The sequence below is a fragment of the Mesoplodon densirostris genome, chromosome 13, assembly GCF_025265405.1.
Source record: "Mesoplodon densirostris isolate mMesDen1 chromosome 13, mMesDen1 primary haplotype, whole genome shotgun sequence".
In the NCBI taxonomy this organism is placed as follows: domain Eukaryota; kingdom Metazoa; phylum Chordata; class Mammalia; order Artiodactyla; family Ziphiidae; genus Mesoplodon; species Mesoplodon densirostris.
The window spans coordinates 52,417,326-52,532,300 of record NC_082673.1 but is presented as its reverse complement, the minus strand read 5'-3'; the positions used below and the strand labels follow the sequence as shown (position 1 = coordinate 52,532,300).

The 114,975-nt window shown below is 37.5% G+C and overlaps 2 protein-coding genes across 3 annotated transcripts; both read left to right on the top strand.

Annotated features, from left to right (window-relative positions):
• The first annotated feature begins 7,764 nt into the window (after positions 1-7,764).
• RAD54B (RAD54 homolog B) lies at positions 7,765-104,720 on the top strand. 2 transcript variants are annotated; one of them, XM_060115701.1, is made up of 15 exons: positions 7,765-7,878; positions 14,251-14,401; positions 28,839-29,007; positions 68,475-68,669; positions 71,810-72,091; positions 75,093-75,255; positions 78,447-78,672; positions 78,942-79,149; positions 84,914-85,053; positions 88,613-88,903; positions 92,126-92,301; positions 98,847-99,108; positions 100,627-100,693; positions 100,882-101,079; positions 104,473-104,720. In XM_060115701.1, exons 2-15 carry the CDS (start codon positions 14,267-14,269, stop codon positions 104,688-104,690), a joined length of 2,730 nt encoding a protein of 909 aa, XP_059971684.1. In that variant the 5' UTR covers positions 7,765-7,878; positions 14,251-14,266; the 3' UTR covers positions 104,691-104,720. The 2 variants fall into 2 exon arrangements, with proteins under 2 accessions (XP_059971684.1, XP_059971685.1); XM_060115702.1 differs by lacking the exon at positions 14,251-14,401 and having other exon boundaries at positions 7,801-7,878.
• FSBP (fibrinogen silencer binding protein) lies at positions 47,349-52,790 on the top strand. Its single transcript, XM_060115703.1, has 2 exons — positions 47,349-47,737; positions 51,953-52,790. Exons 1-2 carry the CDS (start codon positions 47,364-47,366, stop codon positions 52,476-52,478), a joined length of 900 nt encoding a protein of 299 aa, XP_059971686.1. The 5' UTR covers positions 47,349-47,363; the 3' UTR covers positions 52,479-52,790.
• Positions 104,721-114,975: the final 10,255 nt, after the last annotated feature.

Sequence of the window (114,975 nt, the reverse complement as noted above, 5' to 3'; positions counted from 1 at the left end):
CACCAGGGAGGCCCCTAAACAAGGTTTTTTTTAAAGTAAATAGGTGAGTGTATGAATACGGAACAACTTGGAGTTCTTGACTAATCCAACTAGTACATTTCAAACTGATTTTATTGTGGAGTTTTTAAAGTAAGTGTATATTTAAAATAACCAAAGGAAAAAAAGAAAAGACTTGACATTACAATTATATTGTTAGACCATAAATAACATCTTTGAAATGGTTTTTGTATAAAGGCTCGTTAGGATGGAAAAAAATATGCATGTGATTTGTATTTTTAAATTCAAAGGACAGGTTGGGAAGTAATGAGCAAGATCTTATAAACATTCTGTAAATTCATGAGCCAGAGAAAAGGATGCAAACTCAAGTACTAGCAATGGCCTTGAAAGTAACAAATGAGAGAAGAGAACCAGGTGAAGAATAGGCAGTGAAAACCGGAAGAGTTGGCCGTTGACACTTTGGCCTTGGTATGAGGGAGAAAACTTGGAGAGTTGGAGCTGGTGGCCCTGGAGAGGGCTTACAGCGTTAAACTACTCTTCTGCTTCAGCTGATTGATACGTTGGAAAACTGACAGATACAATGCTGATGAGTCTTCTAAAGAAATTTGTTTTTAATGTTTTAAGTTTTAAAATTAAAAAAAATTTATTTGTGGTTAAAACAAAATTTACCATCTTAACCATTTTTTAGTCTACAGTTCAGTTGTGTTAAGTATATTTACATTGTTGCGCAGCCAACCTCCAGAACTTTTTCATCTTGCACATCTGAAACTATACCCATTAAGCAACAACTTCCCCATCCCCTCTTCCTCCCAGTCACTGACACCCACCATTCTACTTTCTGTCTCTGAATTTGACTACATAACTTATTTAAGTGGCATTTGCCTTTTTGTCACTGGCTTATTTCATTTAGCATGATGTCCTCAAGATTCATCTATTCTGTAACATATGTCAAAATTTCCTTATAAGGCTGAATAATATTCCATTGTATGTGTATACCACATTTTGTTCATTCATCTGTCAATAGACATTTGAGTTGCTTCTACTTTTTGGCTATTATGAATAGTGCTGTTACGAGCATGGATATACAAATATCTGCTCAAGACCCTACTCTGAATTCTTTTGGGAGCATACACAGAAACAGGAATGCTGGATCATATGGTAGTTCCTTTTATAAGGTTTTTAGGAATCGCCATACTGTTTTCCATAGTGCCTGCACCATTTTGCATTTCTACCAATAAGAATTCTAATTTCTCCGCATCCTCCCCAACACTTATTTTCTTTTTGTTTATTTTAATAATATCCATCCTAATGGATGTGCTTTCGGCTCTTAAAAAGAAGCCAAAAATCTGGATTGTTGATGTGTAATCAGTTTTCAAGTATGGCAATTGAAATTAAATAATTTAAAACATTATATGAGCCAAGCAAATGTGCAGGGCAAAATGTGGCCAGAGGCTTCCAGCCCGAAGATAAGATCAGTTTTAGAAATTGGAACTTGATTACTATAAAAACTTATTTTCATTTGAGATGGTAAAATTTACTGAGTAAGTTTGTGATAGGACATGATACTGTAGAGAAGTACTTTGGAGCCAAATCTCTCTGCTGTGCCTACCTCACTGAATTTTGGAGATTAAAGTCTATATTTGATTTTTTAAAAAATATGTAGAACAATATTGGTTCAAATGTTTGCCTGGAAAAAAGTATACCATATATGACGTACTTGATAAATTATTTCTGAAGTCATTGGAATTAGTGCCTGCTTGAGAAATAACATGTAAGTTAGTAGAATTATACTAATTTATAGCTCTACCAGACAATTTAGATGTGTTTTTTTAGGGAGATTTTTAGTTTGGGGGCACTATTTTATAATGGTCTTGTAGACATAGATTGTAAGTGAAAATAGTCTACTTTCTAAGAATTTTCAGGGTACTTTGGGGCATGTGGTAGTATTTTTTAAATATAGTATTTATACTTTAAAATATAAAAGGTTGTAGACGGTATGAAAATGCAGAGAACAGTGAATAGTCTACTTTGGCTAGTGTAGAATGCAGGGGTGGGAGTAGAGGAAATGGAGGGAAGGTGTACTTGGAGATTAGGCCTAAATTATGAAAATTATTAAAGGTCTTATTATTTGCTATATAAGCCATAGGGAGCAACCAAAGTTTGGTTGTTAATTTGAATGACGTTTTTAAATTTGGTACATTTTTATGAGGATCTACTATTAGCCAGTCACTATAAAAGGCGTTTTCCATAAATTAACTCGTAATCATCTGCTTTAGAAAGACTCTTCCTCTGGTGCAGCAGGGAGGATGGATTAGAGAGGGAAGAGTCTGAGTCAGGAAGAGCAGTTAAGCAATTACAGCAAAGATCTGTTGATAGATCAGTGATCCTCAAAGAATGGTTCTCAGCCCAGCAGCCCGCTGGGAATATATTAGATGTTCATATTCTTAAGCACCACCCCAGACGTAAGAAACTGGAGGTGGGGCCTAGCAATGTGTGCTTTGACAAGTCCTGCAAGCGACTGTACTAAAGTTTGATGCCCCCCAAAGTTTGTATATCAATGGATTTCAAATTTAGGAATCATCTGGGGAGGTCATTAAAAATTCAGGTTCCAGACAGAGGAATGGATAAAGAAGATGTGGTACATATATACAGTGGAATATTACTCAGCCATTAAAAAGAATGAAATAACGCCATTTTCAGCAACATGGATGGACCCTAGAGATTGTGATATTGAGTGAAGTAAGAGAAAGCAGTATCATGATATTGCTTATATGCAAAAAAGAAATGATACAAATGAACTTATTTACAAAACAAAGAGACTTAGAGAATGAACTTATGCTTATGGGGGTTGGGATGGGGGAGAAATAGTTAGGGAGTTTGGGATTGATATGTACACACTGCTATATTTAAAATGGATAACCAACAAGGCTTACTGTATAACACAGGGAACTCTGCTCGATAATACATAACAACCTAAATGGGAAAAGATTTTGAAAATAGATACATGTATATGTATAACTGAATCACTTTGCTGTACACATGAAACTAACACAACATTGTTAATCAACTATACTCCAATATAGCATAAAAAGTTAAAAAACCGAAGTTCCAGGGGCTACAAATCTATTTTTAAAAACTTCTCAGGAGATGGATCAGCCAGGTTTGGATCCAGTGATCTAGATGAAAAGTAATGTCCTCAGCTAAGATAGTGGTCATGGAAATGGAAGGATCAAATAGAAAAGATATTTCTAAGACATTTATATCTCTAGAATTATATTAGGCCATGATGGCATAAAATTATACGCAGCAGTTACTGGTTTGAAAGTACTTTCTAGTGGGAAAAGAGACGGGCAGGTGCTTGAGCAGGATGAGGAATAAGCATGTCAGTAAAGCAGAACTGAAACAGCTGACGAGACCTGAGGTTTAGGGGTGGTAAGTAGTGCCACGTGCTCCAAATGATCACAAAAGGTGAAGATGAAAAGATGGCCTAGATTTGGCAATTTGAAAGATTTTATAACTTTTGTCATGGCAATTATATTGGAGTGTGAATTTGTGGGAAGGTACACAGAATTCATAATGCTACTTGTAGCATGATTGAGAAGTAAGAAAGTACATGTTCAATTTGTGGGGAACAAAGAAGAGATTGCTAAAAGCTATGTGCGCCAAAGCCCTCCTCTTGCCAATAGTTTACATATAAAGATTGCCTTTGGGTTTATTGTCCTAGATTGTGACTGCCGAATCTAGTTGTGCTTTTTGTGATTACCGACTGCTTTGGAAATTGCGTTTCTGATTGTTGTGTCCTAGGTTCTTATATCTGCTGCTTTCATATCTAAGATGTTCTTAAATATGCTGCATTGTTTCATGCTGCCTAAGTATCCTCGAAGTGTAGTTTTTTTTTGTTTTTTGTTTTAAAATTAATTAATTATTTAATTAATTTTTGGTTGTGTTGGGTCTTCGTTTCTGTGCGAGGGCTGTCTCTAGTCGCGGCGAGTGGGGGCCACTCTTCATCGCAGTGCGCAGGCCTCTCACTGTCGCGGCCTCTCTTGTTGGGGAGCACAGGCTCCAGACACGCAGGCTCAGTAGTTGTGGCGCACGGGCTTAGTTGCTCCGCGGCATGTGGGATCTTCCCAGACCAGGGCTCAAACCTGTGTCCCCTGCGTTGGCAGGCAGATCCTCAACCACTGTGCCACCAGGGAAGCCCCGAAGTGTAGTTTTTTAATGACCCTATTCTGGTTAGTATGTTTATCATATTATGTATTCTTGGGTTTTTGTTGTATTTAGTTTTGTTTTGTTTTTGGCCAAGCCACACGCGGGATCTTAGTTCCCTGACAAGAGAGATTGAACCCCACGCCTCGGCAGTGAAAGCGCCAAGTCCTAAACACTGGACCACCAGGGAATTCCCTAAGGGTTTTTGTTTGTTTGTTTTTTGTTTGTTTGTTTTTTGCGGTACGCAGGCCTCTCACTGTTGTGGCCTCTCCCGTTGAGGAGCACAGGCTCCGGACACGCAGGCTCAGCAGTCATGGCTCAAGGGCCCAGCCGCTCCGCAGCATGTGGGATCTTCCCGGACCAGGGCACGAACCCGTGTACCCCGCATCGGCAGGCGGACTCTCAACCACTGCACCACCAGGGAAGCCCTCCCTAAGGGTTTTAAATTGAATAATGTTTTGAGGTATTAATTTGGAAAAATATAATGCTGAATTGCAGGTTTTCATTTTAAAGCAAAGGAGAAGACTAAAAAAGCCAAAGAAAATTCTTAAAATTTTTTCAAGTTAGTAAATCTTTTTTTTTAAAAAAAAAATTATTTATTTATTCTTTTCAGCTGTGCTGGGTCTTAGTTGTGGCACACAGGATCTTCACTTGTGGCATGCGAATTCTTAGTTGTGGCATGTGGCATGTGGGATCTATTTCCCTGACCAGGGATTGAACCCAGGCCACCTGCATTGGGAGCGTGGACCACCAGGGAAGTCCTTCACGTTAATAAATCTTAAAAAATGATTTGTGTTGACAAATCGTATATTCTTCCTCAGTGAAGTTCTCTTTGTTTGCTAAAGAGAGGCTTTGGGAGTATTTTGGTAAAGGTTTGAACTAAAGCAGGCCTAATGGACCCCCTTAAGTCTGCAGCTGCTTTAAGTCGTTTAGGGATAAAGCTTTTCAATGTTCTGGTAAACCTGGAACAGTACAATTGCTACTTACTCTGACTAAACATTTCACCTGGTTCTGCTAGAACAATTTAGAGTCCTCTGGAATCATTGTTTCCTTTAAGTTAACTAAGGAATCAGAATTCACTTGTAAGCCAAAGTCATGTAAAACAAATATCTAAAGCTGTTCCATAAGCATGTGAAATTTTAAAAAGCTGTTCAATAACTGTATCTCCAAAACTCATTTTGATGAAAAAGCATAAAAATTAGGAATGAAAAAGGCTAGGTACTAGTCCTGACTTTCCTATTCATTAACTTGCTATGTGATATGAACAAATTAAATTATCAGTGGGCCTCTGTTTTCTCATATACTCTTAAGTATAAAATAGGATTCAGGTGATAAACCATAATGGAAAAAAATATGAAAAAGAATGTATATATGTAATATAACTGGGTCACTTTGCTGTAGAGCAGTAATTAACACAGTTGTAATTCAACTATACTTCAGTAAAAAAATAAATTAAAAAAATAGGATTCAGAATGTACTGTAGAGTATGAATCATAAGAGGTGTTATTACAGATACTTATTGAACAGTTGAAGTAAAAAGTAGCAGTCCAAAATTGATGAAATGTAGTGGCTGAGACAAGTGGAATAAACACAACTGAAAAAAGAAGGGTAATCTCACGAAAAGGAGGAATTCAAATTCTTTTTCTCCTCTCCATTCCCCCTAGGAGAAACATTCAGCTCTGATGTTGGTGTTGGTTAATCAATTAGCCAACATTATCAAAACCCAATTAACAAATGTCAATTCAAAATTTAAAGTTACAGAAACTTTTACTTTCAGTAGTTCTAAAGTTAACTGAACCTGAGGACACAGTATAATGTCCTTATAAAAAGTATTTAATTGTGACAACACTTTAGTATTTAATTAATGATTAAAGAAGGAAAGGAACTAAAGTTTACCAAAATGTTTTTTTTCCAAAGATATCTGTATCCATAGAATTGCCTGGATGAAGATTTTTTATTTTTTATTTATTTTTATTTATTTTTGGCTGCGCCTCACGGCTTGAGGTATCTTAGCTCCTCGAACAGGGTTTGAAACCAGGACACTGCAGTGAACGCCCTGAGTCCTAGCCACTGGACCGCTAGGGAATTCCCCCGGATGAAGTTTTTTTTTTTTTTTTTTTTTTTTTTAAACTGTACTCGCTATCTTGTCCTCATTCAGAGTCATGGCTTTATTTTATTTGTCTGTTTTTAAAATTTTTTGTTCTTGGGGTCATGGCTTTAAATAGCACCTCTACATGTTGACTCCTCTAAATTTCCAACCTAGACCTCTCCTGTGATGCCCCAGATTTGTATCTTGACATCTCCACCATTGCCTAGTAAGCACCCAGCAGGAACCACCTCACACTAAACGGCCCACATCACAAAGGGAATGGGAACCCAGCAGGAACCACCTCACACCAAAGGGTCTACATCACAAAGGGGATGAGGAACACATTCCTTCCATGGTAACTACTCCTCTGATATTGTCTTTTTCTCAATAAATGGCAACTCCATGTTTCTAGTTTCTCAGGCGAAAAACCTTAGTCATTCTTATCTACTCTTTTTCTCTCACACTCTACCTCTGCTGGCTTCTACCTTCAAAACATATCTTGACTCCAAATGTTACCGCCTCTGCTGCAGCCACCCGGGCTAAGCCACCATTGTTTGTCTCAATTATGTAAATAGTCTCCTAACTCAGCTCAAAACCCTCCCATTTCAGAATAAAAGCCAGAGTTCTTATAATGGTCCACAAGTTTCTACATGATTTTCCCCCTCCTTGTTATCTCTCTGACCTCATCTACTACTCTCTGAACTCACTCTGCTTCAGCTACCACTTCCTGATTTTACCAAAATAAAGTCCAAAAAATTGTAACAATTTATTATATAAAAAAGATAGCTACTCTACTACAATTTGGTAAGATTTAATACTGTAATTCTTCACCTATTTTTAGAGTTAATGGCTTTTGAAAATCATGCTAAATAATGAAAATTATTGTATTCACACGTTTTAAAGTGTTTTGTTCAAACCGGAATATTTTTCTAAATATTAACAGACGGTGACCTGGTTTGGGGATACTTTTACATTAAAGGGCCCACGACCTATGTATTTCTAACTAACTAGTAACCATATTAAAAGGTGTTGGACCAATTTTAAAACGTCAGTTCACTTATTTCGGCTGGGTACCTAAAAGGAACATATTAACAAAGTCGTTGAAATTCCCTCATTCCTAAAATGCCGCATAATTTAGGAGCTATATGGTAAAAATTCATTATATTTGTATATTTTTACAATGCAGACAGACCCATCAAACTGCACGAACATATCCATGTAGATGTTCTCAGATTTAAGAAATATGCCTCATCTGTCCTAGGATGTGGTCTGTAGCCTCAGCATGAACATCATGTCTGACCGTAGGCAGCAAATAAATACTTTTCGAATTGAACCATAATCCCGAAGCAAACTTGGCAGAGGTCAAGGAGAAACGCAAAAGCACTTGCGTAGTGATGCGATAAGGTCGTCCAATCAGAGTCGAGCTGGACGGGGATCTGCGGAAGGAAGGTAGTGCGCACGCGCGATGGGCTCGTCCGCAATTGGCAGCGCCGAGGCGGGAACCTTGAGCTTCTCTGTTGTTGAGGGAGCGCTGTCTCCTCCGGTTCCTCCTGGCTGGTGGCACAGCTTCCTTCGGATCCTCTCTGGTGCGTCCCTGGAGGGGGAGGCTTGTGAGGCTGCGACAGCCTGTAGGCTTGTGTGGGACAAAGAGGGGAGAGGCGCCGGAGCAGGCCTCCGACGGAGGAGGGAAAGAAGGCGGCGGAGCGCCTGTGGCCGCCTCCTGCGGGTCTGGGAGCGCGGAGGGGTCTCAAGTGTGAGGGGCGCCTTCGCTGCTGGCTGTGGGGTGGCTGGTGGCGGAGGGCGCGCCGTGGGGGTGAGTTTGTGGTGGGGAGGCCGACTCGAGAGGCGACTCCGGGCGGTGGTGCTTCCGCGCCCGCACTGCGGTCAGCCCGCTCGGCTTCTGTGGCTCTTGGGTTTCTTTCCCCAGAACTAATCTCCACTCTCCTGCACGGTATTAATTAATAGTAAGTAACGGAAGATTTTTGTAGGCCGGTTTAGCGGGGCCACAAAATCAAAGGAGCGACTTAAGCCACGAAGTGAAATAATTACTACCTAATATAGTTGGAAGGCGAAAAGCAGAAACAGCAGGGGAGGTGCGTTGCTGGTTCTTGACTGTTTTATTTGCATTCTTGCATCCTAGAGTTTTTTTTTTTTTCCTTCATCCTAGAGGTTTGATGGTTGCACCACATCCCCCCTTCAAAGCCAAACCGAATCCACAGATTCTGGTCATAATCCCCTTTGTCGAACTTCATCCTTTGCTATCCCCCCTCGCGGAAACTTCGTTATCTCTGCTCTTATAGGACCTTATGTATTAAACATCTAATAATGATTATCATAGATAGTAATATTACAGGTAACATTGAGTGCTTACTGTGTGTCAAACTTTGTTCTAAGTACTTTAAGTATTTCATTTAATCCTCCCAACAATCTTACGAGTAATTATTGTTGTACCGCCTGTCATAGATGAGGAAAGAGAGACAAAGAGGTTATGTAAACTGTGCAAGATCACATGCTTGGAAGTGTCAGTCCAGTTTTATATTCAGGCATTTGCCTCCAAAACTGTATTCTTAATTATTACACAGTACAGTGTATTAAATTGCCAAGTACTGTAGGCCTTGTGATGTGTCATCAGCCTGGATTTGCCATTTTACTTGGGAGAACAGAAGCAGTAGGTGTTAAGAATGTAACAGATGTTGGAGCATCACAGTAGGGCTGCCAAGTGGGTGTTATTTTTAGGGCCTGGGAAGAGGGCTCAAATAGCACTAATTTAAGAAGTAATAAGGATCCAGAAGCATTTAGGAGGAAATATACTGATGTCTGAAGTTTACTTTGAAATGCATCAACAAGTTAAATGGCCTGATGGATGCCCAAGGTCATATATAAATGGCAGAGCTAGAAATCAAGCCAAGGCAGGCTGGCTCCAGAGTGTTTTCTTAACCACTGCCCTGTGCTGCTTCTCACATGCCTGCATACTCAAATTCATTATTACTTTCTTTAGTTTACAGGTTAAATAGAAGGGTTGAAAAATTAGACATTGTGTATTAGGTGTAGAAAAGTGATTCTTAGAATTTAGTGTTGAAAGAAGTTTTAGCAGCTAGTCTGTTCTCTTTATTTTATAAATGAGGAAGTTGATATACAGAGCATTTAAATAGCTTGCCCAAAGTTTCTAGTTACTGTATTTTTCTAGTGTTCCTTTTAAAAAGGTGTCAGTCTGCAGGCGGGTCTGACTAAATGTAGAGAATGGAACCTATTAAATTTCATGATGTGAACATCATTTAAAAATTTTTTTAATTAAGTAATATATTTTTATTTTTGGTTGTGTTGGGTCTTTGTTGCACGTGTTGCTAGGCACGCGGGCTTCAGTAGTTGTGGCACGCAGACTCGGTAGTTGTGGCTCGCGGGCTCTAGAGCACAGGCTCAGTAGTTGTGGTGCACGGGCTTAGTTGCTCTGCAGCGTGTGGGATCTTCCTGGACCAGGGCTTGAACCTGTGTACCCTGCATTGGCAGGCAGATTCTTAACCACTGCGCCACCAGGGAAGCCCTCTGGTCTGTATTTTAATTGAGGATTCTGTTTATTAATTCTTACACCACTACTAATCCCTCAAACTATATAAAGCCTGGTTATTTATCGAATACTCATGTATGTCATCATTTTTAAGTTGCTGTAATTGGGAAATGTCTAACCATCAGTGATGGTGTGTCACAGCTTAAATGGCTGCAGTTCTTTTTTTTTTTTTTGTAGAAAATTGGAAATATGTAGGAAAGAACTCAGAAAAAAATAAAAAATTACTGGTAATTCTAACATCTAGACATAGTCAGTGTTAATGTTGTGGCATGTGTTTTTCTAGTCTTTTAAAAATCTTTATAGATCTATAATTTACAGTTTATAATTCAATGTGTATACTTAGATGAGTTTTGACAAACTTGTAATCACACTACAATCTGATGCAGGTTATCTCAGTCACCCCAAAAAGTTCCTCATGCCCCTTTGCTTTCTAGTCTTTTAAAAAGTACAAACACACATACTATTTTTTTGTCTTTTTTTTTGTTTTATAAAATTGGAATGATGCTGAACATGTTTGGTAGCCATTTGTGAAATTAAAACTTATTATTTTTAGAGCAGTTTTAGGTTTACAGCAAAGTTGAGGGGAAGGTGGAGATTTCCCATATACCCCTGCCTTCCCTCATTATCAGCATCCCTCACCAGAATGGTACATTTTTTACAGTTGACACACATAAGCACCCAAAGTCCATAGTTTACAATAGTATTCATTCTTGGCATTCTACGTTCTGTGGATTTGGACAAATATATAATGACATGTATCCATCATTAGGGCATTATACAGAATATTTTCATTGCCTTAAAACATTCTGTGCTCTGCCTTTGCACCCCTGCCCCTCCCCTAACCCTTGGCAACCACTGATCTTTTTACTGTCTCCATAGTTTTGCCTCCATAGTTTTTCAGGATGTCACATTGTTGGAATCATACAGTATGTAGCCTTTTCAGATTGGCTTCTTTCATTTAGTAATATGCATTTTTGGTTCCTCCATGTCTTTTCATGGCTTGACAGCTTTTTTTTTTTTTTTTTAAAGTGTGGAATAACATTCCATGGTCTGGATACACCACAGTTTATTTATCCATTCACCTACTGACTGCTTGGTTGCTTTCAAGTTTGGCAATTATGAATAAAGTTGCTATAAATATTTATATGCAAGTTTTTGTGTGGACATAAATTTTCAACTCTTTGTTGAAAGGAGTTATCCTATGTTAAAAGTATGTTCAGTTTTGCAAGAAAGTGCTAAAATGTTTTCCAGAGTGGCTGCACCATTTTGCATTCCCACCAGCAATGAACAAAAATTCCTACTGCTCCACATCCTCACCAGCATTTGGTGTTGTCAGTGTTCTGGGTTTTCTTCATTCTTGATGACGTATGATGTGGAGCATCTTTCCATGTGCTTATTTGCTATCTCTATATCTTTTGTGATCTGTCTTTTAAGGTCTTTGGCCCACTATTTAACTGGGTTGTTTTCTTATTGTTGAGTTTTAAGATTTCTTTGTACGTTTTGGATAATAGTCCTTTATCAGATGCACCTTTTGCAAATATTTTTTCCCAGTCTGTGGCTTGTCTTTTCATTCCCTTGACATTGCCTTTTTTCAGAGCAGAAGTTTTTAATTTTAATGAAGTCCAGCTTATCAATTATCGTCTTTCATGGATTGTGCCTTTGGTGTTGTAGTTAAAAAATCATCACCATACCCAAGATCATCTGGATTTTCTTCTATATTATCTTCTAGGAGTTTTATAGCTTTGCGTTTTACATGTAAGCCTCTGATTCATTTTGAGTTAATTTTTGTGAAGGGTGAAAAGTCTGTTTCTAGATTCATTTTCTTTGATGTGAATGTCCAGTTGTCTCAGCACCATTTGTGGAAGACACTGTCTTTGCTCCATTGTATTGCCTTTGCTCCTTTGTCAAAGACTGTCTTTATGTGGGTCTGTTTCTGGCTCTCTATTCTATTCTATTGATTCATTTGTCTATTTCACCAATACCACACTGTCTTGATTACTGTAGCTATATGTTAAGTCTTAAAGTCAGGTAGTGTCAGTTCTCTTTGTTCTCTTCTTTCCATATTGTGTTGGCTATTCTGGGTCATTTGCCTCTCCATATAAACTTTAGAATCAGTGTTTTGATATCCACAAAATAACTTGCTGGGATTTTAGTTGGGATGGTATTGAATCTATAAAGTTGAGAAGAACTGGCATCTTTTTTTTTTTTTTTTTTGTGGTACGCAGGCCTCTCACTGCTGTGGCCTCTCCTGCCTGCAGAGCACAGGCTCCAGAAGCGCAGGCTCAGCAGCCATGGCTCACGGGCCCAGCCGCTCCACGGCATGTGGGATCTTCCCGGAGCGGGGCACGAACCCGTGTCCCCTGCATCGGCAGGTGGACTCTCAACCACTGCACCACCAGGGAAGCCCAGAACTGACATCTTAACAATATTTAGTCCTTCTATCCATGAACATGGAATATCTCTCCATTTATTTAGTTCTTTGATTTCGCTCAGCAGAGTTTTATAGTTTTTCCCCATATAGATCTTATACATGTTTTGTTAGATTACACTTAAGTGTTTCATTTTTATGGGGTGCTGATGTAAATGGTATTGTGTTTTTAATTTCAAATTCCACTTATTCATTGCTGGTATGTTGGAAGACAATTGACTTTTGGGTATTAACCTGGTATCTTGCAACCTTGCTAAAATTGCTTTTTGTAGCCAGTTTTTATTTGATATATAAAAAACATTTCTCATATCATTAAACATTCTTTTATTTTTTTAATTTAAGGACTTATTTTTTATTATTAACTTGGAAGTATTTTTGATACCAGTTTTTATTATTTTTAAAATATTTATTTATTTATTTGGTTGCACTGGGCCTTAGTTGCGGCAGGTGGGCTCCTTAGTTGTGGCATGCAAACTCTTAGTTGCAGCATGATGTGGGATCTAGTTCCCTGACCATTGATCAAACCTAGGCCCCCTGCATTGGGACCGCAGAGTCTTATCCACTGTGCCGCCAGGGAAGTCCCTAAACATTCTTTTAAAATGTGATTTTTTTCCCCATTAATGGCTGTAGAATTATTTATATAACAAATACTGAATGCCTTCTTGTGTTGGTACTGGCAATATAGTGATGAATGGAATGTAAGACTTCATGCCTGATCCAGGAGTTTACAGCTTGGGGGAATTAATAGGTAGTTTCATTACAGTGTGAAAAGTGCTTGGGTAGTGCACACATAGGAAGGGTCTCTAATCCAGTCTTTGAGCAGAGATGAAGGGGGCTCATAGTTAAGAGTCCTAAAGGATAAATTGGAATCAATCAGGCAAAGGAAAATGCATAAAGGCATTCCCAACACTGTATAGGGGAAAGTTTGTTCAATGGCCTAGAGGAAAAGAGAACATGGCTTGCTTGGGAAACTGCAGTACTACTCACCATTTCAGTGGCATATGAAGAGAGTGTGTTCCATTTTGTGGATGTGACATAACTTATTTATCTAGTAACTTGTTATGGATATTCAAATTTCCTTTTTTTTTCTCTTACTATAAGTAATATTAGCATGATTACCCTTATACATAATTCTTTGAGTATATCTTTGGTAATTCCTTAGGGTAAATTCCCAGAAGTGGAATTTCTGGATTAAACAAATAATTTTGGTAGCCATGTACATCCTTGTTGATGCCATATCTTGTGTAGTGTTTTGTGAGATTACTTTGAATAAGAGTGCTTACTGCCGTCCATTGCAGAAGCATGATATGTGCATGTAATGTTCTTGCCTTTATCTGTCTCACCTGTTCTGTCCTGGTGGCAATAATATTGAGCAAAAGTTTGGAAACCTGGTTCTAGTCTCTTGATTTATATATTTAAAATATCCCACAGTTTTAAAAGGAAATTGAACTGTAAATGTGTTCTTTTAATTGCCAGGATTTTATTTATTCATTCAAAAATATTCTTTAGTGATTATAATGTATCTGGCTTTGTGGTCAAAGCTGCTTACAGAGTGGTGAAGAAAACAAGAATGATTGCTACCCTCATGCAGTTTATGGATTAATGGAATAGAAAAAAAGTAACATGCTGGATGTATGTCTGTGAATAATTATGTTTCTTTTGATTTTGAAACTACTATCTAAATTGAGTTTAAGGCTATATAATCATTATCTAATCTATAGTTTTATCAAAATTGATACAATATATGCTCAGGTTTACACCATGTAATTTAAATCTTAAATATTTTTCAGAAGACTTTTGTGATGGAAAATAAAATATTACCAGCTGTTGAATTTGTTTCCTAAGGCTTTTTACAGGTTTATTCTCTTATATTTTTAAAGATGTCATGATTATAGTGATGATATACTTGGAGGTGATTCTAATCTGACTTATGATTAGATCATTTTTGTTTTGGGTATTTTTCAGGTTAATACTGCTGAATATGAGACGATCGGCAGCACCAAGTCAGTTGCAAGGGAATCCCTTCAAAAAGCCAAAATTTATACCGCCAGCAAGAAGTAATCCAAGTCCTAATGAAGAGGTTACAAAGCTGAATTCAGATATAAAATTATTTGAGGTAAAAAAACAAAACAAAACGGTAAAGGAAGTATAATCTAGAGAAGCATGCATTTTTTAAAAAGTGCCATGTAAACAGGTAGTAATACTTAATGCCTATAGGAATTTTCAGTATCTCTGATAAATTCTTCTAAAAACCTTAGAAATAATGACTAAATATATATATTTTAAAGGAACGACATAAAATAAACTTGGGTTAGGTCTGTAAAATAAACTTTTGGTAACAGTGAAAAATACCTCTGCAAGGGAAGGGGTGGAGATTCTTGTTAAAAAAAAAAAGTTGTTCTGATCAGTGTTCTTTTTAAAGGTAACACATAAGTGAAAACTTTAAATAAAGCAATTTAAAGAGAAAACATAAATAATGCTTTATATCACTGTTCTGGACACTTCCTTTCATTTATGCTTGTAAAAAGTAAGTGCTCGAAACAGTCTTTTTTTTAAACAAATCTACATTATTTATTTATTTGTTTGTTTATTTATTTGGTTGTGTCAGGTCCTAGTTGCGGCACGTGGGATCTTCTTTGTGGCCTGTGGGGTCCTTTGCTGCGGCCAGCAGGTGTCTCTCTAGTTGCGGCGTGAGGGCTCCAGGGTGCGCAGGCCCAGTAGTTGCGGCATGTGGGATCCCAGTTCCCCAACCAGGGATCGAACCCATGCCCTGCATTGGAAGGCGGACTCCCAGCCACTGGACCACCAGGGAAGTCCCGAAGCAGTCTTTTTTTTTTCTTTTTTAATTTTATTAATTTTTATAAATTTATTTGTTTATTTTTGACTGCGTTGGGTCTTTGTTGCTGCGCACGGGCTTTCTCTAGTTGCGGCGAGCAGGGGCTACTCTTCATTGTGGTGTGCAGTCTTCTCATTGCGGTGGCTTCTCGTTGTGGAGCGTGGGCTCTAGGCACACAGGCTTCAGTAGTTGTGGTTCACGGGCTCTAGAGTGCAGGCTTAGTAGTTGTGGTGCATGGGCTTAGTTGCTCCACGGCATGTGGGATCTTCCCAGACCAGGGATCAAACCCGTGTCCTCTGCACTGGTAGGCCGATTCTTAACCACTGTGCCACCAGGGAAGCCCCTGAAGCAGTCTTAATATATATTCTTTACTACTAAAATGAAGGATTGTTTTAGTCTTAGGTATATAGAAGTTATATAAAGGTTATATAGAGCATATATAAAATGGGCAATCCACACTTCTGCTACTCTACAGTTCCCTGATTCATTTATGTTATGGAGATTAAAGTCTACTAATATTTCTTCTATTTTTTTTATTATGGTAAGATATGAATAACGTAAAATTTGCCATTTTACCATTTTTAAGCATGCAGGTAAGTGGCATTAATTTCGTTCACACTGTTGTGCAAAAATCACCACTGTCTGTGTTCAAAACTGTTTCATTACTCTAATCAGAAACTTTGTAACCATTAGGCAATAATTCCCTGTTCTCCCGTCCGGTCATCACTATTCTACTTGCTGTCTCCATGGATTTGATTACCCTAGGTACCTCATATAAATGGAATCATAAATATTTGCCCTGTTGTCTCTGGCTTATTTCATTTAGCCTGATGTTTTCAGGATCATTCATGTTGTAGCAGGTATCAGAACATCAGTGCTTTGTATGGTTAAGTAATATTCAGTTGTATATGTATATACCGTATTTTGTTTATTCACTCATTTATTGATAGATACTTGAGTTGTTTCCACTTTTTGGCTATTATGAATAATGCTGATGTGAACACTGGCATACAAGTTTCTGTTTGGGTACCTGTTTTCAGTTCTCTTGTTTATATACTTAGGAGTGGAATTGCTAGATCATATGGTGATTCTGTGTTTAGTTTTTGAGGAACTACCAAATTGTTTCCATAGCTACTGAACCATTTTACATTCCCACCAGCAATGTATGAGGGTTCCAGTTTCTCCACATCCTCAGCAACACTGGTTATTTTCTGTTTTCATTGCTGTTGTTGTTGTTTTTTTGATTATGGCCATTCTTGTTGCTGTGAAGTGGCATTTCATTGTGGTCTTGATTTGCATTTTCCTAATGACTAGTAACGCTGAGCATCTTTTAATGTGCTTATTGACCATTTGCTTATCTTCTTTGGAGAAATATCTGTTCAAGTCCTTGGCTTTTAACTGGTGTTTTGTCTTTTTGTTGTTGAAAACATCTATTGATTTTTGACTCTGTGTTTTTTGGCCTGCATCTGTTTATTTTATCCTACACTCCTTTAGAATTCTGGCCACAATGTAAGGAGAAAACTATGTAAGCATAGTTTTTAATTTTAAATAAGTTTTCTTTTTGTACAAGCAGCTTTATTTAAATACAATTCACATACCTGTAACCTACCTACTACAATTCAGTTGTCTTTAGTATGTTCAGAGTTGTGCAGTGCTCACTAAAACCAATTTTAGAACATTTTTATCATTCCAGAAAGAGACCTCATACACATCAGCCCATCCAAATCCCCCAGCCCTTAGCAACCACTAATCTACTTTCTGTTTCTATATATTTACCTATTATGAACATTTCATATAAATGGAATCACACATGTGGCCTTTTGTGACTCACTTTTTTCAGTTAGCATAGTGTTTTTCAAAAGGCTCATCCACATCGTAGCATGTATCAGTAATTCATTTCTTTTTATTGCTGAATGTATTAGTTTTCTATTGCTGCTGTAACAGATTACCAGAAATTTAGTGACTTAAAACAATGCAAATGTGGGACTTCCCTGGTGGTCCAGTGGTTAAGAATCTACCTTCCAATGCAAGAGACATGGGTTCGATCCCTGGTCAGGGAACTAAGATCCCACATGCTGCGGGGCAGCTAAGCTCACACACCACAACTACTGAGCCCGCGATCTCTTGAACCCACGCACCACAACTAGAGAGAAGCCCACGCACTGCAACGAAGAGCCTGTGCACCGCAACGAAAGATTCCGTGTGCCGCAACTAAGAACTGATGCAGCCAAATAAATATTTTTAAAAAAGGAAAACAATGCAAATGTATTATCTTACAGATCTGTAGGTCAGCCCAATGTGGGTCTCACTGGGCTAAGATCAAGGTGTTGGCAGGGTTGCATTTATTTCTGGAGGTTTTAAGAATGTTTCCTTTGCCTTTTCTAGGTTCTACAGACCACCTACATTCCTTTGCTCAAGGTCCCCTTCCCACGTTTTCAAAATTGGCAGTGGCGGTTTGAGTTCTTATATCGCCATCTTTTTGGTTCTCTGAAACTGGAACTCATTTGGTTAGATTGGGCCTGCCTGGATAATTCAAGACAATCTCTCTATTTCAAGGTCCTTAACCTTAATTGCATCTGCAAAGCGTCTTCTGCCACGTAAGGTAACATATCCACAGGTTCTGGGAATTAGGGTGTGGACACCTTTGGGAGGCATTATTCTGCTTGCCACACTGAATAATATTTCATTTTATTAATATACCGTATTTTATTATTCCATCTGTCGGTTGATAGGTGTTTAGTTTCCATTTTTAAAATTTTTTAGGTATTATGAATAATGCTGATGAATATTAGTGTATAAATTGTTGTGTAGACGTATGTTTTCATTTCTCTTGGGTGCATTCCTAGGAGTGGAATTGCTGGATCATATGATAATTCTGTGGTTAACCTTTTAATAAAATGCCAGACTCTTCCAAGGTGGCTGTACTGTTTCATTCCCACCATTAATGTATGATGGTTTCAGTCCTCCACATCCTTGTCAACACTTATTATTATCTATTTGATTATAAACCATACTGTGGATGAAGTAGTATCTCATTTGGGGTTATGGTTTACATTTTCTTTTTTAAAAAAATTTTTTTAAATTTATTTATTTATTTTTGCTGTGTTGGGTCTTGGTTTCTGTGCGAGGGCTTTCTCTAGTTGTGGCAAGTGGGGGCCACTCTTCATCGCGGCACGCGGGCCTCTCACTATCGCGGCTTCTCTTGTTGCGGAGCACAGGCTCCAGACGTGCAGGGTCAGTAGTTGTGGCTCACAGGCTTAGTTGCTCCATGGCGTGTGGGATCCTCCCAGACCAGGGCTCGAACCCGTGTCCCCTGCATTAGCAGGCAGACTCTCAACCACTGCGCCACCAGGGAAGCCCGGTTTACATTTTCTTGATGGCTGATGTCATTGAGCATCTTTATATGTGCTTATCAGCCATTTGAATGTCTTCTTTGGAGAACTGTCTATTCAGATCCTTTGTCCTTTTTTTAAGTTGGATTATTTGCTTTTTGTTATAGAGTTGTAAGAGTCCTTTGTATATTCTAAACATAGGTCCCTTATCAGATATATGATTTGCAAATATTTCCACCCATTCTGTTTTTGCCTTTCACTTTCTTGATGGTTTCACTTGTAGCACAAAAGTTTAAAATTTTGATGAAGTCCAGTTTATCTGGGGTTTTTTTTGGTGTTGGTAGTAGTGATTTGTTATATCTAAGAAGGTCATGAAGATTTACTATATTTTCTTCTAAGAGTTTTATAGTTTTAGTTCTTACATTTCAGCCTGTGACCCATTTTGAATTAGTTTTCATGTATGGTGTGAGGTAGGAATCCAATTTTATCTTTTTTCATGTGGATATCTCATTGTTCCAGGACCCTTTGTTGAAAAGACTGTTTTTCCTCCATTGAATCGTCTTGACACCCTTGACTTTATTTTCTGATGGAGTTTCTAATGACTAATTCCAAACCCAAAATGCTGATTTATTCTTTTCCTGTTATAATTAATATCAAGAAACTAAATAGTTGTCTTTAAAAACTAATGAAGTAGGCATTTTTTGAAATTATACAGCTGTTTTAAGCAAGGCAACATGCGAAGCGCGAAAGTATTAAGCTTAGCAGTCAACTTTAGTGTCCCGTTACTTTGTTTATTCCATTATTAAATTTTTGTTCTTGAGTTATTTCTCATCTTAGATTGGATTAATCCAGACTGAGAAAGTATTGTTTTGGTGACTTCAGGGGTTTTATACTTGAGTGGTCTTGATAAATACAAAATCTGGAACAAATTGAGCATCAAAATAAATATACTAATGGATAATAACCCACTGAATAATGTGGGTTATTGTAGGAGTCTGAATCCATGCTAATACAACTAAATAAATAAATGGGGAGGAGCGTAAGCTCTTTCTCAGAGTGGAATGCTAAATCATAAAAATAAACGTAATGTAATTGATGGTGTTGGAAAATATTAATGGATTCCAAAACAAATGGGTGAATGTTTGATCAGGAAATAGGATATTTGAATAGATTCAAGCATCTCCTTACAACATACTTTAAAAAATTACAAATAGAAAAATACTAGCTTTGCAGGAATACCTGGTAGACACCACTTTAATCAAGTGAATGCCTCCTGTAATGGGACAAATTGATATTATGTGCCCCTGTTATGATGAACTGTGATATTCCTGTCCAAAATGCATAACCTGAAGCTCATCATTAGGAAATATCAGACAATCCAGATAGAGGAGCATTCTACAAAATAACTGGCCTGTAGTCTTCAAAAGTGTCAAAAATCACAAAAGATAAAGTTTGAGGAACTGTTCTAGATTAAAGGAGACTAAAGAAACTTGTTGATTAAATGTATTGTGTGATCTGGGATTGAATCCTGGCTCAGGGAAGAAACTATCAAAAGACATTGTTGGGGCAAGCGACCCCATTTGAATATGAACTGTGGATTGGGTAATAGTATTATACTACCAATGCTAAATTCTTGGTTTTGATAATTTTACTGTGATTATGTAAGAGAGTGTCTTTGCTCTTTGTAAGCACCCTTTGTAGTATTTAGAGGTAGAGGAGCACAGTGTGTCCAGCTTACTTTCAGATGTGTACACACACACACACGCACACACACACACACACGGAGAGATAGAGGGAAAGTAAAAGGAGCAAAATGTAAACAAATGGTGAATTTAGGTAAAGGGTATATGAGACTTCCTTGTATTATTTCTGGATTGTTTCTATAAGTTTAAAATTATATCAAAATAAAATGTTGCAAAATATAAAATTTAGGTCTTCATTAGTTTATTGCCGTGACTTACTTTATATTTTATTTATATTTTGGGATCAGCAGTAATCTTTTTTTAATTTTTAAAAAAAATTTTAATAGATCTTTATTGGAGTATAATTGCTTCACAATACCGTGTTAGTTTCTGTTGCACAACAAAGTGAATCAGCCATATGCATACACATGTCCCCATATCCCCTCCCTCTTGAGCCTCCCTCCCATCCTCCCTATCCCACTGTAGGTCGTCGCAAAGCACCGAGGGGATCTCCTTGTGCTTTGCTGCTGCTTCCCACCAGCCAACTATTTTACATTCGGTAGTGTATGTATGTTGATACTACTCTCACTTTGCCCCAGCTTCGCCCTCCCACCCCATGTCATCAAGTCCATTCTCTATGTCTACCTCTTTATTCCTGCCCTGCAACTAGGTTCATCAGTACCATTTTTTTAAATTGCATATATATGCATTAGCATACGGTATTTGTTTTTCTCTTTCTGACTCACTTCACTCTGTATGACAGACTCTAGGTCCATCGACCTCACTACAAATAACTCAATTACTTTTCTTTTTATGGCTGAGTAACATTCCACTGTATATATGTATGACGTCTTCTTTATCCATTCATCTGTCGATGGACATCTAGGTTGGTTCCGTGTCCTGGCTATTGTAAACAGTGCTGCAATGAACATTGTGGTGCATGTCTCTTTTTGAATTATGGTTTTCTCAGGGTATATACCCAGCAGTGGGATTGCTGGGTCATATGGTATAGTTCTGTTTTTAGTTTTTGTTTTTGTTTTTTTTTGCGGTACGCGGGCCTCTCACTGTTGTGGCCTCTCCCGTTGCGGAGCATAGGCTCCAGACGCGCAGGCTCAGTGGCCATGGCTCACGGGCCCAGCTGCTCCGCGGCATGTGGGATCCTCCTGGACCGGGGCACGAACCCGTATCCCCTGCATCGGCAGGCGGACTCTCAACCACTGCACCACCAGGGAAGCCCTGTTTTTAGTTTTTTAAGGAATGTCTATACTGTTTCCATAGTGGTTGTATCAATTTACATTGGAGGGTTCCCTTTTCACCGCACCCTTTCCAGCATTTATTGTTTCTAACTTTTTCAATAATGGCCATTCTGATGAGCGTGAGGTGATACCTCATTGTAGTTTTGATTTGCATTTCTCTAATAATTAGTGATGTTGAGCATCTTTTCATGTGCCTCTTGGCCATCTGTATGTCTTCCATGGTGAAATGTCTATTTAGGTCTTCTGCCCATTTTTTAACTGGATTGTTTGTTTTCTTGATACTGAGCTCCATGAGCTGTTTGTATATTTGGAGATTAATCCTTTGTCTGTTGTTTCATTTGCAAATATCTTCTCCCATTCTGAGGGTTGTCTTTTTGTCTTGTTTATGGTTTCCTTTACTGTGCAAAAGCTTTTCAGTTTAACTAAGTCCCATTTGTTTATTTTTGTTTTTATTTCTGTTACTCTAGGAGGTGGGTCAAAAAAGATCTTGCTGTGATTTATGTCAGAGAGTGTTTTTCCTTGTTTTCGTCTAAAAGTTTTATAGTGCCTGGTCTTACATTTAAGTCTTTAATCCATTTTGAGTTTATTTTTGTGTATGGTGTTAGGTAGTGTTTTAATTTCATTCTTTTACATGTAGCCGTCCAGTTTTCCCAGCACCACTTATTGAAGAGGCTGTCTTTTCTCCATTGTATGTTCTTGCCTCCTTTGTCGTAAATTAGGTGCCCATATGTACCTGGGTTTATCTCTGGGCTTTCTAGCCTGTACCATTGATCTATATTTCTGTTTTTGTGCCAATACTGACTTGATTACTGTAGCTTTGTGGTATAGTTTGAAGTTGGGGAGCCTGATTCCTCCAACTCCGTTTTTCTTTCTCAAGATTGCTTTGGCTATTCGGGGTCTTTTGTGTTTCCATACAAATTGTAAGATTTTTTGTTCTAATTCTGTGAAGAATGCCATTGGTAGTTTGATAGGGATTGCACTGAATCTGTAGCTTGCTTTTTTTTTTTTTTTCTTTTTGCGGTATGTGGGCCTCTCACTGTTGTGGCCTCTCCCGTTGCGGAGCACAGGCTCCGGATGCGCAGGCCCAGCGGCCATGGCTCACGGGCCCAGCCGCTCCGCGACATATGGGATCCTCCCAGACCGGGGCACGAACCCGTATCCCCTGCATCGGCAGGCGGACTCTTAACCACTTGCGCCACCAGGGAGGCCCCTGTAGCTTGCTTTGAGTAGGATAGTCATTTTCACAATATTGATTCTTCCAATCCAAGAACATGGTATATTTCTCCACCTGTTTATGTAATCTTTGAGTTCTTTCATCAGTGTTTTATAGTTTTCTGAGTACAAGTCTTTCACCTCCTTAGACAGGTTTATTCCTAGGTATTTTATGCTTTTTGTTGCAATGGTAAATGGGATTGTTTCCTTAATTTCTTTTTCTGATTTTTCGTTGTTGGGGTATAGGAATGCCAGAGATTTCTGTGCATTAATTTTGTATCCTGCAACCTTACCAAATTCATTGATTAGTTCTAGTAGTTTTCTGGTCGCATCTTTAGGATTTTCTATAATAGTGTCATGTCATCTGCAAACAGTGACAGTTTTGCTTTTTCCTTTCCAATTTGGATTCCTTTTATTTCTTTTTCTTCTTAGATTGCCGTGGCTAGGACTTCCAAACTATGTTGAATAATAATGGTGAGAGTGAACATACTGGTCTTCTTCCTGATCTGAGAGGAAATGCTTTCAGTTTTTCACCATTGAGAATGATGTTAGCTGTGGGTTTGTTGTATATGGCCTTTATTATGTTGAGGTATGTTCCCTCTATGCCCACTTTCTGGAGAGTTTTTATCATACATGGGTGTTGAATTTTGTCAAAAGCTTTTTCTGCATCTATTGAGATGATCATATATATATATATATATATATATATATATATATTTTTTTTTTTTTTTTTGCGGTACGCGGGCCTCTCACTGCTGTGGCCTCTCCCGCCGCGGAGCATAGGCTCTGGATGCGCAGGCCCAGTGGCCATGACTCATGGACCCAGCCGCTCCACGGCATGTGGGATCCTCCCGGACTGGGGCACGAACCTGCGTCTCCTGCGTCAGCAGGTGGACTCCCAACCACTGCCCCACCAGGGAAGCCCGATCATACGGTTTTTATTCTTCAGTTTGTTAATGTGGTGTATCACATTGATTGATTTGCGTATGTTGAAGAATTGTTGCATCCCTGGGATAAATCCCACTTGATCATGGTGTATGATCCTTTTAATGTGCTGTTGGATTCTGTTTGCTAGTATTTCGTTGAGGATTTTTGCATCTATGTTCATCAGTGATACTGGCCTGTAGTTTTCTTTTTTTTGTGGCATCTTTGCCTGGTTTTGGTATCAGGGTGATGGTGGCTTCATAGAATGAATTTGGGAGTTTCTCCCTCTGCAATTTTTGGAAGAGTTTGAGGCGGATTGGTGTTAGCTCTTCTCTAAATGTTTGATAGAATTTGCTTGTGAAGCCATCTGGTCCTAGACTTTTGTTTGTTGGAAGATTTTTAATCACCGTTTCAATTTCATTGCTTGTGATGGGTCTGTTTATATTTTCTAATTTTTCTTGGTTCAGTCTTGGAAAATTGTACCTTTCCAGGAATTTGTCCATTTCTTCTTGGTTGTCCATTTTATTAGCATATAATTGTTTGTAGTAGTCTCTTATAATCTTTTGTATTTCTGCAGTGTCAGTTGTGATTTCTCCTTTTTCATTTCTAATTTTATTGATTTGCATCCTCTCCCTTTTTTTCTTGATGAGTCTGGCTAAAGGTTTATGAATTTTATCTTCTCAAAGAATCAACTTTTAGTTTTATTGATCTTTGCTATTGTTTTCTTCGTTTCTATTTCATTTATTTCTGTTCTGATCTTTATAATTTCTTTCCTTCTACTGTCTTTGGGTTTTCTTTGTTCTTCTCTAGTTGCTTTAGGTGTAAGGTTACATTGTTTATTTGAGATTTTTCTTGTTTCTTGAGGTGAGATTGAATTTCTATAATCTTCTCTCTTAGAACTGCTTTGGCTGCGTCCCATAGGTTTTGGGTCATCGTGTTTTTGTTGTCATTTGTTTCTATGTATTTTTTGATTTCCTCTTTGATTTCTTCAGTGATCTCTTGGTTATTTAGTAGTGCACTGTTCAGCACCCATGTATTTGTGTTTTTTACAATTTTTTTTCCTGTAATTGTTTTCTAATCTCATAGCATTGTGGTCAGAAAAGATGCTTGATACGATTTCAGTTTTCTTAAATTTTCTGAGGCTTGATTTGTGACCCAGGTTGTGATCTATCCTGGAGAATGTTCCATGTGCACTTGAGAAGAAAATGTATTCTGCCCCTTTTGGGTGGAATGTTCTATAATTATCAATTAGATCTATGTGGTCTGTTGTGTCATTTAAAGCTTGTGTTTCCTTATTTATTTTCTGTTTGGATGATTTGTCCATTGGTGTAAGTGGGGTGTTAATGTCCCCTACTATTATTGTGTTACTGTTGATTTCTCCTTTCATGGTTGTTAGCATTTGCCTTATCTATTAGAGTGTTCCTATGTTGGGTGCATAAACATTTATAATTGTTATATCTTCTTCTTAGATTGATCCTTTGATCATTATGTAGGGTCCCTTCTTATCTCCTGTAACAGTCTTTATTTTAAAGTGTATTTTATCTGTTATGAGTATTGCTACTCCAGCTTGCTTTTGATTTCTATTTGCATGGAATATCATTTTCCATCCCTTCAGTTTTAGTCTGTGTGTGTCCCTAGGTCTGAAGTGGGTCTCTTGTAGACAGCATATATATGGGTCTTGTTTTTGTATCCATTCAGCCAGTCTATGTCTTTTGGTTGGGGCATTTAATCCATTTACCTTCAAGGTTATTATTGATATATATGTTGCTATTACCATTTTCTTAATTGTTTTGGGTTTGTTTTTGTGGGTGTTTCTCTTCTCTTTTGTTTCCCAGAAGTTTCTTTAGTGTTTGTTTTAAAGCTGGTTTGGTGGTGCTGAATTCTCTTTGCTTTTGTTTGTCTGAAAAGCTTTTGACTTCTCCATCGAATCTGAATGAGATCTTCGCTGGGGAGAGTAATCTTGGTTGTAGATTTTTTCTCTTTCATCACTTTAAGTATATCCTGCCATTCCCTTCTGGCCTGCAGAGTTTCCACTGAAAAATTAGCTGGTAACCTTATGGGGATTCCTTTGTATGTTATTTTTGTTTTTTTCCTTGCTGCTTTTAATATTTGTTCTTTGAATTTAATTTTTGTTAGTTTGATTAATATGTCTCTTGGTATGTTTTTCGTAAGGTTTATCCTGTATGGGACTCTCTGTGCTTCCTGGACTCAGGTGACTATTTCCTTTCCCACATTAGGGAAGTTTTCGACTATAATCTCTTCAAATATTTTCTCAGACCCTTTCTTTTTCTCTTCTTCTTCTGAGACCAGTATAATTCAAATGTTGGTGCATTTAGAGTTGTCCGAGAGGTTTCTGAGATTGTCTTCAATTCTTTTCATTCTTTTTCTTTATTCTGCTCCTCGACAGTTATTTCCACCAGTTTGTCTTCCCACTCACTTATTCATTCTTCTGCCTCCATTATTCTGTTATTGCTTCCTTCTAGTGTATTTTTTATTTCAGTTATTGTGTTGCTCATCTCTCTTTGTTCTTTAGTTCTTCTAGATCTTTGTTAAACATTTCTTGTATTTTCTCAATCCATGCTTCCATTCTATTTCTGAGATTCTGGATCACCTTTACTATCATTACTGTGAATTCTTTTTCAGGTAGATTGCCTATTTCCTCTTCATTTATTTGGTCTTGTAGGTTTTTACCTTGCTCCTTCATCTGTGACATACTTTTTAGCCATCTCTCTTTCTTTTTTTTTTTGTGGTACGTGGGCCTCTCACTGTTGTGGCCTCTCCCGTTGCGGAGCACAGGCTCCGGACACGCAGGCCCAGCGGCCATGGCTCACGGGCCCAGCTGCTCTGCGGCATGTGGGATCCTCCCGGACCGGGGCACGAACCCACGCTCTCCGCATCGGCAGGCGTACTCTCAACCACTGCGCCACCAGGGAAGCCCTCTTTTTTTTTTTAATGAGTGGGATTGTGTTCCTGTTTTACTCATTGTTTGGCCTGAGGCTTCCAACACTGGAGTTTGTAGGCTATTGGGTAGAGCTGGGTCTTGGTGCTGAGATGAGGAACTCTGTGAGACCTCACGCCAATGAATATTCCCTTCAGTCAGGGGTTCTCTGTTAGTCCAGTGATTTGGACTCAGAGCTCCCACCACAGGAGCTTCTTCCCCCGAACCCAGGCTCACGAATCAAGATCCCGCAAGCCGTGTATGGTGGCAAAAAAATAAAAGAGAGAAAAACAACAAAGTAGAAAATAAAATTAGATTAGGAGACTAACAGATATGTTAGAAAGAATGTAAAAATAAAAATATAGATGAATCAACAACCAGAAGGTACATCAGTACCACAAGAGTAAAGAAGAGGAGGAGGGAAAGGAAAAAAAAGCGGTGGGGGAGGCCTTGGCTGTGGAGAGCAGGGCCTAAGCAAGGGTGAAGTTTGGGTGGTGGGCCTGGCCCATGATCAGGACCCACAGGGCTGGAAGAGGCCCTGGCGGTGCAGATTAGGCTCAAGGAACAGAAGGGGCCCAGTTTTGCCCCCGACCCCAGTCTCAGAGGGCAGGGAACCACACCTGGGAGCCTAGCAGGCTTCCTGGGATTGAGTGGGTGGGGCAAACGCCCTCCTCTCCTCTCCTGCTCCTCCGGTCTGGGGTCTGGGAGGGCCCTTCCTGCCTGCCTCTCCTGATCTCCCTAGTCTCCCTCCTATGCCCCAGGACCAATGCAGCCGGTGCGTGGGGGAGGACGGGAGAAGGGGGGGCCTTGGAGGGCAGGGGACTGGCCTGGGAGCTCAGCAGCCTCCCCTGCCCAAGAGGGCCAGACAATTGCCCTCTGCTCCTCACCCGCTCTTCCCGGAGAGTCTGTCCTACCTGCCTCTCCTGATCTCCCTGGCCTCAGAGGCGCTGATCTTGTCTGGCCTCCACTTCTCCCCCCTTGGTACCCCTCCGTCCGACTGGCTCACCTTGTGGTTCCTCCCATCTCCTTGGGGGTCTGAATCCCCCACCAATGGCCAGCAGGCACCCTAGTTGTGGGGAGATGCTAACTCTGCATCTTCCCACACCGCCATCTTGACTCCTCCCTCACCTGACTTGCTTTAAAATCTTATCGGATAGATTTTTGAATGTCTCTGAAATTTATTATAATGAATATTTATAGAGATATGACGACTCTGTTATTGTGAGTTGTTATTTAAAAAACATTTCAAACGTACTGTGGTAGGCAGAAAAATGGCCTTCCAAAAATGTCCATGTCCTAATCCCTGGAACCTGTGAATATGTTAACTCACGTGGCAAAAGGGACTTTGACTAAGTGATTAATGTTAAGGACCTTGAGATGGGATGGGGGGTGGTCATCCTAGATTATCCAGATGGGCCCAGTATAATCACAGAGGTCCTTAAAAGTAGAAGAGGGAGACAGATGAGAGGGTTAGAGAAAGAGATGTGATTAAGGAAGCAGGGGCAGAGAGATGCAGAGGAACTGGCTTTGAAGTAGAGGAATGGGGCCACAAGCCAAGGAATGTGGGTAGCTTTTAGAAGTTTGAAAAGTCAAGGGAATGTTTTCTCCTTTAGAACCTCCTGAAAGAAATGCTGCCCTGCTGATTACCTTGATTTTAGTCCATTAAGAGCCAAGTGAGAGTTCAAACTTACAAAATTATAAAATAAATTTGTGTTGTTTTAAGCCACTAAGTTTGTTGTAATTTGTTACAGCAGCAACAGAAAGCTAATACATATACAAAAATAGAGAAAAGAGTATATGAAGAATCTCTATGTACCCATCATCCAGCTTCAACAATTGTCAGTTTATGACAATGGTTCTTGCTTCATTGTTTCCTCTCCAGCTCCCTCCCCCCTTTTTCCCCTCTCATTATTTTGATGCAGATTCCAGGAATATCTTTTCATTTGTAAATATTTTAATATTTGCCTTTAAAACATAAGGTACTGTTAAAACAAGAACAATACAGTGCAGGTGTCATTATCACTTAAATTAACAATATTTAAGTGTTTCTTTTAATATTGAGAAATTTAGCAAGAAAAAAAGCGGTTGACTGAGAATGGCATATTGTGACTTGTTTAAAACCTCATTTGATATGTTGATTAAAATGCACTATAATTGTAAGCATAATTTTTATTCTGTGATATCTTTCAGCTTTTATTATGTAATAAAACTAGCTTAAAAAACAAACAATAAAACTTATACTTTTTATTTTTAAGTATTCCCCATTTAGGTATGAGAAACCAGTAGCTCACATTTTAAATTAGGAATCTATTATTTAAAAACATGGGAAGTTAAGTGTAATATCAGCATAAAATACATATTTTGTTCTTTTAGGTTGCTGGAAATAAGAATACTTTTCTGCAGTCACAAAATGATCCCAGAATATGCAGTTTTAATCTGCCTACTGAAGAAAGTTCTAGAGGAATTAATCATGAGGATAATTACAGGGAAAAATATTGTTTGGAAGCATCTGCAAAGACAACATCAGACCCACATCATACAGGTAAGACTGTTCAGGTTTATACTTGACCAGGCTTATTACAGTATTATTTAAATTGATTACTTACAAGAATGAATATGTTATATTTGAAAATAGTTGATGTAATACCACTAGGTCGCTGGCAGTTCAGATTTTTTTGTTGTCGTAATTTATCTTTAATGATGGATTAATAACCACATCATTCAAATCTTGCATTTTGTAGTAGGCATATGTCTAAGGTTATTCATTGTAAACTTATTGGTCAAATAATGGTCTTTACCTCAAGTACCAAAATAAATTGTGTTTAAAGATTTTTTTTTTTTTTTTTTTTTTGCTGTACGCGGGCCTCTCACTGCTGTGGCCTCTCCCGTTGCGGAGCACAGGCTCCGGACACACAGGCTCCGCGGCCATGGCTCGCGGGCCCAGCCGCTCCGCGGCATGTGGGATCTTCCGGGATCGGGGCACGAACCCGTGTCCCCTGCATCGGCAGGCGGACTCTCAACCACTGCGCCACCAGGGAAGCCCAAAGATTTTTTTTTTTAATTTACTTATTTTTACTTATTTATTTCTGGCGTCTTCGTTGCTGCATGTGGGCTTTCTCTAGTTGCGGTGAGTGGGGGCTACTGTTCGTTGCGGTGCACAGGCGTCTCATTGCGGTGGCTTCTTTTGTTGCAGAGCACAGGCTCTAGGCGTGTGGACTTCAGTAGTTGTGACACGTGGGCTCAGTAATTGTGGCTTGCGAGCTCTAGTGCATGGGCTCAGAAGTTGTGGTGCATGGGCTTAATTGCTCCGTGGCATGTGAGATCTTCCTGGACCAGGGCTTGAACCCATGTTCTATGTATTGGCAGGTGGATTCTTAACCACTGAGCCACCAGGGAAGTCCTAAAGATTTGATTTTTAAAAAAGTTTTAAAATGCATTAACAGCACTAAAAGAAGAGGTGAACTTTAAGTGAGTAAAACTGTTGATTCATTTTAGTCCATTGGAGTAACTTAAAATCAGTTAGATTTGAATTATGAAAGTATATAATTGCAGGAAAACCAAGCATTTAACAAGTTGAATTGACTTAAAATAATGACTATGGTTCTTTTTGCATCTGTAAGAGATTAGTATTTTTCAGGTAATTAAAAAAATTATCTAGGATGTTCATGGATGTTTATTTGGCCTGTGAAAGGCACCATTAAGACTACATTTTTCTAAATAACATTTTATTTTTTGGTTGAATAAGGAGTGTCAGGGAGAGAGCCTCATTTGCTGGTCTATAGAATATAACTACTATTTTAGGGTACCAGTGCAAATCAACAAAGTGCCTTAAGCGCTTAACCCTTTTGAAGGAAGTTTTTGAGCTTTGTGATAATGAATAAATTTTACATATAAATGGGTTCATTTCTTGTTGGGCAGAAGGGACTTCTGATTTTTCCCAACTGGCCAGGATCCTTAGTACCATTTACGTGCTCTCAAATTTGTAGCAAGTGTCAGGATGAAGTTGAGAAGGACTTTTGGTGGTATCCATTTAGGGAGATCCCTAGAGACAGCTCTGGGTATGGCAGTTTAGCTTCTGCCCTGTTTCACTGATTTGCTCTCTCTTTATTACTTTCCTCCTTACCTCCCTCCTTTTCTCTTTTCTTCCTTCCATCTTCGTTAGGTGAATATCCTATTTTCCCAGACTTTTTTCTCTACTGTTAAGCCTGTGATGGATAATGATCCATCTATGCCTGTTTCTTTTCTATCTTGGTAGCTAATCTCTTCACCAGAGAATGATATTTAGACTCTAGAATATAATACATTTCATGTTACTGATTTGGGGCTTTTTTTGCATTCTACTATAGTTTCCCATTCTGTTCCCTGTTAAATATGAGAAGGGAGTTAAGAGTTAAAATAAATTGAAGAGGGAGTTAATTTACTCAACCTTTAATCCCTTAATCCCTTCTCTTTTTTAGTACATTCACTGGACTGGGGAACCTGTGCCAGCCTCCTGATACCCTCCTGCCTCTCATTTAGAGAGAGAGGTTAACTGGGGAAAAGAGCATTGTGAGAAACATCTTGCTTTCTGTGGTGATTGCTGGAGAGGAATGTTATATATAGAAATGTATGGAGATGAAAGACCTGTTTAGTATATATTCACCTTTTGACATTCTTTTAATTCCAGTTCTAATCCACCTTGAAGTCCGGTCCAAGCCTGCATGTCCCAGTTAAAATGTGTCCTCATTTCCTGTTACCTTTTTATTTTGAAAAATTTCCTGCATGTAGAGAGGTTGAAAGAATACTCCAGTTATCATCATAAATTCAGTAGTTGTTAACATTCTGCCTCATTTATCCCTCCCCACCCAGCCCCGCCCCGTGTATGCAATTTTTTTTTTTCTGGATCATTTGAAAATAAGTTGCAGATATCATGCCACTTCACCTCTCAATACTTCAGCATGTATATCTTAAGATTAATGTTTTCTCCTATATAACCACATTATTACACGAAACAAGATTAACAGTAATTCATAATATTTAATATCTAGTTCATCAGGAAAACCATTTTTACTTAAGCTAGTTTAAGTTTGGTTTCTTAACAACCAAAAGAGCCCTAATAAGTACATTTTCACTCTATTGAATTTTACTGTGCACTTCAAGTCTCATCAAGTCTGTTGAGGTCATACTGGATTAGGATGGACCCTAAATCTGTTGCAGGAAGGGGGACCCCTTCCAAGGGCCCGAGAGTGGGCTCTTGTCTAACGATCGGAAATGAATTGTCCGAGGAGACACACGTGCTGACAAAGCAAGAGATTTTAGTGGGGAGGGGCCCCCGGGTGGAGAGCAGGAGGGAAAGGGAACCCAGGAGGACTGCTGTGCCACGTGGCTCACATCCCGGGTTTTATGGTGATGGGATTAGTTTCTGGGTTAGTCTCTGGCCAATCATTCTGACTTAGGGTCCTTCCTGGTGGTGCACGCATGGCTCAGCCAAGAAGGAGTCCAGCGAGGAGGATTCTGGGAGGTCGGTAGGACATACGGGCTGGCGTCTCCTTTTGACTTTTCCTGAATTCTTCCGGTTGGTGGTGGCTTGTTAGTTCCATGTTCCTTACCAGGACCTCCTTTTGTAAAACAGCTCATGCAGATGGTTACTGTGGTGCCTGGCCAGGGTGGGCAGTTTTCGGTCAGTGGTTCCCCTAACAAATCCAGTGGGTGGTTATGAGGAGAGAGACATAGAAATACAGAGGGAAAAAGGCCTTGTGACAGCGGAGACAGAGGTCAGAGTAATCCAGCTGCAAGCCTAGGAGCACCAAGGATTGCTGGCAACCACCAGAAGCTAGAAAGAGGCACGGAAGGATTCTCCCACAGATCCTTCAGAGAGAGCATGGCCCTGCGGACGTCTTGATTTTGAACTTCTGGTCTCCAGGTTGTGAGACAATAAATTCTGTTGTTTTAAGTGTTTGTGGCACTTTGTTATAGCAGTCCTTGGTAATTAATAAAGGGAGCCCTGGGCCTTCTGATACTCACGGCTATACTTACATTCTTTAGAAAAACAAAGAAGTTTTTTCATTCTTTCTGATTCCTTTTCATTGTGATGAAGTGTAAGATGAGACCATTAATTCTCCCTCAGGCTGTTCAGCTATACTCTTTATATTTTATCTATTTACCTGAGTCTCCTTCACTAAACTGGCTTACAAAGGCAGGGACTTTCTCTTGTTTGGGTTTTAAGTTAAACAGTATAAATTCAAAAACATTTTATGACTGATGGGAGGGATCTTGAAAAACTTGTACTTGAGTCCCTTGGCTAAGCCCTTTGGCTCTGAAGTACTTCAGATAAGTCACCAAGTCAAGAAGAAGCTGCTGGAACATTATAGTTTGCAAGTATTGGTAATACTTAAAAGAGAATAGTTTCAGAAAGTGTTTGGAACAAAAGCCATATTGTAATGGATATGTGATGAGACAGGCAGATGGAGGCAGTGAATGTAAATAAATAATGTATGTAAATCAATAAAGAAATTTGGTTTTGAAGGGAAGGAGTAGTAGCTTGACGGATAGCAGGGAACCATAGAGGTCTTTTGGTTGTTGTTTTTAAAGGTAGTATGTTGTGGGTTGAGAGGAAAGAGGTATTGAAGAGGGGAAGATAAAAGGTATAAAAAGGGAGTGATAAAATCTCTGTTGGAGAGATAAGTGTTTTTCTAATGATTTTTAGGTCCCTGGAGATGTTTGGACATATTTTCAGGGATTCATAAATTCTCAGAGAAGCTTAGAATTCTGTGTTTTCTTTTCAATAATATGAATAAAAGTATATAAGCCTATGTTGGGTCTTTCGGTTGGCCACCATATAATTGAGGGTTTTTTTTTTAAAGTGCTACTTGACTTTTTTTTTTTTTTAAATCAATTTATTTATTTATTTTTGGCTGTTTTGGGTCTTCGTTGCTGCGCGCAGGCTTTCTTTAGTTGCAGTAAGCGGGGGCTACTCCTCACTGTGATGTTCACGCTTCTCATTGTGGTTTCTCATGTTGCGGAGCACGGGCTCTAGGCGTGTGGGCTTCAGTAGTTCTGGCACATGGGCTCAGTAGTTGTGGCTCATGGGCTCGAGAGTGCAGGCTCAGTAGTTGTGGCACAAGGGCGTAGCTGCTCTGCGGCACATGGGATCTTTGTGGACAAGGGCTTGAACCCGTGTCCCCTGCATTGGCAGGTAGATTCTTAACCACTGTGCCACCAGGGAAGCCCTATAATTGAGTATTATTATTATTATTATTATTTTTTGGCGGTACGCGGGCCTCCCACTGTTGTGGCCTCTCCCGTTGCGGAGCACAGGCTCCGGACGCGCAGGCTCAGCGACCATGGCTCACGGGACCAGCCGCTCTGCGGCATGTGGGATCTTCCCAGACCGGGGCATGAACCCGTGTCCCCTGCATTGGCAGGCGGACTCTCAACCACTGCGCTACCAGGGAAGCCCTAATTGAGTATTATTACAAGATTTCGTGTCCGCAAATGAGAACAGAGGTAGACAGAATGGGGTATGCTCCTACCAAATGAAAATTTCGTATATTCAGATTAAGGATAGTCAAAGAATTGAGCCCTCATGTGCCGTATTGGAGAAGAAGCTTGTTGGACACAAAAGGACTTGTATGTGCCAAATATTTTGGTACCATACTTATATTGTGATTAGCAGTTTAATTTCAGTAAAATAACACTGTCATTAAATTAATGTGATTTTTGAATTTTATTGGTTTATAATTAATTTATAAGTGTTTGATTTATCTTTGAAATCTTTTTTCCGTACATTTAGAACTCCTGCATTCTTTTTTTCTTTTTCTTTCTTTTTTTTTTTTGGCCCTGCCGCATCGCTTTTGGGATCTCATAGTTCCGTGACCAGGGATTGAACCCAGGCTATGGCAGTGAAAGCCCGAAATCCTAACCACTAGGCCACCAGGGAACTCCCCTACCTCATTCTTTTTTTTTTTTTTTTTTTTTTTTTTTTGCGGTATGCGGGCCTCTCACCGTTGTGGCCTCTCCCGTTGCGGAGCACAGGCTCCGGACGCGCAGGCTCCGGACGCGCAGGCTCAGCGGCCATGGCTCAGCGGCCATGGCTCACGGGCCCAGCCGCTCCGCGGCATATGGGATCCTCCCAGACCGGGGCACGAACCCGTATCCCCTGCATCGGCAGGCGGACTCCCAACCACTTGCGCCACCAGGGAGGCCCCCTCATTCTTTTTAAAAGCTACAGAATATTCCATTGTGTGGATTTGCCAAATGTACTTAACCAGTGCCATATTAATGGATATTTAGGTTGCTTGGTATCTTTTCTTATTACAAACAAAGCTACAATGAATAGCTGTGTATTATAATCATATGTGAGAATGTATTCATAGGATACCTTTGAGTATCAAAGGTCTCAAGGTATGTGCATTTACCTAAGTGTCCATTGACAGATGAATGGGTAAAGAAGATGTGGCAATATATACAGTGGAATATTACTCAGCCATAAAAAGAAACGAAATTGAGTTATTTGTAGTGAGGTGGATGGACCTAGAGTCTGTCCTACAGAGTGAAGTAAGTCAGAAAGAGAAAAACAAATACTATATGCTAACACATACATATGGAATGTAAAAAAAAAAATGGTTCTGATGAACCTAGGGGTAGGACAGGAATAAAGACGCAGACGAGAGAATGGACTTGAGGACACGGGGAGAGGAAAGTGTAAGCTGGGATGAAGTGAGAGAGTAGCATTGACATATATACGCTACCAAATGTAAAATAGACAGCTAGTGGGAAGCAACTGCATAGCACAGGGAGATCAGCTCGGTGCTTTGTGACCACCTAGAGGGGTGGGGTAGGGAGGGGGGGAGGGAGACGCAAGAGGAAGGGGATATGGGCATATATGTATACATGTAGTGAATTCACTTTGTTATACAGCAGAAACTAACACAACATTGTAAACCAATTATGCTTCAATAAAGATGTTAAAAAAATAAAATAAAAACAAAGTGTGGAGAAGTGGTGATTTAAGCAAGATAAAATATGCAAACAGGATAAGCATAATGGAAAGAAAGGAAACAATTTTTTTTTTTTTTTTTTTTTAATGTAGTGCACGGGCCTCTCACTGTTGTGGCCTCTCCCGTTGCGGAGCACAGGCTCCGGACACACAGGCTCAGTGGCCATGGCTCACCGGCCCAGCCGCTCTGCGGCATATGGGATCCTCCCGGACCGGGGCATGAACCCATGTCCCCTGCATTAGTAGGCAGACTCTCAACCACTGCGCCACCAGGGAAGCCCCTGGGAAACAATTTTTTTAACATTAGTTAATATGCTTTTGGTTCAAGTATTGTTAAAAATACTGGATTATAAAATTGAATTTTATTAGCATGTATATCTGGAAATTGCAGGCTTTAGGATTGACTGATGTAGCAGTTTAAAGGATGTCATTATGATCCCAATTTCTATCTACTTCTGTCATCCACAAGATTGGCTTCATTCTTAGACTGGTTCCCCTCATGTTAAATGATAGATACCAGCAACCATTGGGACCACATACTTCCTTTTTCTCGTCAATCTGATGATATGTAGATGGTCCCTACTCATAATCGTTAAATAAGGTTTCTTGGGCTTCCCTGGTGGCGCAGTGGTTGAGAGTCTGCCTGTCAGTGCAGGGGACACAGGTTTGTGCCCCGGTCTGGGAGGATCCCACATGCCACGGAGTGGCTGGGTCCGTGAGCCATGGCCGCTGAGCCTGCGCGTCCGGAGCCTGTGCTCCGCAACGGGAGACGCCACAACAGTGAGAGGCCTGCATACTGCAAAAAAATAAATAAATAAATAAAATTAAAAAATAAGGTTTCTTAACTTTGTACTGATATTGAGTTACTTTCCTGTGTCCAGAGGGATTCCTAACTTTAGACCTATTGTACCTCAGTGAAGAAGAAGCCTAAGTGGCTTCTGAGAATCATCAGATACACACTCTCCATCCCTTCCTTGGACGTGGGAGCTATCTCACCAAAATTTCCTTGCTGCTACCTGCTGGGGGAACACCCATGTTAACTATACTGAGAAATGATTAAGTGAAAAATGTTAAGTTAAAATAAAGATGAGTAGCTTTAGCAACATTTTTAGTATACAAAATTTAACAAAAGGCTAATTTCCTTTAGCTTACAATGATTTTACCCCAAAGGTAAGACTTGGTCAAACTGAGTTCCTTAATAGGTGGCTGGGAGCTATTTAAAGAAAATGTATGTAAATTTAGATTGTATAGAGTAGGTCTGTGATTCACATAGCATGGCTGGATTAAGTTTTCATAATTTGACTCTGTGAGATAATAGAAAATGTCTGTATTGGTCTCTACCCCCAGTTCCTGGCACAGAGGTCCTAAAACCCTTGTAATTTCCTCAGTGATAAGAGCTTTAGGAGCATCTTTTTTTCTTCTAATATTTGGTCTTTGACCTTAGTTCCTGACACAGAGTTCCTAAATCCCTTGGAATTTCCTGGGTGATAGAAATGTCTTTTGTTCTAATGAGGTGACTCTGGGTGGGCTCCTGGTTGAGGGCTGGTCACCAGAAAGACTAAGCCGTGATTAGAAACTTGGAATTTCCAGCCCCATTCCCATTCTCCAGAGAGGGGAGATGAGCTTGAAATGGAGTTGATGGTTGATCATGCCAATGTGATGAAACCTCCATAAAAATCCCAAAAGTACGGGGTTTGGAGACCTTCCGCGTTGGTGAACATATGGAGGTGCTGAGAGAGTGGTGGTGCCCTGAGAGGGCATAGACACTCCGAGCCTTTTACCTGTGCCTTGCCTATGCATCTCTTCCGTCTGAATGTTCATCTTTTATCATATACTTTTTTTTATTTTTGAATTTTATTTTTTTATACAGCAGGTTCTTATTAGTTATCCATTTTATACATATTAGTGTATATATGTCAATCCCAGTCTCCCAATTTTATCATATACTTTTATAATTAACTCGTAAAAGTAAGTAAACTGTTTTCCTGAGTTTTGTGAGCTGCTCTAGCAAATTAATTGAACCTGAGGAGGGCGTCCTAGGAACCTCTGATTTATAGCCAATTGGTCAGACAGAAGCACAGCTGACAACCTGGACTTGTGATTGGCATCTCAAGTGGGGTGGGAGCAGTCTTGTGGGACTGAGCCCTTAAGCTGTGGGATGTGTTGCTGTCTCCAGATAGACAGTGTCAGGATTGAGTTGAATTGTAGAACACCCAGCTGGTGTCGGAGTGGTATGAAAGTAAAGGAGAAACACAGCAGGAGCACTGAGTTTTTCCTTCTTAGACTTCTTTCAGTTCTGTAAGGGTTTTCAAGATCCCTGTTAACCTAGGTTTTGATTGTCTTTTTTTTGGTTGCACCGCGTGGCTTGCAGGATCTTAATTCCCTGACCAGGGATTGAACCCAGGCCCGTGGCAGTGAAAGTGCTGAGTTCTAACCACTGGACCGCCAGGGAATTCACGATTTTGATTGTCTTGAGTGCTTAACATTACAGGGTATCATCACCAAAGCACAGTGCTGAAGTATGAGATATAAATGCTATAACTGAGAATGATTCTTAGGGTTTGGACTCACCCTGGCTTTTAACCCTGTTTTTACGTGGCAGATTTTTAAAGTGTCATCTTCCTCACGTACTGCAGTGTGATATACGCCTTCTCAGATTCTCTTGCCACCGTGTGCTTCCTAGACCGACTGCTTCACTGCACCGTGCTGTGCTGCCCCACTTGACCCACCACCTCACGGTGGCTGCCACCCCACCGGGCCGACGAACCACACTCTGAGAGGGTCTGGTGGATGACACACCACACCACAGGGCTTGGGGGTAGCACCCTGTGCCCCTGTGGAGGCTGGATGACACAGGTTGAAAGTGTGGTAGAGTTTATTCCTAGTGGGGTGAGCTTGGCTACTGGGAAATAGGAGACAGGAGGGAACCTGCCTGATAAATTCCACATCTTCCTCCATGGACTACTCTGAGGAATGGTTTCTTTTTGTAGTCTATCAGGAGATATTCCAAAGAGAGTACCAAGTGGATGCATTTGCCAAGCGAACTACTCTGTGTTTTCATAGCTTGTTGTAAAGACGTAGCCAGCACTTTTAAAAATAGTATTTATTTATTTACTTATATTTTGGCGTCGTGGCCTTCCCGACCAAAGATCGAACCCGTGCCCCCTGCAGTGGAAGCATGGAGTCTTAACCACTGGACTGCCAGAGAAGTCCCGCAGCCACCATTTTACATAGTTCCTTGCTTCAGTTTATTTTTTTTCACTCTTGATGCCCTGTATATGCAACACCCAAGTAAAGCCTCAGCATTCTAGTCGTTGCTTCAGGCCCTGTTTGCCAGAGAACCTGGGCTCAGAAAAAGATTAATAAGGCATAATATCCTTACCTTGGTGGTGTTTTTTTTTTATCTCCTAAAATATAGAAATAATCTCAGTAGTCATGGTGAGCTTTTTGCCTAACAAGTAGTTCATAGAAAAAAAAAATCACTCCTACCCACAGTTATTCCTTATTTATTAAATTTAATAGATCTAATTATCTAAATTCTATTTTAGAAATTTAGCTTTGTTCAAACTTCTCACATTTTTAATAGCTAAAGAGTTAAAATATATTAGCTGCTATTATTTTATTTTTAAGGATGCTTATTTACCTTGGCTGCGCCAGGTCTTAGTTGCAGCATGCGGGATCTTTAGTTGTGGCATGTGGGCTTCTTAGTTGCAGCATGCATGTGGGATCCAGTTCCCAGACCAGGGATCGAACCCGGGCCCCTTGGATTGGGAGCGTGGAGTCTTACCCACTGGACCACCAGAGAAGTCCCTATCTTACTTTTTAAAAATGAATTTTAAAGTTGCAGACATCAGTACATTTTCCTCAGAATACTTCATGCATTCATTAAGATTAATGTACCTAAATACGTTTCTCCCCATAAAATTATCTAAAATACTACAGGTAAAGCTAGGCTCTTATATATTTTACCTGTAGAAATTGGTATTATTGATGTGAGTGGTGTGTTTCAAATAAATGATACCATACAGTATACATATATCTACCTACAACTTGATTTTTTCATTCACTAATGTCAAAGATAAACAAAGCCAGACATTAGTTAAAGCAGTGGAAACAGATTTTATTCAGTAACTCCTGACAGTGGGGTAGAGGCCTGAGCTCCATTCTTATTTGTGCAGCTTTTGAAGGGAGGATGAGGGAGTCAGAGAGGGAGCTCAAGTAGAGTCAGGGAAGTGAAAAATTACAAAAGGTAGGTCTGTGTAAATGAGATTAGGGCAGCTCTGTCTGCTAGCTAGCAGTTATCAAAGTTAGGAAGGATTATACCTTCTCACTAAGACTGGGAGGCCTTGGCTCTGTTCTTCCTGATAATTATATTTCAAAGGAATGACTTTCAGGTCCTTGAGAAAGACACTCCTGAGTTGTGGGAGATTTAGTAAATGCGCTACCAAAGGGAGGTCAGGGGCCTAGGGTCAGGTGTTAGCTAGAACAAACAGTAAATTCTTTTGATAGCTCTGAGCTTTTCCAGAATGGAGCTCACAAGGAGGCTAGGTTGGGGCCTTTAGGCTGCTAGAGGCCATCCTAGGGTTGGTCAGGTCTCTTAGTGCAGGGGTTTGGATGGAGTTGTTCCGTGCTGAGAGTACTTTGCAGTTCTCACTAGTATGCTTTGGAGACTTTTGTTTTCATTTTAGAACATACAGATGTACCTATTCTTTTAATTGCTGCAGGGTACACCATGGTATGAATATAACATGATTTATTTAGGATTTTTATTAAAAACAATCCTTCAGTGAACATCCTTGTGCATGTGGTCTTATGAACTTATGCAAATATTTCTCAGTTGTCAGATCATAATGTGTTTACATTATATTTTAATATGGTTTGCTAACTGCCTTCTGAAATGGCTCTGCCATCATTACTGTATGAGAGAATTTATTTCCCCAAATTCCTTAACACATGCTATTAAACTTTTTAACTTTTGCCAGTTGAATGGGTAAAAACAACTATGGTCTTTTACTTTCCATCTCCCTGATTACTTGTTGAGCTCTTTATATATTGGACATTTATATTTTATTCTTTTTTTTTTTTTTTTTTTTTGCGGTATGCGGGCCTCTCACTGTTGTGGCCTCTCCCGTTGCGGAGCACAGGCTCCGGACGCCCAGGCTCAGCGGCCATGGCTCACGGGCCCAGCCGCTCCGCGGCATATGGGATCCTCCCGGACCGGGGCACGAACCCGTATCCCCTGCATCGGCAGGCGGACTCTCAACCACTGCGCCACCAGGGAGGCCCTATATTTTATTCTTTAAATTCTGTTTGTATTCTATATTTGTTTTTCTGTTGCGTTGTTTTTCTTAGTTTGTAAGAATTATTTATAATTTAATTTTGATTATCTAAGTAATATGAATATATTTTTGTAAATTTCATAGTAATACAGTTAAGTTAAAAGTTCTTAACTGTTCCTGTCAATCTTAGTCTCCTTCCAGTAATAGCTGCTGTCATTAGTTTGGTGCCTATCCTTCTATACCAAAGCTGTCCAATAGAAATATAATATAAATCATATATAAATATTAAAAAAATTTCTAGTAACCATGTTAAAAAGTAAAAAGAAGCAGGTGAAATTAATTTTAATTATACATTTTAATTAACTCAATATGTATATCATCTCAACATGTAATTAAAAGTTATTACTGGGCCTCCCTGGTGGCGCAGTGGTTGGGGGTCCGCCTGCCGATGCAGGGGATACGGGTTCGTGCCCCGGTCTGGGAGGATCCCATGTGCCGCGGAGCGGCTGGGCCCGTGAGCCATGGCCGCTGGGCCTGCGCGTCCGGAGCCTGTGCTCCGCAACGGGAGAGGCCACAACAGTGAGAGGCCCGCATATCGCAAAAAGAAAAAAAAAAAAAAAAAAAAAAAAAGTTATTACTTATTATTATTCATATTAAGTCTTTGAAAGCTGGTGTATATTTTACATTTACAGCATATATCAATTTGGATGCTGTATTTTTATTTTGAATTCTTGATTAGTATTTAGATTTCATAATATTTATGAAATAAATAAGTTCTAAACATACATAAAAGTTGTCCATTAGCTGAATTGAGTTTTTAAAAATTTCTGTTTATATTTGTACCTACATCAACAAAACTAGTTCATCTTTTTTAGAAGAATTGATATGACTTGGAAACAAAAGCATATCAGTTTCAAAAATATGTCTGTCCAAGTTAAGCAAATTTACTAATTCCTGTGTCAACTCAGTATTATTAACATTGAATTCAAAAGAGCAGTGTATAAATTTAAAAGCAGCTCTAAATTTATCAATATCAAGAAAGTGTTTTTCAAATTTTTCTTGTAGTTTTTTCATGCAATTTACATAAAACTTAATTATAATTAAAATTTTCTGTCGATTCATGTTAGAGGGATATATACGGTTAGTTACTGAGTTGTGTGTTTATGGAAATTTTTACATTAAACATATATTCTTTTACCTATCTAACCAGGTCACAAATATGCCTTTCTTTTCCTTGGATTTTCAAATTTAGCTCACTCATATACAGTGTGATATTGATGAGAAAACGTAAATCACATTGCCATTTTTTTGTCTTTGATTATTGAATGTTTAGCAAGTATTCTTTTTGTTTTAAGAAAAATCTTGAGTTGGAGTTAACAGTACAATAATTATAAACAATAATAATTATAAATTTTATAGACAGTATAATAATTTATAAAACTCTCCATGACTCAACCAATGAGCACTGGCAAAGAACAAAAAAAATCATTAAATAGTGTTCTATTTTTTTCTTTTTTAACCAGTTCCATAAACTGGTATTTGCATATGTATTCCAAATGGTTTTAACAACTATACTCTTGACATTTTTCATAGAGTCTGCTCTAGAAAGTTGAGCACAATATTTTCATAATGTGTGTGGAACAGAGTAATAAATGAAATATTAATTTCTTGTTTTAAAATTTCAATAAATCCAGATTTTTAAACTTAACCTAACAGAGCATCATGTATTGCAGTAGAACTATTATTTTTCCATGTCTAGCTGAAATTCTTTGACAGATATAGGTTAAAAAATATCTGTGTTATGAGTTCATATATCTATTTGGTCATGAATTGATAACATTTCTCTGTAAATTTGAAGTCACTGAGATAAAATGTGACCCATGTGTTAATAGGGCAGTATCTCTTTTATTGTATAACTTATTGTATAACTCATTTAAATCTAAAGAGAAGTACTTGCAATTTTTAAAATATTGAATCAATTGATGTTTGATATGTTAGGTCTTGTATTCTACAAGCAATTATTGATTGCTTAATTGAAGATCTTTCGTTTTTAAAATATCAGTTAAAATCTTTTCCCCATAATTTTCTGACAAAATTTCCATAACTGAAATAGTATATATGTATTTACCATCTCTTTACTAAAAATGGTTTTCTTTTTTTGTGTGTGCAAGAAACCAAACCATTTTATAGCTGGCCAAAGTTACAAGGTCAGACGTTGTTACATATTATTTAAAAATATTTCTGGATATTTAATTCTGATTTGAGGAGACTAAACTTCATCAGTTCTTGTTTGTTGAGAGGAAACTGCTTGTCAGATTTACTGTGTGTCTGTTGACAATATCTCTTAGCGTTGTCTAGTTTATTTTCTTTAACTTTTTAAAATGCATTAAACAGCTTATTCCTGTTGTTCTGCTTTAGCAAATTGCATTTGGTATTCAGTATGAAATATGTAATATGCTTTAGTTCGGTCTCTCATATTTTTCTTTATTATTCCAGTAAGAGTACTAGCTTCTGCATCTGCACTTGATTCTGCATCAGTAGTATACTTTTTTATATTAAAAAGTTTGCCCATTATTTTTTTAGCTAGAAAAACAACTTAATTATAATTAAGACAGGATAAGTAATTCAGATTAATAATCAATTACAGTTTACACAGGGTATCAGTATAATTTGTGCTGTCTGCATAAAATATTCAAACAAATCCATTAAATGTTATATCACTGCATAGAAAAAATTCATTCAAGCAAAATCAATTTAAGATTGACTACACTGCTGATGTGATTATGTGTAATGTCAAGAAAAATTCTACCAGACAAGTTAAACAGGCAAGAAGACTTTACTCAAGACTACTGCGGACTTCCCTGGTGGCAGGGTGGTTAAGAATCCGCCTGCCAATGCAGGGGACACGAGTTTGAGCCCTGGTCTGGGAAGATCCCACATGCCGTGGAGCAGCTAAACCCATGTACCACAACTACTGAGCCTACACTCTAGAGCCAGTGAGCCACAACTACTGAAGCCCGCGTGCTGCAACTACTGAGCCCGTGTGCTGCAAGTACTACTGAAGCCCATGCGCCTAGAGCCTGTGCTCTGCAACAAGAGAAACCACCTCAATGAGATGCTCATGTACCGCAACGAAGACCCAATGCAGCCAAAAATAAATAAATAAAATAAATAAATTAAAAGAATCCGCCTGCCAGTGCAGGGTACATGGGTTCGATCGCTGCTCCAGGAAGATCCCACATGTTGTGGAGCAACTAAGCTTGTGCCCCACAGCTCCTGAGCCTGTGCTCTAGAGCCTGTGATCCACAGCTACTGAGCCTGCATGCCACAAATACTGAAGCCCGCGTGCCTAGAGCCCATGCTCCGCAACAAGAGAAGCCACACACCACAACAAAGAGTAGCTCCTGCTCACTGCAACTAGAGAAAGCCCATGTGCAGCAACAAAGACCCAACGCAGCCAAAATAAATAAATAAATAATTTATTTTTAAAAAAAAAGACTATTGCAACAGGGGAGAGAGACTGAACTCAACTGCTACTACAACAGGGATGTATAGCCGATGGGCAGGGTAAGGGAGGCAGTGGGTGGAAAATTACTGAGAGGAACTTGGTTAGGCATTAAGGGTGGGAGTATGAAGAATTTGGTTAGGTATCAAGGGTAGGGGGATCTCTATAAACCGGTTTAGCAGCATCCTTGCTAAAGTCCTAGTTGAGAAGAAGGCTCAGAGGAGCCTGACTGTTTGGTCCAGGAGGGAGTTCTTGTCCGTAATACTAGGAACAATAGTATCATTTGTGACAAAAGGGTTAAGTAAAATGTAATCCTACCCAAACAATAAAGTTGTGTTTAATGGAAAAATATGCTGCTTCAGGCAAAAAATTTTGTTTAAATTAATTAAAATCCAATAAAGTAAAAAATTCAGTCCCATTAACCACATTTAAAATGCTCAATAGCTGGACTTCCCAGGTGGTTCAGTGGGGCCAAAAAAAGAAAAAAAAAATGCTCCATAGCTACCTGCAACTCATGGCTCCTGTAATTGGGCAGAAGAGTTCCAGACCTTCTTGGAGTACATTTTCATACCTATGTATGGACCTGCATTCTATACCTACACATATATTTTCTGTACCTACAGAAATATTTAGCTTTGGGTGTTTTGGGTAAGCATAATGGGATTATATTGTATGTATTTTTGTTTTACTTGCTTTTTTCACTTACCATATACTTTGGAGCTTGTTCTATGTCAATACACAGAAATCTACCTTTTGCATTTTAGTGCTGCCCAGAGTAGACCATAGTATGGATATACTTTAGTGACTTTAACTGGTCCCCAACTGATGTGCTCTTTGATTGCTTCCAATACTATGCAACTACTAAGAAGGCTCTGCTGCTCCTTGTGTGTTTGAGTATTTTTCAAGGTAGATTCTGAGAAGTAAAATTACTGCAATTTTAGAAGTTTTTACACATGTAAACTATTAATACGTACTCTGAGATTGCCATCACAAATGCCATTTTACACTCTCATGAACGGTACAGAAGAGTACTCTGCCCTGCACCCTCATCCACTCCTGACATTTTCAGTCTTTAAGAATTTTGCCAGTCTTATGGATGAAAATCGTTTTTGGTATACATTTCCTTGATAGTGAGATTGAACGTTTTTTCACATTTCCTTATGGATGTCTTATGGATGAAAATCGTTTTTGGTATACATTTCCTTTATGGTGAGATTGAACGTTTTTTTCACATCCTTATGGATGTCTTATGGATGAAAATCATTTTTGGTATACATTTCCTTGATAGTGAGATTGAACGTTTTTTCACATCCTTATGGATGTCTTATGGATGAAAATCGTTTTTGGTATACATTTCCTTTATGGTGAGATTGAACGTTTTTTCACATCCTTATGGATGTCTTATGGATGAAAATCATTTTTGGTATACATTTCCTTGATAGTGAGATTGAACGTTTTTCACATTAACATTAGCTCTTCATTTCTTAACACAATGCCTGTATTTCTTCCAAAAATAATAATATTGTTTAAAGACAGTACATATCCTGTGTTTTTACTTTCCTTTGAGTAACTGTGGTCAGGTTGTTGGAGCAGGTCAATTTTCAGTTTGCATCTCTAGGGGCAAGAATCATTTGCATTAATATTTTCTACAATTTTACTCAGCAATAAAACTGCTCAAAGACGGTGAAAGGCTAGGACTACTAAAAATCAGATTACCCAGTAGAGTATGCCAGAAAACACCTAGCATCCTATAGTGCACCCTGCAATCTTTCACTTTTTTTTCCTGACAAATAACACATTCTAGCACATTGTCTGGCTCAGAGTGAGAACTTAATAAATTTAATTTAATTCTCTTCTGTTGAAAGAATGAAAAACAAAGTAATTGAAAATTGATGGCATTTCTGTAGAAGTATAGTTCTCTGGATAGGGGCTGTATCTAGATTTACCTTTGTTTTCTTTGGGCCTTTCTCAGTGCTTGGGAACATTTTTACAGGTGTTCAGTAATTGATTGAATGGAACTGTGTTCAAGTATGTTCTAATTCATTCTCCTATCTGGAGAAACATGTATGTCAGGAGAAAATAGGCTTCTTTGTTTACATTGTTATTTATCATGTTTCAGACACAGATTAGAAAATATATCCTAAACACACAAATTGGTGGCCTTGCAAATGACTAGACTAGCTGTTTCCTTTCATAGTCCAAATTGTGTGAATATGGCTACATAAAAATCGTACTCTATAATAATAGCAAATGCGATTTTGTTGTGTGCAGTCTTAAGGTGTTATGCTGTTCTTACTGTGAATGGTGTTTTTTACACATGCTAAAGCAGGCTAGCATATTCATGTACGTTACAGCTGGAATAATGCATTGCTTTAAAAACATAATTTTTATCTGCTTTTTAGATTTAGTGTTCAACAAAAATTTCTTAAGTAACTGAAAAAATAAAAAATACATGGTGGCTACTGTAGACTGTAAAATGAAGGAGAAGCTTAGCTTTACCGTGGAGTCTGAGCTGGGTGTAACCTAACTAGCTAGAGGATATGCAATTCCTGATTGACAGCAGGACCAGCATTATGCAGATTTTGTAAGAGAGAACAGCAGCTCAGAAACAGTGATTAGGGGCTCTGTTAGGAATCACTACATTCACCACTCATATCTTTAGTTTTTCATTTTTCTGCCTACTGGATTTGTAAACAAATAGTACAAAACAGTTCCTCTTTTGTTTTTATTAAAGTGATACTGCAGTGCAGTTTAAGTCTATCAGCTAGGCAAACGTGTTGGAATTCGATATTCTCCCTAAATTAGCTAGTTTTTAGCTGTGTTCCATGCTTATCTCTAGACCTTTGTGTATTAAATCCTACCTCGAGCTGTTCTCTTTATACACAAGTGTGTTTTGCTTGTGCCTTCCTGTCTTCTTCAGTGAGAAGCTTTATGTAGGTCAGGCTTGGCTTAAGCAGATTTCCTGAACCTGCGTCAGCTTAAGCTGGAGGAATTTTAATAAACCCTCCCCTGTAGGCGTGGGCCTAAATGAGGCTAGCCTAGTTAAGCCTGATCTTTTTCTGTTTGTGAAAAGAGCTGAGCAGAGCTGAAGGCTGCATGGTGGTTTCAGAAACTGCCTACTTAATTTGAAAAGAACAATGGTAGGAAAAGCTAGATCTTCCAATTTTACCTTATCTGAAAAGCTTGATTTGTTAAAGCTTGTGAAGCCATATGTTAAAATTCTGGAAGAACACACTAACAAACATTCAGTAATAGTGGAAAAGAATAGATGTTGGGATATCATAGCAGTTAACTATAATGCAAGTGGAGTAGACCGCCCTCCTCGAACAGCGCAGGGCCTACGCACTCTTTACAAAAGGCTCAAAGAATATGCCAAACAGGAGCTATTGCAGCAAAAAGAGACCCAATCAGATTTTAAAAGCAATATTTCTGAGCCAACCAAGAAAGTTATGGAGATGATTCCCCAGATTTCCAGTTTTTGCCTGATAAGAGACAGGAACCACATACAAAGGTAAGCTTTATTTTATTTTGTTGTGAAAATTATGGCGCCTCCTATCTATTGGGCTCTGGCTTAGTTGTGATAAAGATATGCATAGTAAGCATCCCCACTACGGGAGCAGTGAATAGTGTCTTTGTTTTGCATTCTTAAACAAGAAAAGTGAGGCTATAAGGAATTTTTCTGCTGCACTGGATTTAAGCCACTTTTTATTGTCTTCCCCTCCCCCTTCCCTCCTTCTGTAGTTTCTAAAAAGTAAAGGTTAGGGAGGAATAAATGGGATGTAATTTGTGACATTACCTCATAAACTTTTTAAGCTTTAAAATTAAATTGTTTAATTAGCTTCCGAGAGATACCTTTTTCTTATTTCACTTAAGATTACATTTCATTAGAATTTTCAATTTTGTATAAAGTTAGCAGTGTCAGGAAAAATGGAACCCTTGCTTTTTTTTATGAATTATCAGTGTCTACACTTACTGAATATTAATTGAGCTAAAAACCTAAAATGATCAATTAAGTAAACTTGTTAATGGCATCATTGTATATATTAAAGTTTAAAGTATTTTTAAATGTACAGTTTAAAGTATTTTTCTAACTTACATTCAAAATAAAAAAGACAAGGACACAAGAAAAGGAGTTAATGCCTAATTAGGGATTCAGATTACTTAATAAAACTAAAAACTTTTGTTGTTTTTACACATTAATGGTCTAGTTTCACTTTGATTTGGGGTCATACAGGAAAGGGTAAGCTCTCCCATACTATTCTGCAAGGGTATCAAACTATGAATTTTAATATATCAATAAGAGCAACTGGATTAGAAACAGTTTTTTTGGTTGAATTTGTGCTCTACACATAACTACTTGCCTAGAAATCTTCAAAAACTATTATCCTGCTGCTGATTCAGATTTTAACCTCTGGCAAAAGATAAAAATGGCAGCTACAGGCTTCTTCTGAATCATTTAGGGTAATTTAAGCAAACTGTAAACTCCTTGTTAGTTGAGGAACCTTTCAAACAAAACTTTACAGGTACTTTCCTATTGGTGGAAGAGTCATTATATAAGCAAAATTATTAATTACCTATGAAATCCCTTTGAAGTTAGGGAAGAAATGGAAAAAACCTTTTTAGCCAAACATATTTGTTATTTTGATAATTTACTAGGATAATATTTTTGAGCCCAGCTTCTTACCATATACTTCTTATTTCTAGTTGATAGCATAGCAAAAAAATAGCACCAGTGGGAATCCAAGATGTGTATACACGGTATATTAATTCATAGGATCACTGCTTAAACTGTTCACTGTGATGACAAATGATTAAATCCTAGTATGCTGAATGTCCAAAAAAAGAAAAAAACTCCACAGTAAGACTGTTTTATACTCATTAAAATTTTTTCCCTCTTTGAATCATAAAGAACAGTGGCTTTGCATTATAGGTATAAAACTACCCTTTGGGTATAGGTTTTTATAATTTGAAAACTACACATAGAAACTGTAGTTTTATCAAGTTGTGTATTTTAAAAATACACAGGTATAGAAGAGAAATAATATATAAGATACAAAGATATATTTACATTTTGACCGCTTGTGTGTGTGTGTATGTATATATGGTATATATACACGTACATACATAGAATATATATACCTACACAGTCAATCTTTGGGACACCAACGTTTCTCTGATAAAATGAGTTGATTTACACATTTCTATACCTACTGTTTAAACAATCAGTTTTTCAGATTCTAAAGGTAAGAATATCAGAAATATGCCAATTAAATGCTTATTTTTGTTAGCGTGTCTGCTCTGCCACTTTCTCTATACTAGCACTTTAATTTATAATATATTTATGCATTTAATATACTTATACTTGTTTGACATCATCTCTAATCTTAATTATCTCAGAAGTTTATAATTCACTATCTTAATTATGCTTCTATATAAATATGACTGTTAATCTCCTCAAACTATACTTAATAAGGAAAATATTACTGCTATATAATTTAACGTATTTAAGTATATACAACTATTTTGTAAGGCTACTTATTTCTACAACTGACATTGATTTATGTCTTTATATTTACCTCCCTTTAACATCAGATTATATTTTGTGTTTTTATAACCAATTTGATCCTCAGAGTTCATATTCATAAATTTTAGAAGTCCTTTTCTGTTTTATCATTTTTTTTGTGACCTCTAAATCATTTTTAGACTTTGTTATGCCTTATTTGTAATGTTTTAACTAAAGTGGAATGGAATATTGCAGATATAAGGCATATTTTTAATTTACATGGGAGTATATTATCTATGTTTAATTGTGAGTCTTATAGTCTATTATACATACTAATTTGGAAAAGTAATTATGTGGATTTTAAAATTTTAATTTATATCTGTTGTTTTAACTTTTTCCCAATCCAGGATTTAGAGATGTTAATAAAAGCAAATGTTACTAATTTGAATTACATTTATCTTCCATTGTTTTGCTTTTGAAAATCATAAAATGACAAAAAAAGACAAGAATGAAAATGAAGGAATTTATATAATCTACAAATAGATTTTTCATAACATACTAAATATCTTATTATTTCATTTGTACCTCTTAGACAAATATCTGATATTTCTGGCAATTTAATGTTATTAGTAAGTGACATATGGGGAGTTTAAATTCTTTTCCTTATGTTCTACTTAAACTTGTTCCAGCATTTTAACCATCCATGTAGAATGCATTCTAACCTATATTACTTATTTATAATTTATAAAATGTTATTTAAATAATGTGAAGTGTAGCGTTTTCATTAATGTTCCAATAATCTCTTTCACCTCGATAACTTTTATTTTTAAGTTAGGCAGAAACATAAATTAAAAAAAAAACCCTCAAGAAACATAATGTATTCTTTTTTTTTTTTTTTTTTTGCGGTATGCGGGCCTCTCACTGTTGTGGCCTCCCCCGTTGCGGAGCACAGGCTCCGGACGCGCAGGCTCCGGACGCGCAGGCTCAGCGGCCATGGCTCACGGGCCCAGCCGCTCCGCGGCATATGGGATCCTCCCAGACCGGGGCACGAACCCGTACCCCCTGCATCGGCAGGCGGACTCTCAACCACTTGCGCCACCAGGGAGGCCCCCACATAATGTATTCTTAATTCACAACTTCATGTTATACATGAAATTATTTAAAAACCAACAGAATTTTCAGGAACATTGTGTTTATGTCATAACAAATATTGTAATGTCAAAGTTTAAATTATGCTAAAACTGTAGTTGCCTCTAATAGGAATGCATATTTTATGGAAATTTCATGTAAATTTAATAAACTTTCAATATATCATATATAGGCCATTAAAAAACATTGCTTTAAAAAAAACCCATTTCATTTATTCAATCATTCAACATATGATGAGTACCTATGAGGATCATCAGTACCCAGTAGAGTATTATACTGGGTGCTGATGATCCAGTGGTAGATCTAAACCCTTGCCCTTGTACACTTCACCTGACCACTGGTTAAAAGACTTAAAGATCACCTGAGTCATGTGGTTTAGGATAGGTAAAGGGGAAACACCATTGCATCTGAAATTGGATAGTTAGGAGAACCCCCTGATAGTTGGACATACCCAAAATCATACACAATCTTGTTTTTCCTGTGTGTGTGTGTGTGTGTGTGTGTGTGTGTGTGTGTGTGTGTGTGTGTGTGTGTGTGTGTGTGTGTGTGTGTGTGTGTGTAACTACTGAGGAATCAGTACGTCTCAGAGATTGCCTTCCACTGTCCTACTGGAAGTCATAGACCCTGGTGACTTTTAGATCAGGACAGGAGAGGAGAAGCAGGAGGTCTAGGACTAAGGTGTTGGGATAGCAAGGCGCAGAATGAATTAAATGACACTTTACACCATTTAAGAACCTCAGGCTTATAGGGACAATTGGTATCTCTTTGAGAGTATCAAAAATGCCTTTTCTTTTGTATTTACCTCAGTAGCCTTGTGTAGTATTTGTAAGTTCCTGTTCTTTTAAGAGGCCAATTTTAAAGTTAAGGATGGAGAGAGCCATATATATATATATATATATAAAATTAAAATCCCAGCCATAGTCACTTTATTATTGCAAGGGTTAAAAATATTTTTTGTTTCATAATTTTCTTTATAGCTTGATAATTTAATGTATATTAAATATGAAATTATGCTTTAAAATGCTCTTATATTCATTTGATTTACATTTTATAATGCTTTTTTGTGTGCTGTAGTGCAAACTTGGATGAGGAAGCACAGGCTGGTACAAGTTCACTACAGGTAATGTTGGACCACCATCCAGTTGCTATTACAGTGGAGGTGAAGCAAGAAGAAGACATTAAGCCCCCTCCTCCACTGGTTTTAAATTCTCAACAGAGTGATACTTTAGAGCAAAGAGAAGAACATGAATTAGTACATGTTATGGAAAGATCTTTGTCACCGTCACTTTCCTCTGTTGATATGAGAATGACATCGTCTCCATCTTCTATCCCAAGGAGAGATGATTTTTTTCGGCATGAAAGTGGAGAAAATTTTAGGTCACAGTTAGGGTATGATCCTCAGATTCTGCAAATGCTGAAAGAGGAGCATCAGATAATTTTAGAAAATCAAAAGAATTTTGGATTATATGTTCAGGAGAAGAGGGATGGATTGAAAAGAAGGCAGCAGCTAGAGGAAGAGCTGCTAAGAGCAAAAATTGAAGTGGAGAAGCTGAAAGCAATTCGCTTACGGCATGATCTATCTGAATATAATAGTCTCTAAGATTTTTTTTTGCAGTCTTGCAATTTGATAATTTTAATTTTGGCCAAATTACTTTCACTTGGGAATATCCTGAAGCAGAGTACATATTCTTTTTTTTTTTTCTTGGCCACGCCGCACGGCATGTATGATCTTAGTTCCCTGACCAGGGATCGAACCCACGCCCCCTGCAGTGGAAGCACAGAGTCTTAACCACTGGACCACCAGGGAAGTCCCAGAGTATATATTCTTAAAAAATATTGTTAATCTCTATTATGAAAAAGGCTTTTTTGACATGATTTTCTAATTATTTAATTTTCCTTTGATATATATTAAAATGCTGATTGGTATGGTTATAAATTTTTTGTCTTCCTCTAATTTTTTTCCTAAGATGTTTTAATTGTTGGCCTTACAAAAGATGTTTTATTTTGATTATTAACATATACATAACATATAAATACATAAGTATTCTTTCAAAGTTCTGAATCTTCAACATTTTTAACTAGCACTTTGAAAGCTGTATGTAGTTAAAAGTTTTTAAGTCAATCTAATTTAGAAGCAATACTAGCCTAATAGAAGCTTGTCTGTATGACATTGATTTTTATGCTTTCATTATTTGACTGAGTAAATCCTAGGATTTTAGGGATGGAAGGTATTTGGAGAACACTTTTTCCCACCTCAGTTTTGAGGTAATGAAACCGAGGTCCAGGGAGAACTCAATGATTTACTTGATGTAACAAAGCTCTTTATGGCAGAACAATGACCAGCACTCAGTTTTTGTTTCTCTGTAATTTTTTCCCCCTACTATTCCACAGAAGTAAAAATCCACTAAAATATTCGACATGTTAAAAAGTTAGAAACATTTATTTCATTAAAATTGCTTTTAAAAATTGGTGGGTTATGAAATCAGGGGAATTGTGTCAATTACCCCCTTCCTCCTCCTCCTTTTTTTGTCCAGCAAAATAAGATATTCTGTTGGAGCTGTTATATATTTTGACTACAAGATTTAATACGTCAATTCATTTGCAATGTCTTAGTCTGAAAAAGATTTCTTTCACAGTAAAATCACAGTAAAAACTTTAATGAACAAAATTAAAATTTTATTTAGAATAAAAATAGCAAAAATTATATGTTTATAATTTATAATATCTATAGTCTTTTATGTTTTTGTAAATATTGCTATTTTAGTATTTGTGGAAATAAATAAAACCTTGATTCTTAAAGCACACATAGATATTTATGTTAAATCTTTAATATGTTTATTACTTAAGGATTTCTATTTTTGCTGGGGCTGTGTTGAGGGAGGATATTTAAGCCAAGCTTTAGAATGGGGTAGGTAGGATTTCAGCCGTATTGGGGAGAAAGGATGTTTATGCCAGAGTGAGCAGCATGAAAAAGGCATAGAGAATGGGAAAAAGTGGGTCAGAGTGTATAAGCACAAATACAGTGCTAAGCCAGGTGATTTTTAAGTGATTTTAAGTGAGCATAGAGAGGGCCAATTAGGGCTGTGATAATCTGGACAAGGACATATACCTTGACTAACTGGGGTAGCTACCCTTGAGCTCCAGGAGAATTTTTACATGCAGAAATCTGCATTTTTATGAGAAATTTTTATTTGTAAAACATTTGCAAATAATTAAAATTATTTAAAATAATAAATAGACGAAACATGTGAGTGGGCCTCATTCAGCCAGTGGGCTTTCGGCTCATGGCCTGTGGTGTAGAGCAGTGGTTCACCAAGAGTAGACCCTGACTAGCAGCATCAGCAACTCTTGAAAACTTGTGAGCTATGTAAATCCATTCCTTTTGGATCAGCAACTTGAGGGGTAGAGTACAGCAATCTGTTTTAATAAGTTCTCTAGAGATTCTGATGCAAGCTAAAAAACCACTCAAAGAACCACTGGAATAGAGTATTTTGAAACCTAACATGGTGCCTAAATCATTAGATTTTCAGAAATTTTTGTTGAAGAGTGGGTGAAGGTAAATTGAGGGATATCAATTTGGAAGTTGGAAGCTAGTTGGTGCCACATTATGGATTACATTAAATGCTGTTTTTAAGGAATCGAATGTGAATATATAATGGCAAGCCATGGAAGGCTTTTGACTAGGGACATATGACTAGAGCTCTGACTTAAGGTCATAATAGCATTTCAGGGTGGACATTGTAGTGAGGGGAAATTAAATCTGAAATTTAGGTTATGGCTATAGGAATAGAAAGAATAAAAATAAAATGGACTCTTATGGTACTGTTTTAGCTTGTTGACTGATTAATTTCATTGGCATTTTGTATGTGCTGTTAGAGTTAAGTATTTTATTATAAAAATGCCTTGAATGTATGATATATCCTTTTGACAATTTCATCTTTAATCTGTGCTGTGACTTTTCTTTCAGTCTAATGAATCTTATAATTCTTATTTGAGATAATGTTTTTACAATATTATTCCAGTAAATCTTTACAGTAGTAAGCTTTAACTTTTTGAAATGATTGAAGGCAAATTACCATACAAAATGTAATTCATGTTATAATCTTAGCATGGCACTACTCAGAATTGTTAATGAATGTTCAATTTGAATGCTGACTTTGTACAGCTAAATCAGTTTTCTAGGTGTGTTCTGTGGAACATTAATTCTGTGAAATGTTTTTAGCCAAGTTATGTGTTCAAAAAAGTGCAATATACATCTTTTTTGGTGGTTAGATTCTAACATAAGTGTGGAAGGTAAAAATGTATACTATATAAAATTGCCCTTGAAAAGTTTTTTGCTGCCCAGAAAATAGTGTAAACATAGTCTGCTACAGTTGTATTTTTCTCCAGCAGTGTTCAAGATTGTTGTTTCGTTGCTTATGTCATGTGACAAACTTGTTAGCATGTAGGGACTGAGTAGAATAAAAACCTTATTTTACATATTTTTAAACAACAGAATTACACTCATTGCAGTGAGTTTACTGCAGCAGTTTTTCTGAGTCAATCTTGTTTAATTTTAACCTGCAAAAATTAAAGTGAATGTGGTTCTGCTCAATTTTCATTGCTCCATCTCGCCACCTATGCAATTAGCATAGTATAGTTTATGGGAATTTCTGTGTAAAGAAGACTTGTTTGATGTCTGAACTCTTTTTAGAGGCTGTTTATTATTATCCTACAGAGTATATTAGGGAAATTATGAGCTAAAGCTTTTTTTTCTTTCTATATTGAGACTTTTTTGAGTTTTTGACTACTTGCCAACTTACATTAGCAGTTTTTGCTGAGGACAAGTTTCACTAAGGGGAATACATAAGGGCAAATTCTATTAGTACCAATGGAATACAACTGAAGCCACCAGACATCCTACTGTAGAGAACTGTTTGGGGCCGTGAGTTTACTTACTTACGGAATGTAATGCTGGAAAAACATAGGAAAGAGTGTTTTTATTTTTAAAATGTAGACTTGGTTCTGTAGAAATATTATTTCATCCAATGTATTAGAAATTTAGATAGTGCCTAGTTATTCGTGCCACCTTCTTGTCTTTTCTTATCCATTTGAACTTAAATGGATGTTTTTTTACAAGTTATGATTTTATAAACCTAGGTATGATTTATAATGGCATTCTGAAAAAGTTAATGAAGCTCTTTCATTTCTAACAAATGCCAGATTTCTTAAAATATTCAAATTAAATATTTTCCTTTTTTGTATAATGCGACATCAACTTGGTGTTATTTTTGAAAGATTCACTCTACCCTACTGCCTCTTTACTTACATGAAAATGTTTGAAATATGAATTATTTTCCATGTGCCTTCTTTTAGAGTAATGTCAAGTTTTAAATAGATATGTTTAAATAATTGTGTGGTAAATTGTAATTAATACATACTGTAGATGATAGTGGTTAAAGCGTTGTTAATACATGTTCTTTTCAATACATGGTAATACATTGTACTGATTTGTGTACTCTTTGTGTGTGCCACAAAACAAAGAATTCAGTACTATAGAGGTAAATTTTTTTGATGAGACATAATTGAAATACATTTCTTTAGGTGATATAATAGATGCCAAATGTACCATGTCTAAGTTTCGTAATATATTTATTTTTTTCAAATGTTAAGATTCACAAATTCTCAAATCAATTAAATATTTGATGGTGACTTTGATTGTAAATAGTTAAAAATAATTAGATGAAATATGGTTGCAATACTTAACAAATACAAAAGAGTAAATTCTTAAAATATGCAACCTAATTAAACATTGGCAGTCATGCTAGATCTTGTATATAATTTTGAGAAATTGGTTCCGTATTTTTGAATGTATCTTCTTTAAGTTGTTTCATTAAAAGTAGCAGCTATAATGTGAATTTATATAGTTTGTTTTTAGTTTTCAATTCCTTTGTAAATAGTAGAAAGCAAAGTAAATAAATAAATAAAAATACCACCCAAGTTAGCCCAAACAATTTAAATTGTTTTGTGTAAGTCTAATGATACATTAGACTTACACTTTGTTAGTATCATTAGACTTACACTTTGTTAGTAGACCTTTCATGAGTGTGAATTCACCTCTGTTACAAAGATTAAGAAATCCTTCAAATGTATAGAAACGAAATAATTTTATAGTAAACATTCATATGCCTACCACCTACATTCTACAATTAATGTTTTGCTGTATTTGCTTTATCATATTTATCTGTCCATCCATAAATTTTTTTTAAAGAAAACTGTTATTTTAAAACAAGTTGCAGAATTAGAATACTTTACCCATAAACACTTCAGCATGAGTATTATGAACTGGAATTCAATATTTATTTGTGTGTGTATGATTTTTTAGGTAAGATTTGCAAACAGTGAAATGCACAGATCTTAAATGCACCATTTGATGAGTTTTGACAAATGACTACACCTGTGTAACTTAAACCCCCATCAAGATTTTAAAAGTTATCACCCCAGAAAGTTCTCTCCTGCCCCTTCCTAACCAATACCCTGGTACCTCAGGCAACCACTGTTTTTTTAAAAACCACTAATTTTTAAAAAAACATAAGTTTTGCTAGTTCTATGACACAATATAATTGAGATCATACAGTATAGATCCTTTGTTTCTGTTTTTTTCACCCGTCTTAATGTTTTTAATATTCATCCATCTTCTAATCAGTAGTTCATTGTTTTTTGTGGCTGAGTAGTATCCATTTTATAAATATACAACAGTTTGTTTATCCATTATCTTTTGACGGACTTCTGGGCTATTTCCGGATTTTGGCTATTATGTATATTATTGTATAAATGTGTTATGGACTTAATGCTGGATTAAGGAAGATATATGTTTAATTTTTAAGAAACTGCCAGACCTTTTCTCAAAGTGATTGTACCATTTTACACTTCCCTCCATAGTCTATGGATTACTGTTTTTTTAAATAAAGCTTTGCATGTTCATTGATTGGAATGTCAGAATCGAAATTGATGAATAACCTTTTTTGATATTTAAATGAATTTAAAATGCTGGGCAGATAGTTTAGATATCTGGGAATATTATAGTTTTACTGATTTTTTTTCTATTTTAGCACTTATTGCCACTTATTGCATATATGCTTTGACATGAAGTACTGAGAAATATGATAAAATGTATATATAGTCCCTGCCGTGCTCATGAAGTATCATTCTGAAAATGATCTTAATGCAAAGAAATACCTTCTAGGTTTATTTTGTACGTAATGATACTTGTACTTAGTTGACCTTCATTCTGTTTTGTTAAAGAAAACTATGGATGATTACCAGTTTGAAGTAATTTGTATATTAATGTTTGTATATTCTTTAGTGTAATAAAAACTATATGTTTCAAATCTTATATTTATATTGCAGTTATATGTTAATGCATATTAAAAGTTCTGGTAGCTTTTGGTAATTTTGAAACTCAAAAAATATAGTCTGCAAGAGTATTTACATTTTTTATTGAATTTGATGATATATGAGACATTTTAAATTTTATTTGCTCCGTTGAAAACAGTGTGTGTATTTAGAATTGTTTAAAAAAAAGAATATTAAAGGCTTGGGTTTATGGAATGTATAATTAAACCATGCAACCCTAGAGTTACTGTGCTTAAGACTCATTCATTAAGATGATAATGTCCGGGCTTCCCTGGTGGCGCAGTGGTTGGGAGTCCACCTGCCGATGCAGGGGACATGGGTTCATGCTCCGGTCCAGGAGGATCCCACATGCCGCAGAGCGGCTGGGCCCGTGAGCCATGGCCGCTGAGCCTGCGCGTCCAGAGCCTGTGCTCCAAAACGGGAGAGGCCACAGCAGTGAGAGGCCCGCGTCCCGCAAAAAAAAAAAAAAAAAAAAAAAAAAAAAAAAGATGATAATGTCCACTATTAATATTAAAATGACACCTTCCTCTTTTATCAAAGCATGGTTTTAAGCACTCTTACCTTGTGAATCTTGCTGTAGGCATTCAAGCCTCTTGTTTATGAAGACCATTTTTGGTTTTTATTTGGGAAGTAAATTACAGGGTCAAGGGGGAAATAGATCAGAACCAAGTTCAGAAACAAAAATAACAGGTAGAGTGGAATTGTTAGTGGTGGTTAGTCTGGGATATAGCAAATTAGTCATTATTTTATACATTACAAGTAGTCTAGATGAAGGCAGTTATGTTCCATATATGTTTAATTCCCAGTTATCTTCATTCTACTTTTTTGCAGTCATTCACCCTCTCCCTTCCCTGCCCTATAGCCTACATTTAAAATGGGGCTAAATGGGAAGGGACTAGTGCAAGATGATGATGATGGTAGTTAACATTTAGAGAGCACTTACTGCATGGCAAGTACTGTTCTAAGCATCTTATACATATTAGCTAATTAGATGAAATATGGTTGCAACAAGTCTGTGAGGTAGGTATTAGTATTACATTCATTTGGCAATTCATAAACTGGCAGAGGGGTGAGTAACTTGTCCAGGGTCACATAGCTAGTAAGGGACAGACTCAAGATTCATACTCAACCAGTCTTGGCTTCTCAGTTCATGCTTTTATCTTTCTTCTGCAAAAGAAAGGATATATCTAATTCTGAGAATCTTATGGTATTTCAAAGTGATTATAAGAAATTCTGGATTCTTAGAATTTAACTACTCTCTTTTGTTCTAGTCAGCTTTTTTTTTCTTTTTTTGCAGGGGAAGGTTTGGACGTAACAGCATAACAGTCAGCTCCTGAGAATATAACAGGATATTTGACTCTAGGAATGTTTTTCCCAGCCATTTTTGATGAAGACACACTTTTTATCCCCTCTTTAACAGCAGTCCTGAGGAATTGCACTTTTCTGTTAGATAACCAAGTAAAAAATGGGAACAAATTTGAAAAATGCAGAAAGATATTGTCAGTCTTTTATTTAGTGTACAGAGACTGCTACTGGTAGAAATAATGTAAAAAGAAAACTACTTGAAATTGTCCAAAATTGCACATCACAAATTTTTTTAGAATTAAAAAGCTGATCAAAGCATCCCATCTTTTTCGTTAATGCTAAAACCCTCAAAACTTTAACTGGAAAAATCAAGTTTCGTAAAACAACAAAAATAACACATGACAACTAACTTACCTAAAAACTGGTAACTTTTTTTTGACTAAAAACTAATGGAGGAATACAATCTTCATAATATTTAGGCAAAATCTGATTTAGCAAAACTATTTGGTAGAAATTATAGTTATAAAAGAAAATTCATGTTGGCAAAAGCTATAATCAGGAAAACACTATATATAAAGAAGTGACCGATGAATCAAATCTTTGTAATAACATTTACTTGGAAAATAATCCTGAATGTACAGTATGTACAATAATGAGGCTGGGTTCAAAGTTAATTTCTAAGGCTACTTTCTCAATGAAATTAATTATAAAGTAGCTCTGCTTTTTTTTTACCATCTTTATTGGAGTATAATTTCTTTACAGTGTTGTGTTAGTTTCTGCTGTATAACAAAGTGAATCAGCTATATGCATACATATATCCCCATATCCCCTCCCTCTTGCATCTCCCTCCCACCCTCACTATCTCACCCCTCTAGGTGGTCACAAAGCACCGAGCTGATCTCCCTGTGCTATGCGGCTGCTTCCCACTAGCTATCTATTTTACATTTGGTAGTGTGTATGTCAGTGCTACTCTCTCACTTCGTCCCAGCTTACCCTTCCCCCTCCCCGTGTCCTCAAGTCCATTTTCTATGTCTGCACCTTTATTCCTGTCCTGCCCCTAGGTTCATCAGAACCTTTTTTTTTTTTAATTCCATATGTATGTGTTAGCATATAGTATTTGTTTTTCTCTTTCTGACTTACTTCACTCTGTATGACACTCGGTCCATCCACCTCACTACAAATAACTCAATTTCATTTCTTTTTATGGCTGAGTAATATTCCATTATATATGTGTGCCACATCTTCTTTATCCATTCATCTGTCGATGGACACTTAGGTTGCTTCCATGTCCTGGCTATTGTAAATAGAGCTGCAATGAACATTCTGATACATGACTCTCTTTGAATTATGGTTTTCTCAGGATATATGCCCAGTAGTGGAATTGCTGGGTCATATGGTAGTTCTATTTTTAATTTTTTAAGGAACCTCCATACTGTTCTCCATAGTGGCTGTATCAATTTACATTCCCACCAACAGTGCAAGAGGGTTCCCTTTTCTCCACACCCTCTCCAGCATTCATTGTTTGTAGATTTTTTGATGCTGGCCATTTTGACTGGTGTGAGGTGATACCTCATTGTGGTTTTGATTTACATTTCTCTAATGAGGTAATTCTGCTTTAATATTTTTATAATCATGAAGGAAAAATGTGCCTAGAATCAAAATGGCAGTTTTGAAAACTATCTGTTGTTATGGGAATATGGTGATGACCAAGATCAAAAGAAACCCTCCTCTCAACACTTTATAGTTTAGTGGGGAAGGTTTACATTAAATCATTTGTCACATAATTAATTGCTGAGTTAATGCTGAGATAATAATGCAACTTGACGTAGTTTGGCAGTCAGGGAAATTTAAACTGTATGGAAAGCTGAGTAGAAGTTAATTTAGATCAGTGTGTTGGAGGAAGAGAGGTAGAAGGCCCTTTGGCTGGAAGTAGTGTTTTCTTCAGTACCTTTAAGACAAATGGATGATCAGATTTACATTTAAAAATAGATATAGTAAATATGGAAAATGGCTTTAGAGAGTAGAGGTGGCAAGAGAAGACTTCAACAGAACTGTTTGGAAGACCCTACCATAATGGTACAGTAGTCTAGACCAGAGATGATGACTTGGAAAGAGTAGAGAGAATGCAGAAGGCAAACAATACACAGCTTTGAGAACCATGGAGGGGATAGAATCATCTGGGTTTTGTGGTTGATTGGCTCTGGAACTGAGAAAATGAAGAATGTCATGGATGATTTCTAATTTTTGGCTTGAATAAGGGTGGTAGTACTTTCACTGAGAAATGGGAAAACTGAAGGAGGAGCAGTTTTTGGAGAGAAGAGAAGTGGACCTGGTGAGTTTGAGATGTTTATGAGACATTCATGTGGATCCAACTGGATGTACTGGTATACTTACAGATCTAGAATCATGATCTGGGCTAGAGAAAAAAATTTAAGTTAGTACAGGGAAGGTATTGAACCTGTGGGAGTAGATGAGGTAATTTAAGGAGAAGTGCACAGTGAGGGGAGGAGGGCCTGGAACTCAGGTCTGAAGAACTCCAATAAACAAAGGTTAGACAAAAAAGTAAGTACTGGCAAAGATGTTTAAGACACAGCAACCAAAGGAGGAGGAAAATTTGAAGTGTGTTAGAAGCTATAAAAATGGAGTTCAAGGGCCTCCCTGGTGGCGCAAGTGGTTGAGAGTCCGCCTGCCGATGCAGGGGATACGGGTTCGTGCCCCGGTCTGGGAGGGTCCCATGTGCCGCGGAGCGGCTGGGCCCGTGAGCCATGGCCGCTGAGCCTGCGCGTCCGGAGCCTGCGCGTCCGGAGCCTGCGCGTCCGGAGCCTGCGCTCCGCAGCGGGGGAGGCCACAACAGTGAGAGGCCCGCATACCGCAAAAAAAAAAAAAAAAAAAAAAAAAAAATGGAGTTCAATATTTCAAGGTACAAGTGGTCAACATTGTCCAATGCTTTTTGAGAACTTTGGTCAGGACTAAAAAGTAACCTGTGGATTTATTGACAAAGAGCTCCTTAGTGGCCTTTAACCAGGCAGCTTTGGGGGAGGATCAGACTGGAAGCCAGATTGGAGAAGTTGAGGAGTGACTGGGAATGTGAAGAAACGGAGGGAGTTAAGTGGGTGTTTGGGTGCTTGAAGTGGAAACATGGGGGCAGGCAGCTTTTTCAGGCAGTATAAGTTCCCTTTTTATGCATGTGTTCTAGTTTATCCCTGAACATAACACATCACAGAATAACTTTAACTTTATTTTTCCATGCTGTGGCCTTTTTCTGTGATTTATTGTGGGGAAAGGAGTTTAGCAAGTGGGAAGTCAAGAGTGATCTTTTTAAGAGCTCTTTATTACCCCTAAAATAATGCACTAATTATCCCTCCTCATTGTTTCTCTCATTAAGTTTCTCTTAATGAGAAACTAATTCTCATTAAGAAATAAAACGAATCAACCTTTGGACCTGTTGCTAAAACATAATCATTTATTGAGTTACAGAATGATGTTTAATAATTTCTAGTGAGTGGGCTTATTTCAACCTGACACATTTTAAACTGTTAAATGCTACATGTTGCCAAAACATAATAGTATTCTTTTTTTAGGGGGGAGGGATAGAGAGGAGTGTTTAAATGACGTGGGCTTATTTAAAATTCCACAAGTTATGTAAAATTTTATTACAATAGAAGGTATAGTGAATTCCTTATATTAAAGAAGATGTAAATGGATTCTTGATTCTTCTAGCAGTCAACACTTTTTTAAGTATTAGCCTTTTACATACTAAAATTTAATAGTGTTTTATATTTTAATTTTGACATAATTTCTTATAATTCAGGTTCTCTTTAATGCCTGTTTTCTACTCATAGACTTCATTGAAATTTTGTAATAAGATAAGAGTTTGGGTTTAGACTACATTTTGGGCAATCTATAAGTTGTTGGACGAATGAATGTTGAGGGTTTTCAGATCAGATTGAAAATTCAGTTTAAAGAAATGAAACTTATTTTAGGTGCATCCTTTATAATGTGAAATTAGAGGAGTCAAGCAAAGAGGAGATGTAAATATATATAAAAAACTCACCACTAATAATGAAATTCAAATTATAATGTTAAGTAAATGCCGTTTCTGTCTATTAAATTGGTAAAGATGAATGTTTACACAAAAATCTGTACATAAATGTTCATAGCAGCTTTATTTGTGATAGTTAAGAGCTAGAAACACCTCAATTGTCTGTCAGTATTCCGTACAATAATAAGGAACAAACTTGATACAGGCAGCAACTTGGGATGAATCTCAAAGACATTATGCTGAGTGGGAGAAAACAGCTTGAAAGTTTGTATACTGTTATGATTTCCATTTATTCGACATTCTCAAAAAGACAAAACTATATTGGTAGAAAACAGATCAGTAACTGAATAGGGTTAGGGTCTGACTAAAAAGGAATAGCCTGAGGGAGTCTTTTGGAGTGATAGAACTCTTCTATATCCTGACTGTGGTAGTGGGTAAATAAATTTATACCTGTGTTAAAATTTGTAAAACTGTACACCAAGAGAAAAAGTCAGTTTTACTGTATGATAATTGTAACTAAAAATAACTGCAGTTAGAGAAAAATTGGTAAGGTAATATGCTGATATATAGTAGTGAAGTGGATCCTCTCGGTTGGTGGGAATATCATTGGTAATATCATTATGCAGATATTAAACACCATTTTACTTTTTAATTTAATGATATGGGAAATGTATTCACAATAATATATCAAAAGAGGAGGCTAGGGGCTTCTCTGGTGGCGCAGTGGTTGAGAGTCCGCCTGCCGATGCAGGGGACATGGGTTCATGCCCCGGTCCGGGAGGATCCCACATGCCGCAGAGCGGCTGGGCCCATGAGCTATGGCCGCTGAGCCTGCGCGTCCGGAGCCTGTGCTCCGCAACAGGAGAGGCCACAACAGTGAGAGGCCCGTGTACCGAAAAAAAAAAAAAAAAGGAGGCTAAAAAAACTCTACATCATAATTCCTGGTATATTAGAAGCATGTTTTCCCCCAAAAAAGTATATAAAATTACCCTTTGTTCAAACACCCTCATTATGAGAGGAAAGCCAGAAACTGGGGCCACTGCACTTAAGTCCTTTGCCTGCTTGACTGTTCTGTTCGGGATTACAGCAGCCAGAGTCTTTTCAGGGACTGATAAAAGGTCATTCATTGGGCCAAGCATTCTGAACACAGCTGTCTCAGCTGCATATCAATCATTTGTTTTCTCAGAAAAAAACTTTGATGGTTCTGAGGATAATTTATTGTTTGGAGAGAGTCAAGATTCACTTTCTAAATCCATGAATACCAATGATGAACATATGCATTATCTGAATTCTAGTAGTGACAGTGGTTTTTCAGGCTTTCAGGAGATTGGTTTACCTGGGTTGAAGTTGTACAAGTTTTTTTTTTTTTTTGTCATATGTTTTCTCTTTGGTAAATACCTTCCAGTGGAATGACTGGTTACAGGAGGTGTATGTTTAACTTTTAGGAGTCTGCCAAACTGTTTTCCAAAGTGATTGTACTACTTTACATTCCTTCCAGTAGTGTGTGATATTTCTAGGTGTTCTACATCTTTTTTTTTTAAAGTTATAATTGACTCTGCATCTTTGTTAACACTTAATATAGTCAGTTTAAAAAATTTTAGTCAATTTAGTGAGTGTGTGGTGTTATCTCATGTTTTGAAACAACTTTATTGATTTATAATTCACATACCATATAATTCACCCACATAAAATATATAATTAATAATTTTTAGTAGTATATTCACAGTTATGTGCAACTATCACCACCACTGTAAGATGTTTTCAACATTTCAAAAAGAAATCCTGGGGACTTCCCTGGTGGCACAGTGGTTAAGAATCCACCTGCCAATGCAGGGGACACGGGTTAGAGCCCTGGTCCAGGAAGATCCCACATGCTGCGAAGCAGCTAAGCCTGTGCGCCACAACTACTGAGCCTGTGCTCTAGAGCCTGTGAGCCACAACTGCTGAGCCCACGCGCCACAACTACTGAAGACCTTAAGCCTAGAGCCTGTGCTCTGCAACAAGAGAAGCCACTGCAATGAGAAGCCTGCGCACCATAACGAAGAGTAGCCCCCACTCACCGCAACTAGAAAAAGTCTGCGCACAACAAGACCCAACACAACCATAAATAAACAAACAAATAAATAAATTTATTTAAAAAAAATCCTGTACTCTTTAGCTTTCAACCCACCCCCACCATGTCTCCCCCCAACCATCTCACCCTCACCTCCCAGCCCTAAGTAACCACTAAACTACTTTCTGTCAGTATAGATTTCCCTGTTCTGGACATTTCATATAAATGGAATCATGTAATGTGTAGTCCTTTGGTGACTGGCTTCTCTCACTTAGCATAATGTTTTCAAAGTTTATACATGTTGTAGCATGTATCGGTATTTTAATGCTTTTAATGGCTGAATAATATTACATTGTAGTGATGTACCACAATTTGTTTATTCATTTGTCAGTTGAATGGATATTTGGGATGTTTCTACCTTTGGGCTATTATGAATAATCCTGCTATAAACATTCATATACAAGTTTTTTGTGTGGATGTGTTTTTGTCTCTCTTGAGCATATACCTAGGAGTGGAATTGCTGGATCATATGGTATCTCTAATCTTTTGAAGAATTGCAAATCTGTTTTCTAAAGTGGCTGTACTATTTTACATTCCACCAGCAGTGTGTGAGGATTCCAATTTCTCCATGTCTGCATCACACTTTTTATTATCTATTTGATACTTATCATCCTAGTGGATGTGAAGTGTATCTTGTAAATTTATTTATTTATTTATTTTTGCCTGCATTGGGTCTTCTTTGCTGCACGCAGGCTTTCTCTAGTTGTGGCGAGTGGGGGCTGCTCTTCGTTGCAGTGCGTGGGCTTCTCATTGCAGTGGCTTCTCTAGTTGTGGAGCATTGGCTCTAGGCGCGTGAGCTTCAGTAGTTGTGGCACGTGGGCTCAGTAGTTGTGGCTCGCGGGCTCTAGAGTGCAGGCTCAGTAGTTGTGGCACACTGGCTTAGTTGCTCTGTGGCATGTGAGATCTTCCTGGACCAGGGATCAAACCTGTGTCCCCTGCGTTGGGAGGTGGATTCTTAACCACTGTGCCACCAGGGAAGTCCCATTAAGTAGGTGGTGTATTTTAAAAGATAAAGTAATCATTTGGTTTTTGTTTTGTAAATTATATTGTTTTGATAGCTTCCCGGGGTCAAGTGTGTATTTGGTAAAAGACATAGTGAATAGCTCTTCAGTAATGGAGGAATGAGATTTTCCTCTCTTCAGCTGGAATAACTTTTATCTAGCCATTGAAAATATAGTGTACAAGTTAGGTGAGAAGTAAGAGCTAGGGCTCAGTATGAGGGTGGTCTGTATTCCTCATGGAAGTGCTCATGTTTTAACTGTAACTGCCAAGGGGAAAAGAGAAAATAAGACAGAAATAAGGAGAGATTTTGTCTCTAGTGTCAAGTGTACTTTGAATTAATAGATAACTTCTAGTGTTTTTGCTTCAAAACACTAAAAGATACCATTATATAGAATATCATATACATGCCTTTCAACCTATTCTGCTGTTATTCTTTGTCTTATTTTATTATGTTTTATCTTTTTTAAGTTGAACTATAATTTACATGCAATAAAATGTATAGCTCTTAAATGATCAGTGATGATTTTTGTTAAGTGTATATACGCATGTACCTGTCACTCAGAACAAATTCTTTTATTTATTTATTTTTAATTTGTATTGGATTATAGTTGATTTACAATGTTATGTTAGTTTCAGGTGTACAGCAAAGTGAATCAGTTATACATATACATATATCCACTCTTTTTTAGATTCTTTTCCCATATAGACCATTACAGAGTATTGAGTAGAGTTCCCTGTGCTATACAGTAGGTGCTTATTAGTTATCTGTCTTATATATAGTAGTGTGTATGTGTCGATCCAATCTCCCAGTTTATCCCTCCCCCTCCCTCCACCCCTGCCTTACCCCTGGTAACGGTAAGTTTGTTTTCTACATCTGTAACTCTGTTTCTGTTTTGTAGATAAGTTCATTTGTACCCCTTTTTAAGATTCCACATATAAGTGATATCATATGATATTTGTCTTTCTCTGACTTACTTCACTCAGTATGACAATAGAACAAGTTTTTATCTCCTGCCTCTTTCCAGTCAATTTCCCAACTGTAGAGGCAGCAACCACTTTCTGGTTTCTATCACCATAAATTAGTTTCCCCATTGCTGGAGAATTTTCTGTGTTAGACTGTTTGGATATGTTTTTGTAAGGTGATATTGGAAATGTTTTCAAGAGGAGTATAGACTTTTGTAAGAAACTTTTGATTTCCTGGTTATATACTACTGAATTCTCAGAATCAGTGGTCCAACCTGATTGCTCCCTAACTAGGAGACAAGAGTATATTAATGAAATTTAGTCTGATTGCTACTTTACTGTTTTACCTTTGTTCTTATTTGAAAAAACAACAGGTTTTTCTTTGAGAGAACTCTGTGATCTTATATTACTTTTCCTTGATTTCGTCATGTCACTGTTAATTAAATCAGTTGTTTATTCAAAATGTGATTATAGATCTTTTTCCATGGATGCTGAAATTTTATCTTAAATTAGTAGAGTTTAAAATGTTGCCAGTGATTATTATGTTATTTTATTTCAACATAGTTTGTATGATGATAAGAAATTTACATTCATCATACTCATGGTAATGTTAGCACGTGACATTTGCAATTTCCCAGTTTATAAAATGCTAACATGTGCATGAAAAAATACTTAATTCAATCTAATTCACCTGTGCTTTTATTTGTTGAATGATCTTACTATTTAAATATTAGTCATCTTTAATAATGTGGTTTTTATTTTATTTTTTATTCTAGTTCATTTAGCCCCTAAAGAAATAACAGTGTCTAAGGAACAAGAAGAGGAACCTGATAGCCTAGTTAAATATTTCAGTGTTGTTTGGTGTAAGCCTTCAAAGAAAAAACACAAAAAGTGGGAAGGTGATGCTGTTCTTATTGTAAAAGGAAAGTCATTTACATTAAAGGATTTGGAAGGCAAAGACATTGGAAGAGGTATTGTGATATTACCTGATGTTTATGATTTGGTCTAAAATTAATATATACTCTGGCTACAAAATTGAAATGTAATTGGGTTTTATAAAGTTGTTCCTTAATTGACTGTCATGTCTAAATTATCTCATAAACATAAAATTATCTCTTAATCGTGAGTCTGACAGTCTTATGTATACTCAGTGAGATGAATCTCATCCCATGGTTTCATTTTCTCCAAAAATAAAATGGCCAGCCAGGTATATACAGTTACATTGGCATTTTTGTGAGATAAAGCAGTTTGTCTTGGTGTGTTTTACATCTTTTTTTTTTTTTTTCCAGAATGCTGAGTGATTAAAAGTTAAAAAAATGTTGGTATTAGGAGTGGAATGATATTTAACTTCAATGATACCTAAAAAAAAATTGAAAATAACAAGGAGATAATGACTAGACATGACCTAAATTAATACATACAAATTAGAGGTTACCATTATTTCCGTTATAAAATGTTGCCAGCATGATTTGTACAAATTAGCCCACAAATCAGAGTACCTAAAACCATTATGGTTTTTTTGCATTGTCTCTTACTGTTCAGTTCTGAGTGTGGCCCATAATTATAAAATCTGTTCTACAAGTTCACTCATTCATTTGAAAACACCATAGTTTATAGCTTTCAGTAACTGTTATGTGCTAAGCACTATGCTAGGAGTAAGCATCCAAAGATGGATATAGTTTATAGTTTAGTGGGGGCAGGGCAATGTAATTGATAATTAGGAAGCACTAAGGTAATTGTTTCAATGAGAATTTTTGCTAAGCACAATACGAGCATATATAGAAGGACCATTTAAGTTGACCTTCGAGGCTAACGGAAAGCTTCATAGGAGTTATTGTTTAAGGTAATATTTGAAGGATGGATAATTTTGTGGGGGATGAGAAAGGGGCAAGGCATATGTACAGGTTCACAGGCAAAACTACTTCAGTGTTTCAGGAATGTAGTGTATGAAGTGCAGTGACAAAGAGGCAAGAGTTGAGCCTGAATGGAATGATCTGCAATAGAATTTTTTATTATAAAAATATTGAACAAATGCTATATATTCACAATTATTCTTAGTGTTTAGAGAAATTTAAAAAGAAAAATTGCAGTACACATTCCATGTTGTTAGTTAGGGTAGATTGTGGCAAAATTTTTGGAGAACTTGTTTATACCTATTTAGTGAAATTATATTCTAAAGCTATGTAGAGAGGTAAAAATTATCAGAATTACCCTGGAACATCTGTTACCCATAAGATATAGTATATATGGTTTTGAGTATGTATAGTTTGTAATAAAATGATCTTTCAGTTGCAAGTAATGATAAATGCAAATTAGGTTATAAACAGTGGGTTTTTGCTCTGACTACCCAAGCACAATCACCTACGGTGCTTTTAAAAAATGCCAGTGCTTAGGCCTTGACCTCTGAGGCTCTGATTATTTGGTCTGGATGGTGCGGAGAGGGGCTGGACATCCATGTGTTTTAGGTTTCCAGATGATTGTCATATCCAGCAGGAGTTGAATCCACTGGTTTAAACATTAATGGAGGTTTTAATTGGCTTTCAAAGTGAAAACATCCAAACATAAGACTTGGTTGCTTAATTATAACATTAATAAATATATCAATCTGGAGTTAATCTTGCAAGTTATTGCCTATAATGCAAGCGGTTTTTCTTTTAAATAAATTGGATATACAGCATTTAAATATTGTTAATGTAGGAATAAACACTCTAAGAAAACTGAAGGCTGTAATGCTGAAATTGCTAATAGCTTGTGATAATGTCGTCAGATTCAATTGACTGTCATTACACAATACCCAGAAAAGAATAAGTGTGGGAAACAGAGTTCAAGAGTTTAAAGAAAGTCTTCTGGAGACTTAGAGATGTTTGAGACAGTCATCACTATGGATCAGAGTGAAATGAGAGATCTTGGAATTAGAGACTTTTGAAGATGCCTCAAAATTATGTTTATTCTTATCTCCCATTTTCATGTGATTAATAGGAATTGGATTAATAGTGTTGGATTCTATATGAAGATAAAACTATTCTCTTCCTTCGTGTGGAGAGATCAAGACTATTGTTAAATTGAGATAGTTTGGGAAATGGAGGGATGGGTCTTTAGCATTGAGGAACTCCAGCCAAATAACTTCTTCCTGTATCAGACCTCTATCATAAATAATTGAAGAATGTATATTATGTAGTTACCAATTGTCATGGATTGTAACTATTAGCCCAGTTTTAATAGGGAATTGTAGCAATTTCCAGCTAGTTTTAAAAGGGTCATGTCATGTTTTTCTAAAATGTGATGATCTTTTATTTTTTGTTTCTAGAGACTTAAAAAAGTTTTTGTTGTACACAGTTTTTGCCCCTCCTAGTCGCACAGAAACCATGCATTTAATGTAGACAAGCATAGGAGTCTAAAATTCCCTCACTCTGTCTGGTTAATGAGTTCATTTTAAACAGACTCTGACTAACTTACTCATATTTATATTGCATCAGCACCTTACACATGGCAGCACTTAATAAATGTCTGTTGAATTAATAATAACTCAAGTTTGATATTATAAAATATGCCACTTTTTATTCAGGAGCTAGAACTTGGACTATCAGTGGCTTCTATGACAAATATATTTTTACTATGCTATCTTAGGTGGAACAGTACAGTACTAGTTGTGGTAGAAATTGTTTTTATTGCTAGTTCTGCACATTTCCAGCTGTTTCCAAGTGGAAATAGAGCTGCCCTGGTATTTCTCTAGTTTGTTCACAAGAAAGGAGGGTCCATATAGTCTATCAAACTCTTTTCTTGGCTTGATTTTCTACAGACAGCAGATGGCAAAACTATGAATACAATAGGCTGTATTTTCAGTAATTAAGAAAAGCCTTGCCTCTCTAAAACTTGCCTAATTTTTATAACTATATAATTATTCATGCCTTCTGATTTTTGCATGTATGTGTGTGTGTTTTTACTAAAATGATAAATTATATTTTTGTTCTGGCTAATGGTTATATGAGGCTATTTGCATTCCAAGTAGTTTTTATTCTGTACAGTTACAGGAAGAAGACTCTGGTTACACTAATGAAGTCATTTTAGAGTGTCAATAAATTAAATTAAATTTTTTCTTCTCAATTTAAAGGCATTGGATATAAATTCAAAGAGCTTGAAAAGATTGAAGAGGGCCAAACAATGATGATTGGTGGAAAAGAAATAGAAGTCATGGGTATAATCTCTCGAGATGATTTCAACAGTGGCAGATGTTTTCAGCTTGGAGGAGGAAGTTCTACTGCCTTATGTTCTTCTCAAGCTGTCAAGAAGTGTTTCTCTAACCCTTTCAAAAGTGTCTGTAAACTAAGTTCAAAGGAAAATAGACAGAACAGTTTCCAAAGTTGCAGACCACGCCATGACCCATATGCACCAAGTAAGATTTCAAAACTAGTTTGAGTATTATGTTTTTACTGTCTAAAGATGTTTTGGTATGTGAATTTAAAGTTTAAATTTTGTATTAAAGCTTTCAGGTAAAAGTATATATTATTTTTCAGACATACAGTCTGACATAAGGGATAATGTTGAAGATGAGTAACAATATAGTGTGAGAATTATTTCATAAGTAAATACAATTGCAAGAATACAGTAATCAAAATACTATACATGTGTTAAAGGAAAATTGTGTAAATTGTAGATGTATACACACATACATACATGTATATGATTTTGAGTAAAATCTGATATCTTTAGTAGGGAGAAAAATTAGTAAATTCATGAGTTAGGAGTATTTTTGAGCTTCCGTTTTGAAGACCATATGCTTTGATCACGTATATTAGTGATTTAATTCAGTATTAAAATATTGAAAGGTCAGATGTCATGTAAAGAATTCAAATTTTATTCACGAGAATTCAGTTCATAAAGTTAATTTTCACATTAATGAATTAAAAAATTACATAAAAAATAAAACCATGTCTGTTTATGACTTTTTAAAATTTGATTGTTCAGTCAACAAGTATTTTTTGTGTGCCTTTTATACACTGGGCCCAGAGGTGAAACTATCATGACAGAGCTTCTCATTTGGTGAGGAGACAGACAAGAAATTTGAATTATAGTGTAGTAGATGTAGAAGTTGGAGAATAGGCTTTTTTCATAACAGTAGTAAAATAAAAGTATTAAAATAACTATTAAAATAATCATAAATAAAAGTATTAAAATAACTATTTTCCCCTCTTGCAAGTATTATGGAAACAGAGAATTTTTGAAATGGACCTTTCAGGTAATTTAGACCAATCCCTTCACTATGCATTTGAGTAAACTGAGTCCCAGAAGGATGAACTGACTTGCTTGAATTAAAATAACTGTTGGCATAATTGAGATTAAAACCCCCAAATTAAAAATTCCTAGCTCTATTCTAGCTTGTTTGAGACTTAATTGAAATTTAGAGAGTGGAAGCTTATGCTTCTGATTTTTCTCTTTATCTAAATATTTTGTCTGTCCCACTAGCTCTTTTAACAAGCCTCCTTCTCTCCTTTATTCTTATTTCTCTTTGCCTTCCTGTCATGTAATAATAGAGGGCTGTGGGGAACTGAAAAGAATACTGTACTTAGTCAAAGACTTGAGTTAGAGTCTTGGTTTTACCACTGAACTAACTGGTTCTTCAACCTGTTGGGGGAGTCACTTCTTTAATGTTTTTGCCTCCTCATGTGTAAAATGTGGGTTCTAATAACTACCATAGAGACTTAGAGTGCCTGGTATATGTTGTGTATGATAAATATTTGTTGACTGAGTGAATGAAAAATTTTATTGTGATAATTTATATATATGTGTATATGAGCATGTGTGGGTGTGTGTAAGCAAGCCCTTTTTGTAAATGATAAATAGTTGATTATTCTCTCTCTCTCTGTCTTTTTTTTATCTTGCTAAGGTTAGGACTAAGTTGTACACTTAAAACTAAAGCATGACAGATTTTGTTAGCATTGAATGATGCCTCATCATTGTGAAGGTAGAGGAGCATCTTAAGATTTGAATTGGTGTCCTATTGCTGTGTGCTTTAGGTTTTTTCTTGACGCTGGGTACTTTGTTAGATGACTTATGATTCTGTGGTCCTTCTTGCTTGAGCTGTGTAATCATCTTTACCTCTATCTTCTTTTTTTCCCTTTGTCCTTTTTAAAAGATAGAAAAAAATGGGGCCATTCTTGGTTGGAAATCCACAAGGCATACACTCTTGCTTTGTTACTGGGATATAGAGGAAACCCAAGGGCCAAGTTTTCCATGTTCACTCCCTAGTCCCCTACCTGCCAGGAATTCACCTCAAAAATGAGAGGTGAATTCCTGGTTGCTCAGAAATGTGGGAAGATCACAGAAAATTTTCCTCTGGGTAATTGCTACCAGTAAACACAATCAGACTCTCATTCCTGTGACTATGTATTTCCACATTGATGGTTATTTATTTAATCTCCTTTTTTTTTCGGCCACACTATGCAGCTTGTGGGATTTTAGTTCCCCGACCAGGGATTGAACCCGCGTCCTCGGCAGTAAAAGCTCGGAGTCTTAAGCACTGGACCGCCAGGGCATTCCCATATTTGATCTCCTGGAACCCATCTTTTAAAAATCTCCTTTTCTCATCTTTGTTCTCTTTTTTTCTTTTTGTTTATTTTTTAAAATTTATTTTGTTTAACCATGATGTAGACATACAAATATATCCAAAAAATTATTTTGATGAGTTTATTTTCTGATTTCAGATTTATCAGTTGAGACTGGCTTTCTAGTTATGTTTGATTTTGTTTTTTTGGGTGACTTTTAATAAATCTTATAAATTGTATTAGCATATTTCTAAAGAATTACATTGTTATTTGATGGTTACTTCATGCTGCTTTGCAAAGATTCATGAATTTTACATTTATGAATGAAGTGATTAACTTTAAGCAAATAATCATGGTGAAGTCAATGGAAAATTTGTCATTCTTTCTCAGTTCTTCTGAATAATAGGAGTAATGGTCATTGTTAGTGAGTACAAGAATGAAAAAAGGGAGCCTTTATTTTAAATTTGGAAAGCCTTTCCAGAATAAGAAGCTGTGAGCATTAGAAAGAGCATCTTGGCAAAATTCCAACCTGTGCTTTGAGTTGGAAATAGTTCTCTTTGCTCTGAATACTGAACTATTAAGTGTTGTGACTGAATTCTTTATTAGACAACAGTGAATTTCAGTGGTTTCAAAGCACTTTTGGGCATGAAGTTTGGAAAGCTCTTCGCAATTCTTTGCATGAAATCTTACATCAATAAGGCAAGAGATTTTATTTTTTTAATTTTGTACCTTTGCTTAGCATTGATGTTACTGAATTTCAAAGTTTTTTTGCCACAAGAGCAAAGATAATGTAGTTACTGACAGAGTGAAATTGGAATACATTTATAATTATACTTTTCTCTTTTTCTTAAGATTCCCTTGTTATGCTACGACCAGATAATAATCACCAGTGGATGTTCAATAAGAACCGTTTTCCTGTTGTGGATGTAGTGATAGATCCTCACCTTGTATTTCACCTGCGACCACATCAGAAAGAAGGGATCATATTCCTTTATGAATGTGTGATGGGAATGAGGTAGGAAAATAATTTGTTTAATCTGAGCTTTGATTTAACCTGTAACATAATGGTTTTCTAGGACCAGCCTGATATATAATGCGTCTCAGTGGGTACCGCACATATTTTAGTTGGTAGGAATGGCAAATGGTACTTAATGTGTATGTTTATTCCGCAGGTAGTTCTTTTTTTTTTTTTTGTGGTACGCGGGCCTCTCACCGTTGTGGCCTCTCCCTCTGTGGAGCAGAGGCTCCGGACGCGCAGGCCCAGCAGCCATGGCTCACGAGACCAGCTGCTCCGTGGCATGTGGGATACTCCCGGACCGGGGCACGAACCCGCGTCCCCTGCATCGGCAGGCGGACTCCCAACCACTGCGCCACCAGGGAAGCCCCCCACCCAGCTTTTTTTAAGCAGATTTTATTTTTAAATTTATTTTTTAACTTATTTTTGGCTGCGTTGGGTCTTCGTTGCAGTGCACGGTCTTTCTCTAGTTGCCGCGAGTGGGGGCTACTCTTCATTATGGTGTGCAGGCTTCTCATTGCAGTGGCCTCTCTTGTTGCGGAGCACGGCCTCTAGGCACGTGGGCTTCAGTAGTTGTGGCATGTGGGCTCAGTAGTTGTGGCTTGCAGGCTCGAGAGTTCAGGCTCAGTAGTTGTGGCTCACTGACTTAGTTGTTCCACGGCATGTGGGGTCTTCCCGGACCAGGGATCAAACCCATGTCCCCTGCATTGGCAGGCGGATTCCTAAGCACTGCACCACCAGGGAAGTCCTCCTCCTCCCCTTTTAAAATTGAGTTTTCTTAAAGAATTGTAGTCGAAGTACAGCTGAAGTATCAATAGAAGACACATACATACATACAAACCAGACAAAGGGGGTAAAAAGAAATCAAAGGTCTCTGCTAACATGTTAGTACATTTCCTTCCAGTCCTTTTTTGTTTTTTTTTTTAATGCATAGGACCTTGATTTTTATATTGGTCATTTACTAGGGAGTTGGAAATGTAAACTCCCCCAAACTCTAAGAACCCGTTGAATGATGACAAGTTAAGGGAAAACTATTTCCTAGAAACTTTCTAGATTCATGTTCTTTCTCAAATCTGTTCTTCCTTTTGGAGATCTTATCTCACTTGGCCTGAGAACCATATTTGATTTCTTCTCTCTCACCTTCTCTATCTAATCAAACCTAAACTTTTGATTATTTTGACCTCCCAAATATCATTTGGGTCCTAATTATTTCTGGCACCTCACTGTAGCAGCTCTAATAACTGGTGTCATAAAATTATATTTTATCTGGACTATTGCAATGGTTTCTAACTTGTGTATCTGCTTCTGATACTTCTCAGATTCATTCTCCTTATCACCAGCTTGATTTTTCTGAAAACAATTCTGAACATGGCACTTCCTTGCTTAAAATTATTACAATTCTCAGAACTTAGAGCAGTGTTTCCTAATCTGTGATATGCACTTTACTGGGTTGTGTATGGGATCATTTTAGGTATACATGGACAAACTTTATTTTTTACTTTTAATAGTAGCATATTGAGTTAATGAATAATTAGAAAGAAATAGCACATTAAACTTCTTGTTTCCCAGATAAATTGTGCTTAGAAAGAGTTTTCAAATAAATCTAAGTAAAAAAGTGAGTTGATTTAAAGAAAAATAATAAATAATAACATATAGTATCACATGTATGGCAAAAAATTGTAATGGTAGTCATGAAAGACTGATGTTTGGGAGATTCTGACCTACAAGATACACTCTGAGCTTTCAAGGATAAGTATCCTCATCTTCTGTCTTCTTCCTATTTTGCCAGCTTCCTAGCTTTTATTTTCTTGCTTGGAATTCAGTTCAAGCTCCAACTATACTGATCTACCTGATTAATGTAGTGAATTCCTATTTACCTTTAAAACTCTGCTCAAGTTTCGTCTTCAAGGGAAGTCTTCCTGTTCTCTTCCCTATACCATGATGATGGATGATGGATGGTGGATGATGGATCACTATTTTCTCTCTGCCACTCACTATGTCTCAGTTAGCTGACATCTTGCAGTGGCAAATTGTTGATCTAAAATAATAATAGTGGTTATGATGCATGTTTGTAATTTTTTCTCTACCCTTTGAAATGGAGAACATATATAAAATTGTGTGTGTGTTTTTTTTTTTTTTTTTGGCTGCGTCGGGTCTTAGTTGAGGCCTGTGGGATCTTTCATTGCGGCGTGCGGGCTCTTTGTTGCAGTGCGCAGGCTTCTCTCTAGTTGTGGTGTGCAGGCTCCAGAGCTCGTGGGCTCAGTAGTTGTGGTGTGCAGGCTTACTTGCCCCGTTGCATGTGGGATCTTAGTTCCCTGACCAAGGATCGAACCCGCATCCCCTGCATTGGAAGGCAGATTCTTAATCACAGGACCACCAGGGAAGTCCCCTATAAAATTGTTTTTGGTTATTCTTTCTACTAGTAAGAAATACAATGGATTAACAAACAACACTTATATTTTTGGTAATATCCTTAATTCCTTTGGATTTTGTAACTTTTAAAATGTATATCTAATACATTCAAAGAGCTTTAAAAACTATGAAGTGGTATAAAATGCCACTTACTTATATTATTATATTCCTTATAATATTTAATTTTAAATTACATTAACCAAGTAGGTTTGTTGGATGAGAGTTTTACTAAATTACATGTATTAGATCAAATAGTTAGTGTTTAATATTTCTTACAGCTCAAGGAGCTGTTTTGGTTGAGGACTTCATTTTACTGCCAGAGAATCATAAATACAGACCAATAGATCTTTCTGGTTTACATTTCAATATATTTTAAACTGTTTTGATATCTAATACTGTAACTGATAAAAACTGCTCAACTGTTGGTGATGAGAAGCATGGTTATAGTTAAATTATTCAAAGGTAGATATAAAATTGGGATTCATTTCTAATCTCTAAATATAGATACATGATAGTAACATGATTTAGATTCAACTCTAATTTCAAGTTGTTTTAGTAATTTAGTTGACAAATATGTAATGAATATAATTAGCAAAGATGCAAAAGAGAGATATGTCATAAATCAGCTGATTGAAGAGCTAGAAAAAGTGTTTAGTGGGAGCTAGAATTCATCCTACGTACAAAATATCAGCTTCTGGTTCTTGACTAATAGGTGATGATGTTAGGGACATAAAATATTTTCCTTTTGTAATTGAAGGAAGTGTAATTATTTCTCACAGGGTGAATGGCAGATGTGGAGCTATTCTTGCTGATGAAATGGGTTTAGGGAAAACATTGCAATGTATTTCGCTCATCTGGACTCTACAGTGTCAGGGACCCTACGGTGGCAAGCCAGTAATAAAGAAGACACTTATTGTCTCACCTGGAAGCTTGGTGAATAATTGGAGGAAAGAATTTCAAAAATGGCTAGGAAGTGAAAGGATCAAGATATTTACTGTTGATCAGGTAAGAGACTTTTAAAAGTTTAGCCCTGGTCATTTACTAAATCTCTAGATTTTCAAATCAATACTGCAGTTTTCACTATCTACGTAGCAGTTTTTCAAGTGTAAGTAACTCTGACCCTTTGCAGATAAATGGAATCTTGCCCTACAATTTGTTCATGAGTTAACATATTCTAATACCTAGTTAATGGTTGTCAAGAATACGCTGCTTAAATTTGATTTCACACAGTTTTTGCCCATGATTTGTTAAATATTATCTTTTTTTTTTTTTAGGACCACAAAGTAGAAGAATTCACCAAATCTCCATTTTATTCTGTTCTTATCATCAGTTACGAAATGTTACTTCGTTCCCTGGATCAAATTAAGAATATAAAATTTGATCTTCTAATTTGTGATGAAGGGCATCGTTTGAAGAACAGTACCATTAAGACAGCTACAGCCCTCATTAGCCTCGCCTGTGAGAAAAGGATAATTCTAACTGGTCTGTATTTACTTTTGGGGAGATATGATGGTATTTTTGCCTAGTGAATATGCAAAACTTGTAATATGATGTTTGGCATCCAGAGATTTGATGGTATTGAGTGGAATTCATACTAATAAACCTATGTTAGTTGAGTCTTGGTAGGATTCTGAATTATTTAAATCCTATGTAATGTTCTGCAATCCAGATTTTGGTTTCTTTGAGGAATAAACACAATGGTGTCATGGTAAAGAAGGTAGGAGATGGGACTAGACTGCTTGTGCTTGGTTTCCAAGTCTGTGCAACTTTGGGCAAGTTATACTTCTCTGTACCTCAATTTCCTTATGTGTGGAATAGGGATAGTAAGACCATCTACTTCATAGAGTTGTTGTGAGGGTCAAATGAGTTAATCCATGTAAAGGTCCTGGAAGACTACCCTATACATGGTAAGTGTTTAATATAAATATCCTTTATTTTTATATGTTTGTGCTGTATGCATATGGTTTTTTGCTGCCCAAAGCTTCTGGCCCAGATTGTCTGGAAGGATGAGATAGACTGTAAATACAAGAATCCTTTTCTACCCAATCCTTTTTAGCTTAAGGCCTAGACTAGAATTAGGCCTGAATAACTCAGTGTAGCTTTTCTCCCACACCTCACTTTGGTCTTATGTGGTAGCAGAGGAAAGAAGAGAGTTGTATTCATTACTAAGGTTTGCGACCCTTCCGTTTTCTACTTACGGCTCTATTTCCCTGTCATCTTTAATCCTCTTGGAAGGGATGGGTAGGGCATGATTATCCTTATTACATCATATCTCATGGTGTCCTTCATGTGTCCTATATGCATGTCAGAGCTCTCCTCTGAAGTTTAAATGAGGAGGGAGAAAGGGTGTGACCAAGAGTTTATTCCTCCATTCCACATCTTTAGGGTAGAAGTATGCCCTGGAGCAACAGAGAAAACTCCCCCTGTTGTGCTCTCATTGAGTTGGGGTGTGGAGGGTACCCATCTTTAAGTAATTTGTGATCATTTGACTTCCAATTTGTGAAGAAGGATTGTATTAGCCATTACCAAATGTGATTTTTAAAACTATATTTGCTTTTTAGAAATGATTTTGGGAACTGTTAAATGACCTTTACATTCTTCACATTTAGTCACTTAAAGATAATAAAGATAAAAAGGACAGGGATCAAATCTCACAGTTATATCTACCCCCAAAATTTAGTAGATGTTCAACAAATGTTTGTCAGTAATACTGGTGATATGGAAACCAGAGAATAGAAAAACAGACTTTGAACATTTAGTAGAGGCTGTTTTTAAAGAAAAAAATGAGTTGGGGAAATGGAAAACTTAATCTAGGTAATTTCTGTATCTTTGGCTATTTGAGAAACTAAGTGGATTCCTTATACTTCTTGACTATCTTTTGATTTTGAGATCCTTGGGGCCAGAAAAGCAATGGAAAAAAGATTTAGCTGAATTTAGTTACACTGTGTTGGAAGAAAAAAGCAGAGACTGTTTCTTTTTACTGCTCAATGTGGGGTCAATATTGCTTATTTAAAGAGTAGTAACAGCTATGGAGTTAAAAAGATTGACATTCGAAGGGGAAAGAAAAAGAAATAAAAAGGGAGAGTGAGAAACTCTCCTAAAAGATTACTTTTAGGTAATAATAATAGAATAATAAAAAAATAATAGATTCTCCTCTATTTGAAAAACAGATAATGTCCTTTAGCAAAAACGGACAGTTTTACTAATATTCTGTTATAAGCAAATACCAATTCAACTAGCGTTACAAATGAAATTTAATATTTTCAGTAGAAAATGATTCTGGGACTTCATTCAGAAGGACTGTCCTGATGATGACCAGTGAGATTGTTTCCTTTGAGGAATTAGCATTGCCCCCTTTATTTGTACTTTGTCTTCTTTATCTTGTTTCTGTTTTCCTGTCCTTGTCTCTGTTGCTCCTGAGCTGTGAATGTAGGTGAAAACTAGCACTAACTAACCTCTTATATTTAGAAATACCTACAGTTGGTTTTTATCTCCTTAGAATTGCCTGAATAAATTCTTCTTTTTTATAGTGGCAGGATATCTTACTCCCAATGTGATTTGTGTCTTATTAGGAAGTAACATTTGTATATGAGTATGTACAGTGCTACATATATAATAGGTGCTCTGAAGCTATCTAAGAATCAAATGAAAGTAATTTTGATTTTGTTTCCTGCTGCTATCTAGCCCAGTGCTGTGAAGAATATTTAGTTAATATTTACTGGAAATTTTAAAATTAAAATTAAATTAAATTAAAATTTAATAGAGGTGTATTAGACTTCTAGGGCTGCCGTAACAAAATACCACAGACTGGGTGGTAAATTTCTTTAATGACAGAAATGTATTTTCTCACAGTTCTGGAAGCTGGAAGTCCAGTGTCAAGATGTCAGCAGGTTTGGTTTCTCCTGAGGCCTCTCTCCTCGCCTTGCAGATGACCATCTGCTCGCTGGGTCCTCTCATGGCCTGTTCTCTGAGTGTGTGCATCCCTATGTCTTTCTCTCTTCTTGAAAGGATACAAGTCATATTGGATTAGGGCTCCACCGTTATGAGCTTCTTTAACCTTAATTACCTCCTAAAAGGCCCTGTTTCCAAATATAGTCACATTGGGAATTAGGGCTTCAACATATGAATTTTGAGGGGACACAGTTCAATCCACAATATCTTATTATGTTAGATATCCTTCATTAGCTGTTAGATATCCTTTCTTTATATTATAAAAAAGAAAAATCTGAGATTTGAAGCAAAGTTCTCATTAAAAAGTGAGAGTTAAAAATATATACCACACACAGACACAGACACACACAGATACATACACATATTGCTATATTATAGCATGCTTAGAAACTAGAGAATGGAAATCATCCTTCAATCTCAATTTCTTAATGAGCCATTAATATTTTGTCATGTTTCGTTATTCACACACACACGCATGCACACAGAGAACATACATACATATTTCTTTTTTATATATACATAGAAAATCTGTCTTTATTCATAGACACACATGCACACCAAAATACACTTAATGTAAACATTTTCCTATGATAGTGCATAATTTTGAAATGTGGTGATGGATATCTACAAGCACATACTTTTCTATATAGATTCCTAGAAGTGGAATTATAGGACCTGAAGGAAAGATACATGTATGAATATGTATAAAGAGCTCTTAGAGCTTTTTATGGAGATAATAGATGCGGATATAACTGTAGGTTATTAGCAATGTTCCAGTACTTGGGTTGGGTGGTAGATTTATGTCTCCTTAAAAAGTAAACAATAAAACAAAGAAAAAGCTTTTATTGCTGGGATAGAGGTAGGGAAAGAGAAAGAGTTCTCTCAATTTCCCTAGAAGTTTCACTTCCATAGCCCTGAAAATAGTTTTAGTAAACATACAAACTTTACTTGAAAATCTTTAGTGTTTCCTTTTTTCTTGTCACAGGACTTTGCTGCTCGACTTTTATTAATGTTATATTATTTAGCTTCTTCTACAGGTTCTGCATAGTCTAGAATTAGAAAAGAATACTAAATGCAGCGAACTGGGGACTAAACTACTTCTAGACAACATTTGTGACAACTCAGAATGATACTATACTAGTGTACTGGCTATCTTGTAGGCCCTTCTTTTCTTTTCTTTTTCTTCTTTTGTCTTTTTCCTTATTATTTTCTGCCCTAAATCCTTTTTCTGATCCCCTTCTTATGGTCTGCCTTTCTTTTTTCCAGTTTTGCTTTTGCCTCTTTCCCTTGTGTATCAGTTGGTGTGATTTCAGGTGTAAGTAACAGATATGTGGATCAAATGTGCTTATTCTCCCACATAACTGCAGGTCTAGAGCTAGGGCATGTTCCAGGGGTGGGCATACATCAGCTCAACAGTGTTGTCAAGGATTCTGATTCTTTTTGTTCTCTGCTGTGCCATGTTTGATGTTGACTTCATATTCATGCTTGTAACAAGTGGCCAGAGCAGTTGCAGACATCACATCTAGATGTGGTGATATTTAAAGGAGAACAGGGTCCTCCCAGGCTCCTCCCTGACTTCCTTTTATATCTCATTGGACAGGATGGGTCACATATGGTTGGTGGAAACTGTCGGTGCCCCACGAGCTCCCCTTTTCTGGGCTGTTGGAGCCACCCCATAGCTGCTGGAACTGTTGATTAAACAACCCATGTCTCCTGCCTTTTCTGGAGAATTATCATTGGTTGAGTGAGAGGTCCTTCTCTCCCCTGCAGCTTGATCAGTGATTGACTCGTATAGAGGAGCAAGTAAAATGCCATCTCCTTTGCCTCAGGATAATTTCAGGAGCAACTTTATAATGCAGTTTATGCTCTAAGGCTCCCTGTAATTTTGCTCAAGCTAAATTGTTAGTTTCTTCCCCTGCATTTTTTGATTCCATTATTCCCTTTCTCCTGAGAGTAATTTCTCCATAAATCATGTGTAGCCTAATCCTTATCTCAGGCTCTGCTTCTGAGAACCCAGTCTAAGACAAACCCGTTCTTACATAAGTCATTGGCGAAGGGCTAGAACTACCATGATGAGCTTGGATTCATCATTTGGGTGACTGTCTGGAAGCCAACCACAATGATCCTTGTACCTTTTGTTCCCTTCTTTCCTTCTTGCTTTTCCTATTCCCCCTATTTTTATTAATCATTGTCATGGATATTCTTTTAAAGGTTTAGCAAAATGCATACCGATATAAATATATTTTCTCTAATTCTGTGATGTGTCTAAAAAAATTTAGAACTAACTAGGTGTATTAAAAACAATTAGTAAGCATTGGTCCAACCTCGAGTCTATGCATTGACTTTCAAAGGAAGTGATCATGAAACTCCTTAACATTGTAAAAATTCGTGTTGTCTGTTATTGAAATAAGTGCATTTTAATTTACTCCTATTATTTATATCTTTGGACAACTTTTTGTAGTCTGTTATTTGAAACACATCTGAAATTATGCTGTTTTACTATGCTGATATATATGTTCACTTGATATTATTATAATTATTGAAACATGCTAGTGTCTCTTTGAAAATTAGTTAGCCAAATATTATTGAGTATGTAGTATGTGCAGGGTATATCAATCTGTTACAGTCTGTGTCAGTCTTTAGGATCAGTGAAGATCCCAATTTTATCTGATAACTTTGTAAGGTATTAATAATAGGTACCATTCACTGTGTCTACTAAATGTCAGGCACTTCACATCCATTGTCTTTACTTTTCATTGTAATACCACTGGGAAATTATTATCTTCTCACTTTTATAAGTGAAAAAAATCCCGAGTTTAACTTAAAAGAGCTTAAGCAACTTTGTCCAGAGTCACACAATTATAATAATAACAACTAACAGTTATGGAACGTTTATTGTGCTGCAGGCACAATAGTATATGAATTAACTCATTTGATCCTCACAACCCTAGGGGCTGCTATTATTATCCTGATTTTACAGCAAATAAAATTGGGGTAAGTAACTTTTTAGGGTAACTCAGAGAATAAGTGATGCAGGTAGGATTTGAACCCAAGCAGTCAGACTCTAGAGCCTATACTCAGCCAAAATGCTGTACTAAATAGACTTCAGTTCACAGTTAAAACCAGAGTTAAAATTTTATACGATTATTAATTTTTTAAAATTTGATTTTGCTGGTCTTTCTTAGTTTGAGACTTTGCTTGTATTTAGTGTTCTTAGGGAAGAGAGTACAAATTTCTATAAAGACCTGATACTGTAAAACACAAACTTGACCTCTCATCACTTTTATCTCTTTAGGTACTCCAGTTCAGAATGATCTCCAAGAATTTTTTGCATTAATTGATTTTGTAAATCCAGGAATATTAGGCTCTTTGCCATCTTATAGAAAAATATATGAAGAACCCATTATTAAATCGAGACAACCTTCTGCTTCTGAGGTATAATTTACTTCAATAAGTAGGTTAAAAATGAGCAGTATAATTTACTTCAATAAGTAGGTTAAAAATGAGCAGTTTGGGAAAATCATTCATAACTTGGGTATTATTTTAATTTAGGAAAAAGTAAATTAGTAGAGTGATTTTTAAAATTTTACGCACAATCGTTCAACTCCTTTTGCATTTCTTACTTTAGAAAATGACCCTATCACTTGAAAAAGGTTCATAAATAGGCACTTCACAGAGAATTATAAATGACAGTAAAACACATAAAAACGTTCATCTTTACTGGTATTGAAAAAGGTAAACCAAATAACCATGAAGTAACTTTTGTACTTTTCTACTGATGTTTTAGTTGGTTAGATTTACATTGTAATAGCAAGTGTACATAGGAGTACTATTCACTACTGATTGGAATATAAATTGGTATGACTGGAGGATAGTTTGGCAATATGTATCAAAAGCCTTAAAATTGGGTATAAATACTTAATGATTATTTTCCATGAACTAGGAACTATATAAAAAATAATGAAGCCCCACCAGGGGCTTCCCTGGTGGCACAGTGCTTAAGAATCCACCTGCCAATGCAGGGGACATGGGTTCGAGTCCTGGTTCAGGAAGATCCCACATGCCGCAGAGCAACTAAGCCCGTGCACCACAACTACTGAGCCTGCGCTCTAGAGCCCACGAGCCACAAATACTGAAGCCCAGGTGCCTAGAGCCCGTGCTCTGCAACAAGAGAAGCCACTGCAGTGAGAAGCCTGCACACTTTGCGCACCACAACAAAGAGTAGCCCCCGCTCGCAGCAGCTAGAGAAAGCCCGCGTGCAGCAATGAAAACCTAACGCAGCCAAAAATAAATAAATAAATAAAATTAAAATTATATATATATAAAAGGAAAAATAATGATTTATGCATATATTTAATAGAATGGGAAATGTTTATGATACATTATTTAAAAATAAAATCACATTCATATATTTACCCAACACTTACATATTAAATACCTAAAGTGGGCCAAATGCTAAGTGCCAGACACTGGGGAATATGGTGATAAGCCAAACTGGTTGGTTGTTCCCATGAAGCTTTGTGGTTTGAGATCCTGTTTTTGTTACAAATAAAAATAAAACATCTAATGTATTTACATATTTATGCAAACAAAATGGTTTTGAAGATATACATAAAAAGTCTTGGCAGCATTGGCTGTTTCTGGTTGATGAAAGTTGGCTTTAATTTTCTTATTTTTGCATAACTATATTTTCTGACCTTTCTCCAGTGAACCAATTATTTTGTAATAAAAATTGAGAATAGTTTTAAAATATAAGGGAAATTTTCTGTGATTTATATAGAAACAAATATGTACATATGGGATTTATTTTAAGCTTCCCTGTGAAGTTCTATACACTCAAAAGATTCTATGTAGAGAATTTATTTATTTACTTATATTTTTTGGCTGCGTTGGGTCTTCACTGCTGCGCCAGGCTTTCTCTAGTTGTGGCGAGTGGAGGGCTACTCTTCGTTGTGGTGCGCGGGCTTTTCATTGCGGTGGCTTCTCTTGTTGTGGAGCATGGGCTCTAGGTGCACAGTCTCAGTAGTTGTGGTGCACGGGCTTAGTTGCTCCGTGGCATGTGGGATCTTACCGGACCAGGGATCGAACCCGTGTCCCCTGCATTGAAAGGCAGATTCTTAACCACTGCACTACCACGGAAGTCCCCTATGTAGATAACTTAAACATAAATTTCATTCATACTGTATTTTGACTTTAAAAATGTACTATTATTTAACGAACAATGTTTAATGATTTTGAAAGAGTCAGCAGTGCCTTGTGCCAGTAATTTCTTGTAAGCTTAGTTTTAGGATCAATTACTTGTTAAAATATTTTCTTCCAAGAATTTGCTCTATTAGTGCTTTGATAATGATTTTAAGACTATGTACTGTTACAGTCTTCTCATAAAAGCTTACTTTCAGACAATTCAGTTTGTGGATTATTGATTTCCAGTGGTTCTCAATGGTGGCAATAGCCAAACAAACAAGGATTGGGGAGACTGTGGCTTCACTTAATTAAATGATTATGCTAAACATTTAAAGAGGTGATTGTTGATTTTTCTATTCTAAACTGTATTTCATTTCTTTTATTTAAAAAAATCTGAAGGGAAGCAATTAGTAAATGGTTGATCATTATAAAATGTTTAACGTTCATTTAACTGCATGTTCTGGGTTGGCCAAAAGGTTCGTTTGATTTTTTCTGTAAGATTTGGCTCTAGTAGCACTTAGTTGTCTTTAACTTCGTTCGAAGCAATTTTGTTAGATTGTATTGTGACAGCTGTCATATCAGCATGCATTTAAAAAAACACTTATCAGAATTGGTGATTTTTTGTGTATCCATTTTAATATTGAAGATGAAAGAAAAAAAGCAACATTTTTGGCATATTATGCTTTCTTATTTCAAGAAAGGTAAAAACACAACTGAAATGCAGAAAAAGATTTGTGCAGTGTATGGAGAAGGTGCTGTGACTGATTGAATGTGTCAAAAGTGGTTTGTGAAGTTTCGTGCTGGAGATTTCTTGCTGGATGATGCTCCATGGTCAGGTAGACCAGTTGAAGTTGATAGCGATCAAATCAAGACATTAATTGAGAACAACTAATCAACATTAAACCACATGGGAGATAGCCGACATACTCAAAATATCCAAATTAAGCATTGAAAATCATTTGCACCAGCTTGGTTTTGTTAATCGCTTTGATGTTTGGGTTCCACATAAGTTAAGCAAAAAAAAAAAAAAAACCTTGACCGTATTTCCACATGCAATTATCTACTTAAATGTAATGAAAACGTTCCAGTTTTAAAACAAATCGTGACAGATGATGAAAAGTGGATACTGTAAAATAATGTGGAATGGCAGAGATCATGGCGTAAGTGAAATGAACCACCATCAACCACACCAAAGGCCGGTCTTCATCCAAAGAAGGTGATGTGTGTATATGGTGGGATTGGGAGTACTCTATTATGAGCTCCTTCCAGAAAACCAAACGATTAATTCCAACAAGTACTGCTACCAATTAGACCAACCAAAAGCAGCACTCGACGAAAAGCATACGGAATTAGTCAACAGAAAACACATAATCTTCCATCAGGACAACGCAAGAACATATGTTTCTTTGATAACCAGGCAAAAACTGTTACAGCTTGGCTGGGAAGTTCTGATTCATCCGCCGTATTCACCAGACATTGCACCTTAGTATTTCCATTTATTTTAGTCTTTACAAAATTCTCTTAGTGGAAAAAATTTTCACTTCCCTAGAAGACTGTAAAAGGCACCTGGAACAGTTCTTTGCTCAAAAAGACAGAAAGTTTTGGGAAGATGGAATTATGAAGTTGCCTGAAAAATGGCAGAAGGTAGTGGAACAAAACGGTGAATATATTGTTCAATAAAGATCTTGGTGAGAATGAAAAATGTGTCTTTTATTTTTACTTAAAAACTGAAGGAACTTTTTGGCCAGCCCAGTGTTTTTTTTGTTTTTTGTTTTTCTAAAACACTTTTAAGTCTGCTGTTTTTCCATAGGAAGAAAAGGAGTTAGGAGAGAGAAGAGCAGCTGAACTTACTTGCCTCACTGGGCTCTTTGTCCTTAGAAGAACCCAAGAAGTCATAAGTAAATATCTCCCACCTAAGATAGAGAATGTAGTCTTTTGCCGACCAGGAGCCCTACAGATTGAACTTTATCGAAAACTGTTGAATTCTCAGGCTGTCAGATTCTGCCTTCAAGGATTGTTGGAAAATAGTTCTCATCTAATATGTATTGGAGCTCTTAAAAAACTGTGCAATCACCCCTGCCTTTTGTTCAGCTCAGTAAAGGTAAGTAGTGTATGAGCCTGCATCAGGAATATGAGCTGAGGGTTCTATGTCATGTGAACCTAAGAGGGCAGATTGGACTAATCCCTGGGGTTGCATTTGTGGGTTTTCCAAAAGCTGTGCAGCCTCTCCAGTGTGATTCTTTAGAGTTTATCCAACCTATTACTTGTTCTTCAGAGCATGCCCATATTCATAGAGCTGAACGAGGGATGAAATGGGCTTGAGGCTCTGCCTTCTAGAGTTTGTGCCCCCTGCCCTTTGGCGCCTCATCTAATGCTCGGTCCTGGTTTCCCTTCCTATTTTATATTAATATAGCCAGTCAGTTTGTTTGGAGCTAACAAATACAGACTTTACCATTAAGAAATAATTTATTTTTTCCTCATAAAAGTAATACATGATAGTTGTATGAAATCTATAAAATTCAAAAAAATCACAAAGAAGAAAATAAAGATCATCTACTGGTTACAATGTAAATTGGTACAACTGGGAGACAGTTTGGCAATATGTATCAAAAACCTTAAAATTTTATGTATCTTGTGACCTGGCAATACCACTTTGAATAATTTGTTATAAAGAGATAAAGCTCTCCAGCCACAGAAAACCACATTTGGTATTAATAATCTTAGTTAATACTTATTAAACACCATGTACCAAACACTAAGTACTTTTCTAGTATTATTTTATTTATTCTTCACAAAATTCTATGGAGTAAGTACTATTATTACCATCCCCATTTTTGGGTGAGGAAATGGACTCAAAGATACCCATTAGTAGTCTTTTCTAGAGGAACTTAATTCTAATGATGCTATGCTTATTATTTAAAAATCTATTATTATTATTATTATTATTATTATTACTAAATAAATTATGGACATTTCCCCAAATTAGATGCCTTCTACAAGTATGATTTTTAATGGCTGCATAGTTGAGCTGACCATTTGGATATTAATGAACATAAGGCACTTTGGGGTATAGTGAGAGTTTTCTGTTTTGGTGTTGGAACTAGGTATCAGTCCCTACTCTACTACTTGTTTAACTAAAGGCAAGTTTAACCATGGCCAGGTTGTGTCTGTGAGCCTTAGTTTGTCTTAACTGAAACACAGAGACAATAATAACTTCCTGATAATGTTATTGTGGCAATTTGATGAATTTTTATTACAACTATAACTGAATACTACAACTCATAACTGAAGAGTATTGGGTTGCGGAGAGTCAGAGAAGAGATTGCCCTGTCTAGTTGATGTGAGAAATCTAACTGGTAAATCTCTGTGATGCACCTCCGTGCATCAGGCTGTCTCAGCATAAAGATATTATCTGTTAGGTGATTCTTAATTAGGATTATACATTACAGTCTTCAGGGAAGCTTTTAAGACTATATTTGTCCAGCCTAGACACATATGAGCTGATTCAGATTCTCTGAGAGTAGGACCCAGTCATGAAGATTTTAAAAAAGCTCTCCCAAGTGATTCTGATTATGTGTTCCTGGCTAAGAACTTGTGCATTAAGATCATTCATCTCCCTTGTATTTTGATTTAATATTCACCAGACAACTTTCTGCTAATGATTTGGCTTCCCCATGCACCTTTCATAGGACAGAATGCATAGACCAGTTGGTTTAAAGAGGCAGGTCTCATTTATAGGTCAACAAATTTATATTCTGATTTATTCATTCTCTTAATTTGGTTAGTATGGCTCATTTCCCTAGAGCTTAAGCATATGCAAGTTTCTGAACATGAAAAGCTGTGGATTAGACCCTGGGTCTGTGGTCCTTTGATAACCTCGCCAAGGTGTAGGCATTTTAGTTTTCCAAAGCAGCCAGCAACCATCTCTCCTCTCATGTATATCCCAGTTATGTAAATATCTTAGGGTTCCAAGTATTTTTAATCAAGTGACTTTACCCAAATATTGCTATGTTTTGGGAATAAGCCAGATTAAAATTAGTACTTTGTGCCCAGCATTTTATACTACTTGATTCACTGCCCTTAAGATGTTTCTAGTATTATTAAAGGATTACAACGCACATTAAAACATTAGGGAATCGGGCTTCCCTGGTGGCCCAGTGATTGAGAGTCCGCCTGCCGATGCAGGGGACATGGGTTCGTGCCCCGGTCCGGGAAGATCCCACATGCCGCGGAGCAGCTAGGCCCATGAGCCATGGCCGCTGAGCTTGCGCATCCAGAGCCTGTGCTCCGCAGCAGGAGAGGCCACAACAGTGAGGCCCACGTACTGCAAAAAAAAAAAAAAAAAAAAAAAGAGGGAATTATTAAAAAAAGTATATAGTTAATTGAATAATTAAATAAATTCGAAGTTGAAATGTACTGTGTAACCATAAAGGTTAAAAGTCAATGCCCCCCAAAGGGGGGCATGTGAGTAATCAGATGGAATTTGCATTGGGTCCTCAAGTATTTATAGGATTGGGATAATTGGGCAAAAAAAAGATGGCGCATTCCAGGCAGGGGTAGTAGGTTGAACAAAGTTTCAAGAACAATGATAAATCTGGTAAATGTGGGAGAGTGTGAGGAGAACTGCCAATCCCAGAAATTTTATCTAAAAAAGTGATGCAGTCATTAACAAATGTAATCTCCAGTATGTGTTCACATGTCAGCTAGGCAGTTTGAGGGGGAATTTCAGAGGTGGTGATAGTCTCTTTGGAATAAAATTATATAAAAACTATTGGTAAAATAAACAAAATATTATAAATAACAATAGATTTCTCTGTTAACTTCTTGGCAGAATTGTTCCTTCTTGTAGAAGAAATTGATAAGATTGAGTGGACTGTTGTACTTGATTTTGAATATCACCTGGGAGGTGCTGTGTGAGCCTGCAAACTGGGAGAGAAGAGTAATAGGGAGGGAAGGAGGGAAGAAGAGAGGAGAAGAGGTAGCAATGATGAGAAGTCTCAGGGTTTTGGAGAGGATAGATTTCCTAGAACTGTTTGCCCTCTATTTTCCTCCTGTTTATTTCTCTGCTACCCACCTCCCCATCAATCACACATCGGCAATGATACTGCACTTGTGGGGTTCAGGGAACAGGCATTTGGAGACAGCATTAGAACTGCTCTGTAATCAAAAATGACCAGATTGTGACCTATGAAGATTAACATAACAATTAGATTGGGCTTTTCAGGTGGCTATTAATCTTCAGTTTTTTCCCCATAATTTTAGCATTTTTCCCCTCCCGATTAAAAAAACATGAACCAGTGTTGACAGATATCCTTTTGAACAGGAAAAAGAATGCAGCTCAACTTGGGATGAGAATGAAGAAAGGAATCTATATGAAGGCTTGATAAATGTGTTTCCCGCTGATTACAACCCACTCATGTTTACTGAGGAAGAGTCAGGAAAACTACAGGTGCTGTCAAAGCTCTTAGCTGTTATCCACGAACTTTGTCCTGATGAAAAGTAAGAAGTCAATTTAATATACCACTTGTAAGTGCTTATGGAATTTCAGCTTAGACCCTGTCCTTAGTCCCTCCCCTCACTGCCTCTTTTTGAAAAGAAGAAAACATTAAAAATAAGTTGTTTTCTTCTTTGGGGGCATGGTTAGCTCTCAGTCTTTTGTAAACTTATCATTAACAATGTGTCTGTAAGTTTTTATTTAAAAAAAACTAAATGTAAATACATATATTTTAAAAACCCTAGAGATGTCTTTTGATATTATAACACCTAACTCGTTTCTTTATCACTTTCAGAATCCTTTGTTCTTTTTCTGTCCTGAAACGTTGATACTCCTGAGGGCTTTCTCTTCAGCCTCCTCCTCACTCTAAACGCCCTTCCTGGTTTAGCTCTACCCCTCGTAGTTTCAGCTATCATCCACAGGGTGTTGATTCAAAATCTCTATCTCTAGTCCAAGCCTCTCTTCTAGTTTCCACATCCTTCTTTTTATATAATGGACATCTAAATCTGTCTGGACCTCAACTTCTCATGTACTCAACCAGCTTTATCATTTTGCCGTTGCAAGACTGATCCTTTTTCATTATTCCTTGGCTGGATGAATGGTACCATAATGCAAGCAAAAAACACTCGTCATTCTAGACTTACTTTTCTCCTTCACTTTCCCAATGTCACCAGTCACTACATTCTATTCTATTGATTTTATTTCTTAATTTCAGGAATCCATTTCCTTTCAGGTACCAAGATTTTTTTTTTAGTAACTATTTTAAATTTTATTTTAAAAATTTAATTTTTAAATTTTTTAAAATTTATTTTTTATTGACGTAGAGTTGAATTATAATGTTGTGTTAATTACTGCTGTACAGCACCAAGATTTTTGTTTTGATTATTGTAATTACTGATTGGGTTGTGGTGGTCTCTTATAAACTATGTCCCTCTTACTTTCAATCCCATTGCATATCAATATTGCCCTAAATTATATTAAATACAAATGTGAATATGTTACTCCTTTTCTTAAAAATCATTCAAAGATTCCTTGTTGCCTTCCAGAAATTTCTAAACTATAGCACATTGAGCAAGACTCTTCATGACCTGGGTGGTGCCTCCTTTTCCAGCCTCATACTTCTTGACTCCTTCACTCTTATCATGTGGTCCAATCATACCAGACTATTTGCAAAACCTGTAATTTGCTCTACTTCTCACCTCTGTTCTTACCTGTTTCAGGTTCCTATGCCTGCTGTACCTCCACTTCTCATTCTTCTGGCCAACTTTCTCTTCTTTAAGACTCAGCTCGGATGCTTTCTCCTCTTAGAAGCCACTGGCCTCATATTGAGTTAGATGCCCCTCTTCTGTACTCCCTTAGCATCCTGTACCTCCCTCTAATGGAGCTCTTCTCACGTTATATTGTAATCATTAGTTCTCTTCTGTGTCAGCACCTATAGTGCAGGGACTATGTCTTAATCTTGTAGGAGGTATTCAAACTGTTTTTGAATTAAGGCAAAAATACAGAGAAAAGATTGCAAAATAATAATTATATTTAATTGTCAAGGAATCTACTTAACCTCTTTGGAGCATTAATAATATCATTTGACTTGTGAAAATTTTTAGATTTATTTTTCATAATAATGAAGTGACTAAAATAAGGAAACTTTCTATGAACTCTTTAATACAATTTGATTAAAATGTTTTATTAGATAATATTTTATATATACAAGAGTGTGTAATGTATGTATATATATATGCAGATTGTGACCCAGTTTGAACTTAGAGTATAAACTTTTAGTTAAACTTTTATTTGCATCTTATCTTCACTGGATTCTGTTTTTCCCTTTTTTCTGAACATGGGATAGGTGGTTATTGTTGGACAAGGAATATGAGTGAACAGAATTTTAGAGGAAATAAGAAGAGATAAGTGTGACTGTAGGTGTGAGAATTTATCCTTGAAGATGTTCCAGAGGAAAGTTCCCCTCTTGTGGTGGGAAGGAAGGAATGAGGAAGAAAAATATAATCTGGGGGTAGGGGTTGGGTTGGAGTCATTTTGACTGCTTGTGTATCCTAAGAAAACTGAATCCTGCCTTGTCCGATGAAAGAAGAAATAGCACTTCCATGAGTGGCACAGACTGTTTGTTGTTTCACATTATCTGATGAGATGGACCTTTCTTTTTAAATTGTGGTAAAATACACATAACATGAATTTACTATCTTAATTATTTCTAAGCGTATTGTTCATTAGTGTTAGGTATACTCACACTGTTGTGCAACCAATCTCCAGTACTCTTTTCATCTTGCAAAACTGAGCTATACCCATTAAATAACAACTCCCCATTCCTGCTTTTTCCCAGCCCCTGGCAACCACCCGTCTACTTTCTGTCTCCATGAATCTGACTACTGTAGGTACCTTATATAAGTGAAATCATATGATGTTTTGCCTTTTTATGACTAGCTTATTCTACTTAGCATAGTGTCTTCAAAGTTCATCCATGTTGTAGCATGTCAGAATTTCTTTCCTTTTTAAGGCTGAGTTATGTTCCACTGCATATATATAACATTTTGTTTACCCATTCATCTGTTGATGGATAGTTGGGTTGCTTCCGCCTTTTGACTATTATGAATAATGTTGCTGTGAACATGGGTGTACCAACACCTTTTTGAGACCCTGTTTTCAATTCCTTTGAATATATGTCCAGAAGTAGAATTGTTGGGTCATATGATAATTCTCTTTTTAATTTTTTGAGGGACATCTGTAATCTTTTTCGTAGCGGCCACACCATTTTACATTCTCACCAACAGTGGACAAAGGTTCCAATTTCTCAACAACCTCGCCAGCATTGCTATTTTCTGTTCTGTTTTGTTTTGTTTTTGACAGTAGCCATCCTAATGGGTGTGAGATGATATCTCATTGTGGTTTTGATTTGCATTTCCCTAGTAATTAGTAACGTTGGGCATCTTTTGATGTACTTGTTGACTATTTGTATATTTTCTTTCAAAGACATCTATTCAAGTCCTTTGCCCATTTTTTTTAATTGGGTTGTTTTTGTTGTTATTGAATTGTAGCTCCCCCCTTTTTTTATGGCCAATTGGGTATAGAGCCCAGGTTTTCCACATCTGAGCTGCCTATGCACAAACATCTCCTAAACCTTTAAAATATGTAGCTAAAAGTTGCTCACAGTGTTTGACTTCAGGGATAGTATTACTGTCTACACCTGATCTACTCTGTTATTGTTAACTAGAACTGGATAGTTCTATTTTCGGTCTACAGACAGAACTCTTCTACAGTGCTTTTGTGCATATTGAGATGAATTAGAATTGGGTGGAGGCACATCTGAGAACTCCTGGCTTGTCTGGCTGGTGGCCCTTTTATGGAATTTTTTAAAAGAATACTTCAGAATTTAAAAAGTTCCTCTTCCCTCCTGGTTGTTGCATTCACGCACTAGTCTTCATGGCTTGGAGAGTAGAGTTCATGCCGAATTCCACCCCCTGTGCATCTCTTGGTTGGACACTCTTGTGCTGGGTGCAGCTTGCACTCTACCTGACATGGCAGCCTTGCCTGCGGATTTCAGCTGCTTTCAGGGACAGTATAGGGACCATAAAAATAATAGCCTTGTTTGAAAGTGGTATGTATGTGTGGCGGGGCTCTAGACCTCTGGAAGGGGATTGTCCAAGACTTTTTACCAAGATAGTCACCTATCCCGTCAATCTACATCTAGCCTTGTAAGAACTTGTTGGGGGAAAATATTCTAAAGCCAGATTTCCTCCAGTCCAGTAAAGCTGTATCAGAAAAACTATGTTTAGATGATGTTATTCATCCCTGTAATAGTATAGACAAGGAAGGAAAAAATGACTGAAATTAGTATAGGAATTTTGGCAGATTGCATAAATGGTCTTAAATTCTCCCTCCGTATATCCATGTTCCTTTGCTGGGTAACTTTGGGTCATCTACCTTTCTGACTCTGAGCTCAGCCACATGACTTGAACTGGTCCATGAGGTGCTGGCAAACGTGGCACAAGAAGAGGCCTGAAAAGGTCTTGTGCAGTGGGGCTTGTCCTCCTTTGTGCTTCCTGGAAACTTTTTGTCACCATGTGAATAAGCCTGGGCTAGCCTGCTAGAGGGTAAGAGACCTGAGAAACTCAGATGAGGCTTCCCAGCCGAGGCCCCTCCCCAGTCAGCCAGTTCCCAGTCCACTTGGCAGCCGACTGATGCTTGAGTCAGCACAGCCACGACCAGCAGAGGAACCTCTTAGCTGAGCCCAGCCCAAATTGCCAACCTACGGAATTGTGAGCTAAATATAAAATAAATGGTTGTTGTTTTAAGCCACTAAGTTTTGGTTTGGTTTGTTATGTAGCCAAAGGTAACTGATACAGGAACACAAATATACATTCTCTTTACCTTGTTAGCATAGATAATTAAGAGAATTCTAACTGTTAAACATTTGCTTTATTTTTTAAAATTTCTAGTGCTAATAATTATCCCACTAGTTATAAAACTTGTAGGAAATATTCTTGATCTGTTTTTTATTTTTTGCTTAATTATCAAACTTAAGCTATTAGATAAATTCTGGTTTTACTTTTTACCATATTTTATTGTTTAAATTTTTTATTTTATCAAAATGTTAAAGGGCTTATCATTTAAAAAGACAGGAGTTCATAGTTCCATCTCTCCCCCTTTGCATCCTGTTTCTCAGAGTCAATCACCAGCTCCCATAGTATGTTGCCAGACCATGTACTTACGTGGCTATCTCTTGTCTTTTCCATATTTTCTTCATGAAAAACTCTAGCAATTTTTTCATTCTTTATACATTGAGTTATAATCTTTTTTAAATATGATAATGCTTTTTAATAGCTTCCCATGGCTTTTATTTTATTTTATTTATTTATTTTTTGGTGGCACACAGAACTTCCATGACCAGGGATTGAACCCTTGCCCCCTGCAGTGGAAGCTCAGAGTCTTAAACACTGGACCACTAGGGAAGTCCTGAGTTACAATCTTGATGTGCCTTAATATGGATCATGTTTTCATTTATTGAACTGAAAACTCTATAGTAAGTCGTTTTAATCTGAAGACCCCATGTCTGGGAAGCAGTCTCTTTCACAAAACAATTTTCTTTTGTTTTATTTGGAATTTCTGTCAGTCGTATATTGAACCTCATGGATTGATTCTATAATTCTTTTATCTTTCCTCTCCTATCGGTCATCACTTTTCCTTTTTAATCTATTTCCAGGAAGATTCTCTTTCTTTCTTCTAAATCTCCTATTAAATTTTTATTTTGGCTGTCATTTTAAATTTCCAAGATAATTTTCTTATTCTTGATTGTTCTTTTTTATTGCCACCTCTTCTTGTGAATGCTATCTCTTATATGAGGGTATTAATTATTTCCTTAAAATTGTCTCTGTTTCCTCCATTGCTCTGTTTTATTCATGTTTCTTTTTTTCTGTTTATTTGTTTTGGTTTCTAGTTTTCATGTTGGAGGCTGGCTTCAAGTAGCTGGTGGCCCTTTGTGTCCATTTATGTTTAAGAGTAAGGCAGTAAAACACTAACTGGATGCTCTGTGTGCATGCAGGGCTTGTGGACTGCTGACCTGCGTTAGGTAACAGGTAGCGAGCTGGCTTTTTTATTTGGGGATTCCCCATCTGTGGACCTTTTCTCTGGGGTCATTCAAATAAGTCATTCCAGAGATGAATCTTCCAATAATATCTTTCTTGGGGTGTGGAATGTGAGAGGAATGCTTGGCTGCTGGTGTTCTGGGAGTTGGCAGAAAAAGGGGACTGGGATCTTACCATCCATTATGCAGACTTTCATTTTGGTTTGTCACTGTATCCCTGCCTTCTAGAGTTCCCTGGTCTAAGTTTCTTTGGTTTACTTTCTCCAGAGAATAAACATTCTAGTTGAGAAAGAAAAGCCAACTAGTTACATGGGATGAGGGCCTGAGTTCTACTTACCAGTGCTCTTGTAATAGCTCCAGTCTAAACTCCTTTCTTCTGAGCTGCCTTTACGAGATTCTATGGTGTGAATGAACTTGTACCTGTTTCTTATTGGAATCTCTCTCTTTGGGCACTTAAGTTTCACTTTCTCTGTACTCCTAAGCAGGTCACCATTCCACTATTCTCTGTTTTCATATATGTCTCCTGTTTCATTAAAGATAGAGTTTGTATTTCTGTTTCTTATTCTCCTGCTGTTCTTAGGGTGACTTAAGAGAGGTAAAGAAAGCAGAAAGTTCTTTACTCCACTATCTTGATGCTGGAAGTCTCTTAGATATTGACTTTTTTTTTTTGGCCACGTGGCTTGTGGGAATCCCAGCTCCCCAACCAGGAATTGAACCTGTGCTCTCGGCAGTGAAAGTGCAGAGTCCTAACCACTGTATGGCCAGGGAATTCCCTCTTAGATACTGATTTTAAAATTGAATTTGAAGGAGAATCTGTGTTTTAATTGTACAAGATCATTGTTGGATGTTCTATAAATATCAGTGATAGTATTATCATGGTATTTTCCTTCAATTAAAAAAAATCTAATATTGCTTTTAAATTGTGTATAAAGATTCTTTCTTTTTGATTGACAGGGTGGTGTTGGTATCCAACTATACACAAACCTTGAATATTTTACAAGAAGTATGCAAGCGTCATGGATATGCTTATACAAGACTTGATGGACAAACACAGATCTCTCAAAGGCAACAAATTGTTGATGGCTTTAATAGTAAATACTCTTCTGATTTTATTTTTTTGTTAAGTTCAAAAGCTGGTGGTGTGGGACTTAACCTTATTGGAGGATCTCACTTAATTCTCTATGACATTGATTGGAATCCAGCCACTGATATCCAGGTAGGACTGTTTATGCATTAAACAAACATTATAGAATGCCTATGGGGGATACAGTGCCTGCTGGGGATACAAGGATGATGATGATGTATAATAACTGCTGCATATTGAACCCTTATTTTGTATCAGGCACTCTGCTAAGTGCTTTACATCTGTTTAGTCTTGACAATAATCCTACAAGTGTGGATATTCTAAGCCCTGTTTTACAGATGAAGATATGGAAACTTGTTCTCAGTCACATAGCTTATAAGAGGCAGAGCCAGGATTCACACCCAAACCTGTATGTCTCTAGGCTCTAATATACTGTGTAGTTGGGCCTTCAGGATCCTCATGACCATCAGGGGAAGACAATAAAGTGTTACAGGTACTATGATCAGTGTTTGTGCAGGGTATGGTAAAGATATAAAATTAGCTTATTTAGGGAAATATTTCAGAAGCAGCCTTTGGTTTTCTTCAGAATACAGTCCATTTTCATGTATTTTGAGATTTCTACCTATGGATTTGCACCTCATATGGTATCTGTGTTAGGAGACCTGGAGACAACCCTCGGGTTCAGTGATTCACTAGAAAGACTCACAGAATCAAGAAGAACAGCTATATTCATAGTTAAGTTTTATTACAGTGAAAGGATACAGACTAAAATCAACACAGGTAGAAGGTGCATAGGGTAGAGTCCAGGAGAGACCAGGCACAAGCTTCCAGTTGTCCTTTCCCACTAGATCTGCATGGAACAACACTTAGTTTTCCCAACATTAATGAGTGACAGCACATGGAATATTGTCAACCAGAGAAGTTCACTTGAGCCTTGGTGTCCAGAGTTTTTGTTGGAGGTCAGTCATGTAGGCATGGATGCCTGTGTGACTGACCTTAGTTGCTCAGTCTTCAATCCCTGCAGAGGTCAACTGGCCCAAGTCCCCACCTAAATCACACTGTTAGCATAAACTACTTGGTGTGGCCCAAGGCCCCAGGTAAACTAAGATGCTCTTATCGGGCAGGATATTCCAGGGCTTCCAGGAGCTGGTTGAAGGCCAGACTTTTCTTTGGAATGTGCAAGGTTTGAACATCAACCTTTTACTGTACAGTATCATTGATAAATCCTAAAACCACAGAGACCTACCTAGAGCCTGAGCTGATTGCAGGTAGCCTAGGGATTCCTTAGGGGTGAATCATTAGCCTCTTGGACTGAGAATAACCCTCCATGCTATGTTATACTTGATTCTTTGCATTCTTACTGCCCAAACTCGCTGTCCCATTTTTTGATGCAGATAGACCCTCTCACTGTTGCATGGCACCCTGTAATTATTTTACAGTACCACAGTGAGTGTTCATTCATCCCTTTCTTTATCCCAGGAAAAAAATTAGAAGTGGAGAATGCTTAGGTATGCCTGGGCTTTGTTTTTTGAAGCTGTAAGTGAAATCTAGAATTCCTAATCTTGATTGTATTAATGCAAGTTGCTTATGTGGGAAGGGTTATTATTAGTTTCTACTTGTACTCTCAGAATTCTCATTAATTTTCTATAGGCAATGTCTAGAGTGTGGAGAGATGGTCAGAAACATCCTGTACATATTTACAGACTCCTAACCACAGGTAATAACCCTTCAGTATGACAAAAATGTATTCCCTTTGAATAATTAAATATTTTTTTTTGTTAATCTGTGCTTCAATATCAGGAATACTGTTATTTTGTTAGCTAGTATACTAATAAACATGCTTTACCCTACAAAAATAACAGATGTAAAGATCTGAAGGAAATCTAATGAATGTTTTCTCTTCAGGTACAATAGAAGAAAAGATCTATCAAAGGCAGATCAGTAAGCAAGGTCTTTCTGGGGCAGTTGTAGACCTAACCAAGACATATGATCATATTCAGTTTTCAGTAGAAGAACTTAAAAATTTGTTCACATTACATGAAAGTTCACATTGTGTTACTCATGACCTGCTTGACTGTGAATGTACGGGAGAAAATCATACAGGTTAGTTGTATTTTAATTGTTATGATGGTAAAGTTAATTGGTCTCTCTTTAGTAGTTGAAAATATTTAAATACAGAATAACTAAAATATTTCCCTTGCATATGTTAGTTTTCTTTTTTCCTCAGGTCACAAGGCAGCTGCCACATGGATATTTGAGAAAATTTTAGTTAGAACCTTATTAGTTCTCTCAATTTAGCTTCTTATTTCCGAATCAGTTGTGAAAAATTTGGCCTATTGGTAAAATCTTTCAAATCCTGATAATAATGACTTCAGAATTAGGGAAATGTTTTTAATCCTTATTTCTATTTCACAAAGAATATAACACTTGACAGAATAATCCTACTGTTTATTTTGTGTAGAACTTATTCCTAATGAGGTCATATTTTCTGGGGCAGTAAGCATGGGTTGCCATACTTCTCAGTGCTTCATGCACTGCTCGTGCTGCTTAAATGAGGCTGAAAGCATCAACCCTCCAGAATTAACACCATTCAAATAGGTACTGGATCAGGAGTAGGACTTGAGCAAGCATTGTCCAGTAGTTGGAAATCACTTGATAAATTGTGTTGAGATGGGTTTAAGAAGTAAAACTGTATAAGACTAACATGGAAGAATTTACATTTTATATAATCCACACTGATCGCTATAGTATGATTTTTCCATCTTAGTAATTTCTTCTCTTATTATTTCTCTTTTCCCCTGTATTTATCTAATTTTTTTTTCTTATTTTCTAAAGCTGAATCCTTAGCTTAATGGTTCTCAGTCCTCTTTTCTGAAATGGGAATTTAAGGCTGTAAATTTTCCTCTAAGCTGAATCTCATAATTTTGATATGCAGTCTTTTTATTGTTCAGTTCTAAATATTTTTTTTCCATTATAATTCATTCTTTGGCTCATGAGGTATTTAAAAGTATGTTTTAAAATGTATTTTAGTTTTTGTTATTGAATTTTGGCTACTGCACTGTAGTCGCAAATATGGTCTGCATGATATTGATTCTTTGGAAACTATAGAGACTTGGTGTATGGCCTGGTGTGTTTACTTTGTAAATGTTTTTGTACATGAAAAGAATATGTATTCTCTTAATTGCTTAGTTTAGAGTTCGCCATATTAGTCAATTTTTCTGTTACTGAATTATTTTTTTCTTATTTTACAGATTTAAAAATTTACAAATTTAACTGAAAAATTGGTAATATAGTTGCCTGTCTCAACTATTTAAAAATATAAAATGTATATGGTGAAAACTCTTCCTCCCATAATGCCATCATCTGCCTAGTTTCTAGTCCTGCTACCCTATGTGAAACCAGTATTATTAGTTTTTTGTGTATCCTTCTAGATATATTTTTTTTTCTTTTTTTTTTCTTTTTTTTTTTTTTTGTGGTATGCGGGCCTCTCACTGCTGTGACCTCTCCCATTGCAGAGCAGAGGCTCCGGACGTGCAGGCTCAGCGGCCATGGCTCACAGGCCTAGCCGCTGTGCGGCATGTGGGATCTTCCCGGACCAGGGCACGAACCCATGTCCCCTGCGTCGGCAGGCGGACTCTCAACCACTGCGCCACCAGGGAAGCCCTAGATATATTTTTATGCATATGCAAGGAACTCTTGCCCAGTTTCCCCCCCAATAAATGGTGGTGTAATATGTGTATAGTTCTGTACCTGTTTCATTGAATAGTATCTTGAGATCTTCCCGTATCATTAAAGAGTTTCCTCATTCTTTTTTTCTCTCAGCTATATAATCCTCCCTTGTATGAATAGACCATAATTTATTCATCTGACCTTACAGCTGTATAATTAGGTTCTTTCCAGTCAGTATATATCTTTATTCGTACATCTTTTTCCATATATTCAAATATCTCTATAAGGTAAATTATCAGTGTTTCTGTGTCAGAGAATATGTGCATTTGTAATTTTGATAGATCTTGCTAAGGTGCCCTCCACTGGGGGTTGTATCATTTATACCCCACCAACAATATACTATTTCCCCACAGCTTTACCAGTTTAGGATTATCAATTGTTTGGATTTTTGTCAATCTGATAGTAAAAAAATGGTATATTGGTCTAGTTTTAATTTAATTTAACTTTATTATGAGTGAAGTTGAGTATATTTTCCTATGGTTAAGAGCTGTATTTCCTTTATGTGAACCACCTGCTCATATCATTTGCCCATTTTTCTATTAATGACCTAATTCTGTGTTAGACATATCTGTTATTGAAAGAGATATGTTAAAATCTTACGGTATGACAGTGGATTTGTCAGTTTCTTGTTAGTCTGTCAATTTTTGGTTTATATATTTTGTATCTTCTTTGTAAAATTTTTTTCATTATTATTTATTTATTTTATTATTATGTAGTGATTGCTTTATCCCTGATGTCTTTTGCTTTCATTTTGTCTTTAGTTAATATATTACACTGACTTTTAAAAATTTTTATTGGAGGATAGTTGATTTACGATGTGTTAGTTTCAGGTGTACAGCAAATACACTGACTTTCTTATTGTTAGTATTTGTCTGGTATATCTTTTTCTATTCTTTTACCTTGAATCTTTCTGTGTCCTTATGTTTTAGGTATCTTTCATGTAAATAATATGAGGCTGGATTTTCTTTTTTATCCAGTCTGATGTTCTCTTTTTTAAAGATTTAATTTTATTTATTTTTGGCTGCGTTGGGTCTTCGTTGATGCACGTGGGCTTTCTCTAGTTGCGGCGAGCGGGGGCTACTCTTTGTTGCAGTGCGTGGGCTTCTCATTGCGGTGGCTTCTCTTGTTGGGGAGCACGGGCTCTAGGCACGGGGGCTTCAGTAGTTGTGGCATGACGGCTCAGTAGTTGTGGCTCATGGGCTCTATAGTGCAGCCTCAGTAGTTGTGGCGCACGGGCTTAGTTGCTCCGGGGCATGTGGGATCTTCCCGGTCCAGGGCTCGAACCCATGTCCCCTGCATTGGCAGGTGGATTCTTAACCACTGCGCCACCAGGGAAGCCCTTGCTGCAGAATATTAATGAGTTTGATTATGGAGTGTTAACCCACATTGTTACAGTTATGTTCTGAATTTGGAAACGTATCTGGCCCCACGGGCTTTTAGGTAAGGAATTGTGTGGACCTGTAATACATCTCTTTGGATGATTATTTGTTTAATGTGTATTTCTCCCACTAGACCATAAAGTCCTTGAAAACAGAGACCATGTCTATTTTTGTTCACCATTTTGGCCCCCATTGCTCAAATCAGCACATTGTAAACAATTTATAAATATTTGTAGAAGGAATGAATTAATTGAATTTGCTTATTTTAACATAAACCATGGTGATCAAATGTAACAAATCATATAAACTCATTATATATTAAAAAAGTATTGTATGTAATAGGATATTGGTTGGCCTAAGGATTTTCTCATTGTTTTACTTATTTCAGATGATTCATTGGAAAAATTCCCTATCTTTAGAAATTGTCAGCTTGGTACACATCAGCAGAAGTCTGACTCCCTGAAACCTGTCTCCATGTCACAGCTGAAGCAATGGAAACATTTTTCTGGAGATCATTTAAATCTTACAGATCCTTTTCTTGAAAGAATAAGAGAAAATGTGTCATTCTTTTTTCAGAATATAACCAATCAAACTACTGCTATATAACCCCCTTTAAAAAATTAATCTAGTAAGTAAATGTAATTTTGGAAAACAAATAGAATTATTTTAATTATAATAATATATTTTATTGCAAAATGTATTATAGTTTTGATATAATAATCAAAACTGAGTTGTTTAATTTTTTGTATCTATTCTTAAATATTGAAACATTAAAGCCATACTTCTATCATCCTATAATTGTTTATTAATAACTCCATAATTCATGCAGTTTCATTAAATAATTTCTTTTTTTTTTTTTTTTTTTTTTTTTTTGCGGTACGTGGGCCTCTCACTGTCATGGCCTCTCCCGTTGCGGAGCACAGGCTCCGGATGCACAGGCTCAGTGGCCATGGCTCACGGGCCCAGCCACTCCACGGCATGTGGGATCTTCCTGGACCGGGGCACGAACCTGCGTCCCCTGCATCGGCAGGCGGACTCTCAACCACTCTGCCACCAGGGAAGCCCCATTAAATAATTTCTAAAGAATTTTCATAAGGAATATTAAAAGGTAAAACGCCCATTTTCTATCCTTGGGAAATCTAAATTGATTAGGAATATTAGACATAGATGTGGGAGACAACTGAAAAATTTGATAAGTTTAAACTACAGCTCAAAGGAGAAAGAGAATCAGAGACTAGGATTGCTAATACTGAAGATTCAGTTGGATATAATAGTTGCTGCAGGGCGGTTTGGGTGAGAGTGGTCTGTGGGTTGTGGCATGACAGGGAGGAGTACTGGACACTTCAAAGTACTGGTTTCTAATCTGGGACTTCAGACTGTAAAGCCATGTCCACCAAGCATTGTTTGTACACTGGTTAATGGTTCAGCTACCATCATGTCAAGGGGTTTCTGTAGTAATTGTTGACATTAAATAGAAAGTTTTAATGTACAAAGCAAGCTTTAGAAGACTGAAGTCTGCAAGGAGAAAGGAGTTACTCATTTAATCTCTAATTGGGGTTTCTGTAATCAACTTTTGCTTCCTTTTAGGGAAATTTCTTTTAGACTGAATATTGTCTTGAGGTGTTGAATAAAGACTCAATTGTGTATCATCAAATCTGAGTTCTTTAGATCTGTAGTGCCATGCCTGGGCATTTGTACATCTAGGATTCATGAACTGGCAGTTTGGGGATCAAGTTTGTCGGTAAGGAAGCAGTCAACTAATAAAAAGCAAAAATGATGTTTCTTGGCCCTTTGTATATGCCTCCTATATGAGGCTTTGCATATAAAACGTCTTCCAATATATATCTTGCATCACATATTCTCAGGTGTAAAATCTTAAAAAAAATGATAAGAGACTAGCAACTTTATTGTCTATCTTAACTGTAGTGGATACTAGGGTGTATTGCCCAGATTGCCACCTTCAGGACCAATGTGCTCATTTACCCAGCTATTGGGAGTGCTGCCTCTGACCACTCATAGCCACATCTCTCCCTAAGAATATCCCACAGCTGAAAGGAGCTGCCTCACTCAAGGTTACCCTCCCTCCCGTGGGTGGCTGGCATCCAGTGATTTGTTGATGCAGGGTAGAAAGGCCCAGCCTTCTTGCCTCAATTTGGGCCAACCCTTCAGGATCATTCCAGTTCCAGAGCTCCTCAGTTGAGGCCGGTGTTGCAGTTTCATTGCAGTCCAGCTTGTCTGTCTTTCCAGGCCTGCTTCCTTCAGTGCCTTACAGATAATCGTGTATCATAAGTTTTGCTTTATACCACATTTGAAAAATAGACCATGACAAAATGAATTACTATTTGTACATTCACGACGTTGTACAATCATCACTACTATCCATTTTCAGAAGAGAGTTCTCTTCTTAATGTGTCCCTTCCCAACACTCAAGGCCTCTATCCCAGCAACTCCCTAGTTGACAAATGCAGTGAACTCTTTGCAGTCTTTATCTTGAATTCTGTTCACATTAGATATTGGTAAACTTCTTGAAATTCCTGCCTTTCTTAATTTTGATTAAATGATTAAACTCATTTGTCATTCCACAGATATTTATTGAGTACCTAGTACATGTTGGACATTGTCTTAGGGGTTATGCATATAACAAATAGGCAAAGTCTCTGCCCTCATTGTGCTTTCGTTCTAGCACCGTGAGAATAATACACATATATAATATTGCACATGGTGATAAGTGCTATGAAAAGAAATAAGCAGAATAAGGGAGATACTAAACAAGGTGGGGCTGGGGGTTGCTATTTATATAGGGTGGATTTATGCAGAGACCTGAAAAAACTGAGGGATTGAGAACCATGACATTCTCTGGAAAAAACGTGTTCCAGACAGAAGGAACCACAAGAGCAGAGGTCCTGAGACAGGTGAAGGAGTGTTCGACATATCTGAGAAACAGCCAGAGGCCGTGTGGAGAAAGTAAGAAGCAAGTTAGAGCTGAGGTGAAAGAGGTGATTGCAATGGGGGATCAAATGTTACAGGGCATTGAAAACCACTTTGAGGGCTTTAGTTTTTTTTTTTTTTTTTTAAGGGCTTCAAATGCTTGGCTTTTCATTTATTTATTTGTTTGTTTGTTTATTTATTTATTTATTTATGGCTGTGTTGGGTCTTCATTTCTGTGCCAGGGCTTTCTCTAGTTGTGGCAGGCGGGGGCCACTCTTCATCGCGGTGTGCGGGCCTCTCACTATCGCGGCCTCTCGTTGTGGAGCACGGGCTCCAGACACGCAGGCTCAGTAGTTGTGGCTCACGGGCCTAGTTGCTCCGCGGCATGTGGGATCTTCCCAGACCAGGGTTCGAACCCGTGTCCCCCGCATTAGCAGGCAGATTCTCAACACTGCGTCACCAGGGAAGCCCTGAGGGCTTTAGTTTTACTCTGAGGGAGATGGAAAACCTCTGGAAATTGAGCCAAGGAAAGTCATGATCTGAGTTGCCCTGTGATGAGAACAGCCTGTGGTGGAAACAATGAGATGAGTTAGGAGGCTCTTGCCATAATCCAGTCAAGAGGTGTTGGTGATTTAGACCAAGTGGTAGCAGGGCAGTGTTGAATTCTGCATATTTTTGAAGGCAGGGCCAGCAAGGTATCTGAATGGATTGAATGAAAGGTATAAGAAAAGGAGAAAAATCACGAGTGATCTTGGAGTCATTTGGAATGATCCAAGGTTTCTGGTCTGAGCCAAAGGAGAAGTGGAGTTGCCAGTTACTGAGATAAGAAGACTGGGAGAGGAGAGGTTTGTGGGGGAAAAGCACAAGTTCACATTTGATTATGTCAAGTTTGATATGCCTATTAGATATCCAGTGGAGATGTTAGATAAGCAGTTTGGTACATGAGTTGAATTCAGAAGCATTGGTCAAGGCTGGAGATAAATTTAGGATTTGTCAGCATGTAGATGGTATTTAATAAAGTCATGAGATTGGAGGATATTACCTAGGTAGTAAGTGTAGCTACAAAAGAGATAGAACAAATATTATAGTGATAAAAATAATAATGGCTAACATTTATTAAGTGTTTATTACTGTGTTCTAAATGCTAAGTGCTTTCCATGCATCAGCAACCTATGACATAGGGTTAGTATTGTCTTAGATGAATTGAGTTTTCCTATCTGTTCAATGATATGTCTGAGGGTAGTTATGAAGCTTAAATGAAGTAATATATGGCCAGCCAGGTAGACAAATATTATCTTTTTATTTTTTATTTTCTTATTGAAGTATAGTTAGTTTACAGTGTTGTGTTAATTTCAGGTGTGCAACAAAGTGATTCAGTTATACATATATATCTATTCTTTTTCAGATTCTTTACCATTATAGACTATTATAAGATACTGAATATAGTTCCCTGTGCTATACAGTAGGTCTTTGTTGTTTATCTATTTGATATATAATCGTGTATCTGTTGATCCCAAACTCCTAATTTATCCCTCCCCACTCCCTTTCCCGTTTGGTAACCATAAATGTGTTTTCTGTGTCTGTGGAGAAATACTGTCTTTACTGCATTCGGAAAAACATGTGTTAATACTTGGGTGAGCCTTTCAAGACCGTGGGTGTTGGTTGCTGTCAAAGTGTAATGGAGGAAGAAAAATTTGGAATTTTGGAGACCATCTGAGAGGGAAGGGTGAGGGGAGAATACGGTGGGACTCTGGGACTGGGTTAGATAAGGGAAACTCTCTGTGATGAGAACCAGGGAGGATATTTGAATTACAGTTGTTCTCCAGTTGGTTGTTTGCTAAGTAATGTGGAAAGTAACGTTCCCTTCATCTCTGCCCCACCCTGAAATCGTACCAGAATTTCAGAAGAGAGGCTGAGTTTGGTGAGGGAATCCACTTGACATGGGACAAAGGCAGCGTGCATGACACAGCAGGCCAGAGGCTGAGAAGCACAGTACCCACCAGCCCTTGGGAATCGAGGAAGCCTTTGGGACTCTGACAGGCCGGAGGTTTGCGGGGGTTCAAACTCATTGAACGCAGGTGGTAAAGAGTACGTGTTAACATCTGGGTTACACATACAAAGCACCTCTTCTGTTGTAGATACTCAATTTATAAAAAATTCTCTTCTTGGGCTTCCCTAGTGGCGCAGTGGTTGAGAGTCCGCCTGCTGATGCAGGGGACATGGGTTCATGCCCCGGTCTGGGAAGATCCCACATGCCGCGGAGCGGCTGGGCCCGTGAGCCATGGCCGCTGAGCCTGCACGTCCACAGCCTGTGCTCCTCAACGGGAGAGGCCACAACAGTGAGAGGCCCTTGTACCGCAAAAAAAAAAAAAAAAAAAAAAAAAAAAAATCTCTTTTGTCCATCATCTACTCCTAGTCCGTACCTCTGCTATGTAGCATTTAACATAGTTTGTAACTGTTTATTTACCTTTCTCCCTCTCATGCTAAGCTGAATTCTTTGAGGACAGGGATTTTATCTTATTCATCCTAATATCTCAGTACCTTGTATAGTCCCTGGTACAAGAGAGCTACTTTTAAGTAAGAAATGAATGAATGAATGAATACTTTGTTGTTTTTCCCCCTTAGCTGCCATGATCGGGTTCCTTGCTCAGAGACCTCAGTTCCAGGGTATTTTTTAAGCCAATTTCTGAGCATGGAGCTGTGCTTGACACTGAAGAAGGCAGAGCCAGCGGTTTTTTTTTTTTTTTCCCTTCTGGCAGCATAGAGATTTCCCTTTTTGATTCCATGATTTCCATCAATCTGCTGCACGAGCTGACAAAAGCTGTCAGTGCAATGGGTATTATTTGAGTCACATACATGATTCATTTCTAATTACACAAATACACCTTTGACACATATTCATGTGAAAATCTTGCTCTCAATGACAACATAAATACATTTTAATCACATTCAAAGACATTTTAATCACATTCTCATTAGGACTGAATCACTAATGATGAATTAAAATGTGAGTAGCTCTGATCTGTAGAATTCAACTTCCCGACAGCCTATCTATCCATCCATTGAACAGGGTGTATGATAAAGGAACAAGTCAAAAAACCCTGCTGTCATTTTGTTTCTGAGTATTGCAATCTAGGCGTACATCACATTGCCTGGCAACTTTATTTATTTATTTATGTTAAAAAAATATTACCCACTGATAATACAGTATAATTCTATTTTCAGTATCGCTGTTCATTTTATTTATTTATTTACTTACTTACTTACTTACTTACTTACTTACTTACTTACTTACTTAGGCTGCACTGGGTCTTAGTTGTGGCATGCAGGATCTTCGTTGTGGCATGCAGAATCTTTAGTTGCTGCCTGCGGGCTTCTTAGCTGTGGCACGCGTGCAGGATCTAGTTCCCAATGCAGGGGTCCCGGGATTGAACCCAGGATCCCTGCGTTGGGAGTGGGGAGTCTTACCCACTGGACCCCCAGGGAAGTCCCTTGCCTGGCAACTTTAGTGTTTGTCATATTAATGTTGGCAAGATTGAAATTCTGTGACTTGCAGCAAACAGCATGTGTAATCAGCAGATGGCACTGTTTCTCTGAGTTGGTTCCGAATTAGTATATTGGGCCTTAGAGGGGTTTGTAGACATGCTATTTTTGTTGTTGAAGGAAGGACGCAACTAAGGGGTATTATTTTCTCTTACCTTGTGTGGCACGGAGTTTTGTTTGTTTGTTTGTTTTTTGGTTTAGAATAGCTTCCTGTGGCACTCCTCTATAGCTGTTCTATGTTCTTTGCTTCAAGCCATTACAAACTTTCATCCCCTGAGAGCCCTTGTTGTCCACAAAATCAAAACCAGTTCAGCATACAGCTTTTATGGTAAAAAAAAAAACTGTGGGAAAAAAATCATTATTGATGCAGACAGAATGGTTTGTTGGAGTTTGTTACACTTATTTGAAAACCTAAAGTGTTAAATGTAATTTAATCTTTATTAAAAAAAATTATAAATCTCTTTGAGTAAGAGATAATGAAAATCCAACAAAGCAGACCAAACAATTCCTTTATTTTTATTTTTTGAGGAAATATCAGCAAATACAAAAGACATTTTTGAGTAGTTTTAAATATGTTTAATGTCATAGGTAGGGACGTAGCATGGGGTGGGAGGGAAGCTCACTTCAACATCTTATCCCTCACCTTTGCTGTTATCTTTATTATTATTATTATTATTTTGCTGTACGGGAGTCTCTCACTGTTGCGGCCTCTCTCACTGCAGAGCACAGGCTCCGGACTCACAGGCTCAGCGGCCATGGCTCACGGGCCCAGCCGCTCCGCGGCATGTGGGATCCTCAGACTGGGGCACGAACCCGCGTCCCCTGCATCGGCAGGCGGACTCTCAACCACTGTGCCACCAGGGAAGCCCTGTTATCTTTATTTTTATCTTGATGGAAATATTTGGTCCACATAGATGTTCATACTGTCACAGAACAGTATAGAAATGATATTTTACTGTCGATGCAATTGATTTGATTGTACCACCTATTCTGCTCAGGTCGTTCAGATTGACAAACTCACAAGACACAGTAGGCTGCATCCAGCTTTAGGGTTACTTATATTCAGGATGGGGAAAAAGAAAGCATGTATTGTAAAAGCAGAGCAGAAGTTTCCTGACTCCAGGTAAGGCTTCCAAATGTTGCAGCCACTCTGTACTTGGGGTACACGTGGTCATGGGAGATAAGACTGAGTTGGTGTGGACAACCTCAGTTACTGGGGGCCATCAGCCCTGGCGTCCTTCAGCCTTTGTGCCTTGTTAAGGTTGGGGAATAAAGAGTCAATATGGAGGCCAAGATATCCCTTTCATTATCGACAGTAGCTTAGTTGGTGGACTTGGCTTGAGGTCTGTTACCAAGTGAGTGTAATACTGAACTCTTTGCTGCCCATGAGGAAATGCTTCCCTGGGAAAGCTATGACATGGAGGCACTAGGAGAGCTTGGGCTTTCTATGTCTCGTCAAGGAGGAAGGAGGTGGAAATTTTTTATTGAGGTAAAATTCGCATCACATAAAATTCATCATTGAAAATTTATTGGGGACGTCCCTGGCGGTCCAGTGGTTAAGACTCTGTGCTTCCACTGCAGGGGGCACGGGTTTGATCTCTGGTCAGGGAACTAAGATCCCTCATGCTGCAAGGCACGGCCAAAAAAAAGAGAAAAGAATTTATTGAGGTGAGGTTCACATAACATAAAATCAATCATTTTAAAGTGAATAATTCACTTCCATTTATTATATTCAAAATGTTGCTTAGGGGCTTCCCTGGTGGCTCAGTGGTTGAGAGTCCGCCTGCCGATGCAGGGGACACGGGTTCGTGCCCCGGTCCGGGAGGATCCCACATGCTGCGGAGCGGCTGGGCCCGTGAGCCATGGCCGCTGAGCCTGCGCGTCCGGAGCCTGTGCTCCGCAATGGGAGAGGCCACAGCAGTGAGAGGCCCGCGTAGTGGAAAAAAAAAAATGTTGCTTAGCCATCACCACTCTCTTATTCTAGAACATTTTCATCACCCCAAAAAGAAACACTGTGCCTATAAAGCTTTACTCCCAGTGCTGGGGTAGACTGTTACCATTATGGGCCCTCTCATCTTCTGCTCTAAATCACTGGCAAGGAAAGGAGGGTGACTGAACATTTGGGGTCCTGGAGAGGTTATTCCTCAGGGCGGCTGTGAGAGGAGAGGAGGTATGGGGAGTGATGGATGGTGTGTTGAACAAGGCTTCTAGTCTGACTACTCTGGTCCCTCAACCCACCTCCCAGCTGTCAACAAACAAATTCCAGTGGCTTCTAGTACAGGTTTATGTTAACTTTCAGTTTGTATTAGCGTTCTCTAGAGAAACAGAATCAGTACAGGGTCAGTCTACTTTACTTATAGTCATCTGATTGTAATCTTTAATCATATCTAAAATATACCTTCACCACAGACTCTAGACCAGTGCTTTACTAAACAGCTGGGCACCATACCCTAGCCAACTTGACACAAAATTAACCACCACACCATTCATTCTTATTTATTTATTTTTAGTTAGTAGCACCTTTATAATACTTACTGTGTGCTAGGGATTTTTCTAAGTGGTTTATAAATATTAACTCATTTAGTGTATTTATGCTTATTAATGAGAATCTATTATATGTGCACGTGAATACAAATCTTGTGTATGAATATAGATCATGACTTGTTAGATTGTTCCCCAAATATGTTCCCCCCCCCCCACCGTTCATCTACTTTCTGTTCACCCTTCATCACTTTACTCTTTCATTTGGACTTATTGACTGAGTTTCCTTTTCCTGGGCTGCATCTCCCCCTGCCCCTGCATTCCTAGACTCTCTGCTGCCATTCTGTGGCTATAATTGTCAGAGAATCCAAAATAACAGGAGCTAAAATGAGGCAGAAGTTTATTTCTTAAGTTAAAAGTCTGGGTTGGTAGTCCAGGTGGTGTGGTAATTTCAATCATCAGGGACCCAGGCTCCCAGCTTGCTGCCACCTCTCTGTTCTTATTATGCAGCTTCTGCCTTGCGGTCCAGACTGGCTCTAGCAGTAGTCTGTATTACAGCAGACAGGAAGGAGGAGGACAAGCTCTTCACTTGAGGGCCCATTCTTGAAATTGCATGCCCCACTTTCACTTATATTGGCCAGAACTCGTCACATGCCAAGGTGGAATTATTCTTGACAAATGCGCCAGATAAGTCAGTCCTTCTCCCAGGGGTTATGGAATAAAGGAGCAAAGAGAGGCAGGAGTTATACTAATCGAGCTCTCTTTACTGGAATGTTGGGAAAGAAGCACATCCCCCTAATAATGCTCAGTCTGCACAATCTTAACGAACATCAACATATGGAGAACCATTCACTAGACAACTGGGGATGATGGGGAGTGTGGTATCCAATAAGATTTGAAAAAGTAGTTTGTAAGAGGGCTTTGTAAAAAAGACTGATGTACATATAGGCTACGATTTTTTTAGGCATTGTTGAATTTATTTTCAAGTTTTGGACAGAGTGTGATTATTTATATGATTGCTATTTAATCTGTCATAATGAAAACAGCAGTAATGCTAATAGCCTGTGGCTTATATCAGCACTTGGAAATGTTAACACAGTAATGACAATTTTCTACTGTTAGCAATAACCATCACAATAGGGTGTCACATTAACCTTTATTCTCTGGATCCTGTTTATATTTTAAAATTCAATCACTGGAATAGCAGACACTGCCAGCTTTATTATAGGAAACCAGTTGCTGTTATCTGTCTCCCTTTATTCATTCACACCTTCTCAACCATAGGAGGAAAACCATCAAGGAGAAACTTCTTGTTTTCTTCACGAGGCCTCATTAAACATGGTCAGGATGGAAATGTAGCCGTAATTTCCCCCCAGGGTTGGCTTTGAAAATCAGTTTCTAATTAGGGGCCAGCAAAAAATGTAACACTAAGGCCATTGTGGGTGACACTTTTTTCTTTCTTCCTGACTTTTATGCTCTCTTCTGCTCAGGGGCAAAGCTAAGTTAAGACAGCTCACAGTACACCAGAGTCCATAAGCTGTGAGGAGGGGCCCATGGCTCTGTCATCTCAGCTAGAACAAGGGACTTTGCTCATCCCACAGAAGAGCCACTAACATGCTCACTCTTATAGTTGATGCAGAGTTCCTGGAGAGGAGATTAGGGAAAGTAGGAAGGGTAGGCAAGTGTAAGAGAGCAAGAGGGAGGTGACGGATGTGGAGCCAAAGCCCCTGTTCAGCTCCCAGTCCATGGGCTACTTTGTAGGACCGAGCAATAGTCCAATCTGAACATTTGGTTCAAACCTGGGGGTGTCTGTGGAAGCCCTTGTGACAATGCCCAGGGTGATGGGGACATGGTACCTAATCCTGGGGCATCCATTTTTAATAATTTGGTAATTTTGCTCTTACCAACAAAGGATAAAAACTTCTGCTTTTTCCCTCCA

Bases quoted from the DNA above. Each gene is read 5' to 3' on its own strand.
- RAD54B (XM_060115701.1), top strand. From the start codon at position 14,267: ATGAGACGATCGGCAGCACCAAGTCAGTTGCAAGGGAATCCCTTCAAA. The intron at 79,150-84,913 runs GTCTGTATTTAC...TTATCTCTTTAG, and splicing joins GAAAAGGATAATTCTAACTG to GTACTCCAGTTCAGAATGAT. The intron at 99,109-100,626 runs GTAGGACTGTTT...AATTTTCTATAG, and splicing joins ATCCAGCCACTGATATCCAG to GCAATGTCTAGAGTGTGGAG.
- FSBP (XM_060115703.1), top strand. From the start codon at position 47,364: ATGGTAGGAAAAGCTAGATCTTCCAATTTTACCTTATCTGAAAAGCTT. The intron at 47,738-51,952 runs GTAAGCTTTATT...TGTGTGCTGTAG, and splicing joins GACAGGAACCACATACAAAG to TGCAAACTTGGATGAGGAAG.